Source organism: Peromyscus californicus, unplaced genomic scaffold (genome assembly GCF_007827085.1).
Source record: "Peromyscus californicus insignis strain IS unplaced genomic scaffold, ASM782708v3 Scaffold_11__1_contigs__length_118956290, whole genome shotgun sequence".
Lineage (NCBI taxonomy): Eukaryota > Metazoa > Chordata > Mammalia > Rodentia > Cricetidae > Peromyscus > Peromyscus californicus.
Genome location: NW_026294402.1, coordinates 95,716,369 through 95,860,547, shown reverse-complemented (window position 1 = coordinate 95,860,547; position 144,179 = coordinate 95,716,369). Strand labels below are relative to the sequence as shown.

Below are 144,179 nucleotides of genomic sequence, written 5' to 3'. Positions count from 1 at the left end.
CTGTGAGGGCTGTGCACCAACTGGAAGACAGAAAACCCCCTCTCCAAGATCGGCACACAGCCTGCCGATGCTGGCCACAGGTGGCCAGACACCCAGAGCCACCTTGTCACCCCTAACAATGCACTGTCCAGGCTTGTGTGCAGCACAGTTTCTTACTGGCACCACCTCGTGCCTTCCCATCACTCCACTTCTCTTGAGGACAGCAACCTCCTCGACACTGTGGCCAACAAGGCTCCCTCCTCCCCTAGCAATCTCGTGAGTTCCCAGGGAACTCTGTGGGTTACCAGTCTCCCTACACTGTGGCTCCATCTCCAAGTCCCTTCCAGCTGCCTTCTAAACGTCACTGGAATCTGCTCACCCTTCCTCCATGTCAATACCCTCTCACAGACTCCCATCACCTTCAAAATGATGACTAAAAGCTAAGGCAGCCTCTATGTCTGCCACTCTAACCATAGTATCTCACGATCTCTCCTCTTCTGTGATGACATGGCATTAATCCTTTTCCTCATTGTTATGACAAATCCTCTCTTGGTCACTCTGTATGCCACACTGGACACAAACACTCTTACCCCATTGGGCCAAATCAGCTCCTCCTTGTGTTTCTTCTGATTTGATGGGGTACAAAGTAGAAACCTGCCCTATCCTGCCCCCACCAGCCAGGCTTGACGCTCTCATAGCTCAGTCCTTTCACCAACTCAAATCCAAGTCCATCAGCCAGAAGCCAGTCTCCAAGTATCCTTTTCTGAGAGCTCTTCCTCTGTCCATCTGGCCCACACCAGCCACTCACAGCAGCCTCCCATGCCTAGGTAACTTATCAATGCTGTGCTCTGGCTTGGTTTTGCTCAATGCATTTGATTGTGAAGTAAGAAGGCATAGAGAGAAATAGAAAACCACACACAGGGTCAGGCATATCTGGGTTAGAATTCTGCTCTGCTATTTGCAGACCGTACAACTTTAAACCAATTGTGCAAACTCTCTTGCATTAAAAAAGAAAAAAACAACCCATAGCAATCATTATTTCAGAGAACAAAGAGGTTAACATGCTTAATATAATTGCTGATACATGGTAAATGATCAATAAAAATTAATCCTATAAGCATACACACATGCATACACACACAGAGGGAGGGAGGGAGGGAGGAGGAGAGGGAGAGAAAGAGAGAGAGAAAGAGAGAGAGAGAGAGAGAGAGAGAGAGAGAGAGAGAGAGTCAGTCTTTATCATCAGAATTTAAATGCTACAAAAGCAAAGGATGATCCATATTTATCTCAAACCTAGAGACAGACACTCAGAAGTCACTCACTCTTCCATCAGCTCCCACACTGGCACTGGCCCCATCTTTCACTTCTGGATTCTTTTTAGCAACCATTGAAACATTAACATGTCTCTATGGAAAATCCCAGAAGCTCCCTTGAAAATGCAGGCCTCAACTGCCTGCCCCAGGAGACTAGCACTGGAAAGTCTGGGTTACTTTCCCCACCTGCTAACCAAATGACAAATACGGTTGACAGCTTTGAGGGTCATGACCTAGAAGGCATGCAGATTGGTTTTGATGTCATCACAGATGATGGGGACCATGCCAGTCTGATACCAGGGGCCTTGAGCCCAAGTATCATTCAGAACATTTCCCACAGCTCCTGCCATCTCAACACACCGTGGGCATCCCTCCCATTCCCATCCTTGCCCATGAACACCACCAACACGGCTATAGGGACATGAGTCCTTTGCTGACCTCCCTCACAGAAGAAAGCAAGTTCCCTGCATTTACACAGTAGGCAAGGAGGACCACAGACAGAGGTCAAACTTCAGGACTTGAAAGATGAAGTTGACTCTGTCTGGACCTTTTCTTTTTAAGCACTGTATGTATTTTAGCAGTCTTATCTCACCTAACTGGGATGTGTCTCAAGTATATTCCTATTGTGGAAAAAGACTCTGAGAACCCCTAAGTTATTCTAGGGGAGAAACTGTCTTCCATTTCAGTTTTCAATCAGTCTTGTGACATTCAAACCACTCTCTTTTTTTTTAACCTGTCAGCCTGCCCTCTTTTGAGTGAACCAGTATAAATACGTGATACACATGATTTTTCTTTTAGAAGAGAAGCCATCAGATTAAAAGATTTGGCCTACATCTCTGCTAACCCAGGAGCTAGGAATTGGTGTGCTTGTGAGCAAAGGAGTTCCAGGTCCAGCTTTTGAAAGTCTTTCTTTACAGTACTCAGTGACTTGCTTGTGTGTGTGTGTGTGTGTGTGTGTGTGTGTGTGTGTGTGTGTGTGCAGTTTTAATTCTCATACTGAGTACAAGAATCAAACGAAAGAAAGAAAAGCAAATGCAGGCCTGTGTGGTGCTCTTGTCAGGTGAAATATGGGATGTCCACACAGTAATTAAAACATACTTATATATTTTTTATTATTTATTTGAAATTCTAACTTAATTGGGCATCCCATATTTTAATTTACTGGACCTGGCAACCTCAAATGCAACCTTCTCAGGGAAGGACTGCCACACTACTGTCTATTTCTCCCACTGGGAAATCCTATTACAACCCAAATTTGTTTTCCTGGGGCCCGTTCACATACACAGGAGATTATATTTATTAGGACCAACTCAGTTTTCAGTAAATATGTCTAAATGCAAATAAGCATCAAACCTTCCGGAGCCTATCTAATGGTTTTAACAGCTCTCTAACTCCCCCACTTTCCACCCTAATGTGCTCTGCCTTACCACACCAGGAGCACGCACACATTCATAAAGGCAAAAATGAATATGTTAATGGGAGGATGCAATGGCCACAATCATCCCAAGGGTCCTCTCCAATTTTTGACATCATGAATGGAATGTGGGTGAGGTACTCACCAGTGCCTGGGTGTCAAAAATGGACTGAGAGATGACCCAGGGTGGATATAGAATTCTTAGACCATGACTTGGTAAACACTTTTCTGTTTCTATGACCTCCAGTTTTGCAAATAAATATAGCCCTTCCTCTGTAAATGATGTACTATTGCTACCAAGATCCTGCCAATTTTTCTCCTTTCCACTGGAGTTATCTTACGATGCCCAGGATGTGTCTGGGGCAACACTCCTGGAACTCTCGGTGAACCATTCCATACTCAAGACCATATCTGCCATTCTACGGTTCTCTTTTCAGGGCCATTTCTTCCGTTATTTCTTCATCAATTTTTGTTTCTCCATCTACCGGTCTAGAGCCCCTGTTTTTCCACAACAGATTTCTAGGCTAGATCTGGGGGGGAGGGGTGTCGCTCAGGATCTCCACCACCCTCTTCTCTGAGCTGTTACTTTGTGACCCTTTTCTCCCAGATGATCTTACAGAGCACGGGCTTTGCTTCCAGCAGTGACCGGTCCCTTTATAGGTTGCCTTCCTTTTTAGAAAAACAAAAACAAAAAAAACAAGGAAGTAGCTTTCTATTGTTTAAGAAAATCAATGTTATTCCCTTGTTTTCCTTGAGAGTCCTTCCTTCAGGTTGACTGAGCTCTCTTCTGCTCATCGTTTTGTTCTGCCTCAGCAACGGCCACCTGTTTTCTGTGTTTACTAAACTCCCTTACGTGGTGATGGGTTTTCCTCTGTTTACTCATGATTATATGTTTCCTGAGCTCTCAGGCAGCTTGGACTGCTGAGGGTCTCTCAAGCCGGAAGGCACCAGAAAAAGACAGGTTTTCACCTCCTGGTGGACTACTGTACATAAGCTGCCAAATCCATGCCAGCCCCTTCCCTGTAGTGGGGAAGGAAGATGCTCTGACCCTGTGTGTCCCCTGATACAGGACACACAGCCAGTCCTCTATTACGTCATACATCTCTGTCATCAACTTAGGCAGTATTCCCAGGACCTACACACACCCATCAATAGGTACGGCTCTGAAGGATCTATCGTAGCATCACGGGGCCCTTTAAGGAGCTGTGGAATCCCCCATCTTCACTTCAATTTGTAAGAATGGAGAAGCATTGTCTGCGCTGGTAACTCTGCCCTTGCCTGAACCAGACTCTCAACATCACATCTGCTTTTAGGGTTGCCAGCAACTGCTTTACTCCGTGGAGGGAACTGTCCTATAAAGACTATCACAGGCTGGAATTGGCCTAAGAAAATCAGCTTCCCCCAGCCTCCTCCATGAATATTACATTCTAAGACCTCCTCATTACAGTCCTGAAAAAAAGAAAACAAAAACCATAGTCTTCCTGGAATAAATGAGTGAATAGCTCCTTTCAAGGCATGTAGGGGAGAGCAGATGATCTGAGTTTAGAATCTAGAGACTTCAGTCTGAGGCCCACCGTTTAGCATTTTGTAAATATTAAGGGGCTGTGTCTCTGTGACTTATCTCTGTAACTGTGTTACTTGAGCAAGACTAATTCCAGGCCTGGTCCTGAGCTAGGCCTTTCCAATGCTCTCCCCAGCGGCAGATATTTTTGTGCAGAGCACTCCACTCGAACTCTTTAGGGAAAGAGAATGGTGATAAATCAAAGACTAAATAACAATAGCAGAGGCTACACCATATTTTCATAGCATGTTTATGAGGCCATCATATGGAACAGAGCTAAAGGGCTTACTGAAGTCAGAATATTTTACGTCTATTGCTGTTGCCTTATCTTCCAGACCTGTCACTCTGACATTGGAGGAAATTAAATTGATCTGATGTGATTGGTTCCCTGCACAGTTGCACCGGTTTTCATCCAGTACCCTCCGGTTTTCTGGTATTTGTAAATTAATTATTGGATGATTTGTTGCGATATCTCTCACAGGATAACAGTGCCTGTCACAGCACATGACATTTATAATATGTTTTTGAGTTTCTTGGCAGTGTGTTCTCAGTAAATGTAAATTATTATTGTTGGCCTCTATCAAAGGTGTCGAACGATGGGACAGGAGGATAAGTGCAGAGGATGAGCTCTCTCTCTCTCTCTCTCTCTCTCTCTCTCTCTCTCTCTCTCTCTCTCTCTCTCTCTCTTTCTAGACAGGATATCCCACTCATAAAGAATTCTCTCTGGGGAAAGGAATTATAAAAAAATAATCCTTATCCTCATGTAATTTGCAAAGCACATAAACTTTTCTTCTTCCTTTTACTCTCTTGCTCCTAAGCTATAAGCCTGTTTCAGAAATATTCACTCCTACCTTTGGGGTACACTTGACCATTTAGCCCAGGTAAAGAAATTTCTCCCTCATCCTAACACCTGTCAATTCAGGAATCTGGAAGTCAAAACTGGAACCTCAGATCCCAACTGCAAACTACCGACAGAAATTTATGGCATCTTTTCAGGGTCTGCTGTGAAAAACAGAATGATGGTCTAGACAGAAAGTATATTAGGGCAGTGGGGTCCCAGCTAGCTGGATCAGGTCATACAGACTTGAGTCTTGGCTGTCCAGTGAAGAGATTTGACTTGAGCCTCCTTCTGAGGAGTAACAGATGTACTCCCAGACCAAAGGAAAACCAGATTCTTCAACCACCAATCAAAAAAAAAAACTTAATGACTATAACATCTATTAGGAAGTCTGTGTATTTAGCCAAGAATTGTGTCTTAGTAAGGGTTTCTATTGCTATTAAGAGACACCATGGTCATGGCAACTCTTACAAAGGAAAATATTTAATTGGGATACCTTACAGTTCCAGAGGTTCAGTCCATTATCATGGCAGGCCATGTGCAGGCAGACATGGTGCTGGAGAAAGAACTGAGATTTCTATATCTTGATCCACAGGCATCAGGAAGTGAACTATGTCACTGGGTGTAGCTTGAGCCTAGGAGACCTCAAAGCCCATCCTCACAGTGACACACTTCCTCCAACAAGGTCATACCTACTCCAACAAAGCTACACCTCCTAATGGTGCCATTCCTTATGAGGGCCATTTTCTTTCAAACCACCACAGATGGGCCAGGATGAAGCCTAGCCGGTTCTGAGCAACTCAGTGAAGGCCCTTGGTGCTGTCACTCCTTGCCTCTCCTGTTCTTTGCTGCTTCTCCAATCTGCTTTAGGCTGTGACTTTACAGTATTCTTAGTGGCCCATAGCACTTCCCTCCTTCTCTACCAAAAGATCTGCTGGGCAATTCCAGTTTGTGAAGAAAACAAAATTGGAAGACATGTGTGAGTGGATAATAATGGCTTGCTGCTTTGCAATCAAGCTGGGAATGTGAGGACCATACAAAGGTCATTCACGCTGTGTGGAAGGGAAAGTGGTCTAGAAGTCCTCTCCAAGTGATCAGAGCTGACCAGGATGATTTGTAGACATCTTTAATTTTACTCATAATTCATCCTCCCACCAAAGGAAGAGAAGTGGGATGGTACTAAAAGAACTCAACACTGAAAATGTGCCATATTAGAAGGAAGAAAATGCCTGGCTCTGCATTGATGCTCGGTCTCCTGAACTACAGATAGAATGAATGAATGAATGAATGAATGAGTGAGTGAGTGAATGAATGAATGAATGAATGAATGAATGAATGGTAACTATCTCCTCCATCCCAAGTATTTGGAGGTCTAGGAAGTTGCAAGTTGGCTAGATAAGAAGAAGATGGTCTAAGTTCCACTCTGTTCTCATCAGAACTTACACACTGAGTGATTCTACAGATTTCTGATGATGGATTTTGTCATGGAAACCATACAAGCAGAACACAGTGTCTCTGGGGTCTCTTCTGAACTCTTAAGCCTCTCAGTTTTCCCTTTTGCCTGTATCTTCCATGGTGACAGACTGGGGTGTCTTTACAGGATTAAGGAATACCCTCGTCAGCATCCACAATTCCTGCTGGCTAGACATGAAGTCTCACTCCAGATAGAGCCTTGCATTTTCTATCAAAGAGTACTAACTCCTTCCCAGAGTGACTTCCAAGCAGTACTCCAGACTTTCTCCTCTAGCAGCCCTTAAAAAATGGGCAATAAAGGTTTGTTCTCTTTTGGTTTGCGTTTTGGTTTTATACTGCCAACCTACATTCTGGAGGAGCAAAGCCTAGCTGTTGCATCTAGAGATGTGCTGTGTGCATCCTTAATGCCTTCAGCATCCCCACCAGAGGAGGTGTCACCTTCACAACCCAAACTCAGACGAAACTTGCAAGCTAATCAGATGGTGTGGTGTCCCCGTGCACAGCAGGAGGTCCTATCTAAGCTCCAGAGCTTCCCCGTCCCAGATGCTCTGGCCCACTGAACTATCAACACAGTCCAGTCAAATATCTGCCAGTCTGCCTGCCACCTGCAGGCCTGGGAATGCCACAGTGATGGAGTGCCCATGAGGTCTTCCGAGAAAGGAGCCAGCTGAATGACTTCTGGAGGAGTCAGAAATTCCTGGTTCCAATATAGCTCTGAGATTTATAAGCTAATGGTGTCACCTCTCCATGCTTCAATTTCCTTTCCTGTAAAACAGATTATAATGCCTGCGCTGCCTTTTGCAAGGATCAACTGTGGCTCCAGATGTGAGCTGAAATGCCTTCTCAATCAAGGCTCTTTGGGGAAGGGTAGAAGCATAACTGTCACAGAGTTATTTCAAAGCTGACATGCCAAACTCCCTTCCACTAAAACTCTAACCCTAAATCTAGGGTAGGGACTAGAATGAGAGAGGTGATTGACAGGATGTGTACCATTCTTAACCCAAAGCTAGTAACTCTGGAGGGAAATGTGATGAAAATAAATAAGAGTGTGCACACAAGAAACCCAAAAGTTACATATCTCAGAGACATGATCCTAAGAAGTAGCTGGGCCATCTTTTCAGGTGAGAACAAAACTAGATTTGAGCTTTGTTGAGGATGATACCAAAGGCACATGGCTGCCCCAAGCCATCCTGAGTTACAGTGAAAACACATAACGATCAAGACCCTCCAGGATTCCTCCTTTTCCTACAATCATGCCCAAGGTTAATCAAATCATTTATGTACATTCAATGTCCCAGAACAAAATTTATTAACTAAACTTCAGTCATCAGAATCACATGAATCACATTTTGCTCCTCCATCCTCATCCCAGGGATGAAGCTCCTGTGCTGTGTAGACATGATAGTAATAAATTAACCACTGCCTGGATGGCCACAACTGCCGGCTCTCTGCTTAGCCTTCAGATTAGTCTCCAGGGAAGCATCATAAACCAACCCCATGGATCTGGCTGTCTATCCCTTCCTCATGTCAGAGAGGCCTGGAAGTCATCAGCCAGAGCATTCCAGATCTGTGATGGAACTCAGCCTCAGACCCTGAACTCTGCCTGTGTTTACCCATATTTATCAACCCCACAGAAGGCCAGTAACAGCTATCTTGTATATCCAGTATGGTCCTTGGACACTGTATTAGTTACTTTTTTTTCCCATTCCTGTGACCAAACCATTTGGAAGAGGTAACTTACAGAAACAAGGGTTTAGTTTAGCTCAATGTTTAGAAACATTGTGGTAGAGAAGGTATGGCAGTAGAGGTTGCAGGTAACAGATCACATTATAGCTACGTCACAAAGCACAGAGAGATGAGTGCTGTTGCTCAGTTTACTGTCTTCTTTCTTCCTTTTTCACTTAGTCAACAATTGCAGGCCGTGAGATGACATTGCCCACTTTCAATGGGTGTCTTTCTTTTTTCCTTAGTTTCCTCTCTGGAAACATCCTCACAGACACTTCCAGGAGTATATCCCCTAGGTAATTCCAAATCTAGTCAAGGTGACAGTGAAAATTAACCATCATTGACACTTCCTTAAATAATCCCTCAATCACTGGGAACTTGATGGTGAACATTCCACTAGTCCTATAAAGCCAGTGCTTACATGTAAAATATACTCTATGGCAACTTTTATAATTTAAAAATAATTAATATGTTGTCTTAGTCACTGTTCTGCTGTGAAGAGACACTACTCTAGATGGATTTTTCTTTGGGACACCAGTTCATAAATAATGACATGGAGACTTATTATTAATTATGAAGGCTCAGCCTTACCTTAAGCTTGTTCCTAACTAGTTCTTATAAGTTAAATTAACCCATGCTTTTAATCTACGTGCTGTTACATGGCTCATGGCTTTTATCTCTCCTCCTGCATGTCCTGCTTCCTCTGCTTCAGGCTGTTGAAGTCACCTTTCTCTTCTCAGAGCTCTCTCTGTCCAGAAGTCCCAGCTGGCTATACCTCTTGCCTTGCTATTGGCTGGTTAGCTTTTTATTAAACCAATAACAGTGACATATCTTTACACAACGTAATCAAATATAACACAACATACCACAACAACGGCAACTTTTATTTTAAAAAGCATTTAATTGTCGGGTGGGCGGTGGTGGTGCACGCCTTTAATCCCAGCTCTCAGGAGGCAGAGGCAGGCAAATCTCTGTGAGTCTGAGGCCATCCTGGGCTATAGAGTGAGTTCCAGGAAAGGTGCAAAGCTACACAAAGAAACTCTGTTTCCAAAAACAAAAACAAAAACAAAAACAAAAAAAGGTATTTAATTGAGGGTTGCTTGTAGCTAGAGTTTTCCTGCCTGGCCCACAGTCAGGACAAATCTCTCTCACCTGCCAGTCCCACAGCCATCAGACACAACCAAGTAAACACAGAGACTTACATTGGTTACAAACTGTATGGCCGTGGCAGGCTTCTTGCTAACTGTTCTTACAGCTTAAATTAATCCATTTCCATTCATCTATACCTTGCCACATGGCTCGTGGCTTACCAGCATCTTCCATGCTGTTTCTCATCGTGGCGGCTGGCAGTGTCTCTCTGACTCAGCCTTCCACTTCCCAGCTTTATTCTCCTCCTTGTCCCGCCTACACTTCCTGCCTAGCCAATGGCCAATCAGTGTTTTATTTATTAACTAATCAGCAACACATTTGCCATACAGAACATCCCACAGCAGTTGCTTATACTTCAGAAGTTTAGCCCATTACTGTTATGGTGGGAAGCATGGTTACAGGCAGCCATGGTGCTGGAGAAGTAGCTGAGAGTTCTACATCCAGATCCTCAGGCAGCAGGAAGAGAGAGCTACTGAGCCTGCCTTGGGCTTCTGAAACCTCAAAGCCCATGCCCTGTGATATACTTCCTCCAACAAGGCCCCACTTCCTCCAACAAGGCCGCACTTCCTCCAACAAGGCCACACTTCCTCCAACAAGGCCACAGTTCCTCTAACAAGGCCATACCTCCTAATCCTTCTAAGCAGTGCCACTCCCTGATGACTAAGCATTCAAATACATGAGCCTACTGGGGCATTCTCATTCAAACCACCACATATGTTTTAGTTGAAATGCAATTACATCACTTTCCCCCTCCCTTTCTTCTCTCTAGATCCTCCAGCTATCCTCCCTTGAGCCCCTTCTACGTTCCCCCAACTCTCAAATTAATAACATCTTTTTATTTTATTATTGTTGCATACATATACAACTTGCTAAGTCTATTTTTGTTTGTATATATGTAGTTTTGTTTTTGTTATTGTTTGCTTTTTTCGAGACAGGGTTTCTCTGTGTAGCTTTGGAGCCTGTCCTGGATCTCACTCTGTAGACCAGGCTGGCCTTGAATTCACAGAGATCCACCTGGCTCTGCCTCCCGAGTGCTGGGATTAAAGGTGTGCGCCGCCGCCGCCGCCGCCGCCGCCGCCGCCGCCGCCGCCGCCGCCGCCGCCGCCGCCGCCGCCGCCGGCTTGTATGTATATAGTTTTAAGGCTGACCACTCTGCATTGGACAGCCAATAAAGGGGCTCATCTCTGGAAGACATTACTTCTCCCAACAGACAGTAGTTACCTAGAGTTCTTTGTTTAGGGGTGGGACTCAGTAAAATTCCCCCCTTTCCACATCAACATGTCCAGTGATCTTGCCACTGTTTTGATCTTCTTTACACAGTCATTTCTACAAGAGACTGTTTCACACCACACTTCCTGGTATTTGGGCTCCTACAACCTTGTTGCCCCTTCTTCCCTGAGCTATAGATGCAGGAGCTGTGATGTAAATTTATCCATGGTGGCTGGGCTCTCCACAATCTGTTGATCTCTGAACTGTGACCAGTTTTGGTTTTCTATAATGATCTCCCAGTTACTATAAAGAGAAGCATATTTGATGGGGAGTGGCAGCCATGCTTATCTGTAGTATAAGGCTAAGATTTAGAATGTGGTAAGGAATTATGCTGATCTATCAAGGTGACAGTAGTATATTCTTTTCTGAGGTCCATGACTTCACTAGCCTGAGCAAGCTGACTAGATTTCCAGTACCAGGCATGATTTCCCTCCTGCTGAGTGGACATTAAGTCCAATTAGACAGCTGGTGATTGCCACGGACACATGTCACTTATTGTACCTTTATGCATATCTTGCCATGCTGGTCACTGTGGTTCACAGGTTGCAGCTGGGTAGGACTGTGTAATTGCTTCCCTCTTTTGGCAGCGTATATAGTATTATTGGGAACCACGGAAGTGAGACATCAGGAAAGAGCTTTCAGGTCAGATCCTGCTCAAATTATCTGAGTCCTGTGTCCTAAACGTACAGTGTCTTCAGCAATAGGGACCCACCCTCAACCCCTGAGAGGTGACCAAGGGCTACACTGACATTCTATATTGTTTGGGGAATCACTTGGACTACCCTAACCAACCATTTGAAAAGAGATTCCCCATGCCTGGTACTGGAGTTTTTGTTAGTTTATGGTTTTTCTAGAGAGTATTGTCAGCTCAAGTGGATTATCTTCCTTTAAGATATGTGTGCATATATGTGTATGTATATATGTATGTGTTGTGTATAATTTTAAGTAAATATAAAATAATATGATTTCTAAAGTCTTTATCAAACAACTTTGGTGTTATTTGTCCCTCACCCCTCCTGCTCCCTTCTATTGTATTGACCTCCCTCTCCCCTCTCCCATTGGAGCCTCCTCCCTGTTATTCCATTGCCTAGTTCATATCACCTGTATCTTGCTATCCCTCTCTCTAGCTCCTACAACTATGGTCCCTTTATACTTTCCATAGCAGTTTTTAAATAGTATTGAGTTTTGACCTTTCTCCTATGGACAAGTGTACTCTACAGCTACTCTTCTTGAATCAGGGCTGACATAACAGTTTCAACCAGTACAGCATGGTAGAGGTGTCGCTGTGTGATTTCTAAGGCTAAGTCAGAAAACACCACAAAGCTCCTCCTGTGTCTCTAGAAAACTCCAGGAAAATCCAGCCACCATGTCACAGGTTCAACTACCTTGGGATCAAGATAGCTCAAGCTGAGCTTCCAGGCAGCAGTGAGTGCCAAATGCAGCCTTGTGGCTGTGCCTTTGGGGACACTGAGCCTTATGAAGACATCAGACGATTGCAGCCCCAGCCAGTTTCTTCCTGTGACCATATCAGAGACCCCCATGGAGGAACACTAGGAAAATCCTTCTCAAATTACTACTCCACAAAATTGTGATCCAAATAAAGTGGTGATTTAGAGTTACTAAGTTTGAGGATAAGTCATCACACAGTGAAAGTAAGTTAAATATCTACTTCTTATTTTCTAAGTTACAGTGTTTAGGGGCTGGGGCTGTAGTGCTAACTGCACCAGTTGATAATAGGACTACCATCATAATTTTGAGCCAAATTTGAAACAAGCTTTAATTAAAAACTGGCCAGGTTGATGGACTCTGGCCAGGTCCATTCCAGGGTTCCCAGGAAGTGGTGAAAAGGTATTCTTTTTTTTTGCAGAGGCTTAAAAAGGCAAACCTATAAGGTTACTACATTTCCAATCAAGTCCAATCAGGAGCAAGCATATACCTATATCCTGATGTACTTCCTACTTGTGTATCTCTCACCTACATCCAATTTTGGTGGGGACAAGCATACATCCTGTCATATGTCCTGCCTACTTACCTCCCTCCCACATGTGATCAAGCACATCCAGTGCGGTTGGGTCAGACAAACTTGTTTAGGGGAGTGAAAACATGGGGTTTATCTCCTATAAACAATAGCCGCCAGTCCTCAGGCAAGGGACTTACAAGTTAGAGACATTTTGTTTTATGGATCTGGGCTCTCACAGTAACTTAGTTGGTAAAATTTTTACCTGGCATTCAGAAAGCCCTGGGTTCAACCGCCAGCACTAAATAAAACTATATGATGATACATGCTTGTAATCAGAATTCAGGAAGTAGCAGCAGAAGAACATGAGGATCTGAAATTGAAGGTCATCCTCAGCTGCATGGTAAATTTGAGACTAGCCTAGGGTACATGAGGGTCAGGTTTTTTGGTTTGGGGGGTTGTTTTGTTTTGCTTGCTCAGTTCACTACATCCCAACACATTATCATACTCTACATATGGGAATAAAACTTAATAAACCTGCCTAGAAGCAAGTCTGATAACACTAAGCTATAATTTTCTTTAAAATGCAATTTTAAGAAGTGGATCAAAAGCTCATATGAACTCTCGGCGACTGAGGCAGCATGCACAGGGCCTGCACGGATCTGCACCAGGTCCTCTGTGTATAAATTATGGTTTCTAGTTTAGTGTTTTTATGGGATTCCTAAATGTGCAAACGAGTAGGTCACTGATTCTTGTGCCTTCTCTTGGGCTCTTTACCTTCTATCTGCTTGTCTTGTCCAACTTCAAAGCGATAGGTTTTATCTTATTATATTTTATTATTATCCTTAGAAGCCTGTTCTTTTCTAATGAGAGACAGAAAGGGAGTGGGTCCAGATGGGAAGGGAAGTGGAGAAGAACTGGGAGAACTAGAGGGAGGGGAAACTGTAATCAGCACACATTATGTAAGAAAATAATGTATTTGAATAAAAAGGAAAAAAGACAATAAGACAAAGAAATGGACCAACTGTAAAAAGGGTCATTTGTATTACTTATAACAAAATACTAGGAATAACCTAAGTATCACACTGAGACAGCGATTAAATGAACTACTACATATTCATAAGAAGCTGCTTTATACCTGTTTCAGACTAAAGTTTCAAATAAATATAGTGACAAAGTATTCATGGCCCATTGGTAAATAATAGTTTAGGGAGCAAACAGCATCTTTCTTATATTTAAAATTCTATCAGGTTGTTCTTGAAGATGGTGCTCAAAAAAAAAAAAAAAGACAAGAACCCTCTGAGGTCAACCTGGAGTTGGATGTACTTACTCACTCAGCAGGATGGAAAGCTTTTATTCCGAAAGTTTTAAATAATTTCTATGGGTGAGAATTAAAGTTATCGGAAAAACTAGGAACCTCGGGAATATTGTTCACACCGAAGGCTTCAAGAATAAAATTACAGTCATTCCTGAGAAATATTTGTCTCCAGGCATTTGAAATACCCTGCAAGAAGTACCTTCAAAATAATTGGCTTTGTGTGATAATATCTGACATGGAGATGAGTGAACTTTGTTACTTCTAAATAAGCTGAAATGAAACTCAGTCAAAGACTGAGGACTCTGTGCTCCTCACACCACATATTAGGACTTTGCTTATTAATAAAATAAGTCATGTCTACACATGGAAGAGACACCTAGAAGTGATTTTTTGTGTTAATAAAGATACATTATACTCCAAAAACTCATGTATCTAGAATTAAAAACTCAAATTACAAAACTGATTACGAGTCAACAGCACTGTGACTCCTGATTTTTGTTTTATTCTACAAGTTTCCATATTTTACAAAACCTTTACAATCAGTATACATGACTTTTATAATCAGTAAAAAGAATATATTTTAAAGAAAAATGTGCAAATAGGTAGCCCTCAAACTGCCAAGAACCTGGAAGAAAAATGTCTGTAAGCCAAAATACCAGCTACTTCAAGAAGGTTAACAGAACCGCTAGCCACAGTGACAGCACAGTAACAGAGTCCACAACACCTCCCAGATGGTGACTATCCAAGAGGCAAAGGGTGGGGATCATCGGCAAAACAGGAGGAGAGAGGGCAGATGAACCAAGAGACAGGAAGCTCAGGAACCCACACTGGAAAGTGGAAAGCTGATGGGAGCTTGGGAGGAAATAAGAAGGTGGAGGCCATCCAGCCATGAGTCCAGATAAAGCTTCTACAAAGCTAGCCACGTGTCAGTGAATAGAAGGCGACATCTTGTGTATGGTCTACCACAGAGCTGTAGAAAAGTAGCCAACCAACCGTGTGCCTCCCCATCAGGAGGGTAGAAGTGGGAGGAGCTTGAGTGGGGCCATGGATTAGGAGCTCATGGAATCTCCCTCAAGACGCACATCAGAAATATGAAGCTTCTAGGACCCACTGTCCTATATGGTAACCACTAGTCCCAGGGGTTATTTAAGTTTAGTTTAACTAACATTAAATGTGCATTTTTGTGTGTAAATAACATGAATTTGTTCTCAAGATGACAAGATGCTATTTTGACTCCTCTGTGGTAGAACTGAATAGTCTCTAGTACATTTACAACATTGTGTACCACTGTCTGCTCTCTGGTAGACAGTTTGTTTTGAAGACCAGGTCTTGCATTGTTGTCTCAGCTGACTTCAAACTCGCCACCTTTCTGCCTCAATCTCTCAAATCCTGAGATTATAGGCATGTGCTAAACACCTGGTTCAAGCATATGCAGTATTTTTATTGTTTGAGAATGTCATATATGCATATAATATGTTTTGATCAAATCTACCTACCATTCACTTCCCTTCAATTCCTCCCCTATCACTTCTGCCACCACTTTTATCTCACAAAAAAAAAAAAAACTGAGTGTACTTAGTGCTGTTTGCATGTATGTGGGTATGAGAGGACCATCCACTGGAGCATAGGTAGCCTCTCAGGGTCTTCATCCTAAAGAAAGTTGACTTTCCCTCCCCTAGCAGACATCAATTGCCAATAGTTCCTCAAGGAGTGACTTCATGAGCCCCTCTCTGATCCATATTGGGATTTTAGTTGGTTTGCTCTTGTGCACACATTCACAGCCACTCTAAGTTCTTGTGTGCAACTGCCCTATCACGTCCTGCAAATACCATTTTCCCACAGATGTCCAGTAGCTCTGGTTTTATAGTCTTCCCATTCCATCTTCTAGGGTGATCTTTGAGCCTTGGGGGCAGGGAGTATGATATAGCTCTCCCATTTAGAGCTGAGCACTTAACAGTCTTATTCTCTGTGTGTAGACCAACTGTGGGTCTCTGGATTTATCACTATCTACTGAAAAAAGAAGCTTCTCTGATGAAGGTTGAGAGATGCACTAATCTATGATATAAAAACAAGAAGTTAGGGGTAGTTTATTACTGTGTCCATTTAGCAGAATAATGGTATGAGGTTTTCTCCTAGGGCCTATGACCTAACCACTGGCTGTTGACAGTACCAAGCACAATTTCTGTCTTGGGAAGCAGGCCTTCAATCCAATTAAAAAGAGGTTGGTTACTCCCACAACATTCATAAAATTAAAAATGTTGAACTCATTTGTGTCACACTAGCCATGTTTCAAGTGACTAATGGTTTCATGTTGGAAATGGATGGAAAAGAAGAGGGATGTGTCTGTCATTGCAGAAAATTTTACAGCTTTACACGGTGTTACTTTGGGGGATTGCTTAGATTACTTGGAGTTTCTCATAGACTCTTCAGAGTCAACAGAGAGGAGGGTAAGGACAGGTATAGTTGGAATTCAAAGCCCACAGGTCAACTGAAACCCAATTCACATTATTATCAGATGCAGGACCTTGGGCCTTTGCTTTCCTGAGTTTTGATTATTCTATCAGATCAAATAATAATATGTATTTCTGGGGTTAGTGACAAAGAGTAAAGTGGTCCATAGAATACAAACCAGGACAGAGCAGTCACTCAGAAATCCATGGCTGTTATATGGAAGAACCAGAACAGCTTTTCACAGGCATCACCTAGTATCCAAAACAGTCAGACCTACTCAGAACCAGAAACATAAAACTCAGAACCAGTGTGGAACTAAGAGTTCCTCAGCCTTCCTGCAGGTTCTTTGAAGGTCACTGGTCTTATACCTACCATCAGCCAAAGCTGATGAGCCCCTCTAGGTCCCATCCTACAGATGGAGTAACTGAGGCTCAGTAGGGTATCTGTGGGTCAAACCAGGTTCCTGGTGCCTCATACATTCTTAGTCAAACATCACATTCAAGGGGCTTTTGGATTCACAGTCTAAAGTCTTTCTTGGGTTTTATTCAGCCATAAAGGAAAATGAAATTGTATATCATTTTCAGGAAAATGGATGGAACTGAAGATCATCATTTAAGAGAAATAATTGCCAGACTCAGAAAGGCAAATATTGTGTGTGTTTTTTCCTATGTGGAATTTAGATTGAGAGGGAGAGAAGAGGGCAGGAAGAGAGAAATATTGAGACAGAGAAGAATAGAAGATAAACCATCTTAGATGAAGAACAAGGAATAAAGCCAGGGGGAGGGGAAGAAGAGAGGGTAATGAGAGGTGAATAAAATAATTACATTGCATATATATGAAACTGTCATAATGAAACCCATTATTTTGCATAATTAATATATGCTAATAAAAATTTAAAGATGATAAATAAATAAACAACCTCCTCCTTGAGCAGACTGTGTCTATCAGGGGAGATGAGCAGATTGGAATCCTTGCAATGGTGTGGTAAGCAGAGGTCTCCTGCTATCCCTGGGGAAAGATGAAAAAGAGGTCAGAACAAGCCCACAGGGTCATACAGAGAACACAGATACCACTTCCAGCCGTCATCTACTGGGGAAGGAAAAGGTAAAACCAAACACACAGCTTGTGAAAATGGAATTGGATGTCCTCTCCAATCAGGACTGAGAGCTCTGACCTCCAGAAAGAGGGATGAGAAGGAATCAGCCTTCCAGGGCGGGCAGGAAGGGTAAACAGAAGCAAAGCTGTTCCCATTCAGTTATGACATAAAGCACAGTTAGGGAATGAGAGAGCCAATTTCAGTATGACAGGAGAAGGCATAAAAAGGATATGTGGGACCTAGCCCTGCCTGGTCACATTATAAGTAGACGAGGGTTCGATGGGCACTGCAGCTAATTAACAGTGGCGGCCCCTTTAAAAAAAAAAAGAGCTCTGCTTGTTTTTATGAAGGTGCTGAACATAACTAGCAGGATTTAAACTCAGGCTCTCCTTACTCATTTATGTTTCCCTATAACCTGCTCCATTTTCCCCCAGGTTCCAAACTAATGAAATGCTTATTTAGATGCTGGGGCCATCTGTGCCTGGTGCCTGCCATGCACATCCCTGCTCTCTACCCAGGTTGATGACATGCTGGAGCGTAGGGAATTTCCCAGAATGTCCCAGTCTGGGAGCCCAGTTATGTGGGGAGTGAGAGTCTGAGAAGAAAGGTCAGGCACTGATGGTCCTCTGCTCCAAGGGGCTGGCTCCTACTGCCCTGCCAGGAAGCGCTGACAGCTGGCATGCAGGCAACCTCAAATACCAATGGACACATTAGCCTGCACAGGGAACAGGGCCTCACTCTGGCACCATAGGTGTGCGTTCCACACACTAGTGACCCTTGAGGCCCAGGCTGCCACTCCCTCCTACCCCCACCTTACTTCTTCCGTCCATACAGACAACACAAACCCATCTGGCTTCATCTAATCTGCTTGGCTGCTTGCTCAGGGATCGTTTCTGTCCACTGGCCCATGTGATTTTTAAACATCAGGTGGATTATATTCTCTTCGATTAATAAAGTTGGCACGAGGGCCTGCCTGTCACTATGGGTCCTTGTACACTCTCCTGACAAGTGTTCCCTTGCCCCCAGCATTGGCAGCCATGGGTCCCAAGCCTTGTGTCTGTCCGCAGCACTGACAGGCGAGAACAGCTGGCAGAATACTTGGAGCCTTGCCCTTGGATGAGCCCCGTGGATGGCAGGCTCCTCACTCATGCTGTCCTTGCAGCAGCCTGACCCTCTGGGACCTCTACCCCAGCCTAGCTTGGCAAACAAGATTTTCTTGTTCCTGGCTATTTTTCTTCCCTCCCAGGTCCCAACTTGCTATATGACAACAATAAAACATCAACTCCTTAAACATGCTTCACTGTCCTGACTCTGGCCCCTTCCCTGCCTGGCCTTTCTAAATACCATTCTTCAAGGGTGTTTGATATGGGCTTTCTCTGTGCCTGGCATTGTCTAGGTCATTCATCCTTCCACCTGGCTCAGTGAGGGCCAGAATCCAGCTGTACTCTGCCTCATATTTCTCCATACCTGGCAAAGATAGATGTTTGGGGAACAGATGAGTTGCTTGCATAAGAGGAGACAGCCAAGAAAACAACCAGTAAAGACAATATGAGCAGTTACTTTATTTAATTTTAAGGCAAGTACAAAGTCTTTTGGGAGCTCAGAAAGCAAAGCAATTAATTTTGTCTGGGTGGGATGCATTCCAGGCTGAGGATATCAAATGCCCAAAGGCATGACCAATGTGTAAGTATGCAGTGAGGCCAGGGAAGAGGTCATGAGCTCTGCTGCCCATGTTCTTGCTCTACAACACATCTTAGGGCCACAGAGAAGTTAGCTACAATGCTCCTGTGTAAGCAGCAATGGTAAAACCAGCTTGAGGGCTGATGACATGCCTCCAGAGGTAAGGGTGCCTGCTGCCAGGTGGGCCCACCTGACTTCAGTATCAGGACTCATGTTGTATAAGGAGAGAACCAGATTGCCTTCTAACTGCACATAATTGACATGGCACACATGTACCCCCCCCCCACACACACACACACAAACAAACACAAATAAATAAATATAAATAAAGTATTTTTTTTAATCAGCTCATGAGGTTAGCTAGATATACTTTCCTAGGACGCTCTGAGTCCCTCTGGAATTCTTGTCTCTGACCCTACTCTGAGTAAACTCCTAGGTTGAGTTGTGAGGTCAGTTCTTCCCCATAAGGAACCTGTTGTGGGATATTTGTACACTGTGTAAAAATGTATTGCTGTGATTTAGGTGGAATAAAAAGCTGACCAGCCAATAGCTAGGAGGAGGTTAGGCAGGACTTCCAGGGACGGAGAGGACTCTGGGAAGAAGGACAGAGTCACCAGACAGAGAGGAAACAGGACGTGCAAGATGAAAGAGAGGTAATGCACATGACAGGATGTAGATTACTATAAATGGGTTAATTTGAGTTATAAGGGCTAGTTGACAAGCCTAAGCTAAAGGCCAAGCTTTCATAATTAATGAGAAGTCTCCATGTTGTTATTTGGGGCTGGCAGTGGAAAAGAAAGTCTGTCTACAGGAACCCACTATTGAATGAGGAAAAATATTGGATGGACGAGAACAGTAAGGAGAATTTCTGGTGATTCTGACAGTCCTGGGCCCCTCAGCCATACTGGCTCCTGCTGCTGTGATTTCTGAGATTGTAGGAATGCTAGGAAGTCGATGGACCACAGTTCTCAAGAGTATGATTTGTCCCTACAAGGGCTAAGAAGACCAGAGAAGAGATGGAAGATAAGGTCAAACTTCCCATTGGCATGAGGAACCAGTCTGATGTTCTGGAGCAAACAGACTCTCCTCCCAACCCCAAACCACCACATAGTATGATTCTGTCTTCTCCATGAAGGTTGGCCTTCTCTATGAAGGTGGCTCCATCTAACTCCCATTCCACCCACAGTGAGTTCCTCCCCCATTTCTTTCTCCCAGTCTTTTGAGAACTTTGTTTGTTTGTTTGTTTTGATCAACTTTTTGAGACAAGGCCTTACTGTGTAGCCCAACCTGCCTGGTACTCAAGACCATCCCGCCTGAGCCTCTCAAGAGCTAGGATATCAGGCAAATGCATCCATATCCAACCTTCTTCCAAATCTTGTCTCTCCTGAGAAAGAGAAGGAAGAAGAGGAGGATGAACAGAGTGAAAAATCAAAAGGAAAAGAGAAAACAAGTCTGGAGAAAAGATTTTTTTAAAGAACAAAGAAATGAGAGGGATGTAACACAGCTTGGCTTTTCCAAATGAGAAAGGCCTATAGAGTTCTCCAGGGTCAGAGCTGGGGAGGCTCTACTGAAAGGCCCTGGGGAGGATGAAGACCACTCTCCCAGCCTCCTTCAGGCCCCCTTCAAAGCAGCCTGGTGCCATGAACCTAGAATACCATCCAGCTAGGAGACGGGTCTGATTTTCAAAGGCTTCTTTGGATGCCTCTCCTTCCTGAAACAGAATTCTAAGTGATGTTATTGGTCTTGCCTGACTCTTGGGAAGGGCATGGAAGGATTCGGAGACCCAACAGTTTACTGGCTTGTCTCCTGATTCATGCGATTCTGCACTTCAAATTGCTTCAGTTCAAACTCCTTATGATTTTTCTGGGCTGCTGGGAGGAGAGTGTATTGATTCTGTGTTTTGATAAGGTCAGCAGTGATCAACTCTGACAGTCAGGCGGATGGTCTGTCCTCTTCCCTCTCCGCTGGATATGGCGGCACATGCAGAAAAGGAGAGAGAGAAAAACAAGGGAGGGGGGCAATACCCTTTGTCTCCATGGTTCTGAAAGCCTCTTTAAGCCCCATCAGCAAAAGTGGGCTCATCTGGGACTGCAGCCTAGGAGAAGAGTTAAGGGCACACTTGATCTTTTCTGTGAGCGGTTTCATTTCCCTTTCCCCCCTGAGTGTTCCTGCCCTGCAGCTTATTCTCCTGATGGTGACTCATTTTCCTCCAAAGAACCAATTAAGTTCTTCGTAACATCAGCAGACTCACGATGACACTGATTAACGTTCAGAACCTGTAGGACTGTTCAGATAGAGATGACTAGGAAGGCACAGGGAAGGTCCCTCTGAGGTTTCACGCAGTTGATTTGAGCTTGATGAGAAAAGTACTTGGATTTTTCTCACTTAGCTGTGGCCCAGGAGGGGATGCTGCCTGGAGCTCCCTCCCCAGAAAGAGACTGCATCTCCTCAAGAATGCCAGGCAGTCTTCCAAACCAATTCTATCAGTCAGGAGCTCACACTCCTTAGAGCCTGATAGGATTTGGATATGAAGTCTTCTTCCCTAAAAAGACTGGTGTGTTGAAGCTATGACCCCCAGATGGCAGTGTTAATGGATGAAGAAGGCAGTAACTCCATCACCGATGAGTTTATGTCGAATGGGCTATTGGAGATAGAAGTAAGTCACTGAGCATGCCTTTGAAGAATATGTTGTATGCCTGCTTTCAACATGGAGCTTGCAAGGCCACTGTGCTGCCCTGCATCAAGCCAACAGAACGGGAAGCTCACAAGGAGATATCCTTAGGAATGTTCCCTCTGCCATGCTCTTCCACATTTCTGCCCTGACACAGGCAGGAAAACAATGCTGCTAGCTAGCCATGGACTCTTCCTTTTAGGTTATTTTCGTCAGATACTTTGTCCCAGCAAAGAAAGGCTGGCTAACACGGAGACCTCTCAGTGTCATTACCTCTCAGTCATATGCAAATACTATCAGGATGTATATGGAAGCTTTGCTAGAAAGGAAATCCTGAACTTTCATCAAATTCACCATATGAGTCGTGACCCAAGGGAGGTTAAGAATGCTCCATACAATCTTTTCAAAAGCCCTTTGGGGACAACCAGTTTTCTCCAATGAAGTGTTACTGGGTATATCAACCACACTGCAGGGTAGCTGGGGTACCAGGAGTAATTAGTTGGCTGACAAAAAAATGAACTCAATGGTAATTTTGTGAACTTTCAATTCATTTTGCTTTGTTTGGGCATTTTTGTCTTATTGGTCTTTTGCTCATTTGTTTTGATTTTGATTTTCATTTTTGAGTTTTTGTGGGTTTTTAGTTGTTTCTTGTTTTTTGTGTGTTTGTTTGTTTGTTTTGTTGAATTTTTGTTTTCATTTTGTTTCAAGAGAAATAGCATAAAGTTGTGTGGATAGAGAGGTGGGGAGGATTTGAGAGAAGTTGAGGGAGGGGAAAAGAATGATCAAAATACATCGTACGAAAAAAATCTTAAGCCCATTGGAATTCATCAAGCTTTCCAAATCACTACCCATTTGGCAATGCCACTGGAGGTGGCCTGAGATACCAAGGTCTATAACAAAGACTGATTGACGTCTTAAATAAATCTGTGTGAGTTACCCTAATGTTCTAGTGGCCTGAAGAGCTAGTTGCCTGACTAGTTATTTAATGGGCCTGCTAACCAAGATAAAGGGACATTAGTACTCACATCACAAGAAGCAAGTGTCCCTGTATGGATGTCAGCTAGACGTCAGCTGTATAACTCTACTCAAATCCAAGTGTCATTGGATCTAAACCAATTACAATATATTCAAAGCCACTGACCAGCTTAGTTGAAGGGGCTCAAATCACAACATTAAACAACAGAAATCAGAGCTACTTCTAAATGGAAGCCTGACTATGGTAATGAGTGCTTCAGGCACTGAATCCCATGGAACACACAGTCCTTTGAAGTACCTACATCTCCATTGTAGAGATGAGGAGTTTGAAGGTCAGAGAGAGAATGTGTTGATCATCCCAACACTGATGTGTGGAGATAGTGAGATTTGAGCTAATGCTGGTGTGATCCAAAAGTCCCAGCTTTGGAAGTCACACCACGGGAAGAACCCAAACATGTAGGACAGCTCAGACCTGACATGCTCTCATTTCTTACTTGTGGAAAGCCCTAAAGAATGAGTGTTCCTTGCTGGTATGCCAGTTTCCTTTGAGTAGTGATTAGAAACTTAGATTGTTTCTAAACCATGCTTCCATTGCCTTCAACACATGGCAGGCCACTGTGTTGGTCTGCACCAGCCACCAGGAAGGGAAAGGTCATAGAGGACGTTTTCTCCTGGTCCTGGAAGTACCTCTCTTCTGCTCATCTTCCATTGGCTGGAACTTAGTCATGTGGTTACGTATGAGTGCAAGTGAGGCTGAGGATGTGCAGTCAGGTGTGTATCCCAGGAAGAACAGTTTGATTGAACTTCAGCCTCTGCGGGAAATGGAGAGGGGTCAGGTTGCATAGCACAGGTATAGTTTGCAACATCATTTCCAGTCAGTCCTCTTGCATCTTTGCATTCTTGTCCCTGGGCCTCTTGGCAAGAAAGCACGTCTTTCTTTGCTGCAGCAGTCACCCTCCTGAGGATTTACACACCAGTGGAAAGATGACATGGCCAAAGGCCCACACAGACTGGTGAATCAGGTAGATGACCATTTTACAAGATTTTCCCCAAAGCTGTGGATCAGTAGCCCTCACTTACAAATGGTAGGGGAATCTCTGGCCTCCCCATTTTAATGGTGTTCTAGACTCTTCCCTGAAAGACTGGTCTTCTCACCCTGAGAACTTGGACATCCTCTTTGTTGGCTCCTTTATATGTTCACTCTATTCATCATAGTAATTCTGGCAATATTGTTCTGATGTTTGACAATGGGACTAACACTACCTGCCCTGACTCTGTGGACATCCTGGTCCCTTCTGCAGAATCTCTTCTCCTACCAGCTTCCTAGAGCTTAATCCCCTCCAGCCTTCAAAGCCCATCACATAGAGTAGCCCGTACCACATGAGAAGCTATCATCTACTACACATAGTCTAGGCAAAATAGCTCTGCTTGAGCCCACTTGCCAATATTTCCAAACCTCAGCCCTCCTGTGTGAGAACCACTGAGGATATCCTCATTATCCTGGCTGAAGCTTAGTATGGAGAGACTAAGGCTCTGAGAAGTGGAAGCCTGCCCTTAACAGCCCAGAATAAAATAGATAACATGATATTTTAAGGAACTGGAAAAAGGAAAACCTTCACCTTAATTTCAGGGTCAATTGGCCTGTCTACCTGTCAGTCTGTCTATTCTAATAACCTTGACTTACAGAGTCCCTGATAAAAACAGAAACACTAGAACTGTAAAGAAGTGTCTTCACCTGTGATGTATTTACTCTAACTTCATGACCAGTGGCTATTTCCAGGAAGGCTATAACTTAGCCCTACATAATAATGCCTGAGGCCCGGCAAGCCCTCAATGAACATGGGAAAGCAGAGAGGGGAGGAAGAGCCAGACAGGATGGGAATGAAAGGGGGAGGGGGAGGGGAGACAAGAGACTTTTCCACACCGTATTCCAAACTGTTCTGATTAAAAGGGTGCCTCTTTATCCCCAGTGAAACAAAACAGAGCCAGAAAGAATAGTGTAGAATTATCAGGTGATCGACACTGATGGCCGCCTCTAAGCCATGGACATGCTCAGGTCCCCTGACCAGCCAAAGCTCCCTACCACCTAGCACCCACACCCCTCTCCCATACCCTGCTCCTCATCCTCACCCCTGCCCAGAGACAAAGCTGTCAAATCATTTCCAGGAGTTGCTGCATGCCCCCTGAAGTCTGAGGGCAACCTGCCCGTGAGCAGATACTGGGACAGCTTATCTCAAGACCCCTGGGGTGTATGAACATGTCCTCATTGACCTTAGCTACCAGTAGCCTGTCAAACACTTACTTAGCAAATATCTTCTAGGCCCCCAAATTAGACAAAGAACAAGAAATTGGCCAGCAGGCACAAAACACCACATTTGTGGGCTCCAGCTTCATTACTTTAAAATAGCAACTCCAGGCAGAACGTGTTATCTGGTCTACAAGGGGCAGCAGGTTAGGAAAGCCAGAAGGATCAGCGTGTCTGTTCCAAGTGGGCTCTCTGGGGTAGTGAATCCAGAGACAGAAAACATTTCTCTTTCCCTTTATTGTTCGGCTTTTATTTAAAGGGAAAGTCCCCAAATGGAATAGCGAGTGCTCAGGTTGTTTTAAGGGCATCCTTCCTTTCTGTGACACCACGAGCCTGCTCTCCATTTTTCCAAGCTCCAGAGAGAAACTCCGCTTGCCAACACTTGAGTGATTTCACCTCTAGCGTTTCCATGGTGATGCACATCCCTGCACAGCCTGGAGAAAAGGTGCAGCTCCAAGTGACGATGAATATGAACGAAGCCCGGCAATCTCCCTGGAGTGGGGATGGGCTCTCCTGGAGGAGCTGGGTTGCACAGAGGCCTGGGTCCACATGGCCTCTGCCCTCAGGTGACCTGAGGTGGACTTCCTGTGCTTAGGATGGAAACCTTAGATGGCAGGAGTTCCAAGGACTAGTGAGGGAAGGCACCAGCTGTCCAGGAAGAATACACAGAGCATCTCTAATAGGGCAAGCAGCAAACAGTATGCTGTTCTAGACTTTAGAGGGTCTCTATGATACCTGGAGCTTAGGGGCCATTGGCCTTTCTCCCAGCTTGGCCCACCTACAGGTTGCCATCACATTGCTAAGACACAGCTATCAAACAAGAACAAAACATGATAATTCCTGTAGAATCCAAGACCGAATTCTGCTTCCTAGTGAGCTTTTTTTTTTTTTTTTACTTTTACCATAAAGTAAGGTCTGCAGCATGGATTCTCCCTTTCTTCACCCTCCAGTGAGGGTTTTCATAAAGCTGTCACCAAGAGGATGCTTGTTATATGCCAGAGACAAGGCACATTGCCTGCGTTCCCATAGTCAGGTAACTCCGTGCACCAGGTAGCATCATCTTCATTTTAGAAAGAAACAAGCTGGGAGAGGTTAACTGGCTTACCCAACTCACAGAGCAAGCTAGTGATGAAGCCACGATCTGAATGCAAACAGTCTCAATTGCAAGGCTTACATCGGGCGTACTACTGTGCTTCAACAGTCAGGGCTGATCTCAAGCCAGCTGAGGACTTGTGGCACACAGACTTCTACAACTTGATTTTGTTCAGCTTTCCATCATTTACAGCTGCAGCTGGAGGCCCCACTCCTCCCACATCTTCTATAGGCTAAATATGTGTTTACTCTTGACTTAGTCAAGTATGCATGAGAGTCATACAAGACAACTGTCAACCCCTCCATATTTCATTTGAGGAAATGGGGACCATAAGAGACAAGGCTTGCTCAGACTCCAGTGAGTGCCAGAGACTAGTTTGCAACTCATTTCTGGCTCCAAAGCCAAGACTTCTATGTAGCTCTGTTATAGTTTTCACAGTATTTCTTTTCATCTCTACTTGCCAAGTCCTAGGTTAAGTGACCAGCTCTCCAACCTTGAAAAAATACAAGAACCTGGTAGGATGGGGACACCAGTGCCCCTCTCCTACTGCCAGCTGCCTGGTCACTTTAGCAAGCTCTCATAGGTATAAATGTATCCCCACTGACTCTACCTCCTTTTCCACCAATATTAATGGAATACCTATTATACAGAGGCCTTGTGCTAGGCACAAGGGACAGAGAATAAAGGGTTCAAACCCTGTGTCCCCCAAGTCAGTCCTTGCAGACAGCCCTAACAGGCAGGACCCTATTGAACTCTCACAATAACCCCCATGGGGATGGTGCTGTGCCAATGCTCACTTCTTAGCAAAGAAACTGATGCTCAGCATAGCTAATCAATCAGCCCTCAAGGTCATCCAGTAACTAAGTGGGAAGCCAGTGTAGGAGCCAGGGGATGCACCCACACCAACCTGATTCTGAGGGCCGGATTCTGAGCTATGCAACCTGTTGAGCTCTGCTCTGCATCAGGGCGGCTTACAGTGAGAATGCTAGGAAAGGAACAAGTGCATCTGGAGCTTAAAGAATACCAGAGTAGGGGAGACTTTGGTACAGAAAAGAAAAGGGTAACACAGCAAGGGTTCCAGATCGGCAGCCTTATCTCCCGAAATGAATTCAATCAAAACAGCACGCACATGTGGGGAGCTGTTTGTTTTTCAAGGGATCATTGTCACCACTTTTCTTAGATTCTCCGGAGTCCCTGACACACACACACCTACCAAAGAAAAAAGGGACCACTGTCTTCCGATGATACATGTGAACTGAGAGGAGATCCACACGAGAAAGCTGTCCCTTTGACAAGCGGAATGGTGTGGGTCTGAATTCACGCAGGGTCAACATGAGGACCCCATAGAGGCAAAGCTGGGCTGTGGCACTCAGATTTTTCTCAGCTGGCCTTCTGCACCTCTGGCTGATACACCCCAGACCACAGGAAGAGGAAGAATCTGCCAAGGCGAGGAGGAGGGAGGGGAAGAAGCAGAGCTCTGCTCAGACCAGAAGTAACCTTTTCTGAATTTCATTTGTAATCAGCACCTACAACCCAGACAGTTCCTCCTGCGGGTACCCAGATCACCTCAGGAGACAATGCTTCCCCCAACCCCCAGCTCTCTCCCTCAGATTTTGCTGCTTTTCCAGCTACACAGCTAAGGGTCTGAGCTAAATCAGACTCTGTCAGGAAGGCTTGTGCCTGGAGCATTTGGCAGAACACGTGACTAATCTGCATGATGCCCACTGTGAAGATGGACAGAGTGAGGCCTTGTGGGGTTAAACAGTCTGAGTGTACTGCACCAGCAACCACTGCAGTCTCCACTCCAGAGCGGGTCTCCAAGGCGGGGTCTCATCAATAATAGCATAGGAGAGTGATGCCAAGTTCCCAGAGGGGCAGGGTCAGACTGCTTAGCTGAGAGAATCAAAGGATTTGCAAGACGATTCTGTTTGAACTGTGCTCTACTCACTGCCTGTGCCCACGTTTACACAACCAGCTGGACTCAGTGGCATCATCCAATTAGCGTGTGCCAGTACCAGCTCCCTGGGGCCAAAATGAAACAGGCAGGAGGAGATCAAACCCTAGTCCCATGCTTTTAGAGTAGATGTCTAGAGGCACATGGAGCTGCCAGAGGAGGCAAACTATGCCCACTGCAGGCAGCTGACAGTGCCCGCACAGGCCAGCAGCTCTGGTAAAGGTGGGGACTCAATGATGTTCCATCAGGATGTTGTTCTCTGGGCCTGGCCTTGAGCCAAGCCCCCAGAGAATCAGAGATAAAAGACAGTTTCTCCTCTGAACAACTTCACAGTCTAGCAGGAGATACACAGCCTGTTGAAACACAATTAGAAAGACCGAGAGAAAGAATGAAATTGAATGAAGGATAGAGGACTATAGGAGCACACAGAAGTGTGCCTGATTCAGCTAGGCAGCAGAGGACCAGCCTGGAAGACTTCCTGGAGGACGTGATAGATGTGTTGATTCTCAGTAACAAACTGGTGCTTAGCAGGAGCCTGTATTGAGCTGCCAAATTATGGAGTGTGGTCAGAGCAGAGGAAATGATGGAGGGCAAAAAAGGCTCTGGGAGCTTGCTAATCAAAACAGCAAGTTTCAGGTTCACTGAGAGGCTGTCTCAAAATATTATTATTATTATTATTATTATTATTATTATTATTATTATTATTGATGTAATCATTGATGGTGGTATTAATTATATACTAATTTATATTACTAATAATATAAATAATAATTTATATTGTTATTGATGATATAAATTAATAATAATTATGTGGATAATGATAGAGGAGGATGCTTGAAATAGACCTCTGGCTTCCACATTCACACAGACAAACACACTCTCAGCAGCAGACGAATTGCATGACTACCTGTTGCACTGACCTGCAGAGATGTGAAATGACCTTGAGACCAACGAGCAGCTATGAGCGAAGCATAAGAACCCAGACTGGGATGTGTCCAGGAGATGGAACCACGGAGAGGTGAGTGGGACTCATTTCTTCAGGAAGCTTCACTGAGAAGAGGAAGGGCAGTGATGGGGAGCCAAGGGAACTGGAGCAGGATGAGATTGGGGAGGTTTAGCACAGTAGACAACTGCCCATCCTCACCCCCTCTTCTCCCTCCCATCGGATCCCACTGGAGACCCAGAGGATAAGAACTTCAGTGAAGCACTGAGTAGCGTCCAGCGCTGGGGCAACCAATTTGGTGCCCTTGGAGGAAAATAACAAAAATCCCACCAGGCAGAACGGCTCCAACCACTTTCTCTGTCATTGATCCATGTTCAGGCACTTCTGCTTGGCCCCCACCTTCCCTCCCTAGAGGTCTCACTGAGCTGCACGATCATAAGTCATTGGCCTAATAGCTTTATTAGGGATAAAAAAGCATTAAGCCCCAGCTTAATGAAACCAGGCCTGAGAAGGAAGCAGGCAGCACACTTGTCATCTCACTTGCATGACCTCTTGGGAACCCACCAGAAAATGCTCAGTCTTCATGGGGGGGGGGGTGATTAACCTCGGACAGGAGTAACTCTGGCCGTAAACATGTTGCCGGCTTGTTTTCTTCCTTAAAGGCTTTCTAATAAGAACAAGCGTCTCACGGTAACATGTCATCACCAGGCAAATAGAGTCAGGTTGGAGAGAGTGCCCGAAGCCTTCCTACTCTCGAATCTCTGCCTTGATCAATAAAAGATCACAACCAGGCAGCTCTGAGCTTAATTATTTACTATTCCTGTGCCTTGTCTATGAGAAATTTTCTAAAGAAATCCAACTGCCTGCCCGGTGCCATATGGAGTCAATACCCTGTACTCTATGAGTGTTAATGAATTAATTAATCAACTAATGGCAGTAAAGGTCTGTGGAGACCACGGATGCTCAGATCCCGAAGGGAACACTTTTCACTTGTTTTGGCAATAACTTTAAATCATTCCTTCCTAAAAATCCTGAGTAATTTCTTAGCTGAGAGTTCATTAGCTTGTATATATTGTCAGTGTCAATTATGTTGATAACATCTTCCTATTTTGGTTTTCATGATATTTCCACTTTATAAAGCCAATTCCCAGTTATCTGTGAAAATGGAAAAAACGAGAGTCCACAGAGGATGGAAGTTCCTCCTCTTGGCCAGTCAGCAACCAGAGCATTTCTGACGTCAGGAGTTTTACTAGTAAACCTGCCAGCACCCAGCCTTCTCTTGCGCTTTGACTACAAACTGAAAAGTACTGAAATTGGGCGTGAAATCTAAGAAATAAAAGGAAAAGAAGTGTAAAACCAGCTCCAAACTACTGCACCAACTACATGTAATTAATACTACATTGATGAGACCGCAATGTAATATTAATCATCTCCAAAGGCAGGAAGGATAGCTCAAGATCTTCCTCCTAGCAGTAAAGGATGCATAGGAAGAGAGTAGCCAGGTAGCAGGGGGAATTAGAACTTGATTTTGAGGAAGTCGAGGGGGCTGAAAACACTATCAAAGGAAACTACAAAACCTGGACCAGAAGTTAATAAGAAACCATGACTGCACATTGGTGTGATGAAGGCCGGCAGGAGGCATTAAACAACTTGACAGCTTTTACAAGCCGTCAACATTTCCAGAAGAGCAAGGAAGGGGTAACCTGGTGGGAAAAGAATGTCCAGTCTAGAGCCAGAGGGAGGGGCTGAGAGGGTTGGCTGAGATGAGGCATGAAGAAGTCTCTGATGGTCTTCGCCTAGTGAGCTGCCAAATGGAAGAACTGAGAGGCCATCAGAAATGAGGGGCCTCATTGTTTTAAAACCACACTTTACTGAACGTTGACAAAGTCAGGTTCTGGTCTGAGATGGGATTTGAAAAATCGCCGAGCCCTTTTCTCAAGTTTGTTTCAATGGTTAGACTGTAAACAGGTGGTAAAGCAGCAGAAATAGAGTCAGAAGAGTGTGTATTACCTCCAGCTCCGCTACCCAAGAGGATGTGGGGCAGGCCATGCAAAAGCCAGGGTGGGGTACCAACTGCCTAGGAATAACAGGATGGGGTTCATGCCAAAGTACTCTGTGTGTGTGTGTGTGTGTGTGTGTGTGTGTGTGTGTGTGTGTGTGTATCTATCTGTGTATCTGTGGGTCTGTCTCTGTCTCTCTCTCTCTCTCACTTTCACTCTCCCTCTGTCCTGTTATCTCTCACGCTCTCTCTCCCCAAAATCTACTGAGGAGAAACACAGAGAATTGGAAGGGCAAAGGAGGCTTCAGTTGCCAGGGATGAGAGATGTGCTCTTGGCATAGCAAACAGAATTTAGAATGCATTTTTCCATAGAAACCTTAATGAAGATGGTAATTGAGACCCATCAGGTGGGCAGGGTGAGTGTGAAGACAACCAGTGCTGAGGCCAGGGGAACCCCAGGGTCCTGATTTTACTACACACATGCTATGTGTCCTTGGGCAACTTACCCAACATATCTGAGCTCTAGTTCCCTTTGACATGAAGTTCTTCTGAGAATTAACATTGAGATAACATGAAGACCAGAATATAATCAGAGCGTGCACAGTCAGCACTGACTTTGTTAGTATACTTATTAAAGGACAAGGCTGTAGCACATTGTAGACTATGCGGGATTTTGTGGGCCACACTTTGAAGTCAACTATCATTGTTTCGGGGGGGAGCACTCTGAGTTCAGGCAACCCACTTAAAAAGAAGAGTTATACTCCCAAATTAATTTACAAATTGGGCACTATCTGTTCTTGTTTTTAGCATCCTTTAAAGATCTAAGATCACTTGATGCATTTAAGAACACAAAATGTATTATGTATAACTTCGTTGCTCATAAAATTATGATCATGTTTGAGATATGTAGAGAAGTAAGGAGTAGAGAAGAAAAGAAATTCAGAAATATATGGGGGTTTATCTTCTTCTTGTTCCAGCTTGATGAAGAAAAAGCAAAAGGCAATAGTTTCTGGAGGTCTCCCCATTCTTCAAGTGGGGTCCTAGCTCCTTCTCATACATAAGTGATGTCAATCAAGAAAACTCCTGCAGGGTGAGAACCTGTCAGAGAACCAGACAGGTAGACAAGTGAAGATGGGTTCCCATGAAGTACTGCGACAAAAAGCCACTGTGGTGACCTACAGAACATCCTGGCCTCCATCAGTTCAAAAAAGGCTAAATATACTGTCTCACATAACATGAGGCTTGGAATTGGGGCACACTCCTCATAATCCAGAGGCTCAATCATGTCATATGGAACCCAGGTTCTTCCCACCTGCCTTGCAGCTCTGCCAGGCTAAGCATGTTGTCCTTTGTCTCTATTTTTGAATTCTCGTGGTGGTAAGATGGGTGTGGCAACAACAGCTATCTTAGCCTCACACCACAATGCAAGTGAGCCTAGAGGGAACCTTCTCTTCTCCTGTCTCTTTAAAACTAAGGAAACCATTCCCAGAAGCACATGCTCCAACAAGCAGATTTTGCTTCTATCTCACTGGCCAAGGATACCATTACATGTTTCTTTCTAAACTAATCACCAACAAGGAAAATGTATCTAACATGGTTGATTTGTACTAATGAAGATTTACCTATCAGGATCAAGGAGAGGCCCAACACCTGAGAGCTGGGCACCTGAATAAACCAGATCTACTAGGAAACATGGAATATAGCATCATGCCCAAGCAAATGTTGTGCCAGAGTTGTTTCCTTCCAGTGAGACATGACCATCAGCCGCCATGGTGACCTACAAAACATCTTGGCTTCAGTGGGTAATAAAACACAACTATCTCTCTGCTGGACAGTTTTTCACTTACAGACTTGAGAATTCTAAAACTCATGTCTAACGAGTATTCCTATAGCCTCTTCTATCACAGGTTTATTACTAAGCCAAATTAGAAAGCACTATGACAGTCCTTCAGTAACATATCTCAATGTCCCACCTATCTCTCCCATACCCCAGGACATTCAGGATATACTCCTAGGCACATCATCCTAAGGTGTCCAAATCAGGGGGGACCTGAAGTGAGTGAGAACAGTCTCCAGAGGTCAGAAGCAGCCAGAACAGTCCAGAACACTGGCAGAGGTCAGAAGCAGCCCCCATCTCACAGAAAGGAAGCCCTGACCAACCCTAGCACCTGGCAGACTGCACTGTTAGAGGACCCTGCACTGCCATACATCATTTTTGTATTTTCCTTTTGTTCCTTGAGTTCCTTTGACCCTTCTACTACACTCTTGCTGTTATTTCTACTTTTGAGAGCAGTTTAAATATTTTAAATTCTCCTTATGTTTATGTGATTTTGCTTATACATTTTTAGATTATTGTGAAGTTGGGTTTTTTCTCCTGTTTTTTTCTCTGTTTTCTAACCTTCGTCAGTCTCCTGCTTGATGCTCCTTCCATTTTAGTTCTGTTTTAATTTAATGTAAACTTACATTTTTAACCTCTTGGTTTTTTATCTTCTCCTAACCATCTTAACCATCTTCTGTCTTCTGCTTGCTGCTCCTTCCATTTCATCTAGACTGTCCTTTATTTCTTCCTTTTCCATATCGCCTTCCTTAATTTATTATACTATTACTATTACACAGTTGTACCCTTAGTCATTTTTAACTTCATAGCTTAATCTATATTATTTCACCATTTTCTACTCTACAGTCATTGATAGTATCTCAGTTGTCTTTAATTAACTTGAAGTGTATTTCTGTATCTGTTTTAGTTTGATGGTATTGCTGTTACAATGCTTTATCACTTGTATACATGATCAATGACTTCAAAAATGATACAAAAAGTTAGATTAATGAAGAAATACCTAGAGAATAGAGTAACATAGATAATAAAGTCAATCAGGAAACAATTTGTAGGAGGTAAGTAAAAAATTTTTAAATGTTATAAATAAAAAACCCAGCCGGGCGGTGGTGGCGCACGCCTTTAATCCCAGCACTCGGGAGGCAGAGCCAGGCGGATCTCTGTGAGTTCGAGGCCAGCCTGGGCTACCAAGTGAGTTCCAGAAAAGGCGCAAAGCTACACAGAGAAACCCTGTCTCGAAAAACCAAAAAAAAAAAAAAAAAAAACCCAATAGATTAAATAATATGCAGTGAAGAACATCACTGATAGGCTAGACCAAGCAGAAAGAGTATGAAAAATGGGAGACAAAGTCAAGGAATTGTTAGATTCAGATATCAACAAACAAGCAAAATCAGTGTGCTTATAACTTCTAAGAAATGATTAAGAAACCAAACCCAAGAATCCATGGGGACAAAGAAAGACCTGAGAGATAAATAAATAAATAAATAAATAAATAAATAAATAAATAAATAAATAAAGGTATAACAACTCTATTCAGCAAAATTATGGCAAAAAATTCCCCAGATCTAGGGAAAGAATGGATATCCAAACACAATCATTATTTAGAATGCCAAACAGACATATCCAGAGAAGACCCTCTCCACAATTCACCAGTCAAAATACTAAGACCACAAATAAAGAAACAATATTAAAAGCTTAAAGAGAAGATGAAAACTCATAAACAAACCTAGGAGAATAACATTGGACCACTCAACAGAAACTATTAAAGCCAAGAATGCATATAATGATATCCTTCAAGCCCTGAACATAATTGCCAACCAAGATTACTAGAGTCTGCAAATTTATCTTTTGAAATTGACAGAGAAATAAAGTCATTTCAAGACAAACAAAAGCTAAAGTAATTCATTAGCACCAATTGAGCATTGTAGAAGATACTTAATCAAATTCTACATAGGGAAGAAAGGAAATGTCTCAATCATGAAGGGGGACAAAGGGATAAATTTCATGAAAATAGAAATACAAAATGAACTAAAAAGAGTCAATTATGTCCAGCTCAGTAAACCAGCAAACCCTTAAAATGAATAGAAAGACAACAAACAATAATTCAGTTGATTAAAAAAGCAACCCAAAATTAGAAGAATCAGCAAATCTCTATAAGTCATAACCTTCGATCTAAACAGCCTTAACTTTCTGATTAAAAGATGCAGACTAGTTGACTGAATTAAAAACAACATCCAGAAACACACTTGAGGGGTTGGGGAGAGGCAGCTCAGTCAGTAAAGAGCTTGTCACACAAGTGGGAGGACCTGAGTTTGATCCCCAGCACCCTGGAAAAGGTCAGGTGCAGTAGGATAGGCCTGAAGGATATCATTTTATGTGTTCCTGGCTTAAACAGTTTCTGGTGAGTGGTCTGATGTTATTCTCACAGGTTTGTTTACAAAGTTATGATCTTCTCTTGAAGCTTTCAATATTGTTTCTTCATTTTGAGGTCTTAGGATCTAATGTAATCCCAGAACTCGTTAGGAAGACACATGAGGATCCACAGCTAGGACTTGTTGCTCAGCCATTCTAACCAAATCAATGCACTCCATATTCAATGAAAGATTCTGTCTCACAAAATGTACAAACATGAGTGAGGAAGACACCTGACATTAACCTCTAGCCTCTATGCACAGGCAGGCACACACACACACACACACACACACACACACACACACACACACCCATGTGCACACACAAGAATACACATACACACAAATAAAGGAAAACCTTTGCTGGAAAAGACACATAGAGACTAACAGTAAAAAGATAGAAGTCAATACATCAAGCAAATGGTAGCTTAAAACCAGCTAACATAACAGTTATTATATCTGATAAAGTAGGCTTCAAGCCATAAACCCATTAAATATTAATAAAAGGAACAATAAATGAAGATATAACAATTGTAAATACATATGCACCAAGCCTTGAGACTCCCAATTCCATGAAATAAACACTACTGATTATAAAAAGACAGATAGGTCCTAACACAATAATAAGCAGGAAACTTCAGTGACATACTCTCCTCAATAGATAGGTCAAACAGACTAAAAACAACAAAGAACCTCCAGAGTTAAATTGCACCGTACATCAACTGGACTTAACAGGTAACCATTATGAAATAGACACTCTTCTAAGAAGCCTATGGAAACGTCTCTAAAATGTATCACTTTATTACATAAAACGAATCTTTCATTGCTCTCCCACTCCATTCCTGTTCTAGCTAAACCATCCTGTTCCCTCATGTTCTCATCCCCTATCCCCTATCCTCTATTGCCACCCCCATCCCCAGTCTACTCAGGAGATCTCATCTATTTCCCCTTCCCAGGGCAATCCATGTGTCCCTTTTAGGGCCCTCCTTGTTAGCTCTGGAGCTTTGGGTTTCATAAGTGAGACAGTTGTGTAGCTTGGTCTGTTTAAGGGGCTCCTGGCAGTGGGATCAGGATCTATCCCTGGTGCATGAGCTAGCTTTTTGGAGCCCATTGTCTATGGTGGGATACCTTGCACATCCTTGATGCAGGGGGAGGGGCTTGGACCTGCCTCAACTGAATATACCAGGCTTTGCTGACTCCCTATGGGAGGCCTTACCTTTTTGGAGGAGGGGATGGAGGGTAGGATGGGGGGAAAGGCTGGGGGAGCAGGAAGAGGGATGAGCGGGGTATCTGTGGTTGGTATATAAAATAAATGAAAAACAAGTTTTCAGGTGCAGTGCATAGCTGCCAAGGTCCTGGGCAGGCTGTGTGGACGTGAGAGACTTTGAGACACGTGGACCTTACCAGTTAGGTGAGATGACTCAAGTGCCTGATCCTTGGATGCCATTGAATCTCCCAAGCATGTTGCCAAGTGTTAGAGGATTGTATTGGGTCTGTTAGTTTCTGGGTCATTTTAATCATGAGACTTTATGCTGAAGAAGTTGCTCTGACATCCAGAAAGCCTCCAGAAGGTTCCTTAACTCTGGGTATGCTCTGACTGACTCCTCCGTTGAGGCTGGATACACTGCCATGGGACCACCAGTCTATGGACAGACACATTTGTGCCTGGCTTGGACAAACCTTTGCTACCAGCGCTTTCTTCTAGGGACCAGGAGGCCACTGCAGGTACCATTTTTTCCTAGTGGATTTTGTAATTAGAAGTGACTGGGCCAGATCATTTTTGTGGTTGGAAAAACAGGCCACTGAGCAACTTCTCAAGTTGTCATGACTGACATGTCAGGACTCCACCTTCCAGTAGGATCATGTTGAGGCTGTGGAAGGTTTAATGTTCTCTTCACGTACACCATTGATTATCTCCATCTTGTCTGTAACCATACCACCCTGAGGGTTCCCGGTCTTGTCTGCTTGGCCCCATCTTTGTGACACTTCTTGGTGGCCTCAGCATTTGAAAAACACATTGGGAGACAGAACTGCAGCGGCCAGCCACTTAACTAGCTGTCCCTTATTTATATCTAACTTTAGCTTGTGTCTTTCTGTGTGGTGGAGAGGGGGCTCTTATCATGTTGCCCAAGCATGTCTCTGGCTCCGCTGTTCTCCCTCTTCCAAGTGCTGAGATCACAGGTGCACAGTTAGCCTAGCACCATCCCTTTTCTGTGTTCCCCAGGTCTTCCTGTCTTCACAAGAATAAAGATCCTAAAATGCAAAAATAAATAAATTAATTAAAATTAAAATTAAAAATTAAAAAAAGAATCTTAACAAATGCAAAAGAATTTTTAAAATTCTATCTTATCAGTTTATAGTGAAATAAAACTAGAAAATAATAGCAAGAAAAATTACAAAAGGCAACAAATACATGAGCACTGAATGATATACTTTCTGTTTTTAAATTTTTTATTTTTAAATATTTATTTTAACCTAGATGCCCTTCAACTGAAGAATGGATGAATAAAATGTGGTACATATACACAATGGAGTACTACTCAGCAGAGAAAAAGAATGGCATCATGAGGTTTGCAGGCAAATGTATGGGTCTAGAAAAAATCATCCTGAGTGAGGTAACCCAGACTCAGAAAGACAAACATGGTATGTACTCACTCATAGACGGATACTAGATGTAAAACAAAGGATGACTAGACTGCTACTCACAACTCCAGGGAGGCTACCTAGAAAAGAGAACCCTAAGAAAGACACAGGGTTTGCCCAACGACAGAGAAATGGATGAGATCTACATGAGCAAACTGGACATGGGGAGAGGGGGTAATGAAGGGCAAGGGTCGGGGGAAAGAGAGCTTAGGGGAGCAGGAGATCCCAGCTGGATCAGGAGCAGAGAGGGAGAACAAGGAAAGAGATACCATGATAAATGAAGACCCCATGGGAATAAGAAGAAGCAAAGTGCTAGAGAGGTCCCCAGAAATCCACAAAGATACCTCCACAATAGACTACTGGCAATGGTCGGATGACCAAACACCCTAACTGTCGTGATAGAAATCTCATCCAATGACTGATGGAAGCATATGCAGAGATCCATGGCCAGGCCCCAGGTGGAGCTCTGGGAGTCCAATCGGCGAGAGAGAGGAGGGATTGTATGAGCGAGAATTGTTGAGTCCATGATTGGCAAAAGCACAGGGACAAATAGCTAAACTAGTGGAAACATGAAATATGAACCAATAGCTGAGAAGCCCCCATGGAACTGGATCAGGCCCTCTAGATAAGTGAGACAGTCAATTAGCTTGAACTGTTTGGGAGGCCCCCAGGCAGTGGGACGGGGACCTGTCCTTAGTGTATGAGCTGGCTGTTTAGATCCTGGGGCCTATGCTGGGACACTTTGCTCAGCCTGGGTGAAGGGAGGAGGGGACTGGACCTGCCTCAACTGAATCTACCAGGCTGAGTTGAATCCCCAAGAGAGTCCTTGCCCTGGAGGTGGGAATGAGGAGTAGATTGGGGGGAGGGCGGTGGGGGTAGAGAAGGGAGGACAGGGGAATCTGTGGCTGATATGTAAAATTTAATTAATTACAAATTTTAAAAATAAAAAATTTTTTAAAAGTTATTTTAATTCCTTAAGAATTTCATATAATTGTGATCATATTCACCCCAATTACTTTCTTCAACTCTTCTCAGAATCACCTCCACCTCTCTATCTCCAAAAATATTGTGTCTTTTTTTTTAAATAGCCTATTGACTACAATATGTGCTATCTGTATCTCTGGGTGTGGGCCATCTATTGGAACTTGGTCAGCCTACCAGAAGACATACCCTTAAACAAAACTGACTCTCCTTTCCCCAGAAGCCATCAACTGTCTATAACTCCTCAGTTAAAAGTCAGGGTTCATAAACGAATTCCCACTTCATGCCAGAATATTGATTGGCTTGCTCTTATGTAGGTCTTAGCAAGCAACCACAGCTACTATGAACTTATAAATGAAGCCCAGAAGACACTTTTTTTCTCCCATCCTCCCTAATTTCTGACTCTCACAATCTTCTACTAGTTGTGAGTTTCTACATTAATCTCCATCTACTGCACAAAGAAACTTCTATGGTGAGTCTAAGAACTGCATTAGGCTATGGATAGAAAGATACAATTTTAGAGGGCAGTTTGATGCTGTGTCCATGTAGAATAATAATAGAATAGGAGTAGTTTCATCCTTGGGGCCTGTGCACTCCCCAACCATTGGTCCTTGGCCAGATTGATGATATCAGGTATGCATGTGTTTCCTCCTGTGGAGTGGACCTGAAAACCAATCAGAAAGGACTTGGTTATGCACCCAATGTTTGTGCCACTGCTGCACCCATGGGAATGTTTTTCCATGCCTGTCATTACTGCAGGTCACAGTTTTACAGCTGGGTAGGACTGGTGATGGCTTTTAAATAATACACACTTGAGTGATAAATGAGTCAATGAAGAAGTAAGGAGGAAATTTAAAAGTTACTGGAGTCAAATGTAAATGAAAAGACACTCTAGAGGCAGACAAAGCAGTTCTAAAAGGAAGTTTATAGTTCTGAGTGCTTACATTAAAAAATCAGAGAGGGTAGGTGAGATAGCTTAGCAGGTAAAGGCACCTGCTGCCAGTCTGAGCTCAATGCCCAGGGACCCACATGATGGAAAGGGAGAATCAACTCCTCAAGGTTGTCCTCCACACACATGCCTATGTATATACTTGAATGCATACATGTATACACAAAATAAGTAAAAAATAAAAATAAAACTTTAAAATCAGAGAGAGCTCAAATAAATACATTAACAATATGCCTCAAGGTGCTTGGAGGGAAAAGCCAAATCCAAAATCAGTACATTAGGTTGAAAGAAATAATAAAGATCAGGAGAGAAGTTTATGAAATAGAGACTAAAAACAATAAAAGAGTCAACAAAAAAAGAGTTGGCTCTTAGAAAAAGAGTTCAAGACCATCACACTCTTAGCCAAAGCGACCACAAGTATGAGATAAGACCTAAATTAATAAAATCAAAGTTGAAAAACAAAAAAGAGAGACATTACACTGGATATCAGTGAAATGTAGGGGGCTGGTAGGGAATACTTTGAAAGCATTTTTCAAAAATCTGAAAAATGTAGAAGAAATTAACAAACTTTTAGACATATAAGCTCTACCAAAATTAAATCAAGAGGATATGAGCAATCTAAATAGATCTATAATGAGCAACAATATTGAAGCAGTAATAAAGAGCCTCTCAACCAAAATAAATAAATAAATAAAAGTTAACACTAATGCACTTCAAATTATTTCATAAAATAGAAAGGGACAGAACAGTATTAAATTTATCCTCTGGTGCTAGCATTACTTTGATACCAAAACCAGAATATGGACAACACAAAACACCAATTTTCCTGAAGATCACAGATGTAATATTTCTTAATAAAATACTTGCAAGCCAAATTCAAGAACACATTGAAAACAGCATATACTATGATCAAGTTGGTTTTATTCAAGAGACACAAGAATGTTTCAACATTAATAAATAATAAATATTAAACAGTATATAGACTCAAGGACAGAAATCACAGGTCATCTCAAGAGATGCAGAAAATGTCTCTGACAAAGTTCAACATTCCTTCATGATAAAAAGTCCTACAGAATATAGGAATGGCAGAAACATACATCAAAATAATAAAGGCTATACTCAACAAACCTATAACCAACTTCATAGTAAATGAAGGAAAGCCGAAAGCATTTCTTCCCTTCTCTTCACTCGTACTCAGTGTAGTCTTGAAGTCTTAACTAAATCAGTAAGACAAGAGAGAAGGGAAAGGGGGATCTAAATAGAAAACAATTCAAAGTATCCCTATTTTCAGATGCTGTAATCTTAAAAGACCTTACAGACTTTCCCAGGAAAGGCTCTCACAAAATCTCACCCATAGCTGAGGAGCTTTGACCATTAAAGGCTGTTGGAGCAGAGGGAGTCTGTTTTCTTCAGGGAAATGGTCCCTATTAGGATGCTCATTCTCCTGTGGATGGCCCTGTACCCATGCACATCAGGACAGAACAGATTGGACTGGATAGGCTATAAAAAGAAGGCAGAGGGCAAGAAGTAGGAGGAGATTGTAGTGGAGGGATCTGGAAAGAATTGAAGGGGAACAGGAGGTTTATATGATCAAAAATATTGTATACATGTATGAAATCCTCAATATTTTTAAAAACTCCCCCAAAACTCTTCAATATAATAAATACTTTCAGCAAAGTAGTAGGATACAAAATCAACAAACAAAAATGACTAGCTTTTCTATATATCAGTAATGAAGTAGCTTGTTGATAAAGAAATCCAGAAAACAGATCTCATTCACAATAGCTTCATCAAAGTAAAATATCTAGGAATAAACCTAACCAAGGACATGAATGACTTCAAAAGTAAAAACTTTAAAACACTGAAGAAAAATACTGTAGAAAACAAGATTTCCCATACTTGTGAAGTAACAATATTATGAAACTTATCTACAAATTCACTGTAATCCCCTCAAAATTACAAGTATATCCTTCACTAAACTAAAAAAGGTAGATCTAAAGTTCATATGGAACCATTGAAGACCCCAAATAGGCAAAACCACGCTAAGAAGAATGCTAGAAATATCCAAAACTTGAATTCAAATTATACTACAGAGCCACAGAAGCAAAGTACCATGGTACTAAAAACAGATGTACATACCAGTGTAATAGAATAGAGAACCCAGAAATAAATTCACTCAGCTAGCCATCTGAATTTTTTATGAAGGTATCAAAAACATACCTTGGAAAAAAGGTAGCCTCTTCAACAAATAATGCTGGGAATAATGGACATCCACATGTAAAGAATGAAGTTAGATCCCTGCATCTCAACCTTTACAAAAATGGCTTAAAGACCTTGTTATAAGATCAGAAACTCTAAAAGTGCTAAAGGAAAATATAGGAAAAACACTTCAAGATGCAGGTATAGACAGCTTTCTTTAAAAGGCCTTCAATAGCACAGGATATAACCCCAAGGATTAACAAATAGAATCGCATGAAATTTAAAAGTTCCTCTACAACAAAAGAAACAACAGGGTGGTGAGATAGACTAAAGAACAGTAGAAATCTATGAGGAATTCAAAAACTTAAACATCAAAATGAAATCATCCCATCAACAAATCTTAAAAGAAGAAATATAAATAGGAAATAAATATTTGAAAAAAATGTACAACATTCCTTAGCCATCAGAGAAATACCAATTAAAGGTTTTTTGAGATTTGATTGTACCACAGTTAGAATGACTGTCATCATGAAATCAAAGGATGACAAACACTGGTCAGAATATAGAAGGAAAAAGAATAATTATAGACTGCTGGTCAGGATGTAAACTGGTTCAGCCACAACGGAAGTCAGTGTAGAGTTTCCACACACATATGATCCAGCTACCCCACTCCTGGCTATATATCTCTACATATTCAAGGGAATCTAAGTCTGCATATTGCGTGCATGCTTATAAATCACACTTATTGCAGCACAATTCACAATAGCCAAAATGTGCAACCAATAAATAACCTAGATGCCCATCAACAAATAAAATGGGTAGGATATGTTGTATATACACACAATGGAGTTTTGTTGGGCTCTAAATACAAAATTATGTCATTTCCAGGGAAAATTCTATGGAGATTATCATGTTAAGGAAAATAAACAGACTCGGAAAGACAAACCACGTTTTCTCTCATGCAGAATTTAAACACTGATAAGTATAAATGTGGGTAAGGATATCAATGATATAAAAGTAGAACTGGGTACTGTGTGAGGGAAGGAAATGGTCTAAAGGATGAAATGTAAATTTCTTAAAAGAAAATAAAACTATCGTGGATCCAAGGGCATTCTTCTGCTGTGTCTTTAAGAGCTGTCAAGTCTTCTGAGATGAAGCATTAGCGGGCAGCTACTTTCCCTGAGTGGTTTCTGATATTATTGGCAGTAGCAGCCCTGAGCTTCCAGGCACTCTACTCTCTTCTTTACTCTGATGATGATATTTCACATTACATTAGGGAATGCACCATACGGTCCAAATGTGAGAGCAATGAAGATTTCTTCCCCTCTCTCCTAACTGCCACCCCCAAGTGAAAGGACACCATCAACCTATAAAAGGCATTAACCTCATTCACTCTAGTAACCTCTGCCCTTTAGCCCATGATGTGTTCATTCTAAGCAAGGAGAGAGGAATTTATGGGAGCATTTAGGTTCAGGTCTGCCACCACCTTTAGCAATCTCAATTAATCACTGAGTTAATCATTCCTGTTCCTTCAAAAATGGGCCAAGTTAATTAGAATGAAGGTTGCTTTAAAGTCCTCTCTTTAGATGTCCTACAAATTTCTGAAAAGAAGCCCCATAGCATGAAAAATTAAGACCTAGGGCATTGTAGCCAGTGGGGATTTGCAAAAGATCTTTTAAAGGTAATGTACGTATAGATCCCTTTTCTTTCCAGTTTTAGGATACTGTAACTTTACTTAAGGAAACCAATAATTGTTCATAGTTCAAAGAACCAAATGGTTCAAAGAACCAACCATTACCACCCTTTACCAGTCACACAGACCAAGTCAACTTTCTGCAGACATAGTAGAAAGTACAAGAAAGTTCTTCTAAATACCTCTGCCTGCTCAAAAATGCTGTAAATGTCTTCCACCTACAAGATCCATTTCTTCCAAAAATATAGATAAGTTCGAAGAACATTCTCTAATAAAAATAGCACTCTAATGATTTGAATCAGCATTCATCTATACAATTAACCATTAATGGGATTTTCCATGAAAATGGTCTTCCATTGAAGAAAAGAGATACCCAGGAAGAAGAGAAAGACACAAAAAGAAAGCCTAGAAGGAAATAACAAATTTTTCTAGATTTCTTCATAGGACACTGGCCAATCCCTAGCAAAAGAGAAAACACATCAAACAAAACTGCTCTTACTAAGGAAATCTGGAAGAAGTCAGAGCAAAGAGTGTTTCACATTCAGTGAAAAGTGCTACGGCCTCCCTAGAGACAACGTGATCTGTCATAGACTCCACTAGGATGTTCATGACCCTCTGATATTCTGCCCACCCATTCTTACCAATCTAGTAGTTTATACCCTGATTTATCACATGCCCACTGCCCTCTTCTACACTCCATGAGCTAAGTAAGAATTGGTTGATATTTTACCTTTCTTCCAATTTAATGGGCTAGCCTCAAGCCACATTAATGGAGAACATGGCATTCCTGGATCTGAGATGACAGATCATTTGTTATTTACAATAGTAGCCAGAATTTTAGCATTTTTGTGACAATTTCCCACATCTCAACTCCTACACAGTGCCATGAAAGGGGCCCAGCTGACCACAGAGCATGGTAGGTTCTATCACGGAAGAGGAACTCTGAGCTTGGGGATCTAAGTCCTTTACAATGGACTTAGGCAATGCCATTCTTCTCTACAGTGAGACAATATCTTCTCTAATTTTTAAGATTATAGTCAAACCTGACATCACACAGAAGAAGAAATAGTATCTCCCAAGAATAGTCTCTATACATTCTCAGAAAGATTATCTAAAACAAAGGACATGAGGTACCTCACTTATGAGTTGTGAAGAGACCCAGGGAGGGCAGTATCAAACAATATCCACTGCTCATTTCTCAGCATTGGGTCATCTGGAATATTGTCCCATGAGTACCCTACTCTGTTGGCCATTCCAGTTATTCAAGTCAAAATAGCCTAAGATTCAACCCATTATTTATCTCAGGTGGTATCTAAGAGCAGTCGTGACAAATTCCAGTTCTTAGGGTACAGCACTGAAGTATTGATCTCAACTAGGATCCTCAGAGTCCCAGACTCAATCAGTTGAGCAAATATCATAAACCATTATGGTCTACATTGGGTTTTCTCTTTGAGTTTTTGTATTGAGCTTTCAACTTGACCCAAATACTAATCCAAACACATCAGGATATGCCGGTGATTGCATGGACTCCATTTTAGTCCACTAGCAGATCTAAGGCACTTTTGTGAGCCACAGCAATCCTAAACAAACAAGCTGAGGCTGATCTAAATGCCTTGTAGGACCAAGGTAGTATCCTTAAGCATTTCAGATAACATCAGGAGACAATACCACCTTATTTATTGTTTGATTATAATCCTAGAGAGAACTGCCTGTGAGGTACACCCAAATGGGCTTTCCACTAGGAAGCACCTCTGAGGAAGGAAACACAGCTTACTATAGGGAATCAAAACAGTATAGAGGTCTGAGAGATACCGTGTCAGCTTGTGGTGTTTCCTCTAACATATTTGCTTTGAGCACTCCACAGTGAAATTCGCAGTGAACTAAGAAGCTGATCCATCTTTCTGGTGATGAGTTAGAGGTGGGGAGGGGAATCTAAAGAGGTAGAATTTTTTTTCTTGATTACTCTCCTCTATTGAATCTTTGTTTTATGAGACATCTAACAATGCCAAGGTTTATCAGCCAACCCCGCTGACATAAGCGTGATAAAGCTAGAATCAGTTCCTCAGAGTCTGAGGTCTCTGATCTGTCATCTGTAGGCATCTGCTAGGGCTGATACAACAAAATACAGGCTGGCCGAGACACCTCAGAAATCTATTTCTCACAGTCCCAAATGCTGGGAGGTCAAAAGCTCAAGGTATCAGCAGATCTGATAGCTACGAGGCTTCTCCTTTATTTGTAGATTGTCTCCTTTATACTATGCTCTCCTTTGGCCTTCTGATCTGTGCATGCATGCAGCTGGGGTCTCTTTCCTTCTACTAAAAACACTGGTAATGTTTGATTACAACCTCACTATTGGGACCTCATTCCAACTTAATTGCCTTTATTTTTCTTTGCTTCTTGCCTTCTTTAAGACAAGGACTCTCTAAGTTGCCCTAGTAGCCCTCAAAACTCACTACTGTCCTGCCTCAGCTTCCTGAGTAACTGGTATTACAGGCATATGCCACCATACCCAACTTAATTACCTCTTCAATGTCTCTGTCTCTAAGTAAAATCACACTGGGTGGGTCTGTGTTTCAACATAAGAATTTTAGGAAGACACATTCACCTTAATACCCCCAACATGACATCATCTGTTTAAAAAAAAAATGTGGTTGTTGAAGAAGAGTGACACACTGAACTCACACTAGAGCAAATGGCACGTAGGGACTCCTGCTAATACATAGTGGAGATTGCCCATGTTAGAATGAGCCAGACTTAATCCTCAGATGTTAATAGCATTAAAAAGAAATTTTCCACATTATCCAACACTATCATTGTCCAAGTGCGATGGATACAACAGCTGAATTCAGCGTCTTTTCATTCTGCAGATCAGAAGACAGTGATTTAAGCACTTATGTCCATCAGTCCTAAAAGCTGGGGACCCCCTCTTGAAATCCCCCAGCATATGTTCCTCTTTGACAGAACACTATCCCTCTTTAAATCATGTTTCTCTAAAATGAAGTAGCTAGGAATAGGAATCAGGAAGGAAGGAGGGTAGGATTGTTTCTCGTTTGCTTCTGATTTTCAGCAGCATGAACTCCCAGTGTTTTCTCCCGACCTAATACTCTATCTCAGACAACAAGCTACTTCAGCCCTGGGTACTCCTTCTGTGAGCATCCCTTTATACACATCGCTCTTTGCTTGCAGCCAAGGCATTTGCACCCTTTGCTGACTTAAGCTTGGCTTACACGGCAGCAGCCTTCTCTGAAGATGCCACCTTAATCCAAGACATCTGTTATGCCAGGGGGCAGCAAGCTACAGCCTGTGGAGCATGCCAGCTTGCTTCCTACTTTTGTAAATAAGGTTTTATTAGGACGAAGTCACATCCATTCGTTCACATAATGCCTGTGGCTGGTTTTGTGCTGCAGTAGCAAAGATGAGTAGTTGCAACAGAGAAAGCATGGTCCACAAAGTTTAAAATATTTACTATCTAGCCCTTTGCAGAGAAAACTTGCTTATCCCTGTGCTATTTAAGTCCTTGCCTAATTTCAACAAAAGAGCTCAGATTTTCCAGAGTAGTCAAGCTACTCACAAGAATATATCTAGATAGTTTTGATTCACATTCTTATTCTGTAGCTGGTCACCTTTATTAACATGGTACACCCAGCCAGGACAACTACATCCCAAATGTCTCAACTATGGATTCCCACAGGAGTTTGCATTTTTTTTTTCAGAGAAATCCTCCCAAAGGGATCAAAACTCCATTATAGCAGCTGGAACTCAGCAAAAGCAAAAGATAAAGGGGAGGAGGAGGAAGAAGAAGAGGAGGAGGAGGAGGAGAGGGAAGAGGAGGAGGAGGGAAGAGGAAGAGGAAGGAGAAGAAAGAGAAGAAGGAGGAGAAGAAGAAGAAACACTTTTTTTTTTGGAAGGGGAGGTTCCCTTTGGATCTAAATTTGACATTACAGATTACAGAATAAGTTGAGTCATGAGAGTTCCAGCTATTATCATCCTACCTCAGCACACCCATCCCTCATCTTCTAAGTGTTCAGCATTGGTTTAATGATTTCTGCTCATTTTAATAGAACCTCCTTCCTTTATGCCTAGGATAGGTGTACATCTTTACAACTGTTATCTGAATGGAGTGGAAGCATATTGCTGCTCAGAGCAAACCTTAGCACTACCCACTCCAATGGAGACATTTTCAGCTTGACCACTGCACTGAAAAGGAAGGTCCCCTGCACCAACTAGGACACCATTTAAGCTGCTGACTTTGAAGTTATTTCCTGAAACTCATCCTGCAATCATTTCCCCCACTCCTATTCATTCTCACTAATGGGCAATAAAGTAGAGGACCATTTATAGTCCAATTGGCCATACACTTTAAAGAACATGTTTGCTACCAATTTCATATACTTTCCCCAGACACCAGTTAAAAGACTATGAGGTCCTCATCTTTTCTTTTCCAGAAAGGCATGTTTCTGTCCACATCTCATCCTCATCAACAAAAATACTAAGATTATGAGAGAGTCTGAGATTATACCCTACTTATTAGCTAGCAAGTTATCCTAGTACATTTCATGGACACTGCTAGAAGAAAGAAGACTTCTGAATAAGCAAGATAAAGGACTATTTATTACTTGCATCACTACCAGTAGACACCATTATTATCTGCATTATAGTACCAGTTCCTACCTGAGGATGTGAAGAGGACCTGAGAATATCAGCACTACAATGAGATGTTGTAAAAGAACTTTGATCTTAAGAAACCTGAATCTGCCCTTCGCCCTTAAGGATACCACCATGGTTGTCTTCTGAGATCATCCACTATATAACTAACCTTGAACAGGTGGTTCAGAAGAATGCAAAGTGCCTAGGTCAGATTATCCACATAAAGTTGGGCATGCTGGCATATTCCCATAATCCCAGCACTCAAGAGGCTGAGGAATGATGATCTCAAAATCAGGGTAGGCTGATGCTATCCAGAGGATCCAATCTCAAAAATACAAAAAAAGAAGAATATGTACATAGATATGGCAGAGCCATGGAGGGTTATCTTCCAACAGAAAGGAGATTGAGAACATTTCACTGTATCTGGCCTCAATGAAAGAGAGGAATACTCTTCCAGTATTCCTTCTGTTGCTACTAGAAGGAATGCTCACAGCAGTTATGCTATATTTTCTATACTGTATGATTAGTTATACCCTAAAGATATTAAACTATATGAACTAATAAAATAGTTCAGTAGCAATTACAAAATAAATACATAAAAATAGCTTTCCAATATTCCAGTGAGAACTAGATAATTAGTTAGAAAACATAATGGGAAAAGATTGCATTCAATCTTTTGAAAAATAGCATTGAAAAGTATAAAACATCTACAGACAAAGTTAATAAAAAATATACAGGACTAAATAAAAAGGACCATAAATTTTCACTAAAGGACATAAAAATAATAATTGAACCAGTTGAGGAACATTCTATGTTCTTGGGCGGGAGAGAATTTGCTGTCATAATGATGTCAAGTCTCCCAAAACTGATCTACACAGTTAATGTAATTCTAGTTCCCAAGACCTGAGCATTAGAATTCAGAGATGGAAGGACTGTCATGAGAGGGACACTTGCTTCCTTGTTAGAACCCAGGTGGACAGGTTGTTGCAATCATCATCAAATGGTCAACCTAGCTAATTTGACAGTTTTTGCAGAACAAATTCATGCCCTGCAACTATCTGTGACTTGGGAAGGCACTAACACAACTTCCTCTTTCTCTCACATCAAGTTCTATGCTGCACTCCCCAAATTCTTCCATAAAAGCCCAAAGCCAAAGTATAAGAACCATTTTTGCTTGAATTTTATTGGCATATATGAATTATACATAATAACTGGTTTATTACAACATTATCACACATGCTCATAACACATTTCAATTACATTCCTTCCCAACACCCTCTTATGTCCCCTTGCTATTCTCACTAATTCCCTTCCACTTCCCAATTAGCTTCCCTTATACATTTGTTTGTTTGTATTTACTTCTCTTGTGTGTGACCCAATGAGTTTCATTAGGATGATTTACAGGAGCAGGATAAAGATTTGTTTGTGGGTTGTTTGTTCTTGCTATTAATTCTTCAAGAATTCCATATAATACACTTGAACATATTCACCCCTTACTTTTCCCAGAATCTCCCCGATATTCCTCCCCCCTGAACTTTGTGTCCTTTGTTTCTTATAACCCATCAACTCCAGTTTGTGCTGTCCCTATACTTCTGGCTGTGGCAGCATCCACTGGAATGTAGTCTGCCTAACAGGAACCACATCCTTAAAGAAAACTGACTGTCCCTCCCTCGGAAGCCATCAACTGTCCACAGCTCCTCAGTTAGGTGTGGGGGCCCATGAACCCCTTCCCATTCCATGCTAGAATGCTGACTGACTTAATAATCATGTGCAAGCAGAAACAGTGGCTGTGAATTTATGGGTGCATTCATGCAACCTCTGTAGGTTTATGGGTGCAACCCCCGGCTCTTAAGGTCTTTCTGCCGCTTCTTCCAAGATGATCTCTTAGCCTTGGGGAGGGGTTGCTAGCTAGATGTCCTATTTGTAGCTGAGCATGCCACAGTCACTTAGTCTCTGCCCTTTGACTGAGTTTCTGCGTTAACCACCATCTACTGCACAAAGAAACTTCTCTGATGAATCTGGGAGCTGTACTAATCTGTGGCTAGAGAGGCAGAGATTTAGAGGGCACTTCAGTGCAATGTCCATTTAGTAGAATAACAATAGTAAACTCATCCCTGGGGCCTGTGAGCTCCACAACCATGAGCTCTTGACCAAGATGTACAGTACTAGGTACGTGTTTTCTCCTGTATAGTCTTAAATCCAACCAGGAAACAGCTGGATGCTCTCATATCATTTGTATTCTATTGAATACAATAGAATGGGCATAGTGTGCCATGCCAGTCACTATTGCAGTTTACAAAGTTCATAGCTAGATAAGACTGTTGTTAATTTTCCTAGCGGTCTGCATAGCACCTCTCGGTACTGTAGGAGCTAATCAGCAGAGATGAAGCTTCCTGGTTAGGACTGACTTGATTTCTCCATGTCCTATGATCCATGTGTATGGTGTTTTCAGCAATAGGGTCCTGCCATCAAGTTCTAGCAGACACCCAAGAGCAATGCCAATATCCTGTCTTGCTTTGGGTGGTCTCTGGGACACCTCTGACCAACAACTCAAGGGAAGGTATCCCACATCTGACACTGGGATTTTTACGTGGTAACCTGTGGCTTCTGGAATGAGCATAACCCCCAGTGTAAGACAACTCCAATTAAACTTTTTATATGATATGCAATCTTCTAAAATAGTAAGTTCCCATAATTTTTTTTCAAACATCCTCAGAGTTTAATCCCTCCTATGTCCTACATCTCGTCCCTCTCCCCATTTAAACCCCCTCTTCATTTTCCCCCCTCCCCTTGCATGTTCCCTGTGTTCTACTACCTCAACTAGCTCCCTTAAGATCTTCCTTCTCCCTTCGACTGTCAATTGTCCTTTTCTAGTTTTCTGGGTTCAACAGATACTCCAAATTAAACACACAAATCAAATATTTAATGCTAAGATCCACTTTAGTGAGACAATATGATGTTTGTCTTCCTGGGTCTGTACTGCCTCATTCAATACAATGTTTCCAGTTCCGTTCATTTACTTTCAAATTTCATGATCTTGTGTTTCATTACAGCTGAAGAAAATGTCATTGCATTTAGGTACCACATTTTCATTATCCGTTTATCAGTTCTTGGCATCTTGGTTGTTTCCGTGTCCTGACTATTGTGAATGGAGCATCTGCGAACATGGATTAGCACATGAGTCTGTAAAGGAAATAGAGCTCTTTGTGTATGTGCCCAGTTGTGGTATAGCTGGGTCATAGGAAAGATGTATTCCTATTTTTCTGAGTAACAACCACACTGACTCCGCAGTGACAGCTTCAGATTGCACTTCCACCAACTGTGCATGAGGTTCCCCACACCCTTGCCAGCATTTGGTTTCTTAATCATAGCCATTCTGACCTGGGTAACGTGACTCTCAAAGTAGTTTTAGTTTGCGTGTTGAAAAAAAAAAAAGAGTAGGGAGTACACTTCAGGATATAGGCTTAGGTAAGGACTTTCTGAGTAGGATTCTGGTCACCCAGATCAGACCATCAATAAGTGGGACTTCGTGAAACTAAAAAGCTTCTGCAAAGGAGACTCTTAACTGACTGAAGAGGCAGCCTACAGAAAGGAAAAAAAAAACCTTTGCCCGCTATACATCTGACAGAGATTAGTATCTAGAATACACAAGGAAGGACCTCAAAAAAAAACTAAACACTAAGAAAACCGCTCAATTAAAAAGTGGGCTGTGAACCTGAACAGAGTTCTCAGAAGAAGAAATACAGACTAAGAAATGCGTTTTGAATGAGGATTTCTTTACAGGATCATGGGAATCTTACCTTTGGCTAGACCCCTAAAATAAAAAGTCTCTCCTTCTTCCATCAAATACTAACTGCTCAGGGAGGAGAGGGGCCACTTTGACTCCCCCCCCCTTCCATGACGGTATTGGCAGACCATAACTTGAGAAGATATTGCACAGGTAATCATGGATGCTATGAGCTCAAAAGTGCAACAGCTACATCATATCCAGAAGTTAGCATTCCAAACTATTCCTCTCCCCATTGCTCCTGCTCTTGTATTCTTTCTGCCCCCTCTTCTGAGATGTCCCCTCAGTCTTGCAATGTGGTGATACTTTATTTGTGCTCTAACAAATAAAGCTTGCCTAGGGATCAAAGGAAAAAGCCAGCCACTATATTAAACATAGAAGTTGTTCAATGGTAGCACATGCCTTTAATCCTAGCATTAAGGAGGCAGAGATTCATCTGGATCTCTGTAAGTTCAAGGCCACACTGGGAACAGAGCCAGGCATGGCAGCACACACCTTTAACCCCAGCACTAGTTAACCATAGAGGTCTGGAGGTCTATACAGACAGATAGAAAGTGATAGAGCTGGGCAGAAAGAAGAAGTGATGTAGCTGGGCAGAGAGAGGAAGTAAGAGGGCAGGGCACAGAAAGGTATATAGGCGTGAATATACAGGAAGTAGCTCTCTTAGGCTGAGGATTTCCTAGTGGTAAGAATTTGTGACTGGCTTATTCTATCCCTCTGATCTTTCAGCTTTCACCCCAATATCTGGCTCTGGGCTTTTTATTAAGACTGTTTAGTAATTCATGTTACATTTCAAGAGGAGCGATATAAATGACCTATTGAAGGCCAAGACATCAACAGTCACTTCATTCTCAGTACTTGGGCCAGTTACCTGACTCTGCATCCACCACTGATTGGGACAGAAAGAAGCTTCTTGACCAAAACTGGTTACTAGTCTACAGGCATAAACATAGTTATTTAGAGTTATTTAGAAGGCAGTTTAACAGGTACAGCATGTCCATTTGGAAAAAAAACAACAGTAGCTTCCCCAACTAGGGGCTAAGATTTTCCTGGCCAAAATTTTGGGTTTACAGTACCAGATAAAAATTCCCTCCTGTGGAGTAAGCATAAAATTCAATCAGAAACAAGTTGATTACCCGATAACAAATTTGCCACTAATGTACAATGGGGCCACCGTAGCTGGCAGATTGGTATTCTCACACACAGGGCCCACAGCTGACTAATGCCATTGATAAAAACTCTTCCCAACAGCTGAGATAATACTTTTGGCATTGTGAGGGCTAGACAACAAAGAGAAAATTTAAGCCCAGTTTCAACTTGATTTCTTTATGTTCTATAAGCAATGCACGTGGCCCAAGCTCTCACGTTTAAGGCTTTCTCTATACCCCAAGTTCCAGAATTGAGATTTCTGCAGCATATTCTATGTATAATGAATAAAAAGGCAACTGAACTAAAACTGATTATGTTACCAACCCCAAAGAAGCTTATGGAGCTCCAACAAGGATTTTGTTTGATACTGTGTTCCAAACTTACAGAGTCAATTTTTATCAGTAAGTCTTTTCTCATTCCTCAATTACAACAGAATTTTGCTTACATAAAAATAATCAGAAAATAATTTGGATCTCCTCCCATGGGGGTGTTATCTTCAGATTCTTCTATCTTGATGGTCACACATACACTTAATTTCATACCTACTTGTGTCTCCTCATTTGAGATAAGAAATAAGTGCCCTGGAAGGTGGCATAGCACAGCTTCCCCACTTGCCAAAAAGCAGCAAGAAAAATTTCCATCTTTTTTAATGGTCAGAAAAGAATTTTCATGCTCCTTAGTTTCTGTAGACTTCATTAACATAAAATCACAAAGTAAATAAGTTGTAGAAGGTCTCACCCCAAGGTCTATTTATATGGCATGATTCTGTATTAGTTGAATTTTCATTACTGTAACAAAATACCTGACATAAATAATTAGTAACAAAATTTTGTTTAGTCTCATCATTTCAGAGGTTTCTTTCCAAGGTCATCTGGATCCACTATTCACAGTGTAAAGAAATATTTCACAATCAATACAGACAGAAAACAACTAGGTCAAGATGTACCCTTCAAAGACATACACAGTAACCTACTTCATCCAACCATCCCTTACATCATGATAGTCCACTGATGAAGTCTGTCCTTCATGATCTGATCACCTCTCAGTAGCACTGCTAGATGAAGACCAAGCCTATGACTGTAGCATGAATCTTAAAGAGTCTCTATTAATAAAACAAACCCTAAGCCAGGTATTGGGATGAACTGGAAGATTAGAGAACCAGAACAAGCCACAGCTAACCTCACCTTGCTAGTTTCTCAGCTGGTCTTGTTTCCTCAGACTGGAAGCTTCTGTGTCCTCATCTCAATGGCTCTCAGCTGAACTGCTGCTCGAAAGCCTGAAGCTTAACCAGCTAAAAGCTTAACCAGCCAAAATGCTTAACCAGGCCAAATGCCTCTAGTTTCTGGTCCTCAAAGCCTTATATACCTTTCTGCTTTCTACCATCACTCCCTGGGATTAAAGGCTCGCTTTCTGGGATTAAAGGCGTGTGTCACCATGCCTGGCTGTTTCCAATGTGGCCTTGAACTCACAGAGATCCAGAGGGATTTCTGTCTCTGGAATGCTAGGATTAAAGGTGTGAGTGCCACAATTTTCTAGCCTTTGTATCTAGTGGCTGTTCTGTCTCTGACCCCAGATAAGTTTATTAGGGTGCACAATATTTTGGGAAACACAATACCACCACATATGACACATTAGTCTTTTAGTAGGACTCTTCATATTCAAACCACAAGTTCCAACTCTATTACATTTGTGCAGCACAACTTTATAATCTATAGGGCTGGTATGAAATAAAAATGTTTAAAAATATATAAAGACAACAAGAGCAGTATGTTATCTGAAATGTGAGGTTAGGCAACCACCCAGGTCCCATATCCATATTTACATTTTAGTACTGCCAAGCGTTTTCAACATAACAGTAAATCCTGCTTTCCATGGGTTTTACAGGATTAGACACTGATTTGGCATCAATGGCATGGAGGTAAACAAGAGGAACCAATAATTCGTCCAACTGCTCAAATACAAATTCAGACCTGGAGTGGGGTAATGTTAGGTGGGGTACAAAGATCTGTGTGTAATTCAATTATTGTTGAAACAGAAAAAAACAACAAGTGACTGTAATCCCAGCCCTATTGACCCAGGCCTTTGGGTACTAGATGATAACTGCCAGAGATACGGGACTTAGAAAAGACAGTCAGATCATCTCATGTGCATTTGCTAAATAACCCCAGGTAGGAGAGCCATAGGAGAGACTATTACATTAGGGAAAAATCTCTCTCAAACTGACAGCTAGAAAGTTCTATATAGCCTGAACACACGTTCTGTTTGTCATATGATATTTTTAGCTTCCGAGATCAGAGGAAACTGAGCCTTTCAGGGTGATATGGCTGTAGACATCATATGAGATTTTTAAAACTATAAAAGCTCACTTGAAAACTCTGTATTTTGACACCCTTTAAATAATCAAAGAACTAGAATTTTTGGGTACGCATACTTTCATGGCAACTATTAGCTAGAGTTGGAATTCTACTGCTACTGGATATGACATAAGCCCTCCAGGTCTCCATGGGCTCCAGTCCTCCCGAACATCCAGCATCACCCTGATTAATACGTGCATGATATTTTTCTGGTACTAGCCTTGTGTTTATTTATGCTTTGGCTTGATGAGCTCTTCTAACTTTAAAGTAACACTGAAAGGCCTAACCTCTACCATAAACCATCTGATTGAGTACAATTATAGTACAATGTACTAGAGTTGCTAGAATGAACTCTTAGATTTTTCTGAAGGCTCCATGAAAATAGGTATGAAGTGTAAGCTAGAGAAGGAGGAGGAGTAAGAGGATAGATAACAGATGATGATAGTAGTTACCCTGTTAAGGACTTACCAGTTATAACTATTAACACAATAAAGATAATATATTGCATATATGATTTTATGTAATCCTGACAAATGGTGTAGAGTCCTAATACAGACACCATCCTACATATATGACACCTACTGTCACCCAACATCAGTCACAAGTGACACCTTCCCTTCCCCCACTATGTCTGTGCTCACCAAGCCCTCCTGTGCCAGAAGGATACTATAATGTGTTTCTCCAACAATCAAATGGTCCAGCTTCTACCCTTTCTCCAACTGCCTGGGTTGCCAATTCCTAGTAAATCCTGGGTCCACTTACATTGTGATCTCTTCTTAATGGAATCTCAGAGTGCTATATCCACTGATTAAAGATCTGCTCTCCTAGCCCAGCTCTTTGTTAGAAATTTCCCACAATAACTATGGGTCACTTTCCAAGGCTAAGCAAGTGGACCAAAGGAGGCATCTCTAAGGGGTACTCAGAAGCCAAAGTGAGTCTCACCAATTTCTCAGACTCCAGATCAGTAATAACTTATCCTGAGAGGATCTCTATTCTTAATTCCCTAGGACCTGTTTCCTCCTAAGACACTGCTCTACTCATGTGAGTTTCTTTCTTCAAAGCCTTGGTATACGCTAGGTTCAAAAGAGCCTCTTGGGTACTGCCATGTTTGGTTGGTTGATTGGTTGGCTGGCTGGTTGGTTGGTTGGTTGGTTGATTGGTTGGTTGGTTAATGAAACACTGACCAAAAGCAATTTTAAAATAATTTATTTGGCTTGCAAGTCATAGTCCAACACTGACAGAAATCAGGACAGGAGCTTAAGGGGGGAACATAGAAGTGGGAACTAAAGCAGAGACCATGAAGGCAGGCTGTTTACTGACTGGTTTGCTTTAATGGCTTGCTCATCTTGCTTTCTTGTACAACCCATTTGCCCAGGGGTGGCATCATCCATCATGGGCTGGGCCCTCCTACATGATCATTAATCAAGAAAACTTTCATAAGCATGCCCACAGGCTTGTCTCGTGAAGACAACCCCTCAACTGAGGTTCCCTCTTCCAAGGTAACTAGTTTGCATCAAGTAGACAAAAACTAACCAGCACAGGTGCCTAACCTTATAGGAAGGAGCAAGGCTCACTCCATCTCTGTTTGGGGCACAAACCTGAATAGGTTTGAGACTCTCATACTGAGGCTGTCTACAAGTATACTATAGAGATGCTTCTACAAGTCTTACCAAAACTCATACTCTGAAACATCTTCTTTCCAGAGCTAGACAGACTCATGAGTTGTTAGACAAGATCACAGTGCCTGTTAGCTCCCAAAGTCCACAATGAGACGCTCTCTTTTTCAGGTGAGGACCTCCCAAGAGTGGGTTCATCAAAGCGGGAACATGATACCTGTTTGGCATTTGAGCAGCCTCATGGTCTCTATCACCCCTAGCAGAATGGCTCAGGCAACAATAGTCTGGAGAATAGGAGTTACAGTCAGTAGAGTAACTGGATAGACCAATACCCACATGTGCTCTCAGAAAAAAAAGGCCACTACTGGAACACTCAGGCTCTGTCAGCACTCGGAAGGTCAAATTGCATGGTCTCTTCTGAGTAAACACAGAGCATGGACCAGCCTAGTGTATTTTCTTTCAGAGAATTCCTTTTAGCTCTGTTGCTTGATGAATTGCTTTTCTCCACTTGAGGGAATATTTCAGTCTAAAGAAGCCAGTGTAGGTCATCCAAAATCAGATCATGATGGCTTGAGACCTTAAAGGAAATCTTTCAAATTCTTTGTCTTGGTGCTCCTTTCTCAATAGCCCTTATCAGTTACCTTATCATTCAAAAGCTACTGCCACTAGGTGATCTCATGCTACAATTTTCCCGTTTACTCTTGTTCTACATTGGCTACATTTGTGATGGCTGCTTCTGGGAACATGAGCAAGGACCAATCTCAGTGACTTATGACTTACTGCCCAAAGGCAGTGTGTTTTCATTCTTATGGCTTCAATTTCCCAGAATGGCATTTTTTGTCCTTGTTCTCTGAGGGGAAGCAGCTAAAAGGAAAAGGGGAAAGGCCTGAAAAGGAAGCTGAAGAACAAGGAAGACAATTTCCTGGGAAGAGAGTTCTGCATCCCCAGCTGTAAGTGGATATACAAATGCCGGTCTGCCTATCTTATGATCAAATTTTAAAATCTCTGTGTAAAACCAAGTTGCTAAGTGAGTGTGAGGGTTGCATCTGGTGAGGGGAGGCCCAGCAGACTCCCGACTCAGAGACTCTGGAGACCCTTGTTCTTAGTGCTGTATCTTAGCATTTATTTCTCTTAATCGGGGCTAAAAATAACGTGTGCCCTCCACTCTCACCCCATGAGGCACTCCAGCAAACAAAAAAAGCTAGAACTAGACAGAGGAGGAAGGAGGGTGTCAAAATTTGAATGCCAAGCCTGGCACTAGCAACTTCTTCAGTTGTGACGTTAGGACATGTGGTCTCAGTCACACCCCAGACAGAAGCAAAGGAATAGAAAAGGATTGGATGTTGGAATCTCTCAACCTGGGTCCCCCCCGCCGCCCCGATTTATTAACTGGGAGTCCTTGGAACAGTCATCACACACAGTCTCACAATGGAACTCAAACACTTCCTACAAAGCTTTCCTGGGGACTGGATAAGCTTTATGGAGCCCTTAGAACAGAGCCTGATCTTTAGGAAATGTTCAGCAGATGATGACCTGCTTGTTTATAAGGGTGGCACATTTGTAAGCAGCTAAAAATGACAGCCTTCTTATCAGTCAGAACTACAGTCACTGTTTGTGATTTTTAAGGTCAAGCACTCTAACTCCTGTAGGCTTCTGGAGAGGGCTCTGGTTATTTGTAGCACACTGGAGCCTTCTGAAATGGCAGGCACATGTTTTTGAACAATGAGTACATTCGTGTTTCTGGGAAGAACTACAGTTTCTAAAGGTTCTCTTGGCCCATCAAATGCCAAGGTCTCTGTAATTGTGAATGTGACTCTCCAGAAAGCCAACATAGCCCAACCAAAGAGAGGTGAGCCCTTCCCTCCAGAATTGAGGTTTTTACAGCAGAGCAGCACACCGAGAAGATTCTGCTTAATATCTAGGCTCCATGGTCTCTTATACAAATGTCCTTAGGTGAAACAGCCATAATTGGAGTTTGAGGGGTTTTTTTTATCATTAGTCTGTTTTGAGTTGATTTTGTTTAGTTATTGCTATTGTTTCCCAATCTTACTCGATAACGGTAGCCCATGAGAACACAGAGTCATCTGTACAACAAGAACAGGTAACACATGTGTCTATGCACAGGGGCACACACACCCTCTAAGAATACTACACACTCTAATTTGTGTCCTTCAGGTTAATGGGAGATAGGCTGGGAGATACATAACTTGTCTCTAGAAGTTCCTAATATTTTTGAACACCATTTAACTAGGAGGTGACTCTGCCCAGATACTACCCTACAGTTTCCCAAACCCCACAACAGCCTCTAAGGTAGATACGATCTCTACCATGAAGACAGTTGAGAGTAGGGTGTTACTAACCTCTGCCCCTGAATTAATAACTTATCAAAGAAGATTCCCGTTCTAGCCCTTCCAACGAGCTTGGGGGACATTTCATTTAAAACTAGAAAGTATGAACAGCACAAGGAAAGGCATCCAAGGATAAACAGAACACCCCCTGGAAAAAATGCATGGAGGAAAAACAACGTGGAGACATTTTGTAACAGCTTGAAATGTAAAAGGAAAATCCTTTCTTCCAATTACTACTGGCAAAAAAAAATAATAAAGGCATAAAACAATGACCATTTTATTGCAGTCACAGATTGTGTGGGCCAAAAATTTAGAACGAGCATGATGAGGTAGCTAGTCTCTGCCCTGTCCTGACAGGGGTCTCACCTAGAGGAATGTGGAGCTTAGAGGTTGTGGGCATTTGCACTCATCTCTGGTGCAGTTTCTGCTTGCTAGCTGGACTCCCTGCTGGGGCTGCCAACCAGAACAGCTATATATGCTTCTCCGTGGGGCCTGGGGTTTCTCACAATGTAGGAGCAACTCTAAATGGACTCCAAGGGTATATAAATTCATAATTAAAGAAGAGGGTCATGAATTTGAAAGGCAGTGGGGGACTCAGGAGGAGTTGAAAGTGGAGAAGAAAGGATAGAAATTATGTAAATACTGTATGCATGTATGAAGTTCTGAAAAAAAAATTTTAAGTAAATATGTCAGTAGATGTCCCTTTTGACTTAGCCTCAGAAGTTGTATAATATCATTTCTGGTACATTCTGTTGGTTACAGGTAAGTCACAAACCTGCTTTGGTTCAAGGGGAAAGAACACAGACATTCTCAAGGAGAAAATGCCTCAAAACATGTTGCACACCTTAAATATATACAGTGTTTACTCATTAAAAGCTAAAATAATGTGGGCTGGAGTGATGGATCAGATGGTGCAACCATAAATCCCAAATTCAGATCCTAACACCCATGTGAAGTCTGGACATGATCACGAGTTCACCTGTAACCCCCATGCTGGGAAGAAGAGCACAGACAGGAGAATCACTGGGACTTGCTGGCCTCCAGTCTGGCTCCAGCTTCAGTGGGAGGCTGTCTCAGGGAAATAGGTCAGAGAGTGATGAGCAGAACGTCTGACATCCCTCTCTGGTCTCTACTACCCCATGAGTACACACCCACACATAAACATGCATATAAAACACACACACTCACACAAACACACACACACACACACAAATAAAACTCAGCCGTAATGCAAATAAAATTTCACATTTTTTCTAGACTAAGAGATAGATACTAAATAGTGACCTAGATGAGAAATTGGCTGCTTCCAATCCACTGAGACTTTGGTCGAGGGTAGAGGATGAGTATTAATATATAAAAGGCCCATGAGCACACATAACTTCTATTTTTAAGTGTTTATTTGGCAAGTCAGAGTATGATGAATTCTCCATCACTCCTTGCAGACCAGAGATGGCTGATCGAGGCTGAGTTAAAACGTCTTTGAGTAGCGTCTATGGAGAAAGGCAGCTCTAGTCATTTAGTCTTGTAAACAAGATGCAGGGTCAGGGACGGTTTGTCTATAACCTACTTAGGAAAAACTGTTCTTAAGAACTTTAGCACTTTAATCACTTTAATTGTTTGCATGCCAATTAATTGGCACTGCTAATTATAAATGAGTTATCTGTTCATTAAAGCAGGCTTAGACGAATGTCAGCTCAGAAACACTTAGCAGTTAGTGTGGATTGCTGTGCTGGCTACAGGAAGAAGAGGGAAGAAACCTACATTCCCTTAAAACTGCTTGCATTATGACCTGAAATTTCTATCATTTGTTTTTCACTAATTCTGATTCATGCCACTAGGCTGGTATAATAAGATTTTAGTAAATAAAACTTGAACTACAAGTGGCAAAAAAAAAAGAGAGAGAGAAAAGGGAAAGGAGATAAAACTGCTCACTTTCTAACAGCCTTGCATAAGGTCACAGAGCGCCTTCCAGCATGGAATTCCTCCATCTCTCTCAGAGGCAGAACCACTGTGTCACATTGAAATGCCACTTTGTGCTCCAGAATCCAGTGCCCTAGAAGGCACAGAGCTCACAGAAATGGGAATCTCTCTAGACTTCTCAATCTCTACTCGCAGCTAAATCTTGAAAGTCTGCACCGTCAACTCATTGGTGTTTGAAATGGAACTTCTGGGTATGGACAAATTCATGTTTGCTTGTAGTCCAACCTATTCTTTGTAACTAAGGGAGAAAACCCTGATTCTGTGTCATCTTGGCTCTCAGATGTTGTCAGAATGAGGCTGGGGAGTTGGGCTCCCCTCCACACACAGCTGAAGCTAGCAATGTAAACTCAGATTAATCCTAACATGTTGTTATGCCTCTACAAATGCTTGTCAAGCCAATGAATAGCTAAATTCATTGAAGAAGGAGAAAATTAGAGAGTACAAAATACTTTCTAGTAAGGCATATAAAATAGTTCCTACAATCTGATGAGGTTGCCAGATTGGTCCCACAAGGCAGGAACATGCATGATCTGTTCAAGGAGGGCAAGGAAGTGGGAGGCTAGGGTAAAGTGGGACGACAGTGCTTTTCTATTGCTGATAACACTGACCAAAAGCAGCTTGGGGAAGAGAGGGATTCTTGGGCTTATTTATCCTGGTCATAGTCTAAAACTGAGGGAATTCGGGGGAGGAACTCAAGGCAGAAACTAGAGACCATGGCTGATTCTCCATGGCTTGCTCAGCCTGCTGTCTTATAGAACCCAGGACCACCAGCTTGAGGTGGCACTGTTCACAATGGGCTGGGCCAGCACACGCCAATCATTCATCAAGAAAATGCCCCCACAGACTCGTCTACAGGCCAATCTGATGGAGGTATTTTCTCATTTGAGGTTCCCTCTTCCTAGATGACCCAAGCTTGAGTCCAGTAGAACAAAAAAATTAACCAACTCAGGAAATAAGGACAGAGGGTGACAGACAGACATATAAATAGGTCAATGTGAGGACTCCCAGAGATGGGAGGGTTTTGAACAAAAGAAGAATGTGGTCTTTGAGAAGAAGCAGGGAGGCCAGCAGAAAGGTTATTGAGACAGTTCAGATGGATTGCACCAGACTGGCTACAGCGGAAGTAAAGGGAAGTGGTCGGGGCATGGACATATTGTTCAAGTAGAATCATTAAGACTTCCTGATGAGAGATGTACTATGTTGAGTGATGCTCCCAAAATTCATGTCCATCCTGGAATATGACCATCTTTGTAAATAGGGCCATCACAGATGTAATCAGTTAACATGAAGTCATGTTAGAGTAGGATCGGTCCTTAATTCAACATGACTAGTGCTGTTAAAATAGAGGAAGAGACGCATAGATAAGCAGGCAGAGAGAGCAGCAAATAATCTGAAGATGTGACTCACAGAAGGAATACGGCTGTGTAAGAATGGCGGCTGGAGTTTCACAGCTACAAGCCAATCAAAACCAAGGATTGCCAGCAGCCATGAGAAGCCAAGGACAAGACCTACAACCCCGTCTCCCTCTGCTACTCCAACACGGACCCAACCTTGGTGGTACCTGGTCTCCCTTCCATCTGCCTCGCTATGCTCACATGGGACTGTGTTCCTTTCCCTTTGTCAGCTTATTTCAGCTACTGTCAAATTATCACTTCGCCAGTTGCCACCGACTGACATCTCACAGATCCAGAAGCACATACAAGGGTTGTGTCACTTGGAGGTGCCTAGTGTCCCTGCAACTTGATATACCATGGCTGGGTGATAGCCATAGGAGGCCTGTCCTATTCTCAATAGAAACAGAGGAGGAGTGGATGGGGGGAGAGGAGAGGTGGGGGAAGGGACCGGGAAGAGAGGAGGGAGGGGAAACTGTGGTCAGGATGGAAAGAAAGAAAGAAAGAAAGAAAGAAAGAAAGAAAGAAAGAAAGAAAGAAAGAAAGAAAGAAAGAAAGAAAGAAAGAAAGAAAGAAAAAAGACCTTAAAAGAAACAAAGGATTGATTGATTGATTGATTGATTTAAATTTTAGACAGGCCCTTGTTAAGGCAGTCCAAGTTTGACTTCAGTCTGTGATCCTCCTGCCTCAACCTCCCCAGTTCTGGAGTTACAGATTTATGACCTTTTATTGATGAATATAAGTGTCACTCTTTAAAATGTCCCCATTACCATTACTGTCCACTGATGTGTAGTAAATCACTTCTCAACTGAGCAACCTAGAACAACCTTAATTCATTTTTGCTTGGCATTATGGATAAGAAATACAGAAAGAGTTCAGGTGAGCTCTCAGTCTCCGATTGACATACTTCCAGTTGTAGTGGCTCTAACTGGAGCATGCTCTCCCAAGAGAGTTTCTCCTCTCACCTGGAGGCCATCCCTGCACTCCCTGGGACTTGCTTCTGCAGAGCTGCATCTATCCAGGCATCTCCATGTGGCTTGGCTTTCTGTGGTGCAAAATACTCAAGAAAATGTTATGTTGGGGGTACACTGTATTCTCTCCACCCTCCCCAACTACATCCTCTTAGGAAACTCTTACCGGGGTCACTTCCATTCTTTATATATGTATGTATGTATGTATGTATGTATGTATGTATGTATGTATGTATATGTAGATATGTATATATACAATTTTTTTTCATTTTACATACCAACCACAGTTCCCCCTCCCTCCCCTCCTCCTTCTCCTCCTCCCTGCTCCACCTACCCCTACCCCACCCTGCATCCACTCCTCAGAGAAGGTAAGGCCTCCCATAGGGAATCAACAAAGTCTGGCATATCAAGCTGAGGCAGGACCAAGCCCCTCCCCACTGCATCAAGGCTGAGCAAGGTGTCCCACCACAGGGAATAGTTTCAAAAGGCCAGTTCATGCACTAGGGATAAATCCTGGTCCCACTGCCAAGAGCTCCACAAGCAGACCAAGCCATACAACTGTCACCCACCGTCAGAGGGCCTAGTTCAGTCCCATGCAGGTTCCCCAGCTGTCAGTCCAGAGTCAGTGAGCTCCCACTAGCTTGGTCAGCTTTTTCTGTGGGTTTCCCCCTCATGATCTTGATGCCCCCCACCCTTGCTCATATAATCCCTCTACCCTCTCTTCGACTGGACTCCAGGAACTTGGCCCAGGGCTTAGCTGTAGATCTCTGCATCTGCTTCCATCACTTACTGGATAAAGGCTCTATGATGACAATTAGGGTAGCCACCAATCTGAATATAGGGAAAGGCCAGTTCAGGCATCCTCTCCACTATTGCTAGGAGTCTTAGCTGGGGTCATCCTTGTGAATTCCTGGGAGCTTCCCTACCACCAGGTTTCTCCTTATCCCCATGTAGCTCCCTCTATCAAGATATCTCTTTCTTTGCTCTCCCTCTCCATCCCTCCCCCAACTCAACCATCCCATTCCCTCATAGCTTTCAGGGTAAGAAAACAGGTATTTTATCTCTTCCATTGAGATGAAGCCCCTGTGTGTTTAACATTCCTGGTTTTCCTAGTAATCTCTGGGGCACAAAGAACATTGTGCCCCAACACCTTAAGATGTACCTAAATATGGAATTCTTTGTATTTAAAAATAAAAAATGATTAAAATTTACTGTATTTCCAAGTCTGAGTATATGTTTTAACATCTTGGAAAATTCTCAATTATCTCTTTACTTTATCATTTGTTTTCCATATATGTGTATGTGGTGCATGCATACATGTTCACATGTATGTAGGTACATGTCAATGGGAGGGGAGTATGTGTACAAATGTGCATATCAAAGACCAAAGTTAACATCATGAGTCTTCCTTGATTATTCTACTCTTTATATATTTAAGCAGGGTCTCTCTGAACCTAGAGCCCGCCAGTTCAACTGGCGTAGCTAGATAGCTTGCCTGTGGAGCCCATGTCTCTGCCTCCCCAGAGCTGGGATTACAGACAGGTGCCATTTTAGTACTGAAACTTGTATGGCAAGTTCTTTATCCACTGAGCCACCTCTCCAGCCCCTACACCATTCTTTATATGGCATCCTCTCAAAAATCCCATCTCACATACCCAAGGCCCTTCTGTTGTTGATGGTTTTTTACTCTTTTGGGGGCCACCTACCCTGTGCCCAAATAAAGTCACACACAGAGGCTTATTCTTATGAGTGCCCAGCCTCAACTTGGCTTAGTTTCTAGCCAGTTTTCTTTAACATTAACTTTACCTTTTGCCTCTGGGGTAAATCTTACTCCGTGGCTTGTTGGTTGTGTAGCTGGGTGGCTGGCCCCTGGAGCCCTCCTCCTCCTCTGGCTGCCCAATCTCTTCCTCCCAGATTTCTCCCTCTATATAGTGTCTCTGTCTCCCAGCCCCACCTATCCTTTCTCCTGTCTTACTGTTGGCTGTTCAGTTCTTTATTAGACCATAAGGTGTTTTAAACAGGCACAGTAACACAGCTTCACAGAGTTAAACAAATGCAACATCAACAAAAGTACCACACCTTAAGATAATATTCTACTACACCCTTCTTTCTACTCTGCATGTTTCTTTATCTTGCTTTCATAGTCTCCTTCTTTTTATCTCTTCCAAAGATCTCCCAGTTCACTTTTCTGTTGATCTTCAGTCTGCTACTTTACATTTTCAAAGTTTTTATTTTCTATTATTTTATGTTTTAACCTCTGTTATTTCTTTTCCCAAAACTGGCTGATAGTTATTGGTTATGTTTAATCACACTGTTTAAACCTTCTTTACTCACATTTTATTTAGAGAACACATTCAGTCCTGTGGGGAGTTGTTCTGTTGCTCTGCTGACTCTGACTTGTGGTGGAATGGTTGCTGGTGTATGCTATAATTTGGGGGCTGCGATCTCATATTTGGCAAGGCTTTTACTTCAGGAATCCCATGCAATCTGGATTTAAGTCATGTTCCTCCAGAGAAGGGCCCCATAGTTTTACAAGTGAGCTTTGATTGAATTTCCTGGACCACAAGAGAAAGTATAACAAGATCATACTCATGAATTCTCATAGCCACCTCTCCCTAGGCCAAGTCAGCTCAGCATTCTCTTAAGACATTTTGTTTCTTTTGCTTTGTTTTTTTCCCAGTGGATGGATTTCCATACACCATTTCACTGAGAGTACACACCATGAGAGTTTTCTCTGGGGCAAGAATCTTAGTTCAAATCCCCTGCTGAAGGAATGCCTAACACCTCTGCTCCTGTTCCTTGTGGTTCTCAAGAAGCCCTGTGCATAACTAATCCTAGCAGCTCCTCCCCATAGCTAAAGTACCTGTCTGGCATGCCCATTTTCAGTGTCTCTATGTTTCAGTTCCTAGACTTTTCCAATCCTTGACTCCTAAAAGCTGCACTATGCACTCACTGGTTGGTTTCACACTTTCAGGTTGTTTTGTTTTGGTTTTGGTTTGGTTTTGTCCACCAGAAAAGGCTTTGAGGGGTAATTTTCACAAGTGGAAATTCCCATAGCGATTTCCTCTACCTTCTTTGAAGAATGAATTGCAAGTTGACTCTGGCTCACATATTTGGGCAACCAAACTTTAGATTAATTGGCATTTGTTAAATATATAAGGACGTGTTTTGTATACAAAGACTGTGGGAAAGAGGAGAGGAGAGAAAGGGAGAATAAGAGGGCTGGGGAGCCAGACCATGGCCATGACAGGCTCTCCTAATAACCCTCCCAGAGACCAGGCCTTAGTTTCAGTTTACTGGAGCTGGCTGGAGCTGAGCAAGCAGTTCTCAGGAAAACCACAACTCAAGAACAACCAGTCAACAAGAGCCGCACAGCCTTCTGCTAGCTAAAGAAAACTTTCCCTACCCTGCCACTGGAAAGTCCCTGACCACTAGAACCACCTACCAATCCTATAACAACTTGCAAACTTTTTGTTTAAACCCATCAATCAGCCCCCAGACTAATCTCTCCTCCCTGGAATTCCCCTAGCCCTGCTTAAAAGGAGCCTGCCAGCTTCTCTGAGGGTCTCCATTAGCCACTTCGTCAGATGGTTGGACCCCAACATGTTGGTATTTTTTAATAAACACTCTTGTTGATTGCATATGTGACTGGTAGTCTTTTATGGGACTTCTTGCGGACCCTAACAGAAAAAGGCTATAGGAAGAAAGGAGGAAGAAAAGGAAAGGAAGTGTTAGGCTAGGCAACAAGAAAATCTTTTCAAACTATGCTAAATACTGGTATGGCTTTAGTTTAATTTCTTGCTACACTGTTCTTCAACCATCAGATGAGCATGGGTGAGGTCCACAGCTGCCAACCTTCTCTCAGAATTAACACATTCCAGGGAATTCTTGGGGCAGACTCCAGTGTTAATCATCTTGAACTAGGACTGGAAGTGTGGGTCGATGTAGAACCCTTGTTTATATGTGAGGCTATGGGTTTGGTCCCTAACATTGCAAAAAATAAAAATGAAATCATAAAACTTATGGGTATATTTTGTTAATAATCTATGCTAATAACTAAGAACCAATTTAACTTTATATTCCTGATGGTAATATATAAGTCTAGATAGATTTAATTGGCCTTGCATTTCATAATTCATTTAGTGAAACATCAGAGGTGCAGATGAAATTTAACAAGAAAAAGGTAAAGACATTAGATAAAATTAGGTTTTTGCAATAAAAAGCTGTGGAATTCTATTACTCAGATTGCTTCTAACACAAATTAGCTTGGCTCATTGAAAGATGAGAAACTTTGTCTAGCAATTCCAAGCCTTCTTTGGATTATTGTCAGCTCCCACGTTTCCTGTCCACCTTTCTCTGCTTCACACTTGCTGCTGCATTCTGTCTGTACAGTCACATCCTTGTCTCCAAAGCACATCGGGGTTACCTCCACATCTTCCTTTCTCATATACTAAATACATAAATAAAAAGCCAGTCTTACCACAGAATTAACAGCCAAATTAAATTTCCTGAGGGACTGTGGAATTTTTACCATACACAACCCACACAAAAGCAAAGTAAAATTGATTTTCTGTGCCCTGGCCCTCCAACCAAACTCTGGGCAACATGAGAAAGGGAGTTGGGTTTTCTAGCCTCTCCCAGGTCTCCACAGCTGGCTTCGGGTTTAGTGCAGGCTAGAATCCAGGTAAATACTTGATGACAATGATTGTCCTGGTCATAATCATCATTATCATCAAAACTCCTGCTGTAAATTGAACACATGCTTCTCAGGTACAGTTTGGAGTCCTGAAATAACCCCAGTAATTATTATTATTGCCATGATTATCCTCCTTTTTATACATGAGAAAGCTAGAATAAGTAATTCAATCAAGGTCACACCAACCATAAATAGTGGCTTGTATCACACTTTCTTAAAATCTTCTATACGAGCAAAAGTTTTAAAGCTTTCCATGCAATGGAGAAATTAGAAAAGTTTGTTGCCCCTGTGGGTAGACCGACCCTGTGGGAATACAACGTGAGCAAGGGGCACTGGTAGGTGGCAGCCTCTGCTTGTGTACCCGGGGGAAGCTGTGTGGAGTGTGCAACCTAACAATAGCATGCATGAGCCCACACATCTCTGACTTCAAACCTCACGACCTTTCCAGCTGCCATGGCTCCCACCAATGATGATTTATAATCCCTCTGTTTGCCCCTAAAATCCTTAGGGGTTCTCTTGCTTTCTTCCAGTCTCTTCCAAGCAACTTGAACTTTTCCTTTGTGGACCGTTTCTATGGCTTGAGCTTTAGATTGTGATGGTTGGTTCTAGTCATTTGTGACCATCTGTTGACAAAGAGGGCCCATGGTGCTGGTGAGAAGGTTCGGTGCATAAAGGCACCTGATAGCAAGCTTGATGACAGGAGCTCGAGCCTAGAACCCACATGGTGGGAGGGGAGAACCAACTCCTGCAAGGGGTCCTCTGACCTCTTTAGACACACAAACACATACAGTAAGTCAATCTTTAAGAACGATATGTTAAGTAGTTCCCTCAGTGTTCTCTTCACTTCACACTGGTGGCTGGAATGGGTAAAGGGAGTGTGGCCGGTGCAGTGTCACCTTTACTACCACAGCAGTATGATTTCGCAGCGTGGCTACAACCAAATAAACGGGGCCTCCCAACCCCACCACGGAGTGGCACCAGGGCTGCATGACAGCAGCCCTGCACACGGACGGACTCACTAACGGAAACCCTGACAAATGGCAAAGCATAAGCAGCAATAGCAGGCACTGGGGTAATAATTTATTTTTAATGCCATGCTGTCTTTAACAGTGCAATTTCCTCCGGGGTGTTTGCTTTGAGATTGCAAGATAATTACATCTCAGAAACCAGGCTAATTACAGCTAACAGCCTGAAAACCAAAGGAACCCTCCCCCTCCAGGCCCCCCCATCCTTTTTTTCCACTAGACTACTATACAAATTCCAGTTAAACCATGGAGCATCATTTAGGAAACCCATTTGACGAGTGCTCCGAGGTTCATTCTCCTTTCCTCACAGCACATGGATCACTCACAGTGCTGTGAAGAAGCGGGACCTGGTTACCACAGCCTTGGTGATTCAAATAAATAGTGATGTGATCAAAAGAAATAATGACAACAATTTCCCAACAAAAATGAAGCCTAAATGTTTCTAGGGGAAATCTGGGAGCAGGGGTGAGCACGTGTCTGTGTTGCATGGGTGAGGTTACCTGTGGCCTCCAGACACAGCTGGAATAAATAATCAACCAAACTGGGTCATGTATAGAACTAAAGACTGAAAAATGATGTGAGAACTCATCCAGTCAGTTGCCATCATTCCTTAATATTTAAAATGTAAAGTGAGGTGTTATGACTATGAGAACCTCAAAAATGACAATGCCATGGCTTGGTTGTTCGTTCAGAAAAATACCCCCTTATCTTTTCATAGACACTGAGCAGGGTTATGCATGAAAATGTCCTGACTTTTTTTTTTTTTTGGTCATCTTTCCAATTCTAAATTGTAATGCATTTCCCAGACTGCTGTGGCATGGATATGGTTTGTTCTCCAGAGACTCATTTGCTGAGGTTGGTTGTACAGTGTGGTGTGTTAAGGTTGTAGAACCTTTAAGGGAACAGGCCTAAAGGAAGGTAATTAGGTCAAGGGCACCACTCTCGGGTCTTAAATAATTGGGTTACTTTAAGGGAGTCCTGATTCCTTACCTGAACCCTTCCTCTCCATGTAGCACTCACCCCTTTTACATATAATTCTGCCTTGGTCACACACAAAACCATCATCAAAGCCAACTAGATGCCAGTGTCATTCCCACAAGCCTATGTACTGAACAAACCTCTTTTCTTTATAAAGTACCTAACCTCTGGAGTTTTGTTATAGCCAACTAAAATGCTAAACACTAAAACTTCACTGTGTCTTAGCTGAGATAAAGACTCTCTCCTGGGCTGTAGAGATTGATCAGTCAGCAAAATGTTTGCTTTGCAACCCTGAGGACCTGCATTGAATCTCCATAACCCATGTCTAAAGTCCTGCATGATGCATGCCGGGGAGGCGAAGGGCTAAGGTTCACTGGCCAGTCAGCCTAGCCTTCTTGGTGAGATCAAGGCCAGGGAGAGACCCTGTCTCAAAACAACTCCTGAGGACCACCACTCAAGGTTGTCCTCTGACCTCTACACACAAGCACACCCACCCACTCACACATGTGCACTTTCAAATACACAATTACACACACACACACACACACACACACACACACACACACACACACACACAAAGACTCTCTGCTCTGAATAACACTTCTACTCCCAATACTTTCCAGCTTTTTAAAGATTTATTTCCTGATTTGCCCCCAGTTTCTGTTAGTTTTTAAAATATGGAAATCAAACACCACAACTTCCCTGGCTTAACTTGGCATCTCATGAGAGTTTGGAACTTCATTTTCTTTCCTTTTCTAATTTATTGTTTTATTTTATGTTTTGGTTGTGAGCCTACCCTGTAATGGCTGAGCCATCTCTCCAGCCCGGTTTTATTTTATATGTATGATTGTTTTGTCTACATGTATGTCAGTATACCACTTGCATTCTTGGTGCCCAAAGACACCAGAAGAAGGCATCAGGTGCTCTCAGACTGGAGTTACAGACAGCTGTGAGCTGCCATGTGAGTGCTAGGAATCAAACCCAGGTCCTGTGGAAGAGCAGCCAGTACTCTTCACCACTGAGTCATCTCTCTTCGGCCCCAGAACTTTTATTTTCTTTTGTCTGTTTGTTAGGGTTGGGGGACTAAATGGGAGAGAGAAGAGGAAATCCAATATTCTGAACTTAATGTAAAATCCATCCGTCTCCCTCCAGTAACCCCAGAACTTGTCCACTGCTGTTCATTTTCTGAATTATAACCTCACTAAACCCAGGCTTCTCTGTCAGGCACCTGCAGAGCAGTTTGCCCTCTGCACAGACCTCACCAGAAGCCCAGCAGATTTCTTTGCCAATCAGCCGCCTTGCTAAAGGCTGCCAGTTGCTGATCATGTAAAGTCCACAAGCAAATGGCGGATCTGACAGTGACAACTCCCCGGTGATACCACCTGATCTCATTCATTCTTTTAACAAACATGTACTGACTGCTGTGGGAGAGGAGGCTCCACCATCTTTGTTCCTGTTCGCTTGGTCTTCATCTCTTCCAAAGAAAGAAAACTCCTCATCTTGACTGATGACGACACTCAGTGGGAGACACACATCGCACGAGTGGGCAGAATGTCCTTGCTTTTGCTCCAAGAGTTAGAACCCCTTTCCTTCCTGCCTCAGACCCAGGTAGCTACTGGTGCTAGAGAGGTGTGTTGCTCACTCGTATTAGCCATTCTCTGCTATTCTGAGGATTGCCTGGGAAATGTTACCAGGACTTTGCTGTGGAATATTAATTTAAGATGTGTTACATTTGTTTATGCTGTGGAACATTTGTTTAATGATGCAAAGATGTGTTGCATTCTTTGATGTTGCATTTGTTTAACTCTGTGAAGCTGTGTTACTTTGCCTGCCTAAAACACCTGATTGGTCTAATAAAGAGTTGAACGGCAAATAACCAAGCAGGAGGATAGGTGGGGCTGGCAGGCAGAGAGAATAAATAGGAGGAGAAAACTGGGAGGAAAAGATTAAGGAAAGAGAAAAGGAGGAGAAGAGAGGGCACTGGGGGCCAGCCACCCAGCCACACAGTAAGCCATGGAGTAAGAAGTAAGAAAAGGTATATAGAAATAGAAAAAGGTAAAAGCCTAGAGGCAAAAGGTAGATGGGATAATTTAAGAAAAGCTGACTAGAAATAAGCCAAGCTAAAGCCAGGCATTCATAAGTAAGAATAAGTCTCCATGTGATTTATTTGGGAGCTATGTGTGGGCCCCCCAAAGAGTAAAGAGAAAAAAACTACAGGGCTTCTCTTGGGATGGGCCATCTTTATCTGCTCTTCATCTCCACATAGCCATTCCTGAGCATTATGGTAGATTCTAAGATTTGGGTTAGGGATGATGGGGATGTGAGATACACTTTATCCTCAAACCTAAGCCATTCTCCCAACCAGTTTTATCAGTCCTAAATCAGCATTACTGGCCACATGCTTGAGTTAGACTTTCAATTCCAGCTTAGCTGCTATTCATTATAAATTTAGCTTCCCTGTCAAGATCTTGGGGAGGTAGGGAAGTTAGACAGAATATGATTTGATTATCAAGCCATGGAACCATCACAATAGCCAAAATCACTAGACAAACTCCCTTCTCCAAAACTCATTGTTCCTTGTGTCTAGTCCTTGGCACAAAAAGACAAGAAGCCCCTTGAAGGGGCTCATGAGCTAGAAGAACATTTTGCCTACCTTGCAAGTTAAGATTCCATCATCATTATTTAAAAGAAATTGTGTCTGCTATGAAAGAACATTTGAAATGAATTCTGTGATGTTAAAAGGGGATCTCATTACAGAACTTTGTAACAATGAGATCAGGGTGACTAAGTAACAGGTTGTGGGAGACTTGTTTTATTCAGATGGGCCTCAGAAAAAAAATATTCACCAAAGAAGGGGAGAGATTAAATGGGAAAATAAAGGAAGTGATTCTCCTACAAGCCTGCCACATCCTCACACAGTTCTGTAGAAGGTGAAACTCCTGGCTGTGGGTTGACTGGCTTTTCTGTAAAAGTGGCCAAGAGACTGCCCACAGCCAGGGGACTCTTCCTGCCCACACCACACACACACACACACACACACACACACACACACACACACACACACACACACACCACAGATTGGATATTGGGGTTCGTTAGTGTCCATTATGGTCATAAAGGCCAAGTTTCTACTTGAAATGAAGCTGTGAGGGAGAACGACGTGCTGGACATTTAAAGCTGCTTTCTTCATGAGAGTTTTCATGTCTCATCCTTCATTCTCTTGAACAAGTTTAGGGCAGGTAAAGGGCAGGTTTGCTGTGTAACAAGAATACTGTTTCTGAATCGTTCTCATAAAGTTGGGTCAGCAGTCAGCCACAGTTAGCCTGTACTTCCGTGAGCAGAGAAAATCCCATTACCGGGGTCTCTGCTGGTCACATAAAATGGGCAGGCCACAGTGGGTGGCTCAAACTAAGCAATCCAACTGCAACCTCACAAGATTAAGCTGAGAGAGGAAGGAAGCATCTAGTAAAACGCTGAAGCAGAATTTGAGTGGGATTAAATTTTAGTTGATAGCAATGATGAGAAAGGGAATAAATGCTTTGTGTAGAATTTTAAACACTCTCTATATACCGTATTTGAATTTTGTGTTTTTGTTCATTCTCTAAATGCTTTAGACAATTTTTAAATATTTTAACATATCTTAAATATGTTAAACATTTTACAGTATTTTAGACAATATTTAAACAATTTTGAATAACAAGGCTGTGTTTTAGATGAGCCTCCTTCAGTTTGTGTGACTTATATCATATACTTCCATTAAAACTCATCAAATGGTAGTCCATTTAAGCTGCAGGGCAAAAATGCAATGGAGAAGTATAAGAGACCTGCACCCATTAAGCTCTGATGGGCTGGCAGATGATACCCCCTTTTAGGAATGGTCCAGGGACAATTTTAAGTAAGGAATAGCCTTCCCTAACCACTTTTTCCCCAATTGTCTTGAGTTCAGTTGTAATCCTCTAAAGAGATGCTTGGGGCAAGTCCATCGTGTTGTGTAACTGCAGTGTGATACCACTCTGCCCGAATCAGGTTTCTGCCTCACTGCTGTCACTGATGATTTTCTGTTTATGCATCCATTAACTCAAAAAGCCTGTTTTTCTATAATTGGACCTCAGATGCTCGGAATTGGCTTCATCATGGGCCTTGATAGACAGCACTCTTGTCATTGGTCAGTGCCTGGCTGCTTTTATTTAGTTATTTTTAATAAGTTATTAAGAATTCATGAATGCATCATCCAAAAACTAAAAGGACCTCCATCCAGCCAAATGCTTCCCTCCATCCCACTCCACCTGCCTGCCTCCTTTCCCCATTCCACATAAGCATCCTTTTGAATCTCAGGTTAATTCCCTCACTGTCCTCTGCATATAGTTTCACATATTAAATATTAATATGTATACACATATTATACATTAGCATTTTAACTTAATTTTGGTATCCTGCTTAAAATAACATTTAGAGAATTACTTTATTATAAGCATGGTATTGTTTAGATTTATCTATGTTGTTGGAACTTGCTGCGGTTTGCTTGTTTGGGGGTTTCTGTGACAATCTGTAGAATGACTATGCTACCATTTAGTCTCTGTGTCCCAGTGTTAGGCATCGGTTTTTGCTAGAGTGAACAATGCTGCTGTGTTATTGCTGCATGTGTATCCTACTGCACATGCCCAGACTTTCTCTTGGGTGTGTGCTAGGAAATAAATTGCTGGTTGGAGAAAGCATGAATCATCTGCTTCTGAACACAGTGCTAAGCTCTTCTTGGTATCAATTGCATTCTCAACATCAGATGATGTCAGACTTTCCCAAGGTTATTGTATTCCTGGTTGGCAGTGTCAGACATTGCGTTTTTACTTAACTAAATAAATGTATAAAATAACCTTTTGCTGTGGTTCTGATTTTCCTTTTCCTGGTCACTAATGCTGTTGAACATCCCCTTACATATACACTTGCCGTACAATTGGGGTTTTTGCCTGGTTTTTTGTTCTTTCCACATTTCTACTGGGTTGTGTGTGTGTGTTCTTATTAACTTGAAGGAGTTCTTTACATATTTTAATGTTAATCCTTCATAGTTCTGTATATTCTGAATATCTTTTCAAGTTTAAACTTGCTTTCAATGTTTTCAATATCATTAGATGGTCAATCAATTTGGAGTTGTTACAGGGGGAGGAAGCCCCCAACTTCACTTCTTCTATGTAGATAATGGCTAACTTTTTTTTTTTGTTGACTTTCTTCCTTACTGATCTGCCATCACTGATGAATCATGTGGTTCTCTGTTCCTTTCGTCTTCTTGTCTATCCCTGCACCAACCCATAATTTCTTTGTTCCTATTTTTCAGAATATTCTAAATACTTTGGCTCTTCATCTCTTCCCGTAAAGTTTTATATCACTCTGCAAAGCACCAGTTTTCAAGTGTTTTGTGTCTATAGGTGAAATCAAAATCTGGAGGTTTTCCAAGATTTTTTTTTAATTCTTTGAGAAGTTCATATGTGTTTACAATGAAATTTAATCGTATAAATCCTCCCTTTCTCACTTCTGACTCCCTCATAGCCTCCCAACAACTCCCCCACAGCTTCTCTTGGCTTTTACAGCCCCTGAGTCCCATTGGTGCTGTCCTTACGTGCACAGGTGTGGGACCATCCACTGGGGCACGGGAAGCCTGCCAGGGTCACAGCCTCAAAGAGGGATTCTTCCTTCCCCAGCAGCTACCTATTGATCACAGACTTCTTCTAAAGAGATCTCTCATTTGATTGCTCCAGATGTATTATATTTGATCATTAGAATTTTATACACCTGTTTTCTCTTTAGCTTGCTTTATAGTTATATGGAGAAATGTAAATGACATTGTTCTTATACCAAGCCACCTTATTAAAGTCTCTTATTACTTGTAATAATTTGTAGATAATTTGAATTTTCAGCATAAATTATCACTAACTGCAAACAATGACTTTTTATTACCTCCTTTCCCACTCTCGTGCCTCTGATATCCTCTTCTTACCTTATTGAGCTGTCCAGAGCCATCAGCATAAGTGTTGAAGAGGAGTAACAATAGAGAGCATATATTCTTTTCTGATTTCTTCCTGCTTAAGCACACATCCTAGGAGGTCTCTTCAGTTCTGTAACTGACTCCAAACACTGCCTCAACTTATCCTGACACATACCTACTGTTGCCAGGATCTATTGATCTTAACATTTAACAAACACCTAAAACCCCACATGTCCACTCATCATCTAGTCTCATCTCTCACCTCATGCCTTCCCTCCTTAATTTTATAACTAGGGATGATGCCATCATGCATACAATCCAAATGGGGAAAAGGAATCTTTTTTAATCCTATCTTTCCTACCAAATGCCTTCCTCACCAAGTGTATTCTGCTTCATTACTTTTGTTTAATTCAACCTCCTTTCCAGCCATTCTACCCACCCCCTCAGCTCTCATCTATCTTATTATCTATCATGTGTTCCTAAGCTGTCAACTACATCCAGTCTTGCTTTCTACACTCTCTTCCATGCCCTGCCAGAACAGCCTCCCTGAACCTCAAATCTGTCATACTGTACCTATGTTAAAATCTTCTCATGGTTCTCCAAGATTGAGAGGACAATCATGAGTCTGTTTCCCAAGGGCAAACATCTACAGGTAGGCTTCTTTTGACATGGTCCCCAGGGCACTTCAGCTTTGTCTCCTGTTCTCCCTGCCCTAACTCCATCCCCTGGCCATCGTGGGCCTGTGAAGCTCATATTCTCTCTTAGAAAGGCTTTTGAATGTGCTGTCACTCCTCTCCTGTGGCACTTTTCTGTTCCACTGCCTTCATTCCCATCTCGACAGGCCTGCTCAGCCTTCAGCACTGGACCTCCAGATGGCCTCCTCTGGGAAGTTTTCGCTATGCTGTGTAGTCTTTCCTGTTTTCTCCCACTCCTCGAGAGCAAGAAGAGCCTTCATCATGTGTGGTGGTATTGTGTTCCCCAAAATATTGTGCACGCTAATAAACTTATCTGGGGTCAGAGAAGAGAACAGCCACAATATTAAACATAGAAGATAGGCAGTGGTAGCACACGCCTTTAATCCTAACATTCCAGAGGCAGAAATCCCTCTGGATCTCTGTGACTTCAAGGCCACATTGGAAACAGCCAGGCATGGTGACACACGCCTTTAATCCCAAGAAGTGAGCCTTTAATCCCAGGGAGTGATGGTAGAAGGCAGAAAGATATATAAGGCATAAGGACCAGAAACTAGAAGCATTTAGCTGTTTAAGCTTTCAGGCTTTTGAGCAGCAGTTCAGCTGAGATTCATTCTGGGTGAGGACTCAGAGGCTTCCAGTCTGAGGAAACAGGACCAGCTGAGGAACTGGCGAGGTGAGGTAGCTGTGCCTTGTTCTGCTTCTCTGATCTTCCAGCATTCACCCCAATACCTGGCTCCAGGTGATTTTATTAATAACACTCTTTAAGATTCCTGCTACAATCTTCTGTGTGTAGCCCCAGAGGCCAGAGGGAGACATGGCACAAAGTTAGAGCAGGGTGAATGCTTCAGAAATTTGTAGCAAATCAAGGTCCTATCACTCAGATTTCTGATCTCCATTTGTTGAAAATCCTGTTTTTCAGGACTAGAGAGATGGCTCAGTAGTAAGGACTGGCTGCTCTTTCAGAGGACTGGAGTTCAGTTCCCAGCACCCACCTGGAACCTCATGACTGTAACTGCAGTCCCAGGGAATCTAATGCCCTCTTCTGGCCTCCTCGGACACTAGGCACACAAGTGGCACACAGACATACACACAAGTGAAACAAACAAATAAAGTAAAATCCTGTTTTTCAAAGCTCTTCTTTATGCCTTCCTAACCTCTCCCCCACACTGCTTTTTTTTTTTTTTTACAACTCTCCATAGCGTATCCCACAAGACTTGGCCTCTTGTCTAGTCTTCTCCATCAGCTGCTTGAAGGCTGGGGTTGTGCCTCATCCATCTTGGTACTCTGACAACTGTATACCAGAGCCTTGCTCAGCACTGATCCCAGCTGGACACCCAGAGTAATAAAAGTCAATTTCCTCCTGGAACCACACCCAGCAGAGAACATGCTTTGGATTCTTTCGTGAGCAGATAGCGTTCAACAGCTGGCATCTCCACCTGCACATCCTTCAGCCTCCATCTTCACAGCGACCCTTCAGTATGACATCAGAAGTCTCCTGACAACGTCATTCCTCTTATGGAAATCACCACTGGCAAGCCCTCTCCATCTTTCCATTCCATATTCCCAGGCGCACCCATGTGCTTTCTTGTCTTTATTTGGGGCATTTTTTTTTAAGTGAGAAGCCTTGCATTTAGTCTAGATTTTCCTCTCTTGAATATCACCCCGCTCCTCCACAGCTGTTTTGAGTATCACACTCTGTCATTTAAATATTAATATTATGGAAACAGAAGAGAAAAAAAATGTCTTTCATCAGATATGCAACGTTGAAGGAAATTAAGATTAATAAATGGTGACAAGCTCTAGAGAGGGAATAAAAGTTAAATCGCCTTGGACTGTTTTCAGAAGTTGTTTGAGCAATGAGTATATCTTGTTGAATGCCCTGTAACTGTGATCGTTCTAAAGACCTGATTTCTGAAGACAGATCCGAAGTGATAACTCAAGCCCGGGTTTTCCCCTCAGAGCACGCGTGCTCTGCATGTGCACATGTGGGGAAAGCTTTGAAGGAGAGAAGCTGGGAAGTGTCTACAAATTAGGTCTTCTTGATCAAACCTCAAATAACTACTGTCTAGAGGAAAAGCAAGTTTGAGGCCTAAAAAAAAATTGTATTAGTACTGGGGATTAAATCCAGAGACTTGGGCAAGCCTTCCACCACTGAGCTACATCTACATCCTCAAGACCTGTATTTATTTAATTTAAAATTTTTAAGAATTTCATACATATGTACTATACTTATATCATTTCCACCCATCCTCTGCCCCTCCAGTTCCTTTCATATCCCCTCCCCACTCCTTTTCAAGTTCATGAAATCTTCTTTAAATATTGTCTTTGTCAGGGTCACCATAGCTGTGATAAAACACCATGACCAAAGCAACCTGGGGAGGAAAGGGTTTATTCAGCCCATGCTTCCACATACCTGTCCTTCATCAAAGGAAGTCAGGACAGGAAATTCAACAGGGCAGGAACCTGGATGCAGAGCCATGGAGGGGTGATGCTGACTGGCTTACTCCTCATGGCTTGCCCAGCCTGCTTTCTTACAGAACCCAGGACCACCAGCCCAGGGGTGGCACCACCCACTATAAATCACTAATTAAGAAAATGTCTTACAGTCATATGTGATGGAGGCATCTTGTCAACTGAGGTTCCCTTTCAGATAACTCTAGCTTGTACCATGTTGACATCAAACTAGCCAGCACGATAATATATTTATTTATTTTATTTATATAGTGATGAATCCATTTACTTTTGTTTATATGTGTATAGGGATGACCACCCGGGATCAGTTAACTTATCAGGGGGCTACTAATTGCAAATAATAATTAGTTGCCTATAGTTGTTCATCAAGGGCTGGGACCTTGTGAGATTTTTTTCCCCATCCATGTTGGAATGTCACCTGATATCACTGTGCAGTTCTTATTTAGGCAACTGTATTTTTGCAATTTCATGGATCCAATGTCCCTGTCATACACAGAAGACATGATCTTGCAGCAGATGTCCCGGTCCTCTGGCTCTGATGATCTTTCTGTCCCTGCTTCCATGCTGTTCCCTGAGACTTGGGGGTAAGGGTTGGTGACAGATGTATCACCTGGGTATGGGAACCCCACACTCATCTGTCCTTTGCACTTTGACCAGTTGTGGATTTCTGTAATGGTCTCCATCTGCTGCAGAAAAGGGCTTCTTTGATGAGAGGTGAGAGTTACACTCACGAGTGGACATCAGGGTGAGTATCCAGAATGCAGTTAGAAATGACAGTGGCTTATGAAACTGGAAAGAAGCCTTAGCTTTTGAAGTAATAAAAGTGTGCACATTTTTCACTCTTTAGCTAAGTAAATGACACTGGCACACCCCTGGTCATAGCTGGACTTGGTTCAGTTAACCTCAGAGGGTGGGGTCCTTCTATGTCCAGTCTAGGATTCTCACAGCTTCTCCTCTGCTAAACTGTCAGTGAACATAGGAGGCAATGTGTCGTCCCCCCCACCCCAAATAGCTCCCTGGACTAGCAATGTCAGCACCACCTGGGAACTTGCTAGAAATGGGAATTCTCAAGGTCCAGGCCTAGTCTATGCGCTCAGAAACTAGAGGTGACACCTCAGTAGCTCCTGTGTGGCTTTCCAGAAAATTCTAACGCATCTTCAGGTTCGAAAACCACCGACTCTCAACCTTGGTTTCACATCTGTATCACTTGGAGAGATTCTTTTAAAACATTGAAGCCAGGGTTCCCTCCTCCAAGATTCTGACTGAACAGGCATGGGTGAGGCCACTGTGCTGACAGGTGCTCAAAGTTCCAGATGATTCTAAGCACAAATGGGTTAAGAGTTTGCTTCAGGCTGTAGTTTCTCTTCCATTTTCCTCCTTCCTTCCTTTCATAATTAGTGTATACTTTTTGTAAAAACTAATACATGTATGCAATGTATTATCATTTTCCCTACCTTCTCTTGTTCCCTGTCTTCCTCCCTCTCTCCCCTCCCAAATAGATACCCTCTACTTCCATGGCCCCTTTAAAAAAAAGTCTAGATTATACATATAAGAGAAAATATGCAATATTTTTCTTTATGAGTCTGGCTTATGACTTGACATGATTTTGTTCTTTATGGCTGAATAACATCCCATTGTTTAGATATAATACACTTTCTTTATCTACTCATCTGCTGACTGGAATCTAGGCTGATTCCAAAACTTGGTTATTCTGACAGTGCACATGGATATGCCATTATGTCTATGATATACTAACTTGGATGCCTCCAGTTGTATACCCAGGAGTGGTAGACTAGAATCACATGGTAACTCTATTTTGTGTTGTTTTAGTAACCTCTACACTGATTTCCATAATGGTTAGTCTGGTTTATACCACTATCAACAATGTATAAGGCTTCTGTTTGCCCATATCCTCACCAGCATTTGCTGTTGTTTTCTTGATGAGCTCTAGATTCTGATTTCTTACTCTGGGGATGGCAATGACCTCAGAAATAGACACTTGGTTTCCAGTCTTTTCTGGTCTGTCCTTCACCATCCTCACTCCTCACCCATCATTCAGGGATTTATTCAGACCCAATAGTTCTCAAACTTTAACAGGAATGCAAATCGCTGCAGCACTTGTTAAAAGTAGTTTGCTGAGCCTTGACACATACCTGACTTAAAGGTCTGGAGCAGCCTGAGAATTTGCCTTTATAACAATTTCCCAGGTGATGGATGCCACAGCTGCTGAGGCTTCTAGCCCATGGTGCTCTAGCCATGCTGTCTCAGTGAGCACAGTAAACTACCATAGCAATGAACTTGGCCTTCCAGGGCCTCCAACTCCTGTTTTGTGGTGTTGCCTACTGGTGACAGAAGCACTGTAGGGTCACAGTTGCAAGTGTGGCTTTGGGGTACTGATTACAGCCTAATGAACACTCTATGCCTTGGTGTCTTATTCATGAAAAGTGGGGTAAAACACGACTTCCCTGGTGGGAATTCTGAAAGGATGAGGTAAAACAATGTAGCAGCATGAGTAAAAGTGCCCAGCAAAGGGGATCAAAAGCACTCACAATTAGTAACTAAGTAAAGAGTTATAAGGAATTATAACAGTCATACTACAGAGAAAAACAGCTACAATTTACAGTGCCCTCCTTCCTTTGGACAGAATAGCTCAGATCAAAAGCACTCACAATTAGTAACATAGTAAAGAGTTATAAGGAATTGTAACAGTAATACTACAGAGAAAAAACAGCTACAATTTACAGTGCCCTCCTTCCTTTGGACACGAATGCCTCGGTCCATGCAAACAGACAGATGAAAAGGAATTATACTTTGTTATTCGTATTCAGTCACTTGTCCCTTTTCTCCTCACAGGGGAGAGAGAGAGAGAGAGAGAGAGAGAGAGAGAGAGAGAGAGAGAGAGAGAAATATTCATGGACCACTGTGAGGCTGATAAAGGATGCTCCCTAGACATGCCCAAGAATCACAGCATCTCCTGGAGGCAAATGAGCACAACCCTAAACAGGTTGAATGAACCACGGTACGGCCCTCAAGTCCAGTACAATTGAATCAGGAAGCATTAAACTAGTTCATGGTTTGCTGCCACCCTCAAAATAGAAAGCAAATTGTTTATCATGGATTAATAGCTTTGTCCCTTTTCAGTTTCTTATTCCATAATGAACCACTTAGATTTTTTCTAAAATCACCCTGTCCTATAAAATCACAGTGCTTTCACCCATGTTGTGTTCTCTACCTGGGCGCCTTTCCTCCTACTTAAATCCACACTCAAGAAAATTGTGTTTATTTTTAAGATTCACTCAGTCCTGTCTTGGAACCGCCTTTGTCTTCTGCCCCCCCCCCACCCAAGGAGAATTTTGTCATCCTTTCTATGTTTCATCTCTGTGCCATGTAACCCATTCTCATGCTGCTGAGTGCCAAGTCCCACTGACCACTAACAGCCTCCCTCCACCACAGTACTGTGAGCCAGGCCAAAGCTGGACCTCCACTCTGAGCACAGTGCGAATCTGTCATAGCTGAGGCTCCATGGCTAAGTAAACCAGTGAAGGACAGACATGGCTAAGTAAACCACTGGAAGACACATCCAGTGGACTGGGAATCTGTGAGCTGAAGCTGATTCCTGGAGGACCATGCAGAACCAGGTCAGATGAGAACCAGGGAGGAAAGGAGCAGTCATGACAGCTGATTGAGATATCAGCATGTACATGGGCCTTAGAGCCAGTGACTGTAGATGAGCAACAAAGCCGGGATGCCTGTACTAGGTAAGTGATAGTTCTCAAAACATTGTGATCTCAGAACTTTTTTAAGCTCTTAAAAATGAATGATAACCCCCCCAAAAGTGCTATTATGTATATGACCTACAACATTCCCTATTTACTATATGAAATTGAAATGGAAAAAAAATAATTACTGCTTCACTAATTTTAAAATAGTATGGAGCTATTTTAAATAGGATGGTTCCATCATTAAAGTGCTTGCTGCACAAGCATGTGGAGCTGAGTTTGGATCCCCAACATCCACATTAAATACTGGACATATGCCTCCAACCCCAGCTGGTGCGGGCAGAGACAAGAGGGTTCCCGGGACTGGCTGGCTGGCTAACCTAGCTTACTTGGTGAGCTCTAGGTCCAATGAGAGACCTTGTCTCAAAAGTTAAGATGAACAGCAATCGAGGAAGGCACCCAACACTGACCTCCAGTCTCCACATGCATGTGTACAGATGTGCACACATACACATATGTGCACACATACATACTAATGTATACATATACACACAGATAATAAAATAATAAAACAAAAAGTATTTGAAATAATTACCTTCAAATCCACTTTTATTGAGAGGCATCACATTGATTTGTACCTCTACAAGACTTTTCAACACCTGACTTCATAGGAAATGTCCATCTCTGTGCATCTGCTTTTCCAATCAGTCTACTGTGGTATGACTGAGTCATTACGTCATCTCTGGACATCTTAATTATCCACTGGTAAATAAATGAGAGTGAAAGGGAAAACAAAGTTCTAGCATGCTTATGAAAATAGTGTTGGAAAAAAGTGGACTCTTGTGAAAATGAGTCGGAGATCCCCAGGGGTGGATCACACTTTGAGAACTGCTGGGTTAGAATAGAGGTCATCTGTGGTCACAGAGACAGAAACAACAGTGTCTTGAATAAGGTAAAAGTATATTTCTCTCTTCATGATTTCCAGAAGTCAGCAGCACCCCTCAGTCCCATACTTAAGTTATCCTTTCCATTTTATCCTATCATCCTGGTGCACACGGTCCAAAATGACAACATGATCCAAAGCCACCTCTGCATCCCAAGCCACCAAAAGGAGAGAGCTCCTCCCTGAGAGGGAAGCTTGGACAAGCCAGAGCTTACCTCACCAGATCCCCAGAGGCCAGAGGAGCCAGTCCTGGCAAGGAGTAAGACTCACACACAGCAAGGTGTGTCTTCCTGTGTGTAGAAAATAAGAAAAGCGACAGCTCATGTAATGAGCCACAGACAGGAACTGAGAGCAATCACAATGGAAGCGTATGATATCAAAGGAAAGGTGCCAAACACCAACCAAAGCAAAGTCCTAATGAGGATCAAGGCCAAAACCTCCCAACACAACTCATATGGATGCATAATCCCAGTTTCCCCTCTGCAGGGGCTTAGTCCCAGCCACATCTGTGCCAGAGTCTCTCCCCACTGTCCTCATTCTAACCATACTCAGTTCTTCAGCTTGAAGGATCTATCCGAGGATTGCTTGTCCCAGTGTCGGTGTATCTGCTGCTCTGTCTCCTAGAACACTCTTCCCCTACCGCTGTCTGACCTATGCATTCTCACCTGCTGGGGCTGCGGAATAAATGAAGACCAACCAAAGGAGAACAAAATCCAGTTAGTGTGAGGCTGTTCTAGCAAGGCGGCCACCCACCGCTGCTTAGCTCTGGTAGACAGAGGCAGGCAGGGGAGGAAGGAGGCTTGAAAGTGGGGTAAAGGGAAGCCTTGGCTCTGTCTCAAATTGAAACTGTTGTGGAGAGGCTAGCTGAAGGGGGTGGACCTCAGGAAGGATGCTATGTGATTGGTTGGGGGACATGATTGGTATTCTCTATTTAATGGTAAATTGGGAAAAATTGGGAACGCTTTCAGTTACTAATTGAGTCCTGGTCATTTGAGGCCAGTCATAACAGGGGCTATTGCCAGGCTTTCTAGACTAGTGAGTGGAGATTGTGGGCCAGAGTTTAGTTCTCTATATTGGCCATTTTTATACTTAGTCTCTTGGGTGTTAGTTGCAATATTTTCTCCTAGCAAGCAACTCTCATACCAGGGCAGACCCCTCCAGCTCCCAGAGGATGGCAGACCACCTCCAGCTCCCAGGTAAGGGCAGACCACCTCCAGCTCCCAGGTAAGGGCAGACCCCTCCAGCTCCCAGGTGAGGGCAGACCCTGTCAGCTCCTTAGTGCAATGTTCTGCTGCTTTTTAACTAATAAAAAGAGTAGCTGTGGGCTTAGTTCTGTATTGTTTCTGCCCACTGAGCCTGTATAGCATTCTAGGAGAGCCACTCACCAGTCAAAATATGGTTCTACTCTAAGCTAGAGACAACAAAGGTGTGAGCTGTTTCAAGTTTAGTCAATTCTCTGCTCACAGGTCCAACCTGTCTAGAATTTGACATCTGCCTCAGGGTGTCATCCTGAGGTCCATTTTCTCCTAAACATGAATCACTGACAGCATCCTACAAAATATTCCACTGGGCCCTGGTGCTGCCCGTTTAGCAAGAAGATTGCTTGTGTTGAAGTTCGAGCATAAACCTGCCAGCTCTAACATATCTTGCTGGTCTGACCCAATGATGACCCATAGTACTCTATGTCTGGGCTGTTTTCTTTTATTTTCCAGCCTCTGAAGATTGTCAGAATTCTGCCTGGCTAAGCAATAAATCCATCTTTTCAGGGATCAATTGTGGTGACTGGCTGCAAACCTGGAAATCCAATTAACTGTAAAATAAATAAAAAAAAAAAAAAGGAAAAATCCAAAGCTGTGGCATAAGTCAGCTCGGAAATGTTCTGGACATTAAAATAAACAAGGAAAAACTTCAACTTCATTTGTCTTTTCTTTTTTTAAAAAAAATTCTTGTTATTGATAAATTTAGCCTTGGTTCCAGTTTTATCTTAGCCACAATTTGCTCAAATACAGATCTGTTGGGATGGCTAGCACTGCGCTAATTATACCCCACAGGCTCTCTCCAGAGAGAAGCCAACTCGGCTAGGATTACCTTGCTACCATATGTAAAACTTTAGGCCCTCTCTCCCTTCATCTTTTTACACCACATGTGTTCTTAAAGGGACATAAATCTGCTCAAACGTTATGTGGGAAATATGAGTTATTTTGGCTTACTGGGACATTTTAAAAAGGACAGGGTTTTCATCAATTGCATCAGTTGGCTGTGTGGAAGGCCTTATGCCTCACACTGCTACTGAGGTCTGCCAGTCTGGAAGCATCACAAATGGAGCCAATGGACACTGGGCAACTTTCCTGATGTCAAGACTATATCTAGAATCTCAGGTTAGTGAGCTGCACACCCAGCTACAAGTCAGCATCTTGTCAGTGTCTTGGGAAGGACCCAAGAGCCAGGCAACCTAAAGGTGAGAGGGTGAGCCAGAGAAGGTACTAGAGGAAATGTCTACTTTAGCTCCCACCAGTAACTGGACATGTGGGTGTACTAGGGGGATAACAAAGGGGTTGAGAGGCCTTTTCATCTAGGATAGGTTAGGACAGCAGGACAGTAAACAGGACTCACAGTCAGGGTCTAGACTGGGGTTAGGGCTCCTCTGGCTTCAATCTTGAACTAGCTTCCTTATACAGATAATGAGCAACAAAAATAAAAAACTTCCTTCAGATCCCAGTGCCTCCAAGGCCAGGCTTAGCAAACAAAGGGAAATTTTATTATTATTTAAAAGATTCCTGAGGCCAGGAAGATGGTTTGGTGGGTAAGAGACTTTGCCACACAAGCCTGACAACCTGAGTTCAGAACCCCAGAATGCATATAAAAAATCCAGATGTGGCAGCACTCTTCTGTAATCCCAACATGTCTAAGGCAAGATGGGAAACAGAGACTGAAGAACCTCCAGGGACTTTCTCCTGAAAGCTGTCCTCTGACCTCCACATGCATTCTATAGCACAGATACACACACATACATACATACATACATACATACATACATACATACATACATACATACATACATTCACACACACACACACAATGTGAAGAATGTTCTTGCTTTGGTGAAATACAAACTAGCTCTCCTATTCTTCCTTTCTTCCTGAGATCCTGCCCTGATCGTCACTGAATTTTCCAAGCCTGGTCATGATCATCACACAGGCAGCAGGAGTTGGTCAGCTGATGGGAAATAAGAAAACCAGAAGGTTAGTGTTTCTTGAATTTCTTATCAGGAAAGGGAAATGATGCAATGTTATTTAAAACGATGTAGCAGGAATCTTAAAAAGTTCTTATTAATAAAATCAAACCCAGGGCCAGTTATTGGGGTGAAATGCTAGATGGTCAGAGAGACAGAACAAGCCACAGCTAACCTCACCTGGCCAACTTCTCAGCTGGTCTTGTTTCCTCAGACTGGAGGCCTCTGAGTCCTCATCCAGAATGGGTCTCAGCTGAACTGCTGCTCAAAAGCCTGACTGCTTAACCAGTCAAAATGATTCTTTGCATCCTATCCCTAAATGTTCCTTGACTAAAAGATGATATCAACAAATATGAGAAGTTCCTCTCAGCCTTCAAAATAGGCCCATGTGGAATGTTAAGTTTAAATCACAAATCATCCACTGTGTTATTGATTTGGTTTCTCTTAAAATATTGCTTTGTTTTTGAAATTTATTTTTAGAAGTCTATGTACCCAGAAACAAAGTCCCCACCTGTAGCTGGAATTTTCTCCAGTCCTGCCTGGCCCACAGTCAGGACAAATCTCTCTCATCCGCCAGTCCCGCAGCTGCTCAGACCCAACCAAGTAAACACACAGAGACTTGTATTGCTTACAAACTGTATGCCATGGCAGGCTTTTTGTTATCTAGTTCTTATATCTTAAATCAACCCATTTCTATTAGTCTATACCTTGCCACATGGCTCGTGGCTTATTGGTACCTCACGTCTGGCTTGTCATGGCAGCTGGCAGTATCTCTCCGATTCAGCCTTCCATTTCCCAGAATTTTCCTCTCTCCTTGTCCCGCCTATACTTCCTGCCTGGCTACTGGCCAATCAGTGTTTTATTTATTAACCAATCAGAGCAACACATTTAACATACAGAACATCTCATAGCACTTCCCCCCCTTTTTTTTCAAAAAAAGGAAGGGTTTAACTTTCACATAGTAAAATTACAGATAACAAAACAATTATCAAGCAAGAATTACAGTTACAATGTCTAGTCTATTTATAATATCTAATCTATTTGTATTTGGCAAAATTAAAGAAGATACCCTATCTATCTTATATTTGTGAGTCTAAGGTTTCATATCTAACTTATCTTTTATCATAACTAAGGAAAATTATAACTAGTCTTCAACTACATCAAAGACCCCAGAAGGATATACTATTACCTGAGAAACGGGAGAAGGATGCAAGCAACTTTCGGGAGTCTTGTAGGGTAGATAGAGACAGCTGGCAGCCTGGACAGTCACCTAATGTTCCTTTGTAAAGTTGGGGCATCTGTCTTCAGCCCACAGGCCTGGAGTCTCTCAGTCATTTTTCTCTGTATCCTGTAGAATGTCTGGCAGTTTCCTCTGCAAAGCAGGAACCTGAAGGACCATTTTGCCAAGCAAAGTTCAGTGGTCACCTTTCTATGGGTCCTGCATGTCCAGTCCATCAAGCAGTCCAGGCAAGAATAGTTTCTTGCCCAAATGGCTATTTTTGCCAAGAAGATAAACTCTATATAGAGTATCTTCATTTTTTTTTTTTTTTTTTTTTTTTTTTTTGGTTTTCCGAGACAGGGTTTCTCTGTGTAGTTTTGCGCCTTTCCTGGGACTCACTTGGTAGCCCAGGCCGGCCTCGAACTCACAGAGATCCGCCTGGCTCTGCCTCCCGAGTGCTGGGATTAAAGGCGTGCGCCACCACCGCCCGGCTATATAGAGTATCTTCAATGCCCATCCTCCTCTCTGAAGTAAATCAGTGCTGTCAGGAGCAGACATGTCTCACTGTCCAGAAAGTCTAAATTTTAAAAATATTTTAAATGCCATATTCTGTAGGTCTTTGAAGTATTTGAAGATTACCTATCTATCTGAAATATATCTTATGTATACCTAGAAAACTTAACTAACATGGCTACAAGTTTGACTATCATAGAAGACTATTAATCTGTATTCTTAATTATCCATTACAATTTAAATGAGTTACATAAACAAAATACCTCCAACAAGAGAAGAAATATATATACAGTATAACAAAATTAAGTTTAAATTTGTATCAATAAACTAAAATCCATAGCAATGTAAAACATTTTAAACAAGTTGCTCTTTAAAAATAGATTTTAGCTATTGCTCTGACCTCTTGGGCTTTTAACTCTGCAATTGGTTCTGTGTTTCTTATTTAATAAGACTGTTCATCTACACCCACCCCAAAAAAAACACAAACAAACAAAAAAAATGATACTGGGAAGTATAACCATTGGGGTGGTATCACTAGTAACTACAGGATCTTTATGATTATAACCAAAGCTAGATGTTATAGAGAACAGAAAACACAGCCTAGTGTGTCGCCTATTCAAGGAAATTACTAGAAAACAGCCCCAGTGTAACACATAAATAAATTCACTCTGTTAGTCTTCAGTCCAGTAGCCACATTATTTATTCAATCACTTATTCAACAGATAGTTCTTGGTTTGTAAGTCTATTCTAAGCACTTGCATAGCATTATGAAGACAGTGGTGCACACCACAGCCGGAACCTGCCCTCTTTGAGTCTGTAGAAGATGATGCTTGCATCCACAGGTCATGGATACAACGGGCTGATTCCATGGGAGGCAGTAGGTTATTCAGCATAGTGTAGACACACATCTTGTTAACCTATGGCTGTGTCTTTTCATTTTCATCTAGCAGTGTTGGCATCAAGAAGGCAGCAGATGCCTGAGGCTCTTATCTTTCCAATCCCTCTTTCTTCTCCAAGGCAGGTAGTTACAAGTACCAAATAAGTTTCTATTCTCACTGTGGGGTTTTTTGGTTTAAAACTGTTTATTGATCAATAAAAAAAATAGGAAATCACAAAGTCATTGCCTGGGGAAGCTGTACTAGTAATTTTACAGCAGGCTAGATAGTAAGGAAAGATTACAAATGTTAGCAGGCGGGAGACCCAGCTCTTGCAGAAAACAAGTCAATCCTGACAGAAATCCAACCCACATCACTGACCTTGGAAAGCCTGCACAAGGTCAATGCCTACACATGGTCAATGCCTGCACATGGTCAATGCCTGCACATGGTCAATGCCTGCACATGGTCAATGCCTGCACATGGTCAATGCCTGCACATGGTCAATGCCTGCACATGGTCAATGCCTGCACATAGCCAGTGCCTGCACATGGTCAATGCCTGCACAAGGTCAATGCCTGCACAAGGTCAATTCCTGCACAAGGTCAATTCCTGCACATGTCCAATGCCTGCACAGGGCCAATGCCTGCACAGGGCCAATGCCTGCACATGGTCAATGCCTGCACATGGTCAATGCCTTCACATGGTCAATGCCTGCACATGGTCAATGCCTTCACATGGCCAATGACTGTACAAGGTCAATGCTTGCACATGGTCAATGCCTACACACACATAGTCAATGGCACAATGAGGACATCATATTGGTTCTGGTACCCGTCTGTTTACTAGCTATAGGGAGAAGTGGACAGATATCAGATGTACTTCCCTATGTTTAAAGTAATAAACTGTAAGCAACTGACTTGACTCTTTAAAGAAATGCAAAAGAGGATGTACACAGGATTTAAAATGACATTTTGAAACAGATTTTGAAGTTGGTTTTTAAAATAGGGCCATCACTAGAACATACTATTGCCACTGTAACTTTATATTAATAACTCTGACTCACCCATTTTTGTATGCTCAGAGACGTAGATGTGTGTAGCTGAAGTTTTCCTGGTTACTGAGAACATTCTTTCATTCTTTCAGCCATCCTTTCTTCCATCTGTTCACCAGGACCACTGCGGGTGTGAGCACCCAGAGGACTGTCACTGCCTTTGTCTTTATTTCTAACAATGACCTTAACCTCATGGAAGAACATTCATTCCAATGTACCATTTCTTTCACCCATTCACTTAGCTTTGTTTCCCTTAAACTTCTCTATATCCATCAGCCAGACCTACCTACAATAACTGGAACAGAGATATCCATTCCTCTCCAGTCTACATGTGCCCTTACCTACTTCCTTTTTCACTATGGCTTTGTTAGGCAATATGTTCTGGTCCTAAACAATCATCCAACCATCTGTTGTGATATAAAGATTACCAAAGATGGACCTAAAGAGAAGACTCTTTAAGAGTAAGAGCACTGGCTACCCTTCCAGAGGACCCAGGTTTGATTCCCAGAAGCCACATGGTGACTCACAACCATCTGTAAGTCCAATTACAGGGGATCCAATGCTCTCTTCTGACCTCCACAGGCACCAAGCACACACATAGTACACAGACATACATTCAGGCAAAACACCCATACGCATAAAACAAAATATTTTTTAATGTTTAAATAAGATTTGCCAAAAATGTCATTGTTGTGTGGCTATAATGTATCTTCACCTGCTTTATGATCTTTTGTAGTCACTGCACTTTATCAGAACTCTAATGATGTGACTCATAGTATTTCCTTCCTGGGTGATGATTGAAAAGCTAATAAACTCAAATCATCCTGGGCACAGCAACAGTAGCAGATCTGTGCTGCTTTATGGGATTCTGATTTTTTTTTTTATAACAGCATTGCTTAATGTCTATGTCTCTACAATTGTGTGTGTGTGTGTGTGTGTGTGTGTGTGTGTGTGTGTGTGTGTGTGTGTGTGTGTTTGGAAACCACATCACATGCAGCTAGTCCAGAAAATGACACAGAAATGAAATCAAGACATCCCAATCACACTGATAAGTCTCATGAGGGGGTCAGCTCCAAGTTCCTGAGGAGCATGTGCTTTGCCTGGAAGCATAACAAGAAAGGCCTGAAGAAGATGCAGGAAACAATGTGAAAGCAATGAGTGAAGGTGCAGAGGTCATCAAGGCCCTTGTGACGACCAAGGCAGTTAAACCCAAAATGCCAAAGGACCCCAACTGTAAGCTTTGCTGACTTGCTTTCACAGCACGGCCCACCCTAACACCAGGAAGCAGTTTCGTAGCTACATGGCCAAGGGTTGCAGGCTCAGACCGCCAAAATCCAAGGCCAAATCAAGACTGAGGCTACAGCTACAGTTCAGTCCCAGACTCCTGCTCCAGCTCAGGCTCCCAAAGGTACCCAGACCCTGTGAAGGCCCCATAGAAGAGGCTTTTATCTGCCAATGTAAAGACATACAGACTGGTGTGGCACACTCACACACTATTTAGAGATAAGTGGTGTCCTGTGATGTTTCTACAAATAAAGTAGAGGTTGGGGTGGGAGAGACATAAAGTCGTTGAATAGAATGTAAAAGAAAGACCTAGCTACACATTGTCTATAGGAAACACACATTACTGTTGTTATTTGTTTCTTTTTGGGGGGCCCACCACCAAGCTCCCAAATAAACTCACCACACAGAGGCTTATTCTTAATTATGAACGCACAGCCTTAGCTGGGCTTGTTTCTTGCCAGCTTTTCTTGACTTATCCCACCTACCTTTTGCCTCTGGGCTTTTCCCGTTCTCTTACTTCTGTATCTTACTCTTACTCTGTAGCTTGCTGTGTAGCTGGGGGGTTGGGTGGCTGGGTGGCTGGGTGGCTGGGTGGCTGGCCCCTGGAGTCCTCCTCCTTCTCTCTCATTCCTAGATCTTCCTCCCAGATTTCTCCTTCTATATATTCTCCCTGCCTGCCAGCCACACCTATCCTTTCTCCTGTCTTGCTATTGGCTATTCAGTTCTTTATTAGACCATCAGGTGTTTTAGACAGGCACAGTGACACAGCTTCACCAAGTTAAACAAATGCAAACACAAACAAAAGTAACACACCTTTAAATAATATTCCCCAACACTTCAGCTTTAAAGAAACATATAGGCTGAAAGCGACACAAGGGGAAAAGATGTTCCACATAATGGTAACCAGAAGAAAAGTTGGGGTAGCTATACTTACCTCAAGTTAAAAAAAAAAAATTCAAACCAAAACTATCACAAGAGACAAAGAAGGAACTTCTATAATGATATATCGTCTACCTTGAATATGTGTCAATTATTATTAGCACCAACAGGGGGCATAAAACACAAAGCAAGCCTTGATAGAACTGAAGGAAGAATAGACATCAAAATAGTAACAGTAAGGTACTTCAACATCCCACTTTCAATAATGGTTATAACATGCTTTAGAGATCGATTTGGAAAAAAAAAGGACCTGAACAGCCCTGCAGACAATGAACTTAACAGATATGTACACATTCCACCAAACAGCAGCAGAATATACATTCTCCTGACTCACTAAGCATACTTCAGGACAGACCACGTATCAGGTCACAAAACAAGTGTTATAGAAGACAAAGCTCATTCCAAGTATCTTTACTGATCACAACAGAGTGAAACTAGAAACCAACAGCCAAAGGAAAACTGGAAATTTTACAAACATGTGTGAATTCAACAACACGTTTGAGAACCACCACTAGGTCAAAGGAGAAATAAAAAATGAAATGAGAAAATGTGTGGAGACCAATGAAAATGAAAACACATCATTAAAAACCACAGGTACACCAAGAGCAGTAAGAAGAAGTTTATTGCAATAACTGCCTACACACATGAACATGTTTACACACACTCTTCCCCCACCCCCTCTCTCTCATACATTGACTCAAGCAACCTAACAATACACTTAAAGAAAAAAAATTTTAAAGAGAAGAGCAAACTAAGCCTAAAGTTAGCAGGAAAAAAAAAGAAATTATAGACAGAAATTAACAAAACAATAGGAAAAAGAGCAGTGAACTTAAAGGTTTTTTGGAAAGATACATAAAATTGACAAATATTCAACTAAGCTAAGAGAATCAAAGGAAGCCCAGAAAGAAGACATTACACTTGATATAAATAGGATCATAAAAGAATAGGACTATGAGCAAATAAATGGCATCAAACTGGATAGCCTAAAAGAAATTCAAGAGAAAAAATAAGTTATAAACTCATTGCATAAGGTCAGCACGACCCCGTTATAAAAGGCTGATGAAGACTACGGCAGACTTCTGGGTAGGTGGCAGATAGGGACTGCCTGTGTATGAGCTGGTAAAAGAGAGAGTCTGAATTTTAAAAAAAGTAGACTCTATTCCAAAGAGAGAAACAGAGAAAGAGCTTCCACAGAAAGAAATCCACAAAGTGAGAGAATGCTAGAAAGCATCAGAACGAGGAAGAGGGTAGAGCATGATGTAGAGGCGCTTCGGTGGCGCAGCTCCCTGAAGGGGAAGAGGAAACAAATTGCTTCTAAGGGGAAAACCAGGCAGTCTTATGCTCAGGACAGGCCCACAACCCTAATGAGTCTCAAATCCAATTTGGGCTTTTGTGAGACAGCGTCTCCTCCAGCACTATATGTCAAGCTCTACAACTCAGAGAACAGATGAGTGTCATCCTGAGAGAAAATCTATTGCCTAAAACTGAAGTATCTCAGAAGCCTAAGATCAGGAAACATCCACAAGTCAGGGAGTCTCAGCTCAGCTTGCCACACCCCCACAGTGAGGGAAGTCCCAGAAAGGCAGTTGAACAGAGCAAGAAATTGAAGAAGAGTAGATGCCACTGTCTCCTGTTGCCACTTCCTGCAGCCATGGTCAACTCCACCATGTTCTTCGACATCTCAGCTGATGGCCAGCCCTGGAGCCACGTCTCCTTCAAGATGCTTGCAGAAAAAGTTCCAAAGACAGCAGAAAACTTTTGTGCTCTGAGCACCAGAGAGAAAGAATTTGGATATAGTGGATCCTCCTCTCACAGAATTATTCCAGGATTCATGTGCCAAGATGGTGATTTCACACACCATAATGGCACTGGCGGCAGGTCCATCTACAAGGAGAAATTTGAGGATGAGAACTTCATCCTGAAGCATACAGGTCCTGGCATCTTGTCCATGGAAGATGCTGGCCAAACACAAACAGTTCCCAGGGTTTTAGCTGCAATGCCAAAACGGAGTGGCTGGATGGCAAACATGTGGTCTTTGGGAAGGTGAAAGATGGCATGAGCATCATGGAAGCCATGGAGCGTTTTAGGTATGGGAATGGCAAGACCAGCAATATCACTACTTCCAACTGTGGACAACTCTAATTCTTTTGACTCATGAGCATCTTACCCATCAGACAATTCTTTCTGTAGCTCAGGAGAGTGCCCCCACTCCATCTGCCTGCAATACCCTATCATCTCTACTCTCACCGAAGTGTAGCTAGAGTTTTCTTGCCTTGCCCACAGTCAGGACAAATCTCTGTCACCCACCAGTCCCACAGCTGCTCAGACCCAGCCAAGTAAACACAGAGACTTATATTTCTTACAAACTGTATGGCCGTGGCAGGCTTCTTGCTAACTGTTCTTATATCTTAAATTAATCCATTTCTATAAATCTATACCTTGCCACGTGGCTCGTGGCTTACCGGCATCTTCACATGCTGCTTGTCCTGGCAGCAGCTGGCAGTGTCTCCCTCCTCTGCCTTCCACTTCCCAGAATTCTCCTCTCTCCTTGTCCCGCCTATACTTCCTGCCTGGCCACTGACCAATCAGTGTTTTATTTATACAGAACGATATCCACAGCACCGAAGTTCTTCCGGTTCCATTTTTTCCTCATCCCCCTCCAAATCTAGCTGGATTGCAGAGTTAAGTTTATGAGTATGACTAAATAAGAAAAGAAACTGAAGAAGCAATGAGGAGATGGAAACACCTCCCATCTATGTAGATTGGTAGAATTAATATTGTAAAAATGCTTAAATCACATAAAGAATTGACAATTCAATGTAATTGCCACCAAAATCCCAATGACGTTCTTCACAGACCTAGAAAAAGAATTATAAAATTCATATAGAAGCACAAAAAACTCTAGAGAGCCAAAGCAATTCATAGCAAAAAGCAACTCTAGAAGTATCGTAATACCTAACCTCAAATTACACACAGAATCATAGTAACAAAAACAGATGGCACGAACATGAAAACAGACCCGCAGTGAAACAGGCCAGTGAAAGAGAATGGAGGACCCAGAAATAGACCCACACAGCAACCAAATTTTTGACAAAGCTGGCAAAAACATACGCTGGAGAAAAGATGGCCTCTAAAACAAATGTAGATGAATGCAATGAGATCCATATCTCCCACCTTGAAAAAAAAAAAAAACAATTAAAGTGGACCAATGATTTTAATGTAAAAATTGAAACTTTGAAAATGTTAGAGGAAAACATAGGGAAACCATTTCAACATTCAAGCATAATCAAAGCCCCCACAGCACCAGAAATTCTATTACATGAAACTAATATACTTCTACACCACAAAATAAGAAAACACCAGAGTGAAGATAGCTTATAGAATGGAGAAAGTCTTTGCAAAGTATACATCAGACAGTGGTGTGATGTCTAAGATATACAAATAACTGCAAAGTTGAAACACACAAAAAGTGAAATCATGCGATCAATAAATGGGCTAAAAAAAATGAGTAAATAGTTCTTGACAGGAAAAATACAAATGACCAATACATACTTAGAAAAGTGTTCAGCATCCTTAGCCTTTGGGGAAATGCATACTAAAACTGTTTTGAGATTTCCATCCCTCCCCAGGCAGAATCCCTATTGTCAAGAAAGCAAATGACCAAAAATGTGAAAGGAGGAAAAAGGAACCCTATTCATTTCTGGCTGGTAAGAGTACAAACTTCCATGGCTACTGTGGAAACCAGTATGGAGGACCCTCAACAAACTGAAAATTGACCTAGAAAGGACCCAATTATACCACTTTGGAATGTAGATCTAAAGAATCTACATCAATATCCTACAGAGACATTTGCATTCCTATGTTTATTGCTGTGCTAGTCACAATAGCCAGGAAATGGAATCAGTCTAGGTGTCCATCAATGGATGGCTGGATAAAGAAAGTGTAGTAGGGATGGAAAGATGGCTCAGAGGTTTAGAGCACTGACTGCTTTTTCAGAGGTCCTGAGTTCAATTCCCAGCAACCACTTGGTGGCTCACAACTATCTGCAATGAGATCCGGTGCCCTCTTCTGACGTGCAGAACACTGTATACATAATAAATAAAATTTAAAAATAGTAAAATATAGTAATATACACAATGCATCTATAAAGAAAAATGAAATCATAAAAATTTGTGTAGAAAAAATGGATGCAACTAGAAATCACTATGTTAAGTGTATAAGCCATACTCAGAAAAACAAATACTCAATTTTTTCTTGCGTATGTGAGATCCAAAATTTTATTTGTACATGTATTTATACATGTGGGAGTCCCAACACTAGAAAGAGGACCACAGGAAGGGTGGAGGAGATGTTAAGGGAAGGAGGAAATGGAGATGGTAATGGAATATAAGTAATAAGAGAAAAGAAAGGGAGTCAGCAGCAGGGAAGGGGGAATGGAGAAGGGCAGTGGCGGAGGGGACCAAATGAAGACGGAGTACAATGACACCATCTATAAAGTTGTCATGATTATGCCCACCGCTTTATAAGAGAATCTAAAAAATAATAATACTTTTTTAAAAACCTTAAAAGATACCACAGGCTAAAATTCCTAATAAATATAGATACAAAAAAATCCTCAACAAAATGCTAATAAACCAAACCCAATAGCACACTAATAGAAGCATACACTGTTAGCAAGTGGAATTTATCCTTGGAATACAGATACCATTTATCATAAAAATGAAAAATCACATGACTCTTCAAACAGATGTGAGACAAGTACAAAATGCAACATAAAGACTTCCATTTCAAAAGCTCAACAAACCAGAAACTGAAAGTATCTCAGTGCAACAGAAGTCGATACATGAAGACCCCACAACCAACAACAATGCCCTACGGGGGAGAACTAAAAGTATTTTCCCTAAGATCAGGAGCAAGGCAAGGACACCACTTTTTCAACTTTTGTTCAATGTAGTAGTAGAAGTCTAGCCTCAGCAATTGAGCAAGAAAAGGAAACAAATGAACATCCAAATTGGAAAAGAAATAAAGTGCTCCTGTTGACAGGCCTGAGAGTCATTACATATAGAAAGACTCCAACTTAAAAATGCCATGATGCAGCCAACCATGGTGGTGCACACTTGTTATCCTAACAGTTAAGAGACTGAGGCAAAGGGTCACAAATTCAAAGCCAACCCAGACTACATGGGGAGGCTCTGCCAAAAAAAGAAAAGGAGAATGAGAAAGAGAGGGTGCTAGAAGAATTGATCAGTTAGAACTAAAAATATTATTTAAGGAAGCTGCTGGACACAAAAATCAACATGCAAAAACTGTGTTTCAATGCACTAACAATGTACCTGAAAAGGAAACCAAGAAAGTCCCATATCATCATCAAAAGGAATACAACACTTAAGAATACACTTAACTAAGAGGCAGGATACTTGTGTAGTGAAAACTATAAACCACAAATGATGAAAAAAGATGCAGACGGAAAGCATCCCACCACACATGTTGGCAACAGGTACGAGTAGGAATAAGGAGAATGGTTGTCAATAGAGCCTTCTCATAGGGAAACGTGTGACTTTATATGAGTTCTCCACACGTATGCAAGCTCTCTTCTCACATGCCTTACCCTGCCAACCCTACAAAAGACAACACAAAAATATAACAGAAAATTGTCCTTTGACCAGTATGCCCTTCAGTAAAGAAATAGATCTTAAAAATATGAGTATATCCAGAAGAATGTCATTCTGCACTAAAACTGAGTAATATATTGGCTCATGGTGCAGAAATCTATATAGGACTAAGGAGATGGCTCAGTGAGTAAAGTGCTGTCCACAAAAAAAGCAGGACTGGAGTTGGGATCCCCAGAAGCCATGGAAATGGCAGACAGGCATGGCGCCCATCTGTAATGTCAGTTCTCAAGAGGCAGAGATGGGATCCTCCAAGCAAGCTTAGCAGCTGAACTGGTGAGCTCTGGATACACCTGAGAGACTCTGCCTTGGTAAATATGGAGAACAATGGGAGGAAGCACCAGATGTCCACTTCTGGCCTTCACACATGTGTCCATGCACATTACACACGCACACACACAGGGTGGGGGGAGATCTAAATATGTATTACTGACAGAAACTAATTCACAAAGGCTACCTAAGACATGGCTGCAACTCCATGACATTCCAGAAAAGGCAAAACTGCACAGTAAAAAGGTCAGGAGTTGTGAGGCAGGGGAGGAAGAAGGGGATAAACAGGCAAAACAGAGAGGATGTGTGTGGCTACTTTCAGGATGCTTAATGTGGGTTACCTGTCATTATAAATCTGCTGTGGATTCGACCAAGAGTGGACCATAATGTAAAGTATGAAGTAAGGGGGAACAATGATGTGTCAATGTAGGTTCATCTGTTGCAAGAAATGTACCACTGGAGGGATGTTGCTGGTGCAGAGAGGAGGGGGAGGAGGGGGTGTCTAGGATACCTCTGTGTCTTCTTTACCATTTTACTATGAAACAAAAACTATCTTATTAAAAAAAATGTCTTACTCAAACTCCGATTAAAAATGATGACATTGAGCCGGGCAGTGGTGGTGCATGCCTTTAATCCCAGCACTTGGGAGGCAGAGCTAGGTAGATCTCTGTGAGTTCGAGGCCAGCCTGGTCTCCAGAGCGATATCCAGGACAGGCACCAAAACAACACAAGAGAAACCCTGTCTCAAAAAAAACAAAATGATGAAATCATTCCCATTCTGATGCCTTTGACTACAGCTACTGTTGATGAATTCTGGTCAAAGAACAAAAGAGTCTCACAAGAAACTGGAAAAACACATAAAACTAAGGAAACACCTCTACCAGATTCCTGTGCGGTTCTAGCTGTGTGGCACAAGGCCTGGAGCCAACAGTGAAGTTCACCATCCTCTGAACAGTGACAGTCACCTTGTTCTTACTACTTCATTCCACAGACTCCCATGACTCCAGTCACAGAACTGAGTTACAGGGAGGTTTTAAGGATGCAGTCCCTTTTTGCCAATTACTGTTGTAGTATACAAGGAAGCATCTTCTCAAAGCATAACCACAGTTTTCAGCTTGCTATCTTCCTTTCTTTTTACAGATCCCAAGCAGTGGGTGCTCAGAGGATGACAGTGATTTGTGTGTGGTCACATAGCCTGCTGGAGACAGTCTGAGAACGATCGCTGCAATCTCTTGATGCATCTGTCCTGGAACCCTCCCATGAAATACATCTGGATCTGGTAGGCAACAGCAAATATGACCCACTCATAATGCCTAAAGAATGCCACTCTCAGGGCTGGAGAGATGGCTCAGAGGTTAAGAGCATTGGCTGTTCTTCCAGAGGTCCTAAGTTCAATTCCCAGCAGCCACATGGTGGCTCACAACCATCTATAATGAGATCTGGTGCCATCTTCTGGCATGCAGGCAGAACACTGTGTACATAATAAATAAAGAAATCTTTTTAAAAAAAAATGTATAACACATAAGAAGAAGAAGAAGAAGAAGAAGAAGAAGAAGAAGAAGAAGAAGAAGAAGAAGAAGAAGAAGAAGAAGAAGAAGAAGAAGAAGAAGAAGGGGAAGGGGAAGGGGAAGGGGAAGGGGAAGGGGAAGGGGAAAGGGAAGGGGAAGAGGAAGAAGAAGAATCCCACTCTCCAAAAAGCAGCTTTCCAACTCTACGAGGCATTGATTTCTATTTCATGATTTACAAGAGTGAACTTTTTTCTTCCCCTTCATTAAAGAAGCACTGGCTTGAGGAGTGTACAGCTGATTTGAGGTCTCCACCTTTATAATTAAGTCCTAGTCTTGAACTGAGACCTCTTTGTGAAGGCAGCTCTGTTGCCCACAGCAGGAAGATGGCTTTTCAGTTTGTGTCCTTTTGTGTTTTTTACCTGAAGTCTTGAGCATCTCCTACAAAGAAAATTTTAATATAATTGGTTTCAGAGCATCCAGGAGCCTTTTAATTACCCTCTGAAAGATGCTTAGACAACAGCTTGCTATTAGGTTAAACCATGTCAGCATCTGTACTGCAAACACTCACAGGCTTATTACAGTTTGCCAATCAACATTGGTTTTCAAGTGTTTTCTACAAAGAACCTTCTCTGCACACACATCTCCAGCCCAGTGGACAAAGTCCATCATGCCAACTGCAACACCATCTTCTCCCCTCCTTATTCCATCAGTGCTGGAGCCTGGAAAACTCAGGCAGCATCATAAAACTGTAGAGCACCTTGTGATCACTCAAGAGCCAATTATGCATTGATTATACAGCCAGCTCCCCAGGCAGACCCTCTCCTCTCTTCTGGAATCTCGTGCCTGGTCATTTTACTGCTTGTTAGCCCCTTTTCCAGAGAGTGGGCAAGGGAAACAACAGAGGATGGACTTTAAACTCATCCATTTGCTCCCTGCTACCTGCTCTGGTTACAAGTTTACTAAGGAAGTGGGCTAAAATTATTAACTAACATGAAGTTTGAAGACTGCCTCTGAAACTCATTTGTTCAAACTCATCTTTCCTCCTGCAGTCATCTATAGAATGCAATGCACTGGCCATGGGATTAGGCTAAAACAGTCACCATGGTCATGTTGGCCAGATGAGAAATGATCATGGCCAATAGTTGAAGAAGGCTGACATTGCAAGAGTCAGTATTACATGCAAAAAGTAAAAAGATAACTACCATAGGACACAGCTATACTATTCTTGGCATGTGCCCAAAGGACTCTGTAACCTGCCACAGAGATATTTGCACATCTGTGTTTATTGCTGCTCTATTCACAATAGCAAGAAGATGGAACCAACCTAAATGCCCATCAACAGATGAATAGATAATAAAAGTGTGGCACATATACACGACGGAATTTTAATCAGCTGTTGAGAAAAATGAAATTACGGGGCTGGAGAGATGGCTCAGTAGTTAAATTCACGTATTGCTTTTGCAGAGGACCCAAATTCAGTCCCCAGTACCCATGTTGGGCAGCTTATAACCACCTATAACTTCAGAGGGTCCTCCAGCCTCTGAGGGCACCTGTAAACAAACACACACCCACACAGACACATACATACTCATACAGACATATATACTCACACAGACACATATACACAGAGAGAGAAAGACATACACACACAAACACAAACTTTAAAATACTAAGATTAAAAAAATGAAAATTTCAAGAAAACTGATAGAATTGTAAAGGATTATATAGTAAGTGAGGTGACCAAGTCTCAGAAAGAAAAAACTTACATTCTCTCTCCTATATTGATCCTAACATGTGTGTGTGTGTGTGTGTGTGTGTGTTAACAAGGGTTTGGGAGAGTGGGTATAGATTGTGAAACTAGACAGGAGCCTGAGAGGGAGAGGGAAACCAGGAGCACTGAGGAAGGGTGGGGGTGGGTATAGGTCACATGTGGTGTGAAAGTAGGAAGAGTCTACTAGGGATGGAGGCACGAGAGGAGAGATCGGGGAAGATGCATTAGTAGAGAAAAAACAAAAATAATGACTTTTAAAATTACATAATAAAATCTAATCCTTCATGAGCTAATAAATTTTCAAAATGAACAAATAGATTAACCATCTTAAATATAGCCAGGTCAAGTATGCCATGCTTCTATTCCTAGCCCTGGGGAATGGGGAATGGGGATTAGTGAGTGCTTGGGGGAAGGGAGTCACAAGTTCAAAGCCCTCCTGGTCGACACAGCAAGATGTTGAAGGAAGGAAGGAACCAAAACTTCATGTCATCTCACACCCCCTTACAGGCTTCTAATTAAATTATAAGATATGGTGTCTTATGTCTAGTGAAATATCAAACAGCTCCTTTGTTTATCTATGCTGATTGCAGAAGCTTCACTATAGAGAAAGTCATACTTACAGAAATAATCTTAATAACGCTCTCAGGAAAGATGACTTTCAATGATGGAGAGTTTACATAAGCCACTAAGCAAACATTGCAGCAAGCTAACCCAAGTAGTTAAGTAAACAATTAATACTGACCATGAAAGATAATCATGGAAAGTGGAAGATAATTAAGAAATGGAAGTTTGAGCTCTTCAAAACAGGTATTTACCTACAAATTGGTATATGCATATATGTATATATGTTGCATTTAAAGAAATAGGCTGACTATCTTCCTCTAGACAAAAGATTCTTGCTTCATGCTTTAATATTTGTTGGTTTGCTCAGACCATTATTTTAATATTTCATCAGAAAATTCTTTTCCCCTTAAGCATGTACTTTTTCTATTATATTCTCGTGTATACCCAAGGCTGAAAACTCTTATGGAAGGTTACAGCTCTAATCTTTGAAAAACATGATAAGATATATAATTTACTGCAATTCACTTTATTATCAAATTTGCAAGAATATATCAAAGGCATAAAATGAGGTCTCCAGACACATATGCTACAGGCTCAGCCTCCTAAGTCGTCTTACCAAAAACTCAAGGACAAATTATCCACAGAGCAGAAAGAGACTGAACTAGAAGTCAGTTGGCTTCGAGTTCTGCCTTATCACCCTGTAGCCATGAGATTGGGGCCAACTGCTTCTCTTCTAAGGCCTCTGCAACAAATGGTCACCTCATTCCTCCAACTCTTAACTTGTAGTCTATGGGATAAAAGAAAGAAGTTGTACTAGCAGGGGAAAACTCCAAATGAGCTAAAGAAATGCAAGCTCAAAGTTCAGTTGAGGATATGTGTGGCACTACATGACAGGTCGCTGGCCAGATACCTCTAATTAGAGTGGAGGGGGAAGGGCGTGCTCAGTCCAGGGTCTGCCATGCAGTGCTGCTATTTCATGAATTTTATAATTCCACCTAGACATAGCTAAGCTCTGAAACTTCTTTTGTATGTGGTAAAAGATTTGTGAGCCAGAATGCCAATCTAATAACCTACCCAATAGGGGCAGATATTTATAGTGTCTGAAGCACTCTTTGTAGCTATTTAGAGTGCCGGTTCCTATTATTAAGGTAACTAGAGCCCTGAACCAGTCAACAAAATGCTAGTCAGTGCATACAAAATTAGTTAGAGCTGAGCTGGTGCTGAGAGAGCAAGGAATCACATAGAAACTTCCAAGGTCAGACTAAAGAAAGTGGTTTACTTAAGTTGTATTTAATTTTTAATTGTGTGTGTATGTGTATATATACGCATACACACACACACACATATGTGTGTGTGTGTGTGTGTGTGTGTGTGTGTGTGTGTGTGTGTGTACATGTATGTAGTAGGTGCACTCAGAAACTATATGAAAGGTATCGGATCCCTGGAGCTGGAGATAGAGGCAGTTATGAGCTGCCCAATATAGGTGCTGGGAATCTAACTCAGGTCTTCTACAAGAGCACTTAACCACTGAACCATCTCTCCAGACCAAGAAAGTATTCTTAACCAAGGGTTTGAGATATCAGCCTGGGCTTCAAGAGCTCTGTAACCTTGTGAAAATTGTATGCAAAACTCCTTAAAATCATGGCTCTCTGCATTCTTCCATGAAGAGCATCCATTCTAAAGCTTCTTGAGGAGTCTTATCTCAAAATCACTCTGGAAACACTAAGAAACACTGAAGAATCAATGCAAACTAGGAAAGGAGGAGTTCAAAGTATATCTGAAGAGTCAGCTAAGGAGCCAGAGCTGAGTCACAGGGTAAAAATAAGGAAGAGGCAAGCAGTGGCCTGGTGCAGTCCACATGGGATGCTACAGCGCTGATTTCAATGATCCCGCCCTTTAAGAGTCATGCCCATAAGTCCGCCACAATGACTCAAGGGCCTCCAAAAGAGGCCTTGCCCACACGTAGAGTTCAAGGCCTGCAACTCTCTGGGGCAGAGCTCACATAGCTCTTTCTGAAAGGTGCCTACATTACTGCAGGATTGCTCACATTCAGAAATAAGCATCCACTCCAGCTCCAATGGCAATGGAGCTCACAAATAACTCCTGTAATTGAGCACTGTCCTTCCACATTGTCTTCTCTTGATTTTCCCATGGGCGGAGGAATACATCACAAAGAGAAGATGAGTGTTGGTCCCAGGAAATCAATGGAAACACATCATATTTACTTCATGAATGGTTGATCCACTGGGCTAAGGTTTAATTCATTCAGATTAAATTAAATTTAAATTTCATTTTAATCAAAGGAGCTACATTTCAAGTAGTCAATAGACAGACGCAGCTAGTAGTCACTGTACTAGACAACATATTTATAGAACACTTCCATCCTCACAGGAAGTTCTTATCTATATAATCCACCACTAAACTCCACGACACCAACATTTTATAATAGCGATTCAGAAAGAGAGTCCAAAGTGGGCAGAAATCACCATAAAGACCATTGTGGAGGAAATGGGCCTCAGTGGAGCCTCAATGAATAAAATGAAGCACTGGAAAGATCATTTATTTCACTCAGTAGCCATGGTAAGAGCAAAGGTTAGAATCTGGCAAAGAAAATGGGTACAGGCTTGGATGGAGCCTGGCGCATGCACGTTCATGGTGAATGGAGAATGCAGAAAGGAGGGGTGAACACCTCTCAGTAGGAAGGGGAATGAATGAGTGCTAGTACAACAGAGAGTTAGGAAGTACGGACAAAGACTGCATAAAGATCTCAGTATCCTGCACAATGAGGCAGGTGTGACAATGACAGCTATGAACATGTGCCATCTCCTATTCAATGCTTCCTGTGTTTCCACACTCTGTATCAAGAGATTCGTATAAATTATTAAATGTAAATTATTAAATGTACTCCTCATAGCACAAAGAGGTAATTATCTTGAACTCTGTGATAAGAATGACAAAACCTGAGGACCGGGGACATCGTTCACAGTAGAGCACTTGCCTACCACGTGAAAGGTCCAACCTATGGGACTGACAAAAAGAACACCAAAAGCTGACATTTGTGGAATTTAGGTAGCATTCCCCAGGTGACATAGCATGGCCATGGTAAACTGTGTCTAAAACCAAGGTCACAAGGTTTTAACCCTCCTCTTCGCCTCTCCCGCCTCTCCTCCAGATAATTCTCTTTTTGAAGTGGTGTTTGTCTCTGTCCTTTGCAGTGCAGATCTGCAATTCCCAAGGCATTTCTCCCATTTCTTTCCTTTACACTCATCCAGTGCTTCTAGCAGGGACTCCTAAAAAGTTAAGAATGCACGGTTCAGTAGAAGCCAGAGCATGGCAGGAAGAGGCAAAGGAATGACAGGAAATGAGCCAGTACGTGAATGAAAGGTATGAAGAACAAAGAGGCTGGTTGTTTTTTGTTTGTTTGTTTGTTTAACAAAGAGGCCTCAATGGCTTTTCAATTGATGACGAAGCCTAAAGTTATCTCCCTGGCTTTAGAGCGCCATCTGCCTATAAGTGTGCAGGGCAAGGTTCCTGACCCTGTGGGCTTGTGCTATCTCTGTGGCTTCTATCACTTCTCATTCTTCCAAGAAAATTGTTTGCCATTCTCTCCTGCAGGCTTAGGTTTCAGAGTTCATACATATGGAATTACACACACACACACTTTAATCACAACCACAGTTCAGCTGACTGCTCCTGGTGTATCCATGACCATAGATTGGAACAAAGGATTTCCACAGGAGAGAAGAAAACCAACATGCACGTCCATGCTATTCTGCTTTATTAAGCTAACAAAGCCTAACAATTCATCTATAATATTATAGATAAAATTTGGTTACAGTGTTTAAAGCAAGATTTAAGAAAACACATGTACCTCATTACCACCTTTACTGGTAATCCCTCACTGATTGGTCTAACCCTGGCATTTGTTCAACAATTAAACTAGAATCCAACCTATGCCTCTCAGAGTTAAAATTCTGTGTGGGGCTGATACCTGGTTCTTTCTTTAGGGCATTAAAGATTTTAACACCAACAAATAGTCACGTGGTTTCTTTTTAGCTTTTCACAATTTCAGCTGCCGTCACACAACTTATCAGGAAGAAGGTGCTCCGCTGCAGTCAGCATTCTAATTAACAGTCTTGCTGTCTAATCACTCTGCTATTCTACATGACAGAGACTGACCTTCTACTCCACCCCACTGACAGCAGCCAAGAAGAGAATGTGACCAGAATCCAGCCACATGATATTTACAGTATGGGACATACATACACATACACACAACACACACACACAATATACACCTATATACACATATAATAGACACACAACATATATGCATATAATACACACATATACATACAATATACACACACATATATTCACAATACACACATATACATGCAATACACACCTATATATACATACAATTCACACACATACATATATATACACATATGATAATACACACATATACAATATGCACAACACACACATAAAATACACACACACAACTTTTCTGCTCTTCTAGAAGGAGAGATATCCAACTCAGGAAAAGACGTTCTCTAAAGAACTACTCTGTCTTTCTATGAGAGTCAGGTGTTTGCCTATTGTATATTGCTTATTTACTCAGTAAGAGCTGAAGACTTCACCTGCGTCATTGCTCTGTCTGTCTCCTGATAGTTAGATAAAGCAGCATTTTTGAGCCAAGGTGGGGGGGTTTTCTACAGTACCTTATTTTTGTAGGTTGTCAGATGTAAAACATCCCCATAGCTATATACAAAAAGAGAGTCCAAATGTGTCTATCATGGGAATCTGTTTTTCCCAAATTCCACGAGGAATGCTGCTTTTATCCCAGAAACAGAACAAGGCGGGGGGAGGGGGTGATGCCAAAGGCGGCTGGTAACTGTGGAAGTATTCATTTTGCAACCACTGGGGCAAGAACTGGTTCAAGAAAGAGGCAGCGATAGTTGCTCAATCCTGAAGGGAATGTTGATGAGGAACAGAGCATGGGCATGGTCTGCAAGAGACCCCTTAACCGAACTCCATCACACTGAGAGGCACATCACTCTGCCTCCAGATGTGCCTCAAAGGTGAGGCCTGGAATGCATATCCTGCATCTAAGCACACAGAAACATCAGACAAACCCAAAATGAAGAGCATTCCTTAAGGAAGAAGTCGTCTTAACTTCTAAAAAAAAAAAAAAAAATGCCAACATCTTCAAAGACAAAAAAAAAAAGGTACAGAAATGTTCCAGACTAAAGAAACACAACACAGCAGTGTCTGACACTAGACTGGATCCATCTCTGGGAGTGGGAAGAGGATAAAGGACATTATTGGGTCAGTTGAAAAAAAGATGGAATTAGATCAAAGTGTTGTATCACTGTTCAACTTAATGAAATTGATAACTGTATTATGGTTAAAAAGGTATCCTTACTCTTAGGAAATGTGTACTGAGGTATCTGGAGATAAAAGGCCATGGCATATAAAACATTCATTGAAACTGTTAAGAAAAATATGTGCGTATGTATATATTAGAGTGTGCGAGTACAAGACAGTAATAAAACGATCAGCTAAATGTTTACCAGAGGTGGTGAGGAGAGAAAGCAGGAGAGTTTCCCGTGTCTAGTCTGTTCACCTTTTCTATGAGTTATTTCCAAGAAAAGTTTTACAGCAACAACAAACCAACAGAGAGAGACCGAGACAAAGAGACAGACAGACAGAGGTGGGAAGAGAAGGAGGAAGATGGGAGGGGGAGGGGGAGGGGAGGCCTCTCAAGGGCAGGGAGAACCAATCTGAATCCTCTGCCAGTGGCTGCTCTGTCTCACCGGCCCCCACCCCTGCACTTCTGTAAGAGGAAAGCCACCATCTCCATCATCACTACTTTGGCGTCCGTTTCTTTTCCCATCTTTTTAATAAGCACCTTTAATAACTATCTGAGACAAAAATGAACTTTTTTATATTGTTGTCTTAAAAAAAAAAAACCACTCTGTGGGGGAAAGAAACAGAAAACATGCACACACAGCAAAGTGAGACTACAGGTAAATCCTCATCTTTAAATTACCAAGGGCAGGCAGGCAGGCAAGAGTGTTGAGCAGGTGAAGGGACTCGCCACCAAGCCAACAACCTGAGTTTAATCCCCAGAACCCACATAATTCAAGGAGAGAACCAATTCACCAATTCCTGCACATTGTTCTCTGACTCCCACACACATGCTGTGCCATATACACACTCGCATACAGGTGCAAGCATACACACACACACACACACACACACACACACACACACACACACACACACACACAGCAGAGGGAGTTAAATTACCAATAGGTTTACAATATCGTTCTGGCCAGTGCCATCTATTGTGCCCACCTAAAGTTACTGCCCTGTAGTTTACTTGTTCTAAGTCAGTGTGGTTTCACCGTTTTTTTTCCTCAGTAGTTAGAGGCTAGCTTCACAGACAACCGTATGACCGTCATAGAAGATATCATTAGCCTCAAATTCACTCTGCTTCATAAAAATATTTCTCTTTCCTCCAAAAGTTGAGTGTCACCAGTGGTCATAGCTGAGGCCTAGTTCCACAAGAACTAAGTGAGTGTCTATTACAATGTCTTAATGTAAGTTGATGGTACTTTTGCCTGACCCATGAATTGCGTAAAAATAAATGACTGTTTGACTGATTATAGATCATTTTTATAGATTAAATTCTAAAATTACTGAATTCAACTTACGGTGTTTAATAGCAATTTTTTCCTGGAGCTGGGGCAATGGCTAAGACAGTACAGTGCTTGTTGAATGAGTATAAGGTCCTGAGTTCAAATTCCCCAACACCCACATAAAAAACTGGGCACAAAAGCCCATGCCTATAACCCCTGCACTGGAGAAACAAAGACAGAACAGTTTATGTGGCATGCTGATCATACAGCCTAGCCAAATCACTGAGCTCCAGGCTAATGAGAGGCTCTGTCTCAAAATAAGATGGAGAGTCATGGAGGAAAACACTTGTCATCAACCTATAGCCTCCATCCAAACATACACACACTTGTGGACACCCACTCACACACAAAAACGCTTTTGTCTGTAAGCTTGAAACGTCGGTACACTATTGAACCAATAAGGTCCCATATGATCTGTGGAGGAGCCTCCTGCCCTCAGCTTACTGACATTACAGAGAAGATAGGCACCCCCAGGGCACAGCAACCTGTCAGTGCTACCAGAGCCAAGTGTCACTTTTGCCCACTTGTAAACATGCTCCTAAAGACACACTCAAGGTTCACTCATTCCCTGCCCCATATCCACTGCCACATTTCCATATTCACCCACACTCACCCCTTCACCACCATTACCAATACCACAGAAAAAAACAGAGTTCTCTTTACACACTAGCAATGCTTAAGACCAGGGAGAAGCCTTTCCATCACAAAACTTCTCAGCAAAACCCAGTCATGCATGGTGCTCAATCTTAGTTCCCTGTGTGGTGCTCAATCTTAGTTCCCTTCAAGCTAGCTTTCTAAGATGTTATTTTTTTTTGTCTTTAGTCCAAGTTTAGTTCGTATTATAGTAATCTGAACAACTATAACAAACATATCTATGGATAAAATAGTTCAAATACAAAAAAAGTATAGGTTTGCTCACAGAACAGTACAAGGCAGGCATTCCTAGGCCAGAACTTCCATTCTGATTCAGGGATCTAGCCTCCCCCTAATTTGTGGCCACACTATCCTCTAAGTCCCATGATCCTTTCTGTCTAGCTGACAGAAAGGACAAGACCATGGAGAAGGCCCAGCTGCCTCTTACAGGCCCTCAGCTCAGACGGGATACTGTTTAGGTATATTTTTATGATAAAGGATGAAATTGAACCTCTTCCTTAGTTATCTCCAAGTTGATTATAGAGAAAAATGTAAAAGTTAAGACTACAATACTCAAGCTGGAGAGATGGCTGAGTGGTTAAAAGCACTTGCTGCTCTTCCAGAGGACACAGATTTAGTTCCCAGCACACACATGACAGCTTTTGACCATCTGTAACTCCAGTCTGAGGATCCATCACCCTCTTCTGGCCTCCAAGAGCACCAGGCATGCATGTGGTGCATAGATATATACACAGATAGACACACCTAAAACTAAAATAAATAAATCTTTTTACTGAAGACTACAAGGGCTAAAATGATGGCTCAGCAGTTAAGAGCACTGGCTTCTCTTTTCAGAGAGCCTGGGTTTTGTTTCCAGCACTCACAGGGCAGCTCACAATCATAACTCCAGTTTCATACGATTTGATATCCTCTTCTGGCCTCTGAGAGTACCAAGCATGCAATTGACATACATGTGAGCAAAACACTCAAAACACATAAAAATAAATATTTTTAAAAGCTGTTGGACTGGGCAATTTTTTAGATATGACACCAAAATATGCATGATACAGGAAAAATAAATAAGCCAGCCTCTATTTTTTAAAGCACATTTATTTACTCTCTCTCTCTCTCTCTCTCTCTCTCTCTCTCTCTCTCTCTCTCTCTCTCTCTGTGTGTGTGTGTGTGTGTGTTTCTGAACTCATGTTCAATTCAAATTCATTTTACTATATCAGATCTTTTCTTTGAGGGGCCCAGGGTCTCATTATGTAGCCCTGGCTAGCCTGAAACTCAATTTGTAGATCAGGGTGGCTTTGAACTCACAGAGACTCACTTACCTCTGGCCTCCAGTTGCTAGGATTAAAAGCATGCACCACCACATCCAGCATAAATCTTTTTTTAAGTTATATAAATGGTATGTGAATTATATTTCAATTTTTGAAAATAAAGTAATAGCCCTTGGTGAGTTTCTGCTGTAGACAGATTTTAAATCCCTCTCATGCCTATGGATAACTGACTCTCACTCTTCCCAGTGATCTACAGCTGTGGTTCTCCATGTGTGGACCCTGAAAGACTACCACAAAACCCCATGACTCATTGCCTTGGGTGTCTTTGTGTCTATGTCTTTTGCCCACTGTGAGACCTTGGGGATTTGTTAGCAAATTCTCTGGCCCTCTCCTACTAAATCATGAACTTTGGAGTAAAGTCTAATAACATGTATCTCAACAAGCTGTTCAGGTGGCCTGATGCCCACTGAGGAGTTAGATTCATGGCCCACTTCTCTGGACAAAGAGAAATGTAAGATCTGTCTCACTAGGACAAGTTTGGCTCCACAAATCCATACCCTAGCTCCATGTTCTGGATATTAATGGCTCCTGTTCTTCATTTTGAACTCATCTGTTCTTTTCCATTCTTTATCTACACACTTAAGCCATGGCCTGCTCTGTATGTTGCTATCCACTCGCCTTCATGGTTTTCCTTCTCCATATGGTCAGCATGATAGAGTAGATACCCCAATATTGGGGTTTGGGTGAGAGTACTGGGAGACCTTACTTCTTAGTGTTGGGACCTTGAACACATAAACATCTCAATCTCCAGAGTATGTGTATGACTCCAACTTGCTATTGCCCTTTGGGTACATAGGTTCCTTTAAACTCTGGAGAAAGGAGACAATTGTCAGGCCAGAATATGGACATTTTGGACCTCTGCCTGAATAACTTGGTAATAGCACCAAAATTGCATCTTCAATTCCTAGCTCCTACCAGCATAAGGTTCATCACATCTCCAGGATTATGTGATGCTCCCCCACTGACCATACCCCTATCCCTCCTTGTACTCATCACATCTCCAGGATTATAGGATGCTCCCCCACTGACCATACACCCCTCCCTCCCTGTACTCATCACATCTCCAGGATTATGTGATGCTCCCCCACTGACCATACCCCTATCCCTCCCTATATTCATCACATCTCCAGGATTACAGGATGCTCCCCCACTGACCATACACCTATCTCTCCTTGTACTCATCACATCTCCAGGATTATAGGATGCTCCCCCACTGACCATATACCTATCTCTCCTTGTACTCATAACATCTCCAAGATTATAGGATGCTCCCCCAACGACCATACACCTATCCCTCCCTGTAAACCTATTTCATTTCCCCTCATCTGCAGTTGTGCTCTTGACACACTCATGGAACAACTAGGCTCATGGTCACTATGTGTTTTATGGAATTTGCTGAGAAATTCAAGAGCCCAGGCAGTTGACCTAGGGTCTCTGAGAATCAGTGGCAGAAACCAATGGCCTTATGGAAGCAGCTCCAGCCCTATTCCCCCACAGGCATATAAGACCCTTAAGTGCTAATGATAGGTCACTCATGTGGGTTTACCTAGAAAAATAGGTGACTTCTTCAAGTCATGTTAAATGTGCAGGTGTGTGAGTGTATATAAGATATCTAGAGACATGAAGATAAATCTCTCTCTGGCTCCCTTCCTGCAGCACAGAGCAGAACTAGAGGAAAACTTAACAACTGAAAACCCAGAGCTAAGTTATCAGAAAGCAAATTAAAGCTGCTGGGTATTTTTGTTGAAACATCTCTACCTCTGAAATCTAATTTCTTGCAACTTTCCATATAGGATCCTGTGTTGTATTATTTATAAGAAAATAATATTCTGCCCTCCCTTGACAGCATTTCCAGGCTGCAGAAACCACAGCAGCCATGGAGTAACAGAATAATTTTGGTAATGTTTCCATAGCTACCTTGCTTCGAAGTGAGGTTTATTCTGTTTTAAAGTCTACTGACCTATTCACATCCATATTTGAGGTATTTTCGATCTAATCCCTTACCTGCCTATTATTGTCTAATGTTCTTGTGATTTCTGTATTTAAGAGGCCCTAGATGCATAAATATGCTAAGCCTTCTAGTTACATGTAACAATATGATTTCCCCCTGTTTCTTCCCATGTGTATTCATTCTTTCCCTGGCAATGCAGGCAAACCTGACAGTTTGGGGTAGTAAAGGCTGTTTAAAGTACACTGGTGCCCTCTTGTGGTCATTCTGGCTTTATGGTTTCCTTCCCAGAAGGCTCTTTTGCTTTTACAAAAGGTTGTAAAGAAAGACTACCACAAAACCCCCGTTGCTTATTGCCTTGGGTGTCCTTGTGTCTATGTCTTTTGCCCACTGTAGACATAGGGGATTTGTCTAGGACAGATGACCTCCTCTGATTGGCAGTGTTACAGATCTCTGCTTTTTCCTCCAAAACAGGCATCATTAAGGATTGCTGCTCTGGGTTAGTCTTTGGAAAATGACCTCAAGAAGATGACGATGGACCAAAATCCCTCCTAAAGATGTGAAAATAAGAGAATCCATGGAACAAAGAGACAAGACTTCACTTCAGCCAAGCACAGCCTATCAAAACAGTAGCAATAATGGGCAATACCATGTGTCTTTTCAGAAGCTAAAAACATCAGTTCAGTGCTAGCCCGGAAATCAAAGCAGAGAAATCAATAAAATTTTATTTAATTGCATGTGACTAATATTTATTCAAAAAATAACTTTAAATGGGATTAATGACAGCATTTGGGAGGTGGAAGCAGAAGGATCATGAGTTCAAGGCCAGCCTGTGATACAGAGAGCTCCTGTCTCAGAAAGCCAAAAGGAAGGGAAGAACAGAATACAATTCTAGCATTGTTCAAGAGAACTTTCTGTGATGGCGAAATGTTCTATGTCCACATTACAACACGCAATAACCACTCAGCTATGGCCCGTGTTGGTTTTGGTTTCTATTGCTGTGATGAAACACTATGACCAAAAACAAGTTGGAAAGAAAAGTGCTTAGTTGCTTTATACTTGCACATCCATAGTTTACCACTGAGGGAAGTCAGGACAGGAACTCAAACAGGATAGGAACATGAAGGCAAGAGCTAAGGCAGGAGGCCATGGAGGAGTGCTGCTTACTGGCTTGCTCCTCATGGCTTACTCAGCCTCCTTTCTTACAGAACCCAGGACTACCAGACCAGCAATGGCACCACCCACAATGGTCTGGATTCTCCTCCATTAATCACTAATTAAGAAAATGTTCTACATGCTTGCCTACAGTTTAGTCTTATGGAGGCATTTTCTCAACTGGGGCTCCATCCTCCAGGATGACTCTAGCCTGTGTCAAGTTGACACAAAATTAGCAAGCACAATTGACCTCTTGACAATTTGACACACAACGCCTTTTAAGTCTTAACTTTTCTTTTCTTTTTTTCTTTTTTTTTTTTTTTTTTTTGGTTCATTCACAAGATCTCAGATTACTAAATATCACAAATATAAAACATATTACAAACTTAAAATTCCCAGTCTTTACCAATTCAAACACTTTAAGAGTTCAAGCTCTGTAAAAATAGTCTCTTAAAATCCAAAATCTCCCTCACAATTTTAAAGCCAACTGTGGGCACATATAAAATCAAAAAAATAAGTTAAATACTTTTTTTACCTCAAGAGGGAAGAACCAGGGCATGGTCACAATCAGAACAAAGCAAAACCAGACTCCAACAGTGTAAATAAGTCAATGTGCAATGTCTGGGCTCCACTCACCATCTTCTGGCCTCCTCCAAGGGGCTTGGATCACTCTGCTCTCTGCACCACACACAGCTTGTCTTCTAAGTTCAGGCCGGCTCCACCCCAGGGCTGCTACTATTCTTGGTGGTCATCCCACGGTGGAATCTCCAAAGTGCTGGGGTCTTCTCCTGCATCTGGCTGCACTTTCACCAATAGTCTCTCCCGGGCTGTCTTCATGGTGCCAAGCCTCAGCTTTCCTCCATGACCCCTTCAATCCTGGGACTTCCACTGCTATTCCAGCTACATCTTTCACCAGCGGCCTCTCCTGGGCCTCTCACAGTGCCAAGCCTCAGCTGCTCTCCATGACCCCTTCATACCTTCAAAACCAGTACTGCCTGGGTGACTCTTACACATGACCAAGTTTGGCTACCAGCATTAGATGCAACCTTGGCCACCTCTGAACACAGTTTGAAGGTGCTGACTCTAAGGAAACCCTTCCCAGAAGATTTCACCTCAATGATGCTGGCCTCTTCTTTATCACAGCCGATTCTTCAACTCCAGCTGGCCATACACCACACGTTCTTCACACAATGGCCCAGTAGAGTCTTTGCTTCCCTCTGAAACTTCACAAGCTGGGCATCCATTGGCTGCATTGCTTGCAATACTCTTGTCTTCTAACCTCCCACAGAACAACCCACTGAGCTCGCAACACTCAATGGCTTTTCTAGCTCAAAGTCCTTCCACAATCCTCCCAAAAACAACATGGTCAGGTCTGTCACAGCAATACCTCACCATCCTGGTACCAATTTCTGTCTTAGTTTGGGTTATTATTGCTATGATGAACCACCATGACCGAAAGCAAGTTGGGAAGGAACAGGAAGTTTACACTTCCACATCCATGGTCCATCATTGAATGAAGTCAGGACAGGAACTCAAACAGGGCAGGAACCTGAAGACAAGAGCTGATACAGACACTATGGAGAGATGTTGCTTACTAGTTTTCTCAGCCTGTTTTTCTTATAAAACCCAGGACTACCAGACTACAGATGGCCCCACCCACAATAGGCTGGGCCCACTCAAATCAATCACTACTTAAGAAAATACTCTATAGGCTTGCTTACAGCCCGATCTCATGAAGGCATTTTCTCAATTGAGGTTCTCCCCTCTCAGATGACTCTAACCTGTGTCAAGCTGACATAAAATTGGGAGTACAGTAGGTTATTGAACAGTGGAATGTGGAAAGTGAAACTAAGGGACCAGATTTCTAATTTTATTTCATTTTTCATTAATTTTAATTGACTGCATGCGGCAGTTGGACAGCCCAGGTCTGGGGTGACAGACAACCCCAATACAAGGAGGATCTTTAACAAGGCCCTCATGTTTGTCTCTGCCTTTAGGTCCACCCTCTAGAGTCTCCACATTCAGGAGCCACATCTGAGTCCTCTTGTCCCTCACATACCAAAGTGAAGCCTAAGACCAGAGTCTCAGAGCAGTGTCACACCCTAAAAACATGCCATCCAGCATCCAAAAAACTAATTTCAAAAGAGCCTCTGAGTTCTTTCTTACACCTGTCAAAACACCTCTGGGCCGCCTCGGGTCATGCATCCTGAGGGCCGTGGCACTCAGATAAGAAATTCTCTTTTTTCTCCCATCACTTCCCTCCTGCCCCACAGCCTCTCCCACACCTTTCATCCACGTAGCCTGGAAAACTTTCACATCACCAGACCCTGAGTCTCTCATCCTTCCTCCTTCTCCCCCACCCACCTTCACCTCTCCATCTTTCTCACACCCTCAGCCTCTAGTTTCTGAGCCTCGTTGTGTAGAGAAGAGCAAGAAGCAAAGCACACAAAGACCAGACAGTCTCTAAATGGCAGGGAGTGACAACTGGGGTTTTTATAGCATCACCCACCTCTCACCCCGAAATATAAAAGGGTCCCCCTTGTGGTTCCCATTGTTCATTGTCTCCTCCCCAGCCTCTGCTTCTCCTCCATTTTTTTCTACAAAAATTTCACAGTGAGGATCTCAGATCAGTATTGCACCACCTGGGAGTTCATCCCAAATGCAAATCTATAATCTCTGGGCAAAAGGTCCAGGAAAGTGTTGCAATGTACCCTCCTAGATGGATGCTTGTTAAATTAAATGTTAGGGATCACTGATCTAACAGAGCCACTGCTCTCTTGTGTTTCTTGGGGTGCTGTTCTGGGAACTTGATTAGACCCATCTGTGTCTTCTAGGAGATCAGGAAGTTGGGATTGAGTAACAGGAAATGTTCTAGGCAAAGACAACTCAACATTCACACTTAGTTCTAAGAACATTGGCTGGGACAGTGTTTCACAAACTCCATGGGAATCGTGGCTTATAAGGAAAATCAGAGATTTGGACACAAGGCTGTCTTCACCAGAAGACACTGGGTGCTCTAGACTGTGGGAAGAAAAGTATGCTTGGGGACAAGTAGCTACAAGACTCTCCTTTTCATAATAGAAGGAAGTGAGATCTTCTCATAACAGCCAACATTGGCTCCTATATTACTCATACTTCAGAGAAATGGGTTAAATTATGGCCACAGCCCATTGACAGTCCTGTCTGCCACATAACAAACATACTGGAGGGGTACAGTTTCTAGTTCACACTCCAAACTGCCTGAGAAAAGAGGAGTCCTTCAATGTGGATATTATAATCTGCTTTCCCCTTGCAACTGTGAACTCAGATGAGGAACAATTTTGGTGTAGAGACAAAGTCACGCCCACACTATTTTCGGCTTCTGAACCCCAAGATCTCAGGTCTATATTCCATTACTTCATCCTGCTTCATGTTAGTGCTAGGCGGGCCTTCCTTTCTCTTAGCCAAAGTATGGCTTACCAGAAGAACAATTAGAGTGAGATTTCAAAATGGTACGAAGTCCAATACCCTGAAATATTCCTTTGCTCTCTAGCAGACTGACTGCTGGACTATTCATTCTAATAAAACATAGACAAGAGCACACTTGCTGCTCATTACACCCAACATGGAAATTGCATCTGTGATCCACATTACGGCATGGCCATTCCAGGCATGCAAGGCAGTTCTACCCAGAAAAAGTTCATTCTAATTACTATCAGTATTGAAAAATCTCGGGTAGAAGCGGGCCCCTTTGTGCCTTCTAGGTAGCCAATCCTTAAATCATTTACAATATATTGTGTTTATATTACTATTCAGATCCTGTAGTTTCTGTCTTCCTTATGATTTCTTCTATCATTCATGAGCATGCACAAGTATGCTTCTTAAATCCTCAAATATACAAAAGCTTTTGCACATATCATTATAGAAGATCCTATCAGTTTGAGTACTTAGGAGTTACGAGCTCATAAGGTCAGTTTTTATGTAGGTTAGATTAAGTTTATTAGTTCTGTTGTTAAGATGTGCTACATTATTTAGTAAAGCATTAATATGTAATCCATCAATGAAATACCATTAATATCTATAGTATCTGTAGTGATCATGTTTTCACAATTCTGTAAATGTGTTATTTATATCATTTGAAGCTATGTTATTAGATGCTTTTAAGTTTAGAAACAATTTCTTCCCAGTGAAGTTTTTTAGCATTACAGTGTCCCTGTATTGGTATAGTTTTCTTAAATCTACTTTGGTTAGGATGTTTTCTAGCATGCTTTTATTTTTTTCAATTATTTCTTTTATTTTTGAGATTATAATTACATCAGTTCCACCTTCTCTTTCCTCCCTCCAAACCCTCCCATATACCCCTCCTTGCTCTCTTTCAAATTAATGGTCTCTTTTTTCATTAATTACTGTTACACTATGTATAGTGTAACAATATATGTGTATGTGTATATGTGTGTATATATATGACCTGTTCAGTCTGTATAATATTTTCAGGGCTGACCATTTGGTGTTGGATAATCAACTGGTGTACTCTTCCCTGGGGAAGACTATTTCTCCCACTGTCAGTATTCTTTAGTTCTTTGTGTAGAATTGAGATCTCATGGGCTTTCCCCTGTCCATGAAGCATGTTTATGGTTGTTGTTATTGTTTAGCTCATGCTTAGGTAGTCATGTTGGTGAGGCTGTATGGGTATAGCTTCTAACATTTCTAGGAGACACAGTCTCACAACAAATTCCCTGATCCTCTGACTCTTATAGTCTTTCCATCTCCTCTTCCAAAATGTTCCTTGAGCTTTGGATACAGAGTTTTTGCAGATATATCCAGTGGGACTGGGATCCACAACACTACATTTTGATTGGTTGTAGTTTTCTGTTATGGTCGTCATCTGCTGCAAAGAGAAGTTTCCTTGACAAAGGGTGGAGACTACTCACTTATCTGTGAGTATAAGGACAAGTATTTGTAATGTAGTTAGGGCTTATGCTGGTTTAGTAAAGTTGAAGTTGTGGGTTTTCATCCATGACGTCATTAGCCCTGGATAGTTGGCTAGGTTTCCAGCACCAAGCTGGATTTCCCTCCTGTTGAGAGTCTTAAGTTCAATCAGAGAGCTGTTGGTTACAGCCAAGGTATGCAAGCCACTACTGCATCCTTAATGGTTCTCATGCCATAATGGTTACTGTTGTGGTTTATAGGCATCTTAGCTGGGTAGGACTGTTGGTTCCTTCCCTCCTTTGGAAGCTTGCATGGTACCTTCTGGTACCATGAAAGCTAGTACTCAGGGAAGAGACATTCAGGTCAGTTCCAGCTCAGGAATCTCTGGACCCTGTGTCTGAAGTGCATGGTATCTTCAGCAATAGGGACTTACCTTCTACCTCTGGGGAACAACTAAGGACAATAGCAAGAGTCTGTAACATTTTTACTAATAATGAGAGCAATACATATTTACAGTGTACAAAGATTTTTCCATAGCACATGAAGATAATGGCCTAAACCTCTGAACTGTAAGCAAGCTACCACAATTAAATTTATAAGAGTTGACATGGTCATGGTGTCTCTGTATAGCAATAGGAACCCTAACTATGACAGTTGCTTTTATGATACTGTCTTCTCTTTAGCATTTTGCATTGTTGTGCATCTAGGAATAAATTTCCCTTTTTGTCTATTCTGTTCACCTTGTGCTTCCTAAATCAAAGGGCTCCTGTCTTTCATCAACACCAGAAAATTCTCAGCCATTACATCTTCAAATATTATTTTTCTACAACTTATCTTCTGTTTTAGCCTTTGGATATCTCTTTTTCCTCCTCTCTATTACTCTCTGTATGTATCTTAAGTTCTCTTTCATGTTTTCTATGTATTCTCTGTGCTGGTATTGAGTTCATTGATTTTTCTCTTATCTGCTGACTAATTTGATGTTTAGAACATCCATTAGGTTGTTAGTTTCATTAATTACACTTGTTGTGATTTCTATAAAATATACTTGTTTCTCTTTTCTGGTCCTGTCTTCCTAATGGTGTTTCACAAATTTCTCACATTCTTATTGGTTTTTACATAGTTGGTAGAAATTAATTCAACAGATACTGCAAGAGCCTACTGTGTATCAATAAATGTGGATAAGATACAAATTCTATTGTCAGGAAGGTATAATCTAGTGAGGAAAAAACACAGTATGTAAATTAGGACACGATATATATAGAATAGATATTTGGTTGGTGCGTGTGGTATGGAAAAACTTAGAGGAGAATCTGACTAAGCATAAGTAGGTCATACTAAGTTTTCAAATGTTTATGGTGACTGGACTGTCTTAATTAGGACATCTTAATCAGGTGGGCGGGTAAGGACAGACAGGATGAACACAGGCTATGGGGGAAAACGCATGTATAATAATTATCAGGAATCATTCGGGTTCCTATGGCTGAAGCTTAATGTTCTGGGCTGGATTGGAGGATGCAGTGGGTCAGTGGACAGCAGTGTGAGGCCCAATAAGACTGGGGAAGGGCCCAGATAGTATCCAACACACAGTGGGGAGCTAGCATAAGAGAGGAGTTGCAGAGGACCATGTGTCCCACTGACACTGAAAAAAGGCACCAGTGAAGTGTCTGCTGAGCCAAGTCATTTGGAACAGAGACATCTCTGTGCTCCATCAAGCAACATAAATGCCAGCAGACTGAGGAATACCTGGCCAAACCAAAAGCATTACAATGAGTGACAGAGAGAGAGAAAAAGAGAGAGACAGACAGAGACAGAGACAGAGAGACAGAGACAGAGAGAGGAGTGAGCAAATGTCAGTACTGGTCTGGACCATTAAGAAAATATTGGTCTTTAAACCAGGCAGTGATGGTGCACACCTTTAATCCCAGCACTCAGGAGGCAGAGCCAGGTGGATCTCTGTGAGTTCGAGGCCAGCCTGGGCTACAGAGTGAGTTCCAGGACAGGCTCTAAAGCTACACAGAGAAACCCTGTCTCGAAAAACCAAAAAAAAAAAAAAAGAAAGAAAGAAAGAAAGAAAAAGAAAGAAAGAAAATATTGAACCCTGATTGTCCACTTTTTCAGCCTAACTCTTGGGATGCTCATAGTAGTTTAAACTCTAACCCTCTGCCCATTTCCATATTATAATTGATATCAATGCACAGTGAGGGAGAGAATGTCAGAGGAGCACTGCAGCCTGGCTGAGGTAGGAGTAGTAGAATCCTAAAGAGTTGGTTGTCAGTGGATCCTGAAGAACCCCGCTTACTTTCCCAAAGACTCTGACTGAAAGCAGGACACATTGAGGTATGGCCTAGACTTTGCAGCACTTCCCAGAGTCTAAGCATGTACAACAGTTGGTCTTGATTGTCAATTTGACTTGTTTAAGAGATGTCTAGATAATGAAATGCACCTATGTGTCCATAGGGGATTTCCAGAGAGGACTGACATGCAGCAAAGCGGGGAGGGGAACATCCTAAATATTCATGGCCCCTACTGATGGACTGGCTGCTGTTGTGGAATGTTCCTTTACACTGTGTGAAGATGTGTCACTATGATTAGTTTAATAAAGAGCTGAATGGCCAATAGATAGACAGGAAGAGGTTAGGTGGGACGTCTGAGGACAGAGAGATCTCATGGGAAAAAAAAAGGAATTTGCCAGCAGGATGCAGAGGGAGCAAGACATGCAGGAGGAGAGGTAAAAACCCACTATGGCGACACATAAATGAATAAAAATGGGTCAATTTAAATTATGAGAGCTAATGGGACAAGCCTAAGCTATAGGCCATGCTTTCATAATTAATAATAATGGGACAAGCCTAAGCTGTAGGCCAAGCTTTCATAATTAACAATAAGTCTCTGTGGTTTTTTTATCTAGAGGCCCAAAGAAAAATCCACCTACAGGCTGCCCTGATAGAAAAATAAGTAGGAGGAAGGCACTACGCTCATGCCTGCATCTGCTACTGATGCCATCCACTAGAAGATTCTAGTTTCTTCATGCTTTCAACACAGACTCCATAGAAGTAACCTTCCAGAGAACTTCCAGGCTTTCAGTACTAGATTGGGGCTGCTGAGGCATCCTGCTTCCTTGAGAGAGAACCTGGCCCTCTATGCTCCAGCGTGCAGATGGCCACTGTTGGATTATCCAGCTTCTATTATGTAAGCCAGTCCAATGAAACCCCTTTACACACATCCTATTGGTTGTGTTTCTCCAAAGAACAATGCCCAATGCAACATGCTGAGGGAATTGTAAGGGGGCGGGTGGGGGGGTGGCTCTATGCTCATTGCTTAAGAGATAAAACTACAGGCATGACCTTCCTTGTAAGGCAGGGAGGGGTTGCTTTTCCTAGTCCCGCTTAACAAGTGAGGAAGCAAGATCACAGACAGGTTAAGTGACTTCCCCACGCCCCAACAGGAAATGACTGACAGGATTCCAGGCAAGGCAGTCAACTTAACAGCTTGTACTTTGTGTGTGTGTGTGTGTGTGTGTGTGTGTGTGTGTGTGTGTGTGTGTGTGTGTGTATGCTCAGGCACAGGTTTAAACTGAGAGCCCTACATATAATAAGCAATCACTTTACCACTGACCTACAACTCCAGCTCCCCCTTTGCTTTATATTTAAAAACAGAGTCTCACTAAGTTGTCCACACTATCTTTCAACTCATCCCATAGCCCAGCTAAGTCTTGAATTTATCGTCTTTCTGCCTCTGCCTCCCACGCAGCTGAGATGGCAAGCCTGCACCACCAGGCTCAGCTCTCAGTCTATACTTAACCTCTACACTCCGCTGCCTCCCAACAGTTCAGCAATGCTACCATAGGCACATATGTTCCAGAAGGCACATCTCTCTATCTACAGAACGCCACCCAACCTCCCCTCCCCCATCTTGTGCTGTATGAAGCCAAGAGGAGCCAGCCCAATCCTGTCCATGGATTCTCTGGTAAACTGCTCCTCCCACTGCCACTCAATATGTCCAAACCGATAGCAACATATTCATTCATTTACCTAAGAAGATAGAAAACTACAGGGGATGGGGAACTATTGAGTTCCTGTGTTCGCTTGCATACGCATATGCAGCAGTTCATAAGGGAAGCCTGATTTGCTAAGCTTGGTGATATGGTAAAACATCACATCCTAAGTGAATGCAGTGCCTGTTCATCTTCTCTTCACCAAGATGTCAACTTCAGACTGCTTCTCTTGGCTCTCTCCATCCCCATGACCTCCTTCTGCCCTCTCCCCTCCTTCTCCATTACGCTTCCATTTTTCTTCCACTTCTAGATTTTTCTCATGGGAGAGAAAAGTCCACTACATTAGCTCACATGTAGTGGGGAGGGGGAGGCATTCAAATTTGGAATCCAGTTCCCCAGATTGAAATGTCAACTCTCTAAGCTTCATTTCCTCTCCTGTAAGATGGAGATAATAAGACGCTTTGTCTTCTGAGTTCATAAATATTTACTGACTAGCTCGAGTGTATTGAGCACAGTGCTAGGCAGTGGGGATCCATCAGTGAACACTAGTAATTATAGGCCAACAATTGCAAGGGCGCTGTCTCTGCATATGGTGTGAGCATCTGCCCTTTCCCGGAGGGGCCGAGAGCACGGCCATGACGTAGAGTGCACAGAAGCAGCCTGTAGACTGCACAGCCACACAGGACTGTCGAGCACGCATGCTGCTTGTACTCTCGTCTAGTTGTCTTTTCTCTTTTTCCCACCTCCTTCCCTTCTTTGTTTCCGTGTGTTTGCTTGTTTGGGTTTGTTTGGGTTTGTTTTTGTGCCCCAAATTCTGGATTTTATTCAAAATATTTACATAACCAGAAAATGTAGGATAGACTTGGAAAATATGGAATAGATGAAACTTTAAGTAAAGGCACTTGCTGCCAGGCTTGGCAACCAGAGCTTGAACCCATATGGTAGAGGAAGAGAATTATTCTGACCTCCACATGAAACTCACATTAACATCCACACACAGGTGAGTGCACATGCGCACACATACACACACACACACACACACACACACACACACACACACACACACACAAATGTCTTTAAAAATTAAATAAAACATTTATTTTATATCTGTTGAGAATCCATAGCTGACAAGTGCTGTTCTAGGCACCAAGGATAATGTGAAAAGAAGACATATCCCTACCTTCCAGGAACCACACCTGAAGAGGAGACAGCTTCCAGCACAGTATCGTGTGGTAAATCCTTGACAGGGAAGGACTATGCAAGGAACAGCAAACAGGAAAGGCTCTGAAGCCAAGCTGGGGTGTCAGAGCAAGCTTTGAAGAAGGAACAAGGTCTGAGTCAAGTCCAGGGGACAAATAGGAGTCACCCCAACACCCCACACACACCTACCCATCCCTCTGCCCCCATTGAAGTGGAGGAGAATCCATATCGCCTGTTGTGGTTGGAATGTGAAATGTTCCTACTTGGTCCCCAGCTGGGAGATGGTTCTGGAAGGTCGTGGAACCTTTAGGAAGTAGAAGCCTCAATGGAGGAAATAGGTCACTCGGGGCAGGCCTGGAGATTTGGGAGCCTGGCTCCACTTCCTGTCTGCTCTCTGCTTCTTGGAGGAGACTAGCCAGCTCACACCCCTGCCGCCCTGCCTTCTCCACCAGGGCAGACTGTACACTTTCTTAAGCTGATTTTTGTTGGGTACTTGGTCACAGGGATGAGAAACAAACTTTTTTAAGTCCCTCAAAGCAACAGCAAAAGATCAGCCTCAAAGTAGTAAAAGTCATTAGAGAAATATAGCAACATTTCAAATAGCCCAAACTCTGGTGCTCTGGGGATGGGGGTGGGGAGTGAGGAATCAGGGAGGAAGAGTAGAAGATACACAAGATTACAATGGTGTGATGAGATTGCACAAAGCAAGACAGAGGTCTTGAAGCATCAGAGAGAAATTAAAAATCATTATAGATGTTAACAAGAAATAGCCACCCAGTTGCCCACAGGGGGTGTGGGGTGGGCCCAGCAATATAAATCAAAAACCTTAAAACCACATGTCTCCTTAACCTCATAACTTGACCTTTAGAAATTTAGCCTAAGTGGAGATTTTTCATACAAAGATATCTACAAGGCATTATTTTCAAGTGGCGAAAAGCTGGAAACAAGCCAAATTCCAACAGTAAGGTCATGGCCAAATGTGACAGACTAACAGAGTCAATTATGAACATTCCTCCAAATGGCATTTGATGATGGGGAAATGTCCGTGATATAATATGGAGTGTAAAGACTAGAACATAAATACATTTCCAATGGGATTCACATTTTATTACAAATGTGTCTGTGCATATGAATGTGTGTGTGTGTGTGTGTGTGTGTGTGTGTGTGTGTGTGTGTGTGTGTGTGTGTGTGTGTACAAAAGAAAGACTGGACGGAAAAAAAAAACAAATCTCAGTGGTGGCAGAATTATAAGCAGTTGTTGTATTCCTGAAGAGCCTTTCCATAGTCTAAATTTATAATAAACCTTCTGTTCCAAATCTATAGTAAACATCGGAAAAGGAAATGCTAACAGGCTGTTTCTAAGAAATTGGGTCAAAGTTGGCTTTTAATTATTATTATTATTCTTTAGGCTTTCCAAATTATTTCCCCAAATTTCATGCTCTGACTAGTTGTTGCAAAACAACAATAACAAACAAACAAACAAAACAGTGAGAAGCCTGTTTTACTAGAAACCCAAAATGTCTCAGGAGCAAACTGCTATCTTAAGGGATTAGTGATAGAGTCACCTGAGGAGAACAGGTGTCAGCTAGACAGAGTGGCCTGGCTCCCTCCCCTGCACCCAGGACCAGATCACCCTTCTGTCTTTGCTGTTCCAAGCATCTACTTCTGAGAATGGGAAATCAGTATGGCTGCAAGGGCAGCCCATTAAGCTTACCAAAACACTCCTGGAGTTCTAGGAGAGAATAGCCCACAAGGAGGAATCTGCCAGGCCAGTGAAATGCAGGGCAGCTGACGAGGTGCTTGACACCAAGCCTGACAACCTGAGTTCAAATCCCAGCACCACAAGGTGGAAGAGAACTGGTACAAAATGCCCTCTGACCGTCACATGCACGCCTTGGCACACGTGTACATAGACACAGGAGAGAGAGAGGAAGAGAGAGACCGAGGGAGGGAAGGGGGGAAGAAGGGAGGAAGAGGAAGAGGGGAAATCTTCCTAAAATAAGGACTCAAATCCCCATGTGTAAAGATCTTTTACCTCCTCACTATTCTGTGAGGTTGCTTGTTAATCAAATTGATTAACAACAATTGTTCAGCAAACACATCCCTAGCAGATAAGTGTTCAGAGCCTTTTCTTCTGTGTGTTGGGGTCTATGGAGTCTGAAAAGCATTCTTGTTGGGAGAGACTGAAGCAATACAAGGACAGTGTTTATCATTTGCAAATATCGCACTAATTTTCCCACGCTGCAGACCCACACCTTCCAGCTCTTGTTCCAAATGTAGACAGAAAAAAATAATCTTTTACTTTTCTTTAGCCTCTCATGTCCCACAAGCTCCAGCTCATTCTGAGCTTTAGCCTTCCTGACACTTATTTTTTTGTTTTTGTTTTTGTTTTCGAGACAGGGTTTCTCTGTGTAGCAACTCACAAAGATCCACCTGGCTCTGCCTTCCGAGTGCTGGGATTAAAGGCGTTCGCCACCACCGCCTGGTTTATGTTGTCTCAGGCCCCAACCAGTCATTAGTTCCCATCAAACCCCATCTCTGTGGGACTGTGTTTTTGCTACCCGGATTCAGCACCACACCGTATAGAGTCAAAAAAGGCCGAACACTCTCCTTCTAACCCAGGCTTCCATCAGAAAATCCCTGTTTCCATATTTCTCCGATGCCCTCCTTGATACCTGACTTGATTGTTTGTTAGATCAGTTTCTCCCCAGCTCTTCACATTTTGGGGTGGAACCTTTCAATTAGGTAGGTGTTTTCCTGCCAAACTGGTCTTCCCAGATTGACTGCAAAGCCAGGGTAAATCCGCCAGAAGTGCTGGTATCAAACGCCACAATCTAGAAATCAGAAGCCTGCTACCTAACAGAGGGTGTAGCCGATGTTTCCATTTCCATTCCTCATTATTATTTACAAATGGTAGCATTGGAAACGGAGTGTGGCGTGTTGACAAGGGCCCTTGCCCACCTCTTCTCTTTACCTTCCTTGTCTTCTTTCGTCTGGGCCTCCAGAGTCAATAAAGACTTTCTCTGGTCTCTCTCTCTCTCTCTCTCTCTCTCTCTCTCTCTCTCTCTCTCTCTCTCTCTCTCTCTCTCTCTCTCAAATCTATAGGGTGAGCATTGATCAGCAGCCCTGATATATCCTGGTGGGCACGAGCCACGTCTTGCTTGCCTGCGTGTTCTGGCAATACACCCCTGTTCCCTGCATCAGGCTACTGGGGTTCTCCAGAAGGGAGTTGGTCACCAGCCTCAGTGACTCACCTCTGCCTCACTGGGTGGGGACAACCTGGCTCCTGCCAGGGCTGACAGCCGCTGGCCAAGCTCCAGGAAAGTGGCTTAGTGTAGAGAGCTGATGGCAGATGCAGGTCACCCTGCAGTGCCGTGGGAAGATCCCTCTCCTCTCCTAGCTACCCTCTGGTGAGGAGTCTCTGCTTTCCTCTCTGGACTCTTAAATTGGTTAGGATGTGTTCACCTGCTCTGCTCGCCAGCACTGTTTGTCTCTGCTCCTTGGTTTCCTCCCTAAACTGGAAGCAACACGTTTGGATGTCCTGGCCTCACATCTTTGTACGCCTGCAGCTGTAAAGGAAGAACTGTCAGCAACTGCCTGCTCTTCTAGTCTATGGGCTGCCAAGCAAGCACGCGCCTGCTCTTTTAAATTTAAGTCCCTCCCATGGAGAAGTTGCAGTAGCCCTCCCTTTACATTTCACTGGGTCTTGTTGGGCCACGTGACCGTCCATTACCCAATCCATGACAGTATCCCATTGGACTCATGAGGCTCAGCTCTGGAAAACAGAGGTTATCAGTCCCTTGGAGGAGTAGGCTGTGGGCAAGAGATGGGAAGATGAATACCCATATAAAAGTGGTGTATTTGAGAAAGAACAAGGAAGCAAAACGGATGCACTAGGAAAACAATCCATTGCATGAGGCTAGGGCAAAGCAAATTTCACATCACTTGCAGTTTCTAGCACTTACTCTAATGTTGTCAGGTGAGGAGGCAGATGCCAAGTATTCTTTAATATAAGTCCTCTGGTGAGGACACACATACACACACACTCACACACACACACACACACACACACACACACACACACACACTTTTGAATAAATTCTACTCAGTCAAATAGTGTAAATCTGTATGGCTGACTCCTCAATATACTGGGCCCTACTCATTGTGTCCCACCCTTACCCCAGCCACCTAAAAGGCCTATCAGGGATCTCTGGTCATCCCTAAGGACACTGCCTGTCGAGTGATGCCTTCTATGTCCACAAATAAAAATGCTTATTAGGCTAATGTGGCTGATAAAGAAAGTGCCTCTCAAGTCTAAGAGCATAAATATGCAATTATTAATATAATGGTTGGATTCACTAAGCATTTGGAGGGATGAATGAGACAAAATTATATGGATTTGAGAGAGATTTAAGATGCATGTTGGAAACCAAGATGTTATGACCCAGTAACACTGTTAAGAAGCAGTAAAATAAACCAAATGTTGAAAGCAAAAATTGGTCTTTCAAGTCTGGGGGTGTAGAAGGAAAGAATTTTTATAAAAAGTCTTGGGGAAAAAATAGTCAAATGTACACGTGCATCCAATCCAACAGACCTTCTTTCTAAAAATAGGAAGTTAAAAATATGGCTTCCCTGGGAGAAGGATGGGACCCTTCAGTAATATTTGAGTTTTACATTCCCAGATGCAGAAGTTGAAGAGCGTAACTGAAAAGATTGCCATGTAGTGCAGCAGATAAAACAGATGTGTGAAATGACTTTGTGCCCCACCCCTTCCCACAAACACATACTACACAGCATTTGGAAAGACTTTCTTAATGTTTAAAATACTATAATTTTTAAACAGTGTATCTGTGCTTGGTGAAGTATGATAACCATTTCCTAAGTATCTACTTTGTATCAGGGACTGCTTTGGTATCTGTTTAAGTCTCCTATATAAATATGAATCAATAAATATTTAAGCACTATCTGAGGCAAGGATATGTTTTTCTACCCACTCACTCTCTTTAAATATAATCACGCCAGTGTCTTGTGATTACTTTTGTCTGTTTCTTTGCTTGTTTAAAAAAAATGGATATCAGAATGTTTGTAAATTTTAAATTTTTAGAAAAAGTATAGCTTTTATATACCTTAAAGCAATCATCCAGAGTTTCTGCCAAATGGTCAAATAAATTCAACTAGGAAAAGAACAGTCATTTTTAATGAACTATCCTTAGTTACTATAAAGAGCAAAATATAATATAAAATCTCATATCTGTCATTTTTACTTATAAAAATGATTGTGACAATGTTCAGTTGTCTATCGATTGATATGATAAACTGGTATTTTATTAACATATTACATGTGTTAAGAATTTCTTTGCAAATAATGTAAGCCTGTTTCCATGTGCTATCTGATCTATGCTCACAAATAAGCTTTGCTAAATTTCACTCTGCTTGGAAGTCTTTAATAAGCTGAATTTTTATATCTTAAAGTTTAATCAGTTTGAATTATTTGCAGTTATAACTGTGTTGAGTAAGTGATTTGGTGGCCATAAATTGAGCAATGTTAGTTCTAAGTAAAACTGCTCTATTACAGATCTCATTGTTCAGTCATGTGAATAATACAGACAGAAATTATACATAGTGAGTGGAACTGTTTGTTTTCTCTTTGCCAATACACAATGGCCACTTCTCTTTGAACACAGAGAACCTATAGAAATATCATTCTTTGGGTGACTGTGGGTGCAGTTATACAATCTTTTGCTATATTGATCTAAGAAAATTAACATGGATTATTTAACAGTGGGATTTAGGGAGATCCAATCACAATAGAATTGTGCTTTGGAGTGCTTGCTGTGAACTAACAGATTCCATTGCCATGGCTATGCATTTAACCATGGCTCTGGGAGTACACAGTTGTTTTCTGGGAATGCAATGTAGCCGGAATCTGAAAACTGGAGGAAGAGTCTTCCCCTGGTACCTTTGGAGAAAAGGAAATTGCAGTCTGATGGAGGATGTGTTTAGATTACTCATGGAGGTAAGGGAATTCAGGGAAATGTGTTGGACATAAATGTCTGTGCACTTCCTGCCACATACTGCCTTGACTATGTGTGACCATGAATTCAGCCCAGGTCCGGGGAAATATACATTGGTAGTCAATTCATCCAACCCACCAGTCCCCAGTAGCCCTAGGCCAGTGGTTCTCAACCTTCCTAATGCTGTGACACTTTAATACAGCTCTTTATGTTATGGTGGTCCCCAACCATAAATTACTTCATTGCTACTTCATAACCATAATTTTGTTACTGTTATGTATCATAATGTAAAAATGCAGGATATCTGATGTGAGACTGCCAAAGGGGTCGCAACCCACAGGTAGAGAACTGCTACCCTAGACCCATCTGAACGATACATTATAGATAGCTCTCATTTCACTCTTTCCTCCTTATCTCCTTCCTTCCCTCCACAATAGTGGTTCTCAATCTTCCTAATGCTGTGTCCTTTTAACACAGTTCCTCATGTTGTGGTGACCCCCAACCATAAAATTATTTTTGCTGCTACTTCCTAACTGTAATTTTGCTACTCTCATGAATTGTAATGTAAAGATCTGTGCTTTCTGATGGTCTTAGGTGACCCCTGTGAAAGGGTTGTTAGACCTCAAAGGAGTCATGACCCACAGGTTGAGAACCACTGTTCCATATCTTTCGAAACACTATTTCTAATGTCTCCTTCCTCTGATGCTTTCTAATTCATTTGAAAGGGTAACCTTTCTCATCTAGGCTCTGACTGGTTATTGAGTATAACAGAAAAGAGTATACAGGTTCTGGCTTTGGATTTGAATTCTATCTAGTACATCTCACTTAATCTTGGACAGATTACCTTCTGAATTGCCCTACTGGCAAAGTGAGGATGATGATGATGATGATGATGATGATGATGATGATATCCAGAAACAATACATCACCAGCCTGTAATATAAGGGGGCTTCATCCTCCAATAACCCTGGCTCACACCCCTACCCCAACATCATGTTCCTCTGGCCCAGTGCTCAGGCAAAGACTCCCAGTTGTTGCTCATCTCTGATATTTGTTAATGATCATACTTTCCTGCATAGGGTTTTCAATAGAAAAGCAAAACCAGATAAATGTGTAATAGACTTCATAATGAGGAAGTTTTGTCAAAGCATAAAAGCACTGGAAGAAACAAAAAGAATTACCATAAAAATATCCACTCTAATAATATTCATACTCTAGCTGTTTTCATTTCCTGGATATAAACCTGGATGCTGCCTTCTCCTAAAATTCACAGGACCGTGTTAAACTTAAGTGGCAGGTGATCCTAGATGAGTTTTTTCCCAAAGGTCCAGCAAATTTCTGCTCACCTGGCATTGCCCAAAATTGTCACAAACACAACTGTCCTTCATTGTGATACATTGTGATGATGGTTAGCTTCCAGCCTCGACAATGAAAGCGGCAGAAGGAAGGTAAGATCAGGTGTTGAGAGAGCCCACTTGTAGGACCTGCTACAAAATCTCCATTTGTGATCATCTTTGCACGACTAGTTACCAATGTTGCTGTGGGGTCCAGCCAACAGGGAATTTCACTGAGAAAGCCACTGCCTGCCTTGACTTATGAGGCCTTTTAATATCTAAGGACTCCAAACAACCACTAAGAAGAATGTGACAGTTAATGTTAATTGCCAATTTAGCAAAATATAGAATCCATAGGGAGACAGGTCCCTAGGTATGCCTGTGGAGGGTTGTCTTGATTAGGTGAGATGGGAAGACCTGCCTACTATAGGTAACTCCATTTTTAGGCTGTGATTCTGGACTGTATCAAAAAGGGGGTGTGAACTGAACACAGGGTTCATGCTCTCTGCTTCCTTATTGATTCAAACTCCTGTCCTCTTGACTTTCCCACTAGGATGGACTGTGTCTTCTTGAACTATGACTCAGAAGAGACCCTTTGTCCTTTATGTTGTTTTTGTCAAGGTATTTTGACCCAGCAACAGAATCGCCTAAGCCAGAAAGGACCTGTGCCCTACAGGTCAAAAGAGAGACACCATAGTCATGGTCTGTAGAGGGTTTCTCTCCAGTGCCCATACTTTTTCTCTGTCTTTGTGCAGATGCTGCCGGTTGCCTTTCCAACTGCCAGGTCCCTTTCTTCATAGCTAACAAAAACCATAGTTTAATTCTGATAGCCACACTCCCAGAACCCATGGATGCATCACATTTGGACAAAGCTGTCGAGGCAGAAGCTCTCTGGACAAGTGACTAGTCTAGAGGTGGGCAATGTGATCCAGCTTTGGTGAGTAAGATGCACAAGGAGGAAGCGGAGAGGAACTGCGTCAAGGGGAATAAAAAGGGATTGCTGGCGCCGGGCGGTGGTGGCGCACGCCTTTAATCCCAGCACTCGGGAGGCAGAGGCAGGAGGATCTCTGTGAGTTCGAGGCCAGCCTGGTCTCCAAAGCGAGTTCCAGGAAAGGCGCAAAGCTACACAGAGAAACCCTGTCTCGAAAAACCAAAAAAAAAAAAAAAGGGATTGCTGGATAAACGCAGCCTTGTGAGAAGAAAGTGCTTTTGTTCCCGACCCACTTTCCTACCTTGGACGTGGTTAGGTGTGGATGTTGTGGTTGGAGTTATGGTTCCTTGGACTTGAATCAAGGTGATAGCTCTAGGGCAAAAAGCAATTTTCCCAGGTGATTGGCGGCTCTGATGCCATGGCACAGTGGAAATAGAAGAAGCTTAAGTCCTTGATGATTATGTTGGGTGAGTCAAAGTGTCACACCTGGACCTGCCTACCTCTGGACTACGGCTGTGAGATGATCAGTTGTCCTTACTATTTAAACACTACGGGTGGAGTTGTTTGATACTTGCTACCAAAAGTATTTCTAACTACTAGTCCATAAAAATCAGGTCATAGGTCAGGGGTGGTGGCACATATCTATAATTCCAGCCCAGAAATGTGGGAAAGGGGAGGACCCAGAGTTCAAGAGAAGCCTTGGCTAAGGAATGAGTTTGAAGAGAGCATGGACTACTTGTGACACTGTTTCAAAGGTGAAGGAGGAAGAGTTGGAGGAAGAGAAAAGGAAAGGAAAGAAGAAAGAAAAGGACGGGAAAACAACTCAGCTGTTAAAACACTTGCCTTTGCAAGCACAAGGACCGGAGTTTGATTCTAGAACCCAGGAAGAATGCCAGGAGTGGCAGCACTTGCTTTTTTTTGTTTGTTTATTTGTTTGTTTGTTTGTTTTTTCTAGACAGGGTCTCTCTATGTAGTCCCGGATGTCCTGAAACTTGCTCAGTAGACCAGGCTGGCCTCAAATTCACAGAGATGTCTCTGCCTCTGCCTCTGCTCCTCTGCCTCTGTCCCTCTGTCTCCATCCCTCTGCCTCTGCCCCTCTGCCTCAGCCTCTGCCTCTGCCTCTGCCTCCACCTCTGCCTGGATTAAAGGTATGCACCACCACAGCACATTCTCGAAATCCCAATGCTAGGGAGGTGGAGACAGAAGGAACCCTGGGGCTTTATGGCCAGTCAGTCTTACCTAATTGATGAGCTTGGTGAGCTCCTAGTCTATTAGAGACTCTGTAAAAGGAGGTGGACAGTATTTCTGAAGTCCTCTGGCCTTATCACACATGTGTGCATGCATACTCACATATATATAGACTCACACAAGCATATACATTATTTAATATCAGAGCAGAGCAATGTTAGCTAGCTTATTCTTGAATAAAAGCCTGGGAAGTAGATGTCAATAAAATGAATAAACTAGCAAAGCATATATATTCATAGAAATGAGACCCCTTCCATGCCACCAGGCAGAGACCTGGAGACAAAGTTATACAAAGTAATTTGAGAAGTGACATCTTTACACAATACATTCTTCCTTTTTAAGGAAGATGATGTATTTCTCTGCTATTTAAATCTTTTCTGTCCCTAAATTACTTTTTTAAAAATTTGTTTATATGTATGAGTATTTTTGCCTGCATATATGTATGTATACTATTTGCATGCCCAGTGCCTGCAGAGGCCAGAAAAGGATAACAGAGCCCCTGGTACTGGAGTTCCAGGTAGTTGTGAATCAATGCGGTGCTGGGAACAAACCTGGGTCTTCTTCAAGAGTAGCAAGTGCTCTCAACCTCTGCGCCTCCTCTAGCTCCATTTACTATTCAAGCAACAGTATAAGCTCTATTTAGTCCTTATTAAATTTGTTCTCAGTATTTCATGCTTGGGGCTATTATCTCTTTCAAAATGGCAGGGTTCCCTACAGATCTGTTTTCTTTTCATTCCACAATATCCTAAAAAAAAAAAAAAAAAAAAACAAAAAAAAAAAAAAAAAAAAAAAAAACAAAAAAAACACACTTTGACTGCTCTGCCCCAACTCCAATTTCAAACTGCCCCTTTTCCACTCTGGCAAACAACAACCACACTTAACCTCCCATGTTTGTGGGCCTTTGCTTGGACTGGTTTCTGGAGGTTATCCAACCTTGATGAACAAGAAAAAGAAAAGGTAACATTTGGAATCTAGCAAGCTTGAGGTTAAAACATGTCATGTCAGCAATCGCTAAACAACAGTACATCAGATTAGGTCAAGAATTTGTGAAATGTTTGTGCCAAGTGAAATGTCAAAGCACAGAGTGTGTCAAAGGGGGAGAAAAGCCTCTGTGTCAGTCAAAATGTCACTCTGTCCTGCAGCAAGTCATTTATTCCTTTCTGTCTTTCTCGTCCTTCTTGTTCCACATGTACTAATGTTGCCTCTGAATAATTGAAATTAATAGTGGCATTATCGGTGGCTTAGGGTAAAAACTAAAGAGCTAATTTAAAATCACTCAGTCAATTTGAACTCATTTTGAAAATGGAAATTGTTAACCCAGCCTTAAAAATAAGCCATTACCTGATTGTCCAAAACGTTTCTACCGCTGCAGTTTTTTTTTTTTTTTGGTTTTTCGAGACAGGGTTTCTCTGTGTAGCTTTGCGCCTTTCCTGGGACTCACTTGGTAGCCCAGGCTGGCCTCGAACTCACAGAGATCCGCCTGGCTCTGCCTCCCGAGTGCTGGGATTAAAGGCGTGCGCCACCACCGCCCGGCTTTACCGCTGCAGTTTATTTGTTCTGTTAATTTTTGTAATATGTATAGAAAAGGCACAGAAGAAGAGAGAAAAGAATGGACACATTTTTCAAATGCTGGACCCAAGGAAATTAGAAACATGATGGAAAAGTTAAGCATAGGCTTGACAGGTCCAGGTAGCCCTCAATAAATGACGTTCCAATGGATCATTGAGTTAATTATGAAGCAAAACTCCATAATGTTCATCCCCATTTTCCCACTGATTTTAATTTCTAAGCTAACAGAGCTTTCCAGAAAATGGCTCCTCTCCCTGCCACTTGGTTTCTCCTAAAGCAGCTGTCTGTTGCATAGGCATGGCCAAAAAACGGGAAAGAGGTCCTGCTCTTAATGCTACAGTTGCCTGGTTAGTAAACTAAAAGATTTCTTGGTAGACATCAGGGTAAGTGCTAGGATAAGGCTAGCTGGACCCCAGAGCACCAACATTTAAGGAAGAGCCCTCCCTCTTGGGGCTGCCCCAGCAGCTGCATGAACCTAAATATTGGTGTTTCCATAAACGTTGCCTGACCAGCATCTCGCTAGCTCCATTCTGGTCCTGGCCAGTCATTATTGATACCAGTAGAATTGGAAAAAGACAGCTGGGCAGGGTGGTGGCACACGCCTTGAATCCCAGCACTTGGGAGGCAGAGCCAGGCAGATCTCTGTGAGTTCAAGACCAGCCTGGTCTACAGAGTGAGTTCCAGGATAGGCACTAAAACTACACAGAGAAAACCTGTCTCAAAAAAAAAAAAAAGAATACCTCTATGAATCTGATCCTAAACTGGGTTCCTAGCCAATTATACTAATATCAACATTAGAACTTTCACAATAAAAATTTCTCTATTTGCTAAGATAAATTCTAATGGTCCAAAATGGAGTTGACAATTGGAAAAATCAAGGGACTTCCCTGTTCTGGTTTGGGCTTCAATTTTTCATTTGAAGCTCCACTTCATCAATACAGAGATGGCCGCACTGAGGAAAATTCAACAAGAGAATCACAAATAATCTAGAATTCCAACTGCTAAAAAATGAATATATAAAAGTTATAGATACTTTCCAGTAGTGACGTCTTTCTCATCAGTCTTAAGGATAGTCTTCTCAGTGTCAGAATACCTAAGACAGAGTGCAAACTAGAATATTCCTGTGTATCCACCACTCAGCAAATATAGACTGTACGCCTACCATGTTTCCAGCAAACCCTGTGGGATCCTTCAAGAGAATTCTAGGGATAGGGATATGGCTTGATGTGCAAAATGTTTGTGGTACAGGCATGCACAAGCTGGGTCCTTAGCAGCACTTAGAGCAGTGCAGCAGTGAACACCTCTAATCCTTGCACTGGGGAGGTGAAAACAGGTAGATCCTAGGGGCTTGCTTGCTGGCCAGCCAGTATAGGCAACAGTGAACTCCAGACTCAGTGAGAGATCCTGCAACAAAAATCATATACGGCAGAGGACAGGCAAGATGGCTCTGTGGGTAAAGGTTCATACTGCCAAGCCTGACAACCTGAGTTCCATCCCTGGGACCCACAAGGAGAGAACCAACTCCTCTTGAAGTTGTCCTCTGATATCCACATACATGGATGCATGTATGCCCTTGTTCATGAGCACACATATAATAATAATAATAATAATAATAATAATAATAAATAAATTTAACTTTTATTTTTTAAATAAAGTGAGTGATAGTGAAAGATACCCAACATTGACCTCTATCTAGCTGATGAAATGCTGCATGTATGTGCCCATGGACCCCCCACCCTATAGACACAGAGGTGAGGACATCTTCACACATATATATAACACACCAAAAAAAAAATTAAAAAGAAAGAAAAAAAGGGTTCTAAACTCAATCCTTTCCATCACATGCACAGCAACCATCTAGTTCAGGCACGACTTTCTCATACCTGAATAAATGAAACTTGTCTCTCTGCTTCTGCTCTTGACTCCCTGAAGTAGGTTCTTCAGCCAGCAGTCAGCCTGACCCCTCTGGAACAGAAAGTCAGGACACGATGTACCTCTACTCAAAGCCTACAACTGACTTCCTGCATGTCAGGGAAAACAATCTCAAACCCATCCTTTGAGTGCTAAGGCTATGTGATCACACCCACACCTCATTTACAATATTTCTCCCTTCTCTTTCCTCCCTCCAAATTCTCCAGATACTCCTCCCCACTCTCCTTCAAATCCATGGCCTCTTTTTTCACTAACTGTTATTGCATTCATAGATGCATAATGTGTTCTGTCCATATAATGCTACCTGTATGTATGTTCTCAGGGTTGATTGTTTGGCACACCAGTGTGCTCTTCCCTGGAGAAGGCCACCTCTCCCATTCCCAACTTTCCTTAGTTGCCTGTAGTTCTTTGTGTAGGACTGAGGCCTCATGGGCTTTTCTCTATCCTGTCTGACGTGTTCAGTGATGTCATCCTTGTTCAGCTCATGTGTGGGCAATGGTGTTGGTGAGAGATTTTGAGTGTAGTCTCTGATGTTACTAGGAGACACAATCTTACAGCAAACTCTTTGATCCTCTGGCTCTTACCTTTCTGCCCCATCTTTGACAGTGTTCCCTGAGCCTTAGGTGGGGGTAGGGTGTTCTGAAGATGTATCCACTGGGACTGGGCTCCACAATTCTGCATTTTAATTGGTTGTGTTTTCCTGTAATGGTCTCCATCTGTTGCAAAGAGAAGTTTCCCTGATGAGAGGTGAAGACTGCATTTGCATATGGGTATAAGGACAACTGTCCATTGTAGATGTAACCAACCTTCTTATTAAATAAGAAACACAGAACCAATGCAAAGAAGAAAGCCAAGAGGTCAGAGCTAAGAGCTAAAACCTTACTCTTCCTCCTGCGGTGGTCCTACCTCTCCGAACCAGAGCTACTTTCTGTGTTAAAGTCTTTATATATAGTTTCTGTTCTGCCTTCTCATTGGTTGTAAACCTAACCACATGACCGCCTCATCACAGCCTGTCTGTATAGGCCTCCAGGTTTTCTATGATTGGTATTGAGATTAAAGGCATGTGTATCCAATACTGGCTGTATCCGTGAACACACAGAGACTTACCTAGCTCTGCCTCCAAGTGCTGGGATTATAAGCATACGCCACCACTGCCCTGCTTTCCTATAGCTTGCTAATAGCTCTGACCCCGGGGCAACTTTATTTATTAACATACAAATAACATTTTAATACAAATAAAATATCACCATAGTCCATAGATTGTTCTTACAGATTATACTAGTTTAGTAAATTAGTAGTTGTAATTCTCCTTCAAAAACCAAGACTTTACTAGTAGTTAGCTGAGTTTCCAGTACCAACCATGGGCTCCCTCTTGTTGAGCGGGTGTTAAGTTCAATTAAAGAGCTGTTGGTTACTGCCAAGGTATGCTTGTCACCATTACAACCACAGGATTACCCTGTCATGCTGATTGTTGATGTGGTTCATAGGCATCATGTCTCAGTAGGACTGTTAGCTACCTCCTTCTCCTTTGGAAGCTTGCATGGCATCTTCTGATACCACGAAAGCTAGTTCTCATGGAGGGTTTGTTCAGGTCAGTTCCTTCTCAAGGGTCTCTGAGTCCTGTTTCTGAAGGTCATGGTGTCTTCATTATTTTTCTTTAATCATCTGGCAAGTTTTCCATTTTGTCCTAGAAGAATTGAAGCTCAGTGACATTTTTACCATGTTTTACTTATTACTATTTTCCAGCACCTACAGCACTGCCTATGCATATTGGTTGAATTAAGTGGTAGAACATGTAGGTCATGTATTAATTCTGGTCACTATAGGAGACGATGCTCTTATGTCACAAGATTTTTCCCTTGACTAGACAAGAGTATTTCAGGACTCTTGCCCTCCCTTTGCTTTCCAGTTGAACAGATGAGGTACATGAGAGAAACAGAGAGCTTCAGATGGAAACAAGATTTTTTTTTTTTTTTTTTTTTTTTTTTTTTGGTTTTTCGAGACAGGGTTTCTCTGTGTAGCTTTGCGCCTTTCCTGGGACTCACTTGGTAGCCCAGGCTGGCCTCGAACTCACAGAGATCCGCCTGCCTCTGCCTCCCGAGTGCTGGGATTAAAGGCGTGCGCCACCACCGCCCGGCGGAAACAAGATTTTTTAAATTGTTTTATTGTTATTATCTTTAATGATGTGTACACTGGGGGGGGGGTATGTGCATGAGTGAGTGCAAGTACCCACAGAGTTCAGAAGAGAATGTTAGATCTCCTGGAGTTGGGGTTCCATGGGGATGTAAGCCACCCAACATGGGTGCTGAGAACTGAACTCAGGTTCTAAGCAAAAGCAGCACCTGCTCTTAATGGCTGAACCATCTCTGCAGCCCCTTCAAGATTTTCACCATGAGTAAACAGAAGACTAGAATTGTGTTTATTGAGCCTATGGTGCAGCTATTTCCTCCAGGTTGAACATGACTTCTATGGTCTTGAATCAGAACGTCCATGATCATCCACACAATATTAGACCTGTTTACCTTCCCTCTTGGAGGGAGGGGGCAGGCTCATGAGCCTTTGGGAGATGCTCACAAGGCCCTTTACTCTCCATAGTTATTAAGAAGTAAACGATTTACTAGTGTAAGACACTTCAATAGTATGGATGCTCATAAGTTACAAGGACTCTTCAGTGGTACAGCTTTCATATGTCTTATGTAACAAGGGCAGGACTCTTCAGTGGTATAACTACCTAGAGGTCTCATAAGGGACTTTCAGATAATATACCTTCCTTTTTTCATCAGTCTTCTTACAAGTAACCCCAATAAACTCATTGGTTTATCAAAGGGGATTTGGATGAAATAATTTCTTTGGTCTGTCAGTGTCCTCTGTCTGAAGTGACTAGTTATTTTTATGTCTCTTCAGGAAAAATCATGAGGTAGGGCCACATATCAATATGGGAGGGGTAGACTTGAGGGAACTGAAAATTAACAGTCTATTTTGGCATAAAAGTTTAATGCCTGGTATATATCCAGGTAGAGATATCCAGGAGGATGTTGGATATGAGTATCTATAGTTCAGAGAAAGTGTATAGAAGAAAGTTAAAGTCATGGAACTAAACACGATCCCCTGGAGATGAGTGTAGACGGAGTGCTGAGGTCTAGCCCCTGAGCAGGCCAGCATTTAGAAGTCGGGGAGATGAAAAAACATCAGTGACGCACTGCTACAAAGGAAGGCAAAAAAAGACACAGTGGTTGAAGGAAAATAGGAGGCTGGAAGAATATCTCAAATATGAGACGTGGTATAGTACATTTGATGAAAGGGAAACAACCCACTGAGAGAGGGGGAAGTAACAGTGCAGAGGAGAGCCACTGCAGAAGTGGAACTCTAGAGTGGACAGGAGGAGCTGGGAGCAGAGCGGAGGCTGACGCTGAGCCTGGACAACCAGACAGTTCACCCACCACAGTCTGCACACCAGTCAGGGAAGGTGGTTGACAGAGGAGTAGAGTGTTGAGGGAAATCTCTTCTGGTTGCTTCTATTTTCTTAAGCAACATACTGGACCAAAAGTCTTAGTGGAAATCTTAAGGAATACCTAGAGAATCAGGTGTTCTGAGGATGATGCTGGGTAAAAGTTAGACGGTGAGAGGTTTGAAATGTGATCTAGGGTGTTCAGGAGGAGGGTAATGCCTTGAGTTCTTACTGAAATGACTAGGAGCTGGGTGGTGGTGGCGCACACCTTTAATCCCAGCACTCAGGAGGCAGAACCAGGTGGATCTCTGTGAGTTTGAGGCCAGCCTGGTCTACAGAGTGAGATCCAGGACAGGCAACAAAGCTACACAGAGAAACCCTGTCTCAAAAAAACAAAACAAAACAAAAAAGAAATGACTAGGTTGGAGGCTCCATGGTAGGAATAGGGAGTGAGGTAGGGATGGAGACAGAACCACACAAGTGGCTAGAAAGGGTTAGGATTATATGGTCTTTTTCAATGTAATATAGTTGTGATTAATGGCTTTAATTAATGTTTACTGAGTGACTCCTGGATATCATGAAGCCTCTATAATAACCTCAAGGACTGGGCTAGAGAGATGGCTCAGCAGTTAAGAGCACTTGCTGCTCTTCCAGAGAACCTGAGTTTCATTCCAAGAACCAAAAACCTACTTCAGGTAGCTCACCTATAACTCTAGCTCCAGAAAGATCCAGGAAGCCTCTGGCCTCTGGCCTCTAAGATATTCTCTCTCTCTCTCTCTCTCTCTCTCTCTCTCTCTCTCTCTCTCTCTCTCTCTCTCTCTCTCTCCCTCCCTCCCTCTCCCTCTCCCTCCCTCTCCCTCCCTCCCTCTCTCACCTTCCCCCCACACTCATAACTAAAAATAAAATACATCTTTAAAAATTAACCTCAACAACTGGAGACTGTCTTATTTCATCTCCATCACATATGACAAAAAGGGGGATCCCAGAGCTGGTTTCAATGACAGCAATGGATTCAGGATTCAAACTCAAGTCTCATGATCTCCAAACTAGGCTCTTTCTCCGGGGCCTGTACCATTCTTTTCAGCTGAATCACCGTCAAGTTTTCACCCACGGCTTCACAGACACTGTCTGGTTTAACCAGGAAGCCTTAAGTTTCAACTTTCATTGTTTAAGCCTGAGACAGAAGTCTCATTCTGTGGCCAGAGGCTATAGTCTCCTGGGGGAATAAGCCTCTTCTTCCTCTTCTAGGCTAATGTCCCTTTGCAGGCTTAAAAACCAACACAATGTGGCAAGTCCTACAGCCTCCGTCTGTTGGCTTTGTTTGCTCCAGGGGATAGCCTTACTGGCCTGCTCCAGTAGCTAGCTTTGCCTTGCTAGAGCAACCTTCCTTGGGAAAGCTTACAGTCCAGACCAGAGAACGTATTGGTCATTCATCATGCTGTGACTCTTCTTCCATTTAAGTAAAAAAGCAAGACCTAATACCCTGTCACTGTTTTTCCCAGAATGCTCTACTCTAAGACCAGAGCTTTCTCTCTCCGAGAGATGATTTATGCAAGTGACACAAGAAGAAAAATAGAGGCATAAACGTTTCCACAGGACTAGTGAGATGGCTCAGCCAGGAAAAAACGCTGACCCTCAATGCTGACAACCTGAGTTCAATCCTCAGGACTCACATGGTAGGATGGGAAATCTGGGCCGTCTTCTGACCTTCATGTGCATGGTGCTCACACATGCATGTGCAACACACACACACACACACACACACACACACACACACACACACACACACACGTGCACATTCACACATAATTTTTTTTGTTTCCACCAAAAAAAGAAAAAAACGCCATGCATGTCTCTTTAGGGCTGGAAGAATGTTCATGCTTTCTGCTTTGTAGTGACTCTACTAGAGAGGAAAGGAACCCTCGATGCCACAGTGGAGGAAAGGACAGCTACAAGTGGATGTCACCGCTGACTAGTCTCGAAGGTCAAATCTGCCCAGCAGAGCACTCTACGGTTGTTCCACACATGTGCTCCCTCCTTCAGCACCTAAAATGTAACCAACACAATTAAAAAACAAAAATTTTCAAATATATTTACTTTCATTTTAAGCCGAATGTGGCTACTGGCTATCACATTGGACTGTACAGATAGAGATTATAAATAGAGGCCTGCATCACTCATCCCTTTGACTAGAGTTACCAAGCATGCCCATAAATCATTGTCATAAAGACCCTTGCCTGGTCAGCTCCTCTTTTTGTATGTGTGGAAACCAGAGGTTGACAGTGTCTTCCTC

The 144,179-nt window shown here is 42.4% G+C and overlaps 1 long non-coding RNA gene and 1 pseudogene across 1 annotated transcript; one reads left to right on the top strand and one right to left on the bottom strand.

Moving 5' to 3' along the window:
- Window positions 1–36,737: 36,737 nt before the first annotated feature.
- LOC128104725 (uncharacterized) lies at window positions 36,738–139,248 on the bottom strand. Its single transcript, XR_008216078.1, has 3 exons — window positions 139,023–139,248; window positions 138,390–138,471; window positions 36,738–37,661 (listed from the first exon to the last, which is right to left on the bottom strand). It is a non-coding gene; the product is annotated as an uncharacterized LOC128104725 (long non-coding RNA).
- On the top strand, window positions 95,389–95,879 carry LOC128104717 (peptidyl-prolyl cis-trans isomerase A-like; annotated as a pseudogene).
- Window positions 139,249–144,179: the final 4,931 nt, after the last annotated feature.